Below are 119,894 nucleotides of genomic sequence, written 5' to 3'. Positions count from 1 at the left end.
TATGATAATTAACTTGACGAGGACTTGTAAAATCAATGCATGATTCTAATGCCAGTAACAAGAGGGGGTGGAGAGGAAGGGGAAAAAAGAACTGAGATGTTGTGCGCAAGCACCAGCTCCCCAGGGTGAGATGATGCAGTCATTGTGCATTGCAAACACAGACTGATAAAAATGAAAAATGAAAAATAAAAAATAGTCTGATCAGTACCCACCCCGGAAGGGCTCAAACCAGAGTGTGGAAACAAATTGCACATTGGTGGTCGGAGGAGAGGTTGGAGGCATCAACACAGGAGTCAGCATTGTGCACGCTGGGTTAAAGGATGACCAGAAGGACAGGACAGGGGCTTGGACATAGACAGAGCAAAAAGCCAGCCGTGCCTGACCTAAGGTGAGCTGAGTGGATGACGGCTATGAGGTCAGCAGGTAGGAATGTCCATTGTCCTCCAGTGAGTCTATGAAGTTCAGTGCAGTTTCAACCAAAACTTCATCAACAAGCTCATGCTACCATTTATAGAAACATACAAGGAATTTTGAAAAGCCACAACACAATGTTGAAGACCAAGTAAAAAGGTAGACTTATAAAACCTGATTTCAAGACTGACCATTTTCAAGGCAGAATATTATTGGCCTAGAGACAAACAGATCAGTGGAGTACGGCAGTCCAGGATCTGGCCATGCATCTTTTTGATTTTTGACCAAGACCCCAAGTCAATTCAAAGGAGCAAGGACAATCTTTTAACAAATGGTTCGAGAACAACTGAATAGTGTTTTGGAAAAAAATGACAAAGGGCTCATACCCAAAATATAAAAAATTTCTTCAAATCAGTTATAAAGTAGCAAACATTCAGTTCAAATGAACAGTGTTTTTAAAAGACACTCCCAAAAGATCGAAGAATAGGCAATATGCAGATGTTATTAGTCTCCAGGGGAGTATAAGTTAAAACTGCAAGAGATACTGTTTTAACCCCACTAGAATGGCTGACATAAAAATAGCAGACAAAGCCAAATGCTAGTGAGGGTTTGAAGCAACTAAGCTCCCAAGCATCACCATTGGATGGGTTCCAACCACAGTGGAGACGGGGACAGTTTGTTCTGAAGTTGGATGCGTTTACTCACTGTGCACCAACCTTCTGCTCTCTAGAATTGAAAATCTATGTTCACAAACCGTTTACAGATACATAGTCACCCACAGTGGAAGAAATTTGCCACACATGTAACAGATGTAGGATTAGTACCTAGAGTTTCCAGTGAACTTCTACAAATCTAAAAGGAAAATTCAAGCAATATAATAGTAAAAGGCAAGAGATATGAAAAAGGCAATTGACAGAAGAAAAAATTTGGAAATATTGCCACCTCATTAATAACCAGGAATGCACACATTCAAACCACCATGATCCACTATGTCACACTGATCTGGTTTCAAACAGCACCAAGCCCCTGGCCCTAACTGTTGACACACCAGTCACAAGTGGGTACTCTCACTCACCCCTGGCACCAGTGCAAATTAATTGCTTTGGAAATCTGGTGGTGATATGCATCGAAGCAGAAAGTCTGGATATTTCTGACCCAGTAATTTTACTGGGCATATGTACCCTTCCCCTCAAATTCTAGGACGAATAGAATAAGAATTTCCATGCGCCCCAGTGTTTGCTTATGGTTCAAATATATGCATGGGCTTTTCATTCCTAATATGGTTAAGTTTTTCATTCTCTGTTTTTCGTGTGTGTACAATTGAGCTGGCTAAGTTGCTTAATTTATTAGTCTTTTGGAGATAACTGATTTGATCTTATTGCTATTTAAAATTTCATTCATTTTGCTTTTTACCCTTACTACTTTCATTCTTTTCCTTTTAGGTTTATTCTTCTGTCTCTCTTTCATTTCCTTGAGTATAACTGCTTCCTAAATTATTTTCAGTGCTCCTTGTTTCTCAGTTTGTGAGTCTGAGTCTATGAATCTCCCATGCACCACTACTTCAGCAATGTTGTAATCTTTCGTGTGTCCTGGTTTCATTGTTATATGAAGAATCCTACACAATGACTTCTAATTCTATGATGGTCATGTATTCTCCAAATTGTGAATTGTAAAGAGTCCATGTTCAGTTACTGAGTGTGCCTTTAGTAGACTGAGTGTGCCTGTTGTCGTTTTATTATTGATTTCTGAGTTTATGGCATTAAAAAGTATTTGTTCTTTGGTATTAGCTAAGACTTTGTTTAAGGGGTTTTATGGGGTCAAGTTTTTCAATGGCTTCCTCCCAACTGGAAGCCAAATATAGTCTCTATGGTGGTGAACTTCTTTATTAGCTCAAGTTTGATCTGTGGATTGCTTAAATGTTTTTACCATTATTTGTTCTGCTCAATCAACACATTTCTAAGAGAGACATCTTCAAGTTGCTCTCTATGATCAGGAGTTGTCCCTTTTTCTTTTTAACAAGGTTCGTTTTTTGCTTTACATAATTTGAAGTTCTTTGCCTACCCACTTATGGGTTCCAGTTATATTCTGGACCTTCTCCTCCGGACTCCTATGCCTCTGACTTCTAGTTCATATTTTCTGACTATCTTTTTGTTGCATTCTCAGTAATTTTATAGCTCACTCATTCTCTCCTTAGCTGCATCTAGTTTGATTTTAACCTAACCAATTTTTAAAATTTTTCATGTCTGCATATTTTATTTCTTAAAGTTCTACTCGCTGCTATTTTAAAGCTTAAAACAGCTCTTCTGCTCCTCATTTGTTAGCATTTTATTTGTTAGTACTTTATTAATTTTTAATAAACTTACAGCTCTTTTAGATTTATCATAATAGTTCCACCTTTAGGGGAGGGGTCATTCTATCATCATATTTCAATTCCGTGTGTATTTTGTATTTTTTTCTTGTAAATCCATCTTCATCAGGATTTAGTCACATTGCTTTTTTGTTTGGGATTAGGAGAGACCATGACCTCTATATTGAGAACATGTCTTCAGGGTGGTTTTGTATTCATTTCTCTGTGGACTCTGGGGTTTCAATCATCTTTGTGGACTCTCCACTTGGGCTTCTCACCAGGCAGGTAATATATTTAATTCTTACTCACGCATGGCAAAGGCATGGAGTTTAGTATCTCATGAATGTCTTTGTTCCCTCCTTTTCTTGCCACTAAACCTGGAGCGATAGCTGTGGGATCTGGCACATGTTTATATTAGTGGCTTCCCTGTCTGTCCAGCAGGTCAGGCCTTCCTCCCTTATCTCCACAGGGATGCAGGAGGAAGGATTTGTTACACGTTGGACTAGAAGATTCTTACAGTCCAACTCTTCTCATCACAGTAACTTCTGCTGTCTTCTATTTTCTTTCACTTTCCAAAGCTTGTCCACGTCTACTGTCTCACTTGACAGGGAGATGCTCGGATTCTCAATGAACAGCTGGACACAGCTGCTGGAGGAAGCTTAGGAGGCTCATCAATCCTCTCTCCCCATGCTTGGGACAGACCTCGTCTTTGCGGCCCCTGAGGGGTGGTCAGGCCCGCTCACTCCCTGTGGTCTCCTTCTGTCTTGGGATTCAGCTGGGCCTGGTGCCTTGTGGGAAGGAGAGGCACTCATGGCCACCAACATGTTGGTGACTGATTATGGTCACTTGATCTCAGCTGCAGCAGGAGTGTAGAAGTTGTCCAAGCTTGTGCGCAACAACTATGTCCTGCTGAGGAAAAGTCTGAAATTCAGGCTACTGAAGGAACAGGGAGACTCTCTCGTGGCAGCACCCGGGGTGGGGGATTCACAGGGCACCAGTTCTCGGAGAGGCTACTGGGAGACTTACAAGGAATCAGTGCATACAAACACATGCACACACACTCCCTGGAGCTCACAGGACATGAATTTCTCCTTACTCAAGCTGCCTGCTTACAAGTCTCCCTTAGGAAATGAGCTCTTGCTAAGGGCTGGCTGCCCTGGGAAGAGTGAGAAAACGAATGAGCTGCAGGAAACCAGAACTCAAAGCCCACCCCACTTGGAAGCTCTGCAGAGGCTTCCAGCACCGGCAAGGCCAGACGGAGGTGAAAGACTGAGAAGTCCCAGGGAGGCCTGAGCCACCCGCTCCCGAAAGATGGGTCCTGGCCCATAAGGCAAGCACCCTGGGAGACGCAGGCCGCCCTCATGTTCTACTCTGCTTTGGAATGGCCTTTATCCTCCTTCTGCCCTGCTTCTTGCTTCTGTCCTGACTCTGGGAGGACACTGAGCAGCCTGTGATCTGTGGTTGGCAGTGTGGAGCTGGGACTGAGGCCGTCCACATGCCAGAGGAAGAGTAGACGTCTAGAACTCCTCTCGTGTCCTCTGCCAGCTCCCAGCCCTAGGCAATTTGATCCTGCTCACTTCTGCTTGTTCTCCTCAACCATGGCACATGCAGGACAGAGCTCCTCCAGGCCAGCCGGGATGATGTCAGGGAGCAGCGGTGCGGGTCCCAGGGTGCTCGGCTTTGATGCTGTCACACGGCTCTGGAACAGAGGCATCTGCTGGTGTAGACAGCAATCAGCCCATGCTTTCCTCAATCACGAAAATACCTCTGGCGCTTTGACAAGCAGCCGCCACCCCTCAGGCTCAGCCACTGGGAGCCATCTGCTCGGCAGGCAGAGAAGCAGCTGTAAAACAAACTAGGAGGGAAGCTATTCTGCAGGCTCAATCACATGTCAGGTAGAGAGAAGACAGGGAGGTGGGATGCCAGGGTCTCGGGGACCAGGGGAGGCGGTGAGAACCCTGACTCTCTGCTTCCTCATCTGTGAGCCAGGGACTTGCAGACTGCCTTCGGGGTGCTGTCCCAGTTCCGGGGTGCGTTTGCCATGGTGCAAATGCACGGGCACCTCATCTGGTTTCTAGTCATGAAAACTCAAGGTGAGGTGCTCCTGGGGTCTGAGGTCACAGCAGTGACAGCAGGAGTCCTTGTAATAGCAAAAAGTAAAGCAGGAAGGGGCCAGAGAGGCAAGAGGGGATGTGGAGCACGGAGGCCTGGAGTCTGGTGTGAATCCGTGTAGACTGGGGAGACCGGAGGCTTTCTGATCCTCTGCATGTCTTTGTGTAGACACTCTTCACTTACCTCCACTACCGTAAGTCAAAGAGCAGATTCCCCCTTTGCTCTGTGTGATTTGAATGCTAATACAAATGATGGCAGTCCATGTAACTTCTATTGAGCATGCTCTGTGTGTCAGATACATTTCCATTTTACACATTTTGCTTCATTAAATTCTTGGAAGTACCCTATAAACTACGTCTTAAATTTATTCCTGTAGTGAGACATGAAGAAATTCAGTGTCTTACCCAGGGTTACGGGGCTGTGGAGTCAGAAAGAGAACTCAGAACACCAGGGTCAGAGCTGTGTGTCCCTTCCTGCTGCAGGGTGAAAGTGTCAGCTCGGACTGAGCTACTGTGTCAGGCCCTAGCAACAAAGTAAAATAAGGTAAAGTTGGGAGGTCATGAGGATGAGGATCCTACTCTGGCCCAACAGCAGAACTATCACAAAATCTCAGCTAAAAATCACAAACCTACGCAAAGGCTACTCCAACCTTTGCCCAGCAGCTGGCTGCTTAATCTTGGGTGGGCATCAACCTTGCTATTGATTCTTGTAGCCAAGGATTATTGTTAGAACAAATCTGATGCCACCCTCCTAGTTTTACCATTAAAAACCTTCCCTAGGGGGTGGGGATTTAGCTCAGTGGTTCCGGCGCCAGCCTCGAAAGGGCATGGTCCCAAGTTCAATCCCCAGTACCAAAAAAAAAAAAAAGGGAACCTCTGGATAATCTTTGGGCTGGGGATTTAGTTCAGTGGTTTCGCCGTCTGCCTAGCAAGCTCAAGTACCCGAGTTCGATCCCTGGTACCAAAAAATACCTTCCCTGGTCTCACCTCCTTGAATGCACATGTGGTTACCAGGGCCTGCCTATTCCCATTGCAGTGCTACTCCTGGATAAACTTAACAGGAGAATTTCAATTTTGTTGACCTTGTTCTCATGAAAATTGTCACAACCTGGACGTTAGGGCAGCTGGCTTGTATGATGGAGAAGACTGATGTTTCATGGTTGTTTTAGTTACTTTTCTCATTACTGAAACAAAACACCCGACACCCAAAGTTAAAGGAGGAAAAGTTTATTGTAGCTCACAGTTTGTAGAGCTTTCAATCCATAGTTGGCTGGCTCCAAGACAGGGTGGTTTAGTAGAGGGGATCACAGAGAAACAGTCCGTGGTGGGCAGAAGGCCGGAGACAGCAAAGTAATAAACCAAAAAGTGTTAACAGCAGCCTCTTTTTGTCCCTTATAATCTACCCAGGCTACTCACCCTTGGGCCAGGCAGCAGCCACACCAAGGGTGAGGGTGGGCCTCCCTATTGTCCACACCCAGAACCCTGCCAAGCCAATCACACACCCTTGATCCCAGCCCCACACACTCCAGACCCAGCCAGCTCTGCAAAAGCCCCACCTCTGACTGCATGAGGCTTGGGGGCATCAGACACAGCCGTAACAGTGGTACAGTGTGGTGCTATCATCTGTCCGCAGTGGGTCAGCACAGCTGAACGCCAAGAACAGGGGCTGTGTTTGCCCTTTGTTTATTCAGCCAGTTGACCAATAAACCAATAACCACCCAGTACTCGTCCATTTCACATGTAGTTCACATGTAGTTCCTAAAATGTGACGTGGTCTCAAGGTGTAGTAGGCCGCGTGGCTGTCAGGGGAGTAAATCCTGGCAGTGACAAAGGTGACACTGGACAGGCTACGGGGACGTGAATGGTGGGACAGTGAGGAGCTGGCTGCCTCCTCCCCGAGGTCACACCCCCTCTTGGACAGCACAGCCGCTCTTCGCAGCGATAAGAGGCTCCATTGCTTCTGTGCCTTGTGAGCGTGAGGGGCCCTGTGGTGACCCCAGAGTCCTCCCGGTGGGCTCGCACTGCCATCTGGTCCGTCTCCATTTCCTGTTTCCCGGTGGAGTGGCTCTTCAGGCTTCCAGCAGTATGCAAGGGACGCTGCTAAACACTCTTCCTGCCTCTCCCTCCACCCCCAGATCCAGTCTTCCCAGTGTGGCCGTCATATCCCCGATGCTGTGTAAAGGCTGCCCGAGGCCCATCCTGAGGACCAGTGCAGCCTCTTCTCTCCACGTTCGTGCCTTAATTTCCCATTTTGCTTCAGCTTTTAGGTTTTTCTTTTATTCCTTTTGAGTTTGGCATGAAGGCCAGGCTAATAAATTGCAGAGAAAATGCACGCATGGAAGACTGTCTCTAAGGAGTCTTGGACTCAGCCTGCCGTATCGCCATGACGTTCACCTTCCAGCTGGCGCCACTGTTGAAAGGATTTCCAGACTGACCTCAGTAGCATCAGCCTCACTCTGATTTGGGGGCAGTGGACAAGAAGCCGAAGAAGAGCGGTAGGCAAATGTTCATCCTTGTAGAGGATTTGCCTGACCATGTTGCAGTCATGGTAAAGATGCATTTCCGTGTTTCCGTTAAAGAAACTTAATTTAAATTGTGCCTAGGCTGCATTGATTTTTTATCTCTGTCTAACACAGTGCCTGTTGTGACTGGCAAATGATAATGGTCACTACAATAACTAAATGTACCCTGTGGCAGGTACAGCTCTAAATGGTTCCCACACATAATTGCATTTTATCTCTACAGTGAGGACCGGAGCATGGCAAGGTTCCATCACTCGTCAATGGTCGCACAGTTCTGGAGCCAGTATTCGACTCATGCTTAAGTGAGCACTTAAACAAAAAGTGTTGAGCAGAAGAATAGGAAAACAGTGACATTGTTATCACCACTGCCACCGCCATCCCAGGAGAGACCCTGGCCACTGCGAGCGGATGGACAAGGGGACCAGGCCGGGATCTTGCAGAGAAGGCTGCTGAGAGTCCACCCAGCCCTGGAGTTTAGGCTGCCGATGACGACCGTGGCCAATTGCTCTTGTCTTGTGCCCGAGTCCCCGGGAGCACTGTGTAAGCAGCTGATCATTGTGGCCACTTTTTATTTTACAATCCAGCCTTACTCCTGAACGCGTCCGTCCTTAAAACTACAGGAGGAAGATTTAAAATAATGAAAACTTTAAAGTCATCTTTGGAGGCACGCTTGGACACAGAGCTCTCCTATGGGAAGAGTATCAAAGCCTCACCTCTTGCTGTGCCTCGGTTTCCCCATTTGTGAAAAGAACAACTAGTGGGTTGTTTTCAAGAACCAGTTTAGGTGATAGGATTGGGAGAGGGCCTCCACGCCAGGACCACGCTGCTTCCTACCCTTGATGGTGGGACGGGGGACCCCATGGCTGACAGTGCTGCTCTCAAGGACCCCACCTTGTCAGGCTGGCCTTGTCCTTAGGACCGGCCCTCCCTCTGCACAGAAGGGCCCCTGCAGGGCAGCAGGGTCGGGGGGCAAGAGCCCTGGCTGCACAGCCCAGGGACTGGACTGCAGTCTTCCTCTGCTGCTTGCTGGCTGGGGGAAGTTACCCAGGTGCTCTGTGCCTCAGTGTCCCATCTGTCAAGTGGGATAAAAGTAGATGCTGTCTCATGAGGGTGCTGTAAGGGTTAAGTGGGCGAATATTGGAAGTGGCTGGTATTTATGAGGGGCTGTGCCATGATTTGTGGAATATAGTTACACGTGGTAAAGATAATGTCAAGTTTCAGTGCATTTGGTTTGGACCACGTAACAGCTAAGCTTGGGTGTGCCAGTGTGGCTGGCTGGGGTGCTGCCTAGGGGCGGGCGCAGGAGCACGATTCCCGGGTGTCTGGGTGTGAGCTCGGGGACTCGACTGTTCCCTGGCCCTTTCCTCTCCGATGTTCTCTCCCTGCTCTGTTTCCCGACCTCCATGAACGTAGTGTCTTTGCTCCATCAGGCCCTCCCGCCGTGATGCTCCTGCCTTGGGGACAGCCAAGCATAGACTGAATCCCTGCAACCGTGAGCCAAATCAAACCTCTCGTCCTTTAAGGTGTGTGGGTGCTCATACAGCTGTTTCAGGGGTAGAAAAGTGGACAAATACAGACCGCATGGCCAAACCTCCTATTTAATAGTTTCAAAGGTAGTTTTCACAATGGGTAGATGCATCTCTGTTGAGATATTTTCACTAATTGTTTTCTTTTCCACTTCTAGTGGGGCCCGGTGAATGAGAAGAAGGCTGGAACTGCAACATCAGACTTTGTAAAGAGGATTTTCTTCTTAGCTGATTACCTGAAGGAGCCCCCCAACCCCAGAATAGCTGAGGCCAGCAGGTCTGAGTCTTTGTAACAGGAAGAGCCCCAGAAAGGAACAGCAAAGCTTGACATCTAGCCCTGCCCCTGTGTGGGTTCTCATTTTACCCTTATCTTTTTGTAAACTGCATCCAACATAAAGACCTACGCTTGCCATGTGCTGGAGCTTCTCAAAGAGTGTGACACAGTGTGGGATGTGACCCTGGTGACCATCATGAGTGGTCTTGAGCTCAGAGAAGCAGCCTAGAGGCAGAGGTGTCAGACAGCACACGGACTTGAAGAACATGAGCAGTCTTGGCAATTCTCAGAAATGCCTGAAAATGCCTTAGTCTTCCCGCAAGCATCAGGCTGAGAGTTTATATTATTGATTTAAAATATTTAACATATTAGGAATGGGACATGGTGTCTATAAAGCAGCCAGCACATGCAGATACTCAGTGATCATTTTCTTTCCCCTGTTTTTGGATCCTTTGTGAACCAAGGCACCCAAAAATAGGAGCAAGAAGGTGGAGCCTCCTGCAGCACGGTCCCCAGTCCCAGGCAGCCTCGATGGTCTTGCTAAGCAGATGTCTTAGCTGCCTGTCCTGCTTGGTCTCTGTCATGCCCAGGGCCGGGCCCTCGGGGGCCACCTGATTCCTGAGACCCAAGCTGTTGTGGGGAAGTGAGGTCTGCTTTATGGATGCAGAGCAGGGGCTTCTCCAAGAGCCACTGACAGCTGGGACAGACCTGCCAGAGGGACCATCACCCAGAGAAGGGAGGACAGGGTCTTCAAGGTTTCCAACAGTGACCCTCAGGGGCTTGCCACCCAGAAGGGTCCTCACTCATCTATGCATTTCCTGCAAAAGAAGAGCCCTTCCTTCTAGCCCTTTTGAAATATATGGTACATTGTCATTACCCAGAGTCTCTCCAAGGAAATGGACACCCAATTTGAATATTATACAATTGATATCTGCATTGAAACACTACAAGACATCCAATGAAATTATGCAATTTCTGTGTGTCAATTAAAAATACATAGAAGGGTGAGGAGGAGGAGGAGGAAGAGGAGGAGGAGGAAGAGGAGGAGGAGGAGGAGGGGAGCTCTTTCTCCCTAAGCCTAGAAACAAAAGCCCTGAGCAACTCCCCCCACTCATTTCCCTGCTGGGCTGGCAGTCCAAGCCCATGGCCCAGGTCTCCCAGCTCCTTGTCCTGTTGCCAAGAACTGTCACCCCTCTTCGCCTGAGTCAGGCCTGCAGGCTGGCTCGGATGCATTATTCCGCTGGGTCCAGGGTGTCAGGAGCAATGCTACATAATTTTAGGGAAAAATCATTTGGTTAGCCTAGTTCTCCTGCCTACAGCCCAGCTATGGAATTCCGAGACATAATTCCATTTGGGTCTCCAGTCACAACTGAGACCTCAATGATCTGGTGATGCTGTGATTCTCCAGGACAAGAAACATCCTGGGAGCTGAAAACATCCTGGGAGGAACAAACATTTACTCAGTTCGTCATTGTTCTTGGATGGTTACCATCTTGTTTACCCAGGATGTACTGAACTCTCTGTAAGTCATTTGTTACATCTGCTTCTCCCGATGTACTGAGTACTGAATAAAAGGTGTGGTAAGCTGGGGGCTTTCGTCTTTGCCGCCCAGAGCAGCACTGATCAGACCCAAAGCTCAGCTTCTTCTCAGTCTCATTTTTCTACCTTTCCTGTAATTCGCTGTGTGCTGCCGTAGCTCACGGGAGACTAGGACTTACTGCAGAGGTTCTGGTAACGTCCCCTTCCCCTGTTCCCTACATTTGGCACCTGACATGGATGTGAATCAGATCCAGGGGTGAACTCGCCTGTGAGACAAACTCGGAGTAAAAGAGACAGCACACGGATCTCCCAGGACGATTTCTGGAGTCGGACGAGGGACACTGGTGGTAAGAGTGTCCAGCTGGGGGTAATTTTCTATCTTTGCTGAGTTACAACTATGGGTCGGTCTCTGTCATCGGACCAGCATAACTTTGCCAAATTACTTAAGTCACTGTTAAAGCAAGCTATGTACCCAGTACCTAAGGGTGCTGTGATAGATTTGTTAAAAGACATACAAATGTACGGCCCATCTTTTCCCCGGGAAGGGACAACTAACTTAATAGCATGGGAACGCGTAGGTACCGTTCGTGAGGCCCGGCGAAGGGGTGATCGTCTCTCCCCCGAACGCTCCCCACTTGGGCCTTAGTACGCTCTGCTCTCAGATTCTCTCAGTCAGTTCAGGAGACCTCGGCTATCCCCCCCGCCACCTGCCCTTCTGTCCAGGCTTCCCCTTGTTCGGCTTCGTCTCCGGTTTGCTTTCATCTCACTGCGGCTTCTGCTCCACCCCCACAGTGCACTGAGGAAGACCCTAACTCTCTAGCCCCTCAGACATCTCACAAAGGTCTAGCTGCCCCCTTGTGAAGCCCTCTTCTGGGGCCACTCCCTCCCTATCGCCGTGCCCCGCCAAAGGCTGTGACATGGACCAAGGCGGTGGGAGACCCTTTGTGCTGTCCTGTCTCAGTCTTGCCTGATCCTGACAGCTCAGAGGTGGACACGTATGTTCTCGCCTCATTTGATTTTAACATCCTGAAGGAGCTCAGGCAGAGCGTGCTAACGAATGGCCTCCAAAGCCCCTACACAGTGTGTTTGTTGGACAATGTACTTCAGACTTATCCTCTGGTTCCTCATGACGTTTTTCACCTTGCGAAAACGTGCCTGTCCCCTGGTCAGTATCTCCACTTTGAGGTGGAACTTCGTTCTTTAATCAGGGAACAGGCTCATAAAAATGCTCAGGGAGATGCTCAGTCGAGAGAAGTTACTATCGACATGTCATCAGGCATGGGTGACTTTTCGGATTTAAGCAGGCAGGCCTGTTGCCCAGCGTTACTCTTCTGCCAGCTAGAGGACCTCGTGCAGAGGGCTTGGGCTTCTGTGCCAGTTGAGGGTGCACCGACAAAATCTTTTACTCAAATCATGCAAGGGCCAGTGGAGACTTACACAGAATTTGTAGCGAGATTACAACAAACTGTTAGGAGACAGATTTCTAATTCCCAGGCAGCAGACATCCTGATCTTACAGCTAGCCTATGAAAATGCTAATATGGATTGCAAACAGGCAATAAATCCTGTTCGCTCCTCTAAAGATCTTGGAGCCTATACTAAGGCATGCCAGAATACTGGGTCTCCTTTATACAATTCAGCTCTGATGGCTCAGGCCATCTCCCAACATTTACACGGTACACACAGTGATTTAAAATGTTTTAATTGTGGAAAATTGGGGCATCTCAGAAAAAACTGCAAAATGAAAGGGGCCTTACAAGCTGACCCAGGGCCACTGAGTCAGGCATCCAGAGAAAATAAGTTACCACCTGGCCTTTGCCCTCGATGCCGAAAAGACACTCACTGGGCTAAAGATTGCCGCTCCAAATATGATAGGGATGGTGCACTGCTGCCGGGAAATGGAAATCGAGCCCTTCCCCGGGCTCGGGAAACAATAGGGGATCAGGGCCAGGGGGCTCCAGTGCCTCTGAGTCAGCGGTACCCGGTTCAGACCCGTGCACAAGTACAGAATCAGGCCGCATGGGTATCCGGAGGGACATTTCTTCCCTCGTCAGGGGAACACTGGAGAGCTCAGGAATAGATCTTCCTGCTGCTCAGAGAGGTCACCTGCTGGGAGGTGAGACTCCAGTATCTGTCCCCACAGGAATTCATGGACCCCCACCCCCTGGAACCATTGGTTTAATACTTGGAAAATTCTCTGTAACTTTGAAAGGCATTACTGTTATTCTGGCTGTTGTTGATTCTGATTGTACCTCTGAATTGTGTGTCCCTGTTAGCTCCACAGGACTCTGGGTCATAGAACAAGGAGATTATATTGCTTTTGCCTAAACCAAAATTAAATGATGTTAGCTTTTAAAATTCCTGAGAGGATCCTCAGCCAGAAATTCCTCAAGAAGAGATTTGTTTCACCCAAGAGATTTCCAAAAAAATTAAATTGAATGGCAAATTCTTTACAGGACTGATAGACACAGGCACGGATGTGTCCGTGATTGGCACATGTTTTTGGCCGTCATCTTGAGGGAAAAACCCAACTAAAACATCACTGGTAGGCCTTGGCGCCCCCCCCCCTCCTCCAAGTTTTGCAAAGCTCCATTCCCCTGCCTCATGAAGGGCCTGATGTTCAATCGGGACATATTTGTCCTTCCATAGCTCCCGTGCCTGTAAATTTATGGGGCAGAGATTTGTTGGAAGAACGGAGAGTCACAGTGACTACTTTGCCCCCTGAAACTTCACTGAGCCAACAGATGATATCTAAAATGGGATATGCACCAGGAAAAGGATTAGGCAAGCAACTTCAGGGAACAACACAGCCTAGAGAACAGAAACAAAAGAATAATCACTTTGGAATTGGATATGATCAAAATTTTTATTTGGGGCTACTGGAGAAGTTTCTCTGCCCAAGGCAGCCTTGCTTTACAATAGAAATCAAATGATCCCATTTGGCTTAATCAATGGCCCGTACCACAGGAGAAACTAACCATTCTAGAGCCACTCATATTAGAACAACTTAACAAGGGGCATTTAGAACCATCTGTGAGCCCTTGGAACACACCTATCTTTGTTATTCCTAAAAGGTCAGGCAAATGGCGTTTGCTTCAGGACTTACGTGCAGTTAATGCAAGCCTCATTCCAATGGGGGCACTGCACACTGGCTTACCAAACCCAGTGGCAATCCCCCAGAAGTGGCTGCTTATAATTATACATTTAAAAGACTACTTCTTTAACATTCCTTTGTGGCCAAGTGACCGACCTCGATTTGCCTTTTCAGTACCTAGCACGAATTTTAAAGAACCGATGAAGCGCTTTCAGTGGACTGTGTTGCCTCAAGGAATGGCTAACAGCCCCACACTGTGTCAGCTTTTTGTAGCACAGGCTCTTCAAGCTACTCGTAAGTTATTTCCTACTGTATATTTAACACATTGTATGGATGACATACTAATCTCTGCAAATACACAACAGCTGCTTTTACAGGCCTTTGCTGTTGCAGAGAAGGATTTAGTGCATTTTGGATTGTGCATAGCACCTGAAAAAGTTCAACTATCTGAGCCTTATATTTACCTGGGTACCTTGTTAGCAGAACAATCAGTTAAGCCACAAAAGATACAATTTAGGACAGACAAATTAAAAACGTTAAATGATTTTCAAAAATTATTGGGTGATATCAATTGGATTAGGCCTAAAATAGGGATAGCAACTTTTCAATTGCAGAATTTGTACGAAATATTACAGGGAGATTCTGATCTTAATTCCCCTCAAAAATTAACTCCAGAGGCACAGAAGGAGTGACAATTAATAGAACAAAGCATACATAACCGTCAGGTTTTTCATATAAAATCTTAATTATCTGGTTCATTTGTTTGTGCTTAACACCCCCTACTCACCTACAGGCTTAATAGGGCAATCGCATGAGAAACAGGTCTTTCCCATGGAATGGTTGTTTTATCTAATCAGTTAGTGAAATCTCTACAATTGTATCTAGAGCAAATTGCAAAAATAGTTTCCCTGGGACGTAAGCGTACCCAACAATTATTTGGTGCTGACCCTCATTTCATCATTATCCCAATTGATAAGGATCTAATGCAGATGCTGCTACAGACTGCTTTATATTGGCAAGTAGCCTTTGCAGATTTTATGGACAGATAGATAATCATTACCCTAGTGATCCTCTGTTTCAGCTTTTTTCACGACATATGTTTATTCTCCCCAAGACTACTCAATTTCAGCCATTGCAAGGTGCAAGGGCTCCTCTAAGGGCCAAGCAGCAATTTGGAGCTCTTCCTTTAGCTATGTGTTGCCTGCACCTGGTCTCTCTGCTCAGCAGTCAGAGTTGCTAGCCATTTTATTTGTGATCGAAAACTTTCCCTCCCAACCTCTTAATATTTTGAGTGATTCTTTTTATGCAGTTTGTTTGACTCAAAGACTGGAAGGAGCTATGGTCTGCTCTACCTTAGAACCTAAATTATTGAACTTGTTTTTAAGATTACAAAAGGCTATACATCAAAGAACTGCTCCCTTTTATATTGGACATATTTGATCACATACTAGTCTTCCTGGGCCATTTTCCAATGGCAATGCACAAGCAGATCGGCTTATAGGATACCTTGCTGCTTTTGATCAGGCTAAGGAATCACATCGTTAGTTCCATCAGAACTCCAAGGCACTACAACATGATTTTCAGCTATCTTGAGCTCAGGTACGACAGATAGTTATGGCTTGTCCTAGTTGCCAGCAGATTCCACAGCCCATTCCCCCTGAGGGAACTAACCCTTGAGGCCTAGCCACCAATATGATTTGGCAGATGGATGTGACACATGTCCCCTCTTTTGGAAAGTCTCGATTTGTACATGTCTCTATAGATACATTTTCACACATGATACATGCCATGTGTCACTCTGGTGAGAAAGGTCACCATGTTCAACAACACTGCTTGTCCACCTTTGCTGCCATGGGAGTGCCCAAAAATATTAAAACTGACAATGGTCCATCATATGTTAATAAATTTATCCAAAAATTTTTTCTTATTTGGCATGTTAAGCATAGTACTGGTGTCCCGTATAATCCACAAGGACAAGCGATAGTAGAAAGGGCCCATGCCACCCTCAAACATCAATTGCTTAAACAATCACAAGGAAATCAGCTGCCTCCACAAGCCTGTTTAGATCTAGCTGATTTTGTACTTAATTTTTTGAATCCTGTAGCAGGCTTCACCCAACCACCTGCTATGCTCCATTGGCATACAGATGCCACGGCTAAGATTCAGAGGCCACAAGTCCTTTGAAAAGATGTCCAAACAGGTAAGTGGAACAGCCCTGCTGCTGCCTTAATAACTTGGGGGAGAGGTTTTACCTGTGTCCTAACAGAAAATGATGAAATCTTGTGGCTGCCCTCCCAGAATGTGAGACCATGGGTCACACTGGTAGAAACACCAACATCTTGCAGAATGGGTGATAGCACCCCAGCTGAGAGCAATGAGCCAGCTGCACCTGAGCGACCCACCTCACCAGCAAGGACCAACAAATCCACAGTGGGGTCCAGGATTGAGATGATGTCCCCAGAGGAAGAATAAATATAGATTTTTTAAAAGGGGGGGGCACCACTTGAAAATGTTCTTTTTACATTTATAGGTATAAAAGTGCTTGCATTCCTTCTGATTCTAATCTCAAGGGATCTCTGTTAATTGACTACAAAAGTTTTTGACCAATCTTATATACAATTATAAACCTAAAAATCATAAAAGGGATATTATAATTCAATTTGGCCAAGTATATTTGAGTGCACTATAATCTTATAAATTGTCTTATATGTTTGTTGTCTGTTTGTCCATCTGTACAGTTGGGCTCAAAAATTTTTTTTCTCTCTTTTTTCCTTTTCACCTTTTGAAAAAAAACTTTTTTTCCTTAAAAGATATTCACCTATTATTGGATTGGCTTACAGATAAATGTTATTAAATTAAAGGCATGCCCTTCTTCCCCCAGGTTGCTAACTGATCAAAGTGGCATCGAGATTTATTTGTCAAAGTACACAGAGACTGTGGGTACTCCCTTTGGTGAATAAAGAAGCGGCCACCCAGAAAATGATTATTCTGGTCTGAATTCACTAAAGGGACCCCCTAGTAATTTTCATAATCTTATGGGAGACACACTGCAATAAATATTATCTCACTATGTTATTATAAACTGATTACATTGGTTATCATTGAAGTTTAAGTTCTAAATATGTTATTATAAAATGTTTATATTGGTTAAGGTTCTAAAAATGTTATTGTGATATGTCTACATTGGTCATTTTCAAAAGATTAATTTCTGTGGCATAAACAAAAGAGCGTTATTAGAAAGATGATTTTGGTACCAAACTACATTGAAGAACACAACTGTGATATTGATTACTGTTCCTTTTCTGGTGTACAAAGTGTATTCATGCCCTCTAATTGTATGGGTCTTCCAATATATTGTGTATGGTAATAACCTTTGTTTCAGATATTTGCCCTTCTCTTACGCTCCAGCACCTATGATAATAAGCACACTTGTAGGCTGACTTATTTTCCTTAGATGACGTCCTATAAAAAGATAGCTACTTACAGATCCAACCACAAGAACAACCATAATTGGCAATAATAACAGTTTAACTATATTTTTATTCCAAAATGCTTAATATCCAGGTAAAATTATAATACTTGAGTCCACTACTCCTCTTACAATGCTAATGTTATTGACCTTCTCTTCTGGGTGTTCAACAACCAAAGTTTAGAGGCCAAAACTGAAGAGGTATCTGGGCTAAGAAGGCAGCCAATATTTTGGCCCTGGCCCTCCAAGGTCAACAACAGTAGCAAAAAGATCCAGGTCATGAGGGAACCTTCTCCAAGATCCTGCATCTTTGGTGAGTCACCCAACCTCCTGAGCAGGGAGGTTGCTGAACACCAAAACAGTAAAGAGCCAACAAAAAGTGGGCCAAAGGAATGTCACCTGGAGGAAAAAAATCTCCCATGCTTTAGCAAAAGGCAACATGGTCAAGCAAGGCCGTGACATATCCTGGTGGCTCACACTGACAGAGGAGCTAAGAGGCTCTATGCATGGTTCCAAGACAGTGCCTGTGGAGACTCAATTGACCTTGTTAGAGAGTAAGAGGTGATTTTATTTAATATAGGTCTCCCCGTAACTTGGTTTTAAACACCCAGTAGAGAAGTATAACTAAAGACAATAGTTATTTGAGTTCAACAAAAGTTTTAAGTTTTTGAGCCAACAATGTTTAAAAAAAAATGGATTTTTGCAATGTGTCTTTTTTTTTTTTTTCCTGGTACTGGAGATTGAACTCAGGTCCTTGTGCTTGCGCAGCAGGCGGCGAAACCACTGAGCTAAATCCCCAGCCCAGAAATGGATTTTTAATCCTTTTACAGCCCCAATTAAGAGAAATTATGCTTATGATAGACAGCTGAGCCAGTCAAACACTATAGATCCTCTCAATACATAGGGACAAGCCATTGTTGGGTGTGCTCGCTTTTCCTAAAAACACCCTCACATAAAACAAAAAGAAAGGGAGATATGTCAGGAGCAATGCTATATAATTTTTGGGAAAAATCATTTGATTAGGCCTAGTTCTCCTGCCTACAGGCCAGCTATGGCGTTCTGAGACATAATTGCATTTTGGCCTCCAGTCACAACTGAGACCTCAATGATCCGGTGATGCTGTCTGTGATTCTCCAGGACAAGAAACATCCTGGGAGCTGAAGACATCCTGGGAGGAGCATGCTGTGGGCACTGCTTTCAAGGCGACAGAGCTGAGCCCTGCAGTGAGCCCGTCTCGCAGGGCCCGGCCGCCCCACACTTGGTCCCTTCGGCAGACAGCTGCTTCCCTTCCTGCTTCTCTGTCAAGCTTGCCACAGCCACCGGCCCTCAGCAGGGAGCAGGCACCAGCTATGCAGGCCCTCCAGACACCGAGGCCCCAGCCCAAGAGCCCTCATCATGAGCTACCCAGCTCAAAACAGACGGAGACAGGGATTCATGCAAACCTGGGTTATGTACTTGCTGCCAAGTGTCAGGTGTCTGTCCTTTTCACAGTTATTATTACTTTAATTTGTTAAAAATGTACTCGTGGGAGTGTGAAGTCATTTCACGTCATGTGGAGTCAGGTCTTTGCCACTCCTCCTCCGTGTGCTCCTCTGCTGCCCGAGACACAGGCAGGCACTCGGCTTCGGCTGTGTGTGTGGACCCTGTGACAGCTGCCAGGTCAGTGCCTCAGGAGCTTCTGATGATGGAGAAAACTAAGAGCGCACGAGAGACCAAGCTCACTAGAAAGCAGGACCGGAAGGGACACGCAGCCCCAACACTGGTCCGGAAGGGCCAGAGGGGTCATCTCAGCTGAGCTGGCCTGAGCTCCGAGGCAGGTGTGGCCCCGGTGGGGGAGCCACGGAGCGGAGAGCATGGCCTTGGCCGAGCTCACCGGGCTCCCTGAGGGCCAAGGGGCTCTGGTCTCCCAGTCCGCGCACAGAGGCTGCCTGAAACCCCCGTCTCCAAGTCGGCAACAGGGAGCGGAAGTGCAAGGGGCTTCCCACTGGGTCTCGGCTCCTTGGACCGCATCTTAACGGTGCAGGTAGAGGAGGCCCCGCAGGCCCCAGGCTCCCGTGGCCGGTGCGAGGGGGAGAAGCGGTGAGCACAGACACGCGGGGGACCGCACAGTGGCGCTGCAGAAGAAGCCTGGACACGGCCTCCACGGAGCCACCGGGCCACAGCCCTGCTGCCGCGCGGTGGACTCCCGCTGAGAAGCCCCAGGCTGCGGTCACGGCCGCCAGAGCGAGGGAACGCAGTGCCCTGGACACCACCCGCCCACATTCTCGGGGGGCAGCAGGGGGTCCGTGGCGGGAGGCCCGGTGGGAATAGGCACACCCACTTGCCCGCCCGGAGCTGGAGGCTGGGCCAGGCTGGCAGCTGAGTGTGTGTGTGTGTGTGTGTGTGTCTCTGTGTGTGTGTGTGTGTGTCTCGTGTCTGTGTGCATCGCTGTGTGTGCCCAGTGTTTCTCCGTGGCACAGGGGAGGAAGCTTGCCCCGTGTGGGTGCCAGGCTTGCTGCCAGGTGCCGTGAGGCAGCACCCCCAGTGACAAGGCCCCAGGCCCGCCCCACAGCAGGTCCCTGGCAGGCGGACGCCATGAAGGCCAAGGCCGTGCTCAGGGGGCCACGGCCTCCTCAGGACCTCCAGGAACAAAGATCTCCGCAGTCGTCCGGCTGTCGCCAGCTGGAGGGACAGTCCAAGAGGCACAGACTCCAGGCTCTGCTCACACACCGGGCTCCCCAGGGCTTTCGATACCGGTCCTGAGAACAGGACTGTTGGGAGCAGCTTTGCTTTTGTACCACTAGATGTCACCCTGGCTGTGCCACAGGGGACTGAGAGGCCCTGGGCAGTTAGAGGGACTGAGAGGCCCCTGCACAGGCCACAGGGGAGAAGCCGTGGAGAGAGAGACGGGCTCCGACCTGGAAGCCTCACACACTTCCTGGGAAGCGGCTGGCATGCGGCAAGAACTTCGGGAGTCTGGGAAACTCCCCAGGGAGCTGGGATGCCGAGCCCGGCTCAAGACAGCCAACCCCGCTGTAAGCGGCCACTGTGGTCCAGATGCTGTACAGAAGGCACCTATTGTCAGTGCAGTTACAGTTGAAACCTACTCTGGAGGTGTGCTTTATGAGCTCAGCAGAAGAAAGGAGGTCTGCGTTGGAGTCCGGGAAGTGGCCCCGCCCCTTCACCTCCCCTGGTGCTGCAGCTCCGTGGAAGGATCCCGAGTGCCCCGCCCCCTGGGTCTGGCACCCTCACCATCTGCTGCTACAAGGGGCCACTCTGGGGGCTGAGGTGGGGGGCCATGGGGAGGGGGAGCAGCGGCCGGAAGGTGACCTGGAAGCCCTTGGTCCCTTCCCGTGGGTTTTAGCAGGGAGCCTGGCGCTGCTACTCGTCCCCTGGGATGCTCAGGACTTCCCAAAGCTGTCACGGGGAGGGCTCGGTGACGGCAGCGGAGGACAAGTTCCCCTGCCACGAGCTTACCTGAGGGCGGCCGGGGAAGCCAGCATCGCAGAGCTTGGTTTGCCGAAAGCCAGTCCAGCAGCCTGCACAGCGAAGGGGCAGACATATCCTACCGTCCCAGGAGAGAAGAGGAAGGAAGCATCTCCATTCTACACCGCGCGGCTGTAAAATCTTCGTGGCTCTCATTTCCTTGGGCTCCACTTGCAAGACCTTCACTCTTGCCTCCTCTTTTCTAGAGCACCTGTGTGCAGACAGGTGCAACAGGATGGTGAGGGGCTTGCTGCCGAGACAGGAGGCAGCACCGCGGGTGCAGGGCAGGGCGTCCAGGGTCCTGCTGGGGCCACAGGGGGGCCACACAGGCCTGGACCAGCTCCTGCAGACTTCAGCCTGCACCAAGACAAGACCAGAGTGGAAGGTGGCTGGCTCCGCTGAAGGGATCTGCCAATCCACGGAGCATTGCCTTTGGGGGGAAACATTACCTCTCTTCGTGGTGCCCACCTCTACCCAGATCAAAGTAGTGGTGCCCCAGCAGGGCCGTTTCTGGAGACTGTGGGTGCATATGGACAAATCCCACATCCCCCTGTCCTGTTAGGGCTCTGGACTGCGGCATTTGCCTGTCTGCCCACTGAGTCTTTGAGCACAAGAAAGAAGGGGAGGGCGGCAGGGCGGAGAGAGGAGTGTGGGCAGCCTCCCTCCTGCTCTCTGTGGGGCGAGGACTGTGCATTGCCAGCAGGCCATGGGCAGATGGGGAGTGAGCAGGGCAGAGCTTGTCCTGCCTGTGTCCTCCTCACACAGGAAGCTGGGGCGGGGGGAACCAGGTAACCAGGGGCGCATCCCCTGGGGCGGAGACACAGCCATAACCCGAAAGGGCAATGGGGAGGGACACTCCCAGAATGGCACATCATCCTCCCTGCACACAGAGCCAGCCGGAAAAGTGCTTTTTTGTGCCAACCAGAAATTTGCTATTTAAATCTGTTGCTTTTCACGGGACCAATGAGATGCTCTTTTCAATCCTTTAGCTGCATCTGAGCACAGCCAATGAAAAGACACTATTTCTGATCTTCATTTACATATGGCAGGAAGCCCAGCAAGGTTTTTGATGGGACAGTTTCTACGTGGTGTGACCCCAAGTGAGTATTTGAGAGTACAACTTGCCAGACTTTTCTTTACACAGAAAGAGATAACTTGGGAATTGTGGATGCAAAAGACCCCTTTCCCTTACCCTGTGAGCTTTTATGCAGGCCCCGCTTCTTTTCTGCCTTCCATAACTGTACACCTTGCTGCTTTTCTGCATCTTGTTCAGTTCTTTGTTTGGGACCCACAGAACCACAGGCCTCCCCATGGCATCTCCTGCAGGGTCCTGTCAAATGGGTTCCCCCAGACAAAAGGCCCAGGGCCCAGGAAGCCCTGGATATGCCCTGGTCTGAAAGTCTGCCATGGTGAAGAAGAAGCATCAGCCATCCATGAAGATGTGGCTCACTTTCCTCTATCCTTTCTCTTGCAGAGGCCAAGGAAGACTCCCAAAGGGTCTGGTTCCTGTGGGGGGAGCAGGTGTGGGCTCTGGGAGAGGGGAACCCACATAGAACGACTTTTCAGCTGCACAGGGCGCTGGGCATTCTGCATCCCGGTCCGGTCCAGTCCAGTACAGCAAGCGAGCAGGAAACGCAGTGCCAACAGCACTGGCTGAAGACTGATAGGAGCACATGGAACCCTTCTGCCTCAGAACCCACCACGTACACGACTGCTCAGTGAACTATTTACGAGAGTTTCCCACTAGGGACAAAATCCAACTTTACACAAAGAGACTTTATACGGAGGAGCAGCGATCCCCTGATTTCCACGTGGTTTCTTTCTGGCTTCAGGCATGTGACCTGCCTGTGTCACTGTGTGTCTAGCTCTTTCTTTAGACTTGTAGTACGCCATCTATCCTAGAGGATTTGAGACACAAAGCTTCCGTGCCTATGCAGAAAGTCACTGAAAGCTTAAACTCCTTGTGAAAAAAAAAATCCAAATCTAGTGATACTGAAGGAAGAGGGGAAGGGAAAACTTGAAGAGGAAAAATGAAATAAAACACCCTAAAGCTTAATCAAATTTCAGTGACTGTGTCTCTTTGGCATAGTGCTGGATCTTCCAGTGACGGCCCACACGTCATCGGCTCTGGCGAAGCTCCGTGTGTTGCTGCTGCGCCCTTCTCCTGGGGCCGCGGCAGTGGACAGCAGCTTCGAAAACACCACTGTCACACGGTGATTCCAGAATTGGCAGCAGCAGATCACTCATTAGGTAGATTTTAATGTGGCTCTGGGACATGTTCCTGGAAGCTTGAACAGGGCCTGTTTCCTCAGTCTTTCAGATGAGCTTTTGAATTTTTGTTTCTGTTTTTTGGTTTTTTTTTTTGAGACAGGGTCTCACTGTGCAGTTCAGGCTGACTGGAACTCACTAGGTAACTCAGGAGATCCTCCTGCCTCAGCCTCCCAAGTACTGGGATTGCAGACATGTGCCATGAGGCCCAGCCAGGCTGTCAGATCACTATAGCTGAATAAATTCCCCTTCTGTGAAACTGAAGTCTGCCTACTGCAGATGAGAAGGCTGAAGGGTGTGCTGTTACATTCCCCAGTTTCATTGTCCTTAAAGCAATGCAACTCTCTTTTTATTTGTTTATATAGTTAGCGTCTGTCTCCATCCTTGACATATACACTTCCAGGGAACAGTGACCTCGTCTGTTTGTCCAACTCTGGTTGCCCAGTGTCTAGAACCATGCCTGGCACTTAGCAGCCTTCGGTTTCTAAAAAGGTGTGGCTTCTTGTAAGAGGCAGGAAGTGATGAGTGCCCCCTGGACAGCGACATAAGGCAAAAGCCACAGAAAGATGAATCCTGGACGAAGCCTGGAGGGAGTAATGCTTGAGCTAGATCTTAAAGAATGAGCGTTGCTTTGGCTGGAAACACTGGGCAGGGGAAGTGATCAGTAGATACTGCTGCGACCCTGAGCTACAGAGTCTGGTTGGTAAAGCTGGTTGCTTTTCATAGGTATCCAATCATTCATTTTAAGTTATTTATTCATTAATTTCATTAATATGTTCTGTGCATTGGCTATTTACCAATCCATCTCTGAGCTAGAAATGAAGACTAGAAACATAGCAAAGCTGTATGCCTCCCTTGAGTTGCTTTCAGCCAGTCTTTCAACAAAACCTCCCTGGAATCACCTCTGTCTCGGAGCCTTGGAAATACTGGAATAAGGGCCTACCAATGTGCAGGGGACCAGCTGAGGAATGGCTACCTCTGTCTTGTGGGGTGGGAAAGCCCCTTTCCAAGCTGGGTTGAAAAGGAAGAGCCTATTTGGCCTTCTCTAGGAAGGGACCCATGGTATCCTGAGAGAGGACTCAGGGTGCTCACAGGTGTGGAGAACAGAAGGCGTTTGGAAGCTCTGGGGACACTGAGCTGAGGACAGGGGTCGGCACGAGTGCATTGGGAAAGAGGCTAAGGTGTGGACTCGGAAGACCTCGGAAGTCCTTCATGCCACACCACGGAACTGGGGCTTCATCCTGCAGATGACTGAGAATACTCGTCAGAAATTGCAGAGTTTTGCAATACAGTAAGTGCTTTAGGAAGATGAGCCTGACAGAAATGTGTGCACTGGGCCAATTGGAAAGGGGTCAACTGGACAGCTGCCTCCGAAATCATCTCAGTGAGAAAGGCTAGGCCCTGGTGCGTGCTGGCGGGAGCTGCCAGATTTAAGGAACAGTTCCTAGACAGATAACAGTACTCGACCTTGATTGTTGGTTGAATGTTGGCACAAGGGGAAGGGGAAGATGTCGTGAAGATCGCCAGCTTGGAAAGCTGATGAGTTCATTAAATGAGAAGACTCCAAGCTGGAAGTCTTACGTGTCGGAGAAATGTGTGGTTGAAATGTTCTGTAATGGTTTTAGGGATCTGAATCGTGACCCTTTAATCCCAGCAGAAGCTGCTGCATGACTGCGCTTGTGCAGGATGGGTCCCCCTGGTGTTGATTTTGGTGTTACACGAATACTGCTTCTCTGGCAGTGGTACAGTCACTTTCTTACAACTTAGCGCTGCTTCCTGTCAGCTTTGAGTGCTCTCCAGCCCTCGGTTCTGGGGCTCTCTCCTCCCTCCTGACAACACTGATTTCTCTGCCCCGCCCTTGTCCCTCCTTGCCATGTGCACACTCCCATTGCTAGCTCTGGCTTTCCTCCATTTATGCTCTGACAGTATAATTGCAAGATCCCCTGCCAAGCCTTGAGGATGCACCCTAGGGTCTGCAGTGTACTTTGGGGACCAGAATGTAAACCCTGAGACACACATTTAAGTATTGCAGGGTGGAGATGGGCAGGAGGAGACACCTGACTGTCCGAGGGCTGGGCCTACAGAGCAGGGGCGCTTGCTGAGTCTCCAGCCGGCAGAGTGCGAGAGCACTCTGAAGGGAGGAGCAGGCAGGCAGGGTCACAGCAACCGGAGAAGCCTGAGATGCTTGAGCTAGAAGGAGCGGTCCTGCTCAGGGTCTGAGCGTGCATCTCATCACCTCTGCCCCTCCTTGCTCCACCCCACACCACTCCCCTCGCCCAGGACTCTCTCTTTCTCACCGGAAACGTCAGCGGCTGTAGAAGCCTCCACCGCTAGAGCCGACAAAGAGAGATATTGATTGCTCCCACATCTGGAACCCCTGAGCCACAGGGCACAAGCCAAGGAGCACTGCCAAGTGGGTCCCTTCATGGACACAGCGGCCCTGTGGCCCACTGGGAGGAAGGCTGACCCGGAAGCCAGGTCCTCAGCCATCATTCCCCCGGGGGAGGAGGCTCTACCAATCCGTCCCAGGAGCTTACACAGCTGTGGGGCAGGGACTTGAAGTAGGAGGAATAGAGCAAATCCAGCCTTGTTTGGGAAAGCAAAAGTGAGTTTACCTTTCTGAGCTGCGCCTTGAATCATCAGTCTCTCCTCTCTCCCTCCTTTCTCTGTCCGAGTTGAGAGTCTTTTTTTCTAGGTACTGTCTTGTCTGCCAAAGTATCCTGATATCCTTTCTAAACTCTGAGTTTTTTATTTTTTGAAGCCATACTGTATTGCTATCGTAAGAAAAACTGAGCCATCACCAGGAAGGAATGACAAGAACTTGACCACTTCCTGGCAACGCCTTCTGGTCTTCTCCAGAACCTTCTGCCTCCCACTCACATTGCCTTCCAGCCACCACCTTCCTTCCCACAATGCCCCTTGGGGCTTCCTTCAGAGCCACGTCCAGAGAAGGCAGAGGGTCAGCCTCTAAGACAGTCTCTGAGACAACCAGATTTGAGGGATTGGAATAAGCACTGCGAGCTTCTTGGGGCTTCCAGTCATCAGTCACATTCTCTGAAAGTGAGGGCCAGAGAAAGAGGAGGCCAGGGACCGAGCATGAAGAGAGCAGCACTGTTACTAGTGTACAGTTTCTGTGAATCTCCACTCTACTGGATGGTATTTCAGTCACTCACTCTCAGGGAAGTTTCTCAAGGCAGGAATTATTAGAAGTCCAAGGCAGGGATGTGTCCTCCTTTGTAGGCCTGGGTTGGAGCACAGCTCCGTGGCTTCAGTCCATTTCCCATTCCAGTTTGGCATACGGTTTCAGTGCCTGAGAGGAAGTCCAGTCCAGGAAGCCTGGGTCAAGGAGAGATCCAATCACGCTGAACACGGCCAGACCTCACCTGGGTAAGAGGTGGTATAGAGATGGTGGGTATCCACAGATCAGGGGCTAAGAGCACACAGAAAGCGTCCAGTAAGCTAAAATAAATGTAGAAAACAGTAAATACCATTCATCCTGGGATTATTACATGTTACTTTTCACGCCATGGAAAGCCTTCCCCATGATCGAAGGGGGCAGACACTTAATGGTTTCCCCATTTTCAAATGAAAAAACTAAAAATCACTGCACTTAAATAGTTGACAGGAGGTTAAGCAGCAGTAAGCAGTAAGTCTGTGATTTGTACCCACAGAAAGTCTCCAGAATGGCCCATTTTAGTGAGATTATTTGGTTTTGGCTATTGAGTTATATGAGGTATGTACTATATATTTTGTATATTAACCCTTACATAGATCCTTTGCAAATACTTTTCTCAATACGTAGGTTGAATTTTCATTTTGTGGATGGTATCCTTTGCTGTTTAGAAGCTTTTTTTTTTTTGTTACCGAGGATCGAACCTAGGACCTTCTACTTTCAAGGCAGGTGGGGGAACCACTGAGCTAAATCCCTGGCCCATATAGAAGCTTTTTGATTGAATGTGATTTCATTTATTTATTGTTGCTCTTTTTTCCTGAGCTATTAATGTGATTTTGAAAAAATCATTACCAAATCCAAGAATCTTTCTGCTTGTGTTTTATTCTAGGGGTTTCGTGGCCTTGGCTCCTATATTTAGATCATTTATCATTTTCACTTAATTTTTTATCACAGTGTGAGGTGAGTGTCCAATTCCATTCTCTTGCATGTAGAAATCCAGTTTTCTCAACACCATCTATTGAAGAAATGGTCCTCTCTCTCTTGTGTCCTCTTGGTGCTCTTGTTGAACACCGAATTTTTTTATCACAGTGCACACACAGGGCCCACATCTTGTAATTCCTTGGCTCCTCAGGGCCAGTGGACTCAAGCAATGCGGCCTCACACACCTGACTTTGTTCTGCAGTGGAAGGACCTCTCCTGGCTCCTCCAAGGAGTGAGCATGTGCCTGAGGATCATTGGCATGTGAAGAACAAAGGAGTTCTCTTCCAGCCCCACACAGGCAACGATACCTGAAAGGCAGTAAACCCAGCCCTGTTGCGACCCTGCATCTGCCAGAAGAAAATTTTCCAGTGAGGGTCGACATGCATGACTGCCTCTCCAGCAACACTGAGAGTGCAGTGCACCCGGAAGACACAACAGCTCAGCATTTGTGTGCAGTTAAACAGACAGGTTTAAAATGCACTGTTCAGTGTGATTTAAGAAAAGTCAGTAACAGGACAGAGGATTTAGCTCAGTGGTTCTGCTTCCTGCTTCGCAAGTGCAAAGACCTGAGTTCCATCCCCGGTACCTAAAAAAAAAAGTATAAGAAAAGTCAGTAATGATATAGAAGCATAGAGCTGCAATATTGTCCAGCATGTCCTAGTTGATATTTATAGACACCTCCATCCAACAACTGCAAAATGCACATTATTTTCAGAATGAAAGAACTTCCAAAATATTCCAAAATATTTCAGAGATAATACTGGTGGGGAAGTTACCTAGTGGGGAATACGGAAAGGTACCGCCACCTCCAGATTTGGCATGCATTGCATTGACTTTGTGGCCTTCCTGTGCAGCAGGTGTGGCTGGTTCAGTGTGAACCAGGAAGAGCTCAGAATTTGCTTGGTGTCCTGCTCTCCACCCTATCTGGTCCTTACCAGAACTGGCTCAGAGAAGAACTCATCCACATATGCTTCCCTCGTGGTGAGCCAGGATCAACAGAGAGTGAGGGAAAGGGGGAAGTGTCCTGCTGTCCCCTGCAAGGGCACACCCACAGGCTGAAGGTCTCCCATGGGCTCCACTTTCCAAAGTCTCTACCCCTCCCAGGAACACTGAGGTAGGAGCCGACCTCGGGTACAGAGGCCTTTGGAGACATCAAAGACACAGACTACAGCAGCGTCTTTTTCCTTTTTCTTGAGCAGCTTAGCTACAAATTTATATGTATTATTAAAATATAGAAATTAGATTTTGATCACACTGGTTTTCTGTATTGTTTTGCTTTGTTTTATTTCATTGATCTTAGATCATTTTTAAAAATAATCATGACTTGCTTCGGTCACTTGGGATTTGTCCTGATCTTTTTTTGGTGTGCTTTGCTTTTCAAAGTAGAAGCTTAGCTCATTAATTTCAGCCATTTATTCTTTTTTAAAAATATAAGTATTTAAATCTATAATTCTTACTCATAGCAAAGATTTTGTTACTTCTAACAAATTTTATATGCTTTATTCTCATTGCCTTTCAGTTCAAATTACTTTATAATACTCTTCTATGTGTTTTTTTGACCATTTAGTTATTTTAAAAATGTGTTTTTAAAGTATAAAAATTTTACCTTCTATTTCTTGAGATAAAAAGGAAAAAAAAAGTAATCTACTTCATCAGACTGTGTGAAAACCAAAGTCTTAGAACAATGAGCCGCACAGGAAAATTGCTCATTAATATTTAGTTATGTTGACTATTATTTCATCTTGATGCCTCAATGAGTTGAAATTATTCAACAGCTGATTTTATCTATCATCTCTCTATTTATCTACCATCTGTCATACACCTATATGTATCAATTATCATCGCCCACATATATTGTCTGTTTCTCACTTAGATTCTATTCTTATTCCCCTTTGTCTGAAATAACAAACACGGAAATGATTCTGTCCTTTTTTCTGGTGTTACAAAACACATGTCCAAGTCCTAAGAGCAAAAGTAGATAAAAGTGTGAAAACTCTTTGGAAAAGCCAGTACTGTGCAGCAATGGAAAGAGTTCTTTGGCATTTTGTACTTCGTTCAGCTCTTTACCTGTAGGTCCCATGGAGAACCCTCTTTTTCCTTCTCTGGGCATTCCAGTGTTCACAAGGGAGATGGTAAAACTGCCAAGCTTTGGAGATGTCTCTCTGATCTTGCTAGTTCTACTGTCAATATTTTTAGGTCTGATTAATTGACTTCCTTAGATGTTTGATTAACCAGCTTTCCAAAGATCAACAGCTTGGCTGATTTTTAACAGGAAATGAAGAAGGTACTAATGCTATTCTAACTGGCACACTTTCTCCACCCATTTTTGGCCATGAACCTAATGCTGCTCACTTGAGGAAGAATACTGGGAGAAGTAGTGGCTTAATAGGTCACCAGAGACAAGGAAACAAATGCACTTTTGAGTTTCAAAACTTTCCAAAAACTTGGTATTCTGGTATAGTACTAGAACATTGCCCCAAAGGCTCATGTGTTCAGAGGCAGGGCTTTTGGAAGATGATTGGATTATGGGGTGCTGTACTCATCAGAGCTGAATGTGGTATCAGGAGGTGGAGTCTGGTCAGAAGAGGTGGGTCCCTCAGTGTGACCTGGAAGGGTGCATCTCCCTCCATTACTCCTCTCTTCTCTCACTACTTCCTGGCTGCCATGACATGAGCAGCTTCTGTCTGCCAGGTCTTTCCATCATGTTTTTCCTCCTTGGAGTCAGCTGAATATGGACTGAAAATGAATAGGGTCATTGTTGTGACTATACCTGACCCTGTGGTTCAGAAGCCTTTGGAACTGGTTTGTGGAAGGAGTTTGGAATGGTTTGGTGATGCCAGCTTCAGAAGCCCTAAAATAGTGTAAACCAAGTTTGATGGAGGATACTGTTCAGAGTTCAGAAGACTAGAATGCTGGTAGTAATGCAGAAGGTAAAGGCCAGACTCAGGAGATTTCAGTTGGGAACATTGACTCCTTTGGCAGCTGGAGTAAAGGCCAAGCATGTTATGCTCTGGAAGAAAATTTGTCTACATTTTTGCTGTGTTCTGAGACTTTGCAGGAGACTAAGTTTAAGGGTAAAGGATTAATCAATCTGGCAGAGGAAATTTCAAGACATCCCCAATTCAGGCTGGGGCATGGGTACTTGTGACAGCTTTTAGCTGGATTTACAATGAGAATCTGGAGCAAAAAAAGCCCATTTGAAAAGTTTGGAATTTTGTCAAAATGGAAGTGCTTGCCAAGTTGGAGCAATGGAGAGCATGTTTGTTAAAAAGAAGCCAAGTACTTTACATCATCACAATATGGATGCTTTAAAAGCATCTCTGGAATCAGCAAGACCTCACTCTTCATTAGTTCAAAAGGGTAAAGGCAAATACCTTTTAAAAACTTTGCTTTGAGAAGAGAGCCCCAGGGAGCCCTGCTTGAGAAGGGCCACCTAGGGAATTTGTTCCTTGGGATCCAGTTTCATAGTACTCAGTCATCTAGGTATGCAAAGGCCTCTGCAGCCATGATCCAAGGGAGCCTGGCTACTGCTTTAGCTGGTGGCAGACCTCAGCATCATGCAAATGATGCTGGTTTTACAGGCATGCAGAATGCCAGAGCTGTGGGATCAGAAAGGTTTCCATCCAGATTTCACAAGAAGGCCTGGGAGGGCAGTGCATGAAGCTGTGAGAATAAAGCCAAAAGTGCAGTGGAGAACCCAAGAATTTGGAAAAGCAGGGAACATGGAACATTTGCTGAGTAAAGCCACAGGCAGTGAGCAGAGCCACCCTAAGAGAGAGGCCCTGAGGGCAACACTGCAGAGGCCAGGCTGCCCAAGCCATTTGGAGTTCATGTCTTGCTACAACTTGCCCTGAGTGCTGGACATAGAAATGCAAGATTTAGTCTTTGCCTTGCTGGGTTTCAGTCTTACTTTGGTCTGATTTCTTTTTATCTATTGTACAAAAGGACTGAGAAATTTCAGACTTTCTGTGGCCTGAGGCTAGTTCATGGACCCATGAAAAGAACATGGTGTGTAATGTTGCTTGCTGGGAGTTAGAATATGAAGACAGGAGTAGACGTGCATCAGATATTATATTATCTTAACCTAGTTGGAATTGTCTGTTTTAAATTTTGTTAACATAAATTCATGAGAATTTTTTGATTTATAAATTATAGATTTAGAGATTTCACTAAATATACTTCTAACAAGAAATGAATTAAACAAAGCACAACAAATAACAGCTACTGGATAAATAGAAATAAGTAGAGCAGCATTGTTAACAAGTGTGGGCCCTAGAACTCAAACCCCTGTTCTAAAACATGAAGGTGAATTCTGGACAAGTGAAGTCTTGTTGTTTGAGTTTAATTTTCTTTAAATTAAGGATAACACTAGTAACCCATACCATATCCTCATTATGATAAAAGTAAAATAATAATGTAAGACCTGGTACAAAATGAGTTCATAATCACAGGAGATGAGCCACTCCCATTGCCCACGAGGCGGCTTCTGGACTCCCGTACCACCACCACCCCCAGCACAGAGGAGGTGAGGTGCAGCTCGGGTGCCAACTGCAAAACGACCCCCCCCCATCAAAATGAGAAGACATGTAAACAAGCCTCAAAACCAGACTTCCAGATCACCTAAAGCAACCTCAAAGGGAAACGAGATGGAATACTCTTATACTCAACCATCTGGACTCCCTGAACTGGCAACAAAAGAGGATCTGGAAAAAATGAAATCAGAAATAATTTCTCACATAACAGCAGAGATTGTGCCCATAGTGCAAGACATGATTAATAAATCTAGAGAGGACACAGATGAAAAAATAGAAGACCTGAGGAACAAGATGGAATCCCAACATAGGAAACAAATGGAATCCATAAAACAGATGCAAACAGATTTCCGGGAGATTAAAAACTCTATTGAAAGTTTATGCAGCAGAATCAGCTAATGTGAGCATAGAATCTCAGATATAGGCAATTAGTGACTAGGAAAAGAAAAATTGCCTTAAAATTATAAGGGACCATGAGAAATCAATCCAGCAGCTGCTAGACGATGCAAAGAATGACATAAGACTGATTGGAGTCAATGAAGGAACAGGAGAGAGAGCAGATGACATTAAAAAAACTGTTCACAGAAGTGATGGCAGAAAACTTCCCAAGCAGGGGGAAAGAACTTGCCATACAGATAAGTGAAGCATATAGGACTCCAACTAGCCATGATCAAAAAACATCTACACATAGCCATATAATATATATATATATTATATATATATATTAGTTAAGATTCCAGAAACCCAACAGAAGAACAAAATTCTACAAGCAGTGAGAGAAAAGAAACAAATCACATACAAAGGAAAGCCCATCAGAATCACAGCAGACTTCTCAATGCAAACCCTCAAGGCAAGAAGAGCTTGGAGTGATGTATTTCAAGCCCTAAAGGAAAACAGCCTCCAACCCAGATTGATGTACCCTGCAAAACTATCTTTCAAAATTGATGGAGAAATAAGATACTTTCATGACAAAGAGCACCTTAGGAACTTCATGAATACCAAACCAGCACTCCAAAATTTTCAGGCAAAATCCTAGAAAAAGACAATGAGGATCACAACCCCAGGGAGCCCAGCAGAATGAATCCATCAGGTGTGACAAGAAATTAAATGCAAAGGGGGAGAATCCAACAAAAAGAAAAAGTCATGACAATGATAAGTCAATATGTGTCTGTTATAACCCTCAATGTCAGTGGTCCCAATTCACCAATCAAAAGAAATAGACTGGCAGAATGGGTCAAGAAGCAAGATCCAACAATATGCTGCATACAAGAAACACATTTAATTCAAAAGGAAACTCATAGACTGAAAGTTAAAGGTTGTGGAAAACAATACTCCATGTGACAGGAACCCGAAAAAAGCAGGAGTAGCTATCCTCTTTGCAGATCAAGTAGATTTCAAACCAAAATCTGAAACACTTCTGGTTCCAAGAATGTCATATAAGCGATAGTCAACTTGTATGTACAAATCTATTGTGAACATGTGTTTTCATTCCTCCTAAGTAAAAACTTAGGAACAGAACTGTTGGTTCTTAACAGTAACACAAGAAATTTCTATATTGTTTTCCAATTGTCATTTTACATTCAGATTAGCAGTATTAGACAGTTCTAACTGGTTCACACCTAAGATGACATTTGTTCTTGTAAAACTTTCAACTTCATCTCCCTAATGAGTGTATAATATGATCTTGTTATTGTATTGATTAGTATTTTTCTTATTCTAGTGTTGCACACCTTTCCTTGTGCTGTACTGGCTATTTATCATCTTCTTGTGTCTACTTCTTAATTGGGTTGTCTATTAATGAGCTGTAAGAGTTCTTTATTCTGGTCTTAGGTTATATGTATTATAAATATGGTATGTTTAAGGACTACTTTTCATTTTCTTTTTTTTTTTTCTTTTTTTTTTTTGGTACCAGGGATCGAACTCGTGACCTTGCGCTTGCAAGGCAGGTGTCAGAACCACTGAGCTAAATCCCTGGGCAACTTTTTATTTTCTTAACGATGTCATTTAAAGTTCTAAATTTTGATGGAATCTCATTTATCAATTTTTTTTCTTTTATACACCATGTTTTGGTATCCTAGGAAATTCTTGCCTACACTAAATTCATGAACATTTTCCCTTATAATTTCTTCTTAAAGTTTTATAGTTTTAGTCTTTCATATTTAGGTTCATAGACCCTTTCAAGTTATTATTATGTATGGAAATAAAGAGTTGAGGTTAATTTTTTACATACGGATACCAGGTGTTCTAGTACCATTTGCTGAAAACATTGTCTTTTCCTCTGCTCTTGAATTGAGTTTATGTTCTATAAAATGCTAATGTTAAATAATCTTTCAAAACTCAGTGGACCATATACGTGTGGTTCTATTTCTAGATTCTCTGTTTTATTCCATTGATCTATATGTCCTTCCTTACACCAACACTGCCTTGATTACTGTAGCTTTAGAGGACGTCTTAAAATTAGGTAATAAATGTCTTCCAACACTGTTTTTTTTTTCTTTTTACTTTTCTAGGTCCTTTGTACTCCTACATAACTCTTAAATTTCAATAACCAATTCTTTATTTATAGCAAGTACACATAGACCTGAATTTTTATACATACCTTGTGTTTTCTAATCCTGCTAAATTCAAATACAAGTTCTAGGGGCTCCTAGAGATTTCTTAGTATTTTCTCTGTAGATGATCACCTCATCTACATATAAAGATTTTACTTCTACCTTGCCAATCCTATGCTAATTGTTTCTTTTTATTATCAGACTATTTTGGTTTGGGCCTATGTTTCAAATTTTAATGGACAGATGAAGAGTACGCATATCTGCATTTGTTACCCACCTCAGGGAGAAAGCATTGTATCTTTTCCATTCATATAAGGCATTTTTGCTGGAAATATGGAGTACATGGCTTCTCTGTTGAGACGGTTCTGTTCTACTTCTAGTCTCCTGATAGCTTTTACCATGAACAGCTGTAGAATTTAGTCCAATACTTTTTCTTCAACTACTGACAGGATCATATGGCTTTTTCCTTTCCTCTGTTAAAATGATAACTTATGGGGGTGGATCTTCCAATGCTGAACCAACACTGTCATTCCTATACTAAAACCACTTTCTACATACTGCTATATCTGACTTCTAATTGTTCGTTTTGTTAAACAAAGTTTTATCTATGCTCATACTTTTTTCTTCTATTACCTTTATCTAGTTTTAGTGTTAGCACAATGTTGATTTCCTAAAATGAAGGGAGAAGTGTTCCTTATTTCTTGTGCTTTAAATGTTTGATATAATTTATCAGTTAAAATGTATATGAGCCTGTTGTCATATAGGTAGGTTTTCAAGCTAGGAATATTCTTTCTTTAATAGATTCTATTCAAATTTTATATTTCCTCCAGAGTCAGTTTCATTAATTTGTCTTCCAAGGTACTTCTTAGAAGTTGTCAAATTTATTTCAAAAAAGATTTTTGTAATATGCTTTCTATATCCTTTTAAAATCTATGGTAACGTCCTCTAAATTTTGATATTATAATTTTAATAATGTATAATTGATACTGTGTAATAGAAAGAAAAGGTCTAAAAGAGGAGGGGAAGTGGGAGGGGTAGGGGAAAGGAAAGAAGAGAAAAGAAAAAATATGAGAAAAGAAAAAAATGGAAACAAAGTCTTTGCAAATAGGGAAGGGTGGAGGGGGTGAAGGGAGGGCAGGAGAAGGGGAAAAAATAAGAACCAAGATACATCATGTAAAGGTACAAGATCCCAATGATGAATGTAACTGTATTTTATACCTAAAATGGACCAATAAACTTAATGGAAAAAATAAATTTAAAAAATTTTTAAATGAGTTCAAAGTAAATGTAAGCAGTTAACGCTACCATCGTTAGCTTTTATAAATCAAGAAATTGAAATTTCTTAATGTGGTTATATAGACTATCCAGAAATATTTGCATATTTTTCTTAGTTTTTGTCTGAGTAGCTAATTCTAGAGTAAAGTGTATTTATTTCTTTAGGACCAAGGGAAATTATCTCACATATTGTGAGTAATATAATTAAAAAGCATATTAAAAGGTTGGTAAAAAATCAGGCTGCAAAGCAAGGGGGTTTTAATACTGTCCTCTTCATAGGGCATTCTTTCCTGAAATCACGAGGAAGCTTTTGCTGCTTCTCTGGCCAGGCTGATGTTGGAAGCTGATTCATACAACCATGAGCCTTCTTACCATTCCTATTTCCATCACATGAGCTTCATACTGAAAGGTTTAGGTGGGCTGATTTGTTTTACTGACTTCAATAAATTTTTATTTCTTTTCTCTCTTGGCCTGGTTAATGTTCTTCTTCTGGTTTATTAATTTTTTCACTCTTTTTTATTGGCTACAGGTGAGTGGATTTCATTTTGGCAGAGTCGTACATGCACATAAAACACTACTTCAATGTGCTCTGATCGACTTTATCCCATCATCCCCCGTGGCCTGCCCTCCCTGGTAGCCTCACAGGGCTAGGGGTGCAATGCATGTATTTTTCTCACATCCACCCCCCTTATCTGCTCTTGCACCTCCCCCATCATCTTATTCCCTTTCTCTTGTCTAATAATAGTCGCCCTTCTACTTTCTAGTCATCTTTTTTAGATTCCACATACAATATTAGTCTTGCACAGTCTGGCTTAATACACCCAACACGATATAGTCCCAGACCCATTGATTTCCCTGCAAATGACAGAATTTTGCTCTTTCTTATGGATGATGTGTGCGTTCGTCCACCACATCTTCCTTATTCATCTGTTGATAGGCACCTAGGCTGGTTATATATCTTGGCTATCAAGAATTGCACCTCAATATATATAAACGTGAGTATACAGGGATGCCTATCGTACACTGACTTTAATTGCTTTGAGAATACACCTAGGAGTCGTACAGCCCCATCAAATGGTAGCTCTATTTTTAGGTTTTTGAGCAACTCCCATACTGATTTCCAGAGTGACCACACTAATTTACACTTGCACCAGTGGTATAGAAGTTTCCCTTTTCCCTAGCATCCTCATCAGCATTTACTGTTTTCAGTATTTTTGGATGACAGTCATTCTGACTGAGGTGAGATGGAATCTGAATGTAGCTATTTTTTAAACTTTTTAATTTTATGAGAAAATAAAACAAAGTTTTATAACCAAATAATAAGAGAATAACACTATTACACAGTGTATTGTTATCTTCAAAGTAGTTACTTAGTACAAGATATAAGCCAAAGATTCTTATAAAAAAAGACACGGATAATAACGCAAAATTTCTTCAACAAACTAAGATAAATTATTAGTATAGATGAAACAAATTAGCATAAATATTGAAATTTTTTAAACAATGCAATATGTAATTTGAGGAAATATTTGAACTTCTCCCTGCTTCCTATTTATCTCTCTTCTAATTTGCTCTCTCTCTCTCTACATATGTTTTTTCTATGATTTGCATTTCCCCAGTGGCTAAAGATGTTGAACATTTTTTCGTATACTTATTGGCCACTTGTATTTCTTTTAAGAAATATCAGTTCAGTTCACATGCCCATTTATTGATTGGACTATATTCTCTTACTATTTATTTATTTACTTAGCCCAATTGCTCTAGCTAAAGTTTCAAGAACCGTGTTGAATGAGTGGTGGTGGGGAGGACATCCCTGCCTTGTTTTTAGCCAGACAGAATTTAACCCTTCACATTCAGATCGGGATGTTTCCCACCTCACGTTGTGACAGTGAGTCCTTGGTGAAGACGAACATCTGGACTGATGAAGTGGGCAGACTGCCCTAAGCCCCTTCCACTTTTAGTCCCCACCCAGCCTGGGAAAATGGGCCCTGCTCCTCACAACCTGCCTTCCACTGCTAGGGTAGGACCAGAGGTGATCATTAGGTGGACGAGGTTGGAACTGGCTTTGGCATTCGCAAACAGAGGCTAAGGAATTAAAGGAACCAGTGAAAAGGTATGAAAGCTACAAGTCCTGTGTGGTTCTTAATTGTTGCCATAAAAATTGGCCACAAATTTAACAACTGACACAACATCCACTTGTCATCCTACGGTTTCTATGGGTCAGAAGCCGTGGCCTAACATGGCTTAGTTTGTTTCTCTGCTGTGAGGCTGGAAAGTTCAAAACCAAGGAACTGGCAGATTCAACGTCTCACTGTGGCCTCTTTCCTGGTTCCTAGATGTTGCCTTCTTGCTGTGTTGCCAGGGGTAGAGGGATGGACTGGTCCTATAAACACTAGTCCCGTCCAGGAGGGCTCTGTCCTTATGCCCCATTCATCTCCCAGAAGCTCCACCTCCTTATACCATCATTAGGGACCAGGTTTCAGGTAAATGAACTGCAAGGGGACCTGAAGGAGGATGCTGGGAGTCTTCACTTGCAAGGCACCAGGAGATCACCATCTCCGGAAAAACATCAGGTCAGCACAGGAAAGTACAGGAATCTGTCTGGTACTCTGACCCCGGGACTGAGCATTGGTGGAAAAGTGAAGGTGGAAGCAGAAGTAGAAATGGAGGAGCCCAGCCAGGCCACAGTTACAATCTGCTTCTCGGGCTCCGGCATGGTTTTGGTCTCCATCTAAGTCAAATCCCTTAAGATGCTGTGGCCTAAAGCAAATAAATAACTATGATGGAACATATCTTGGCTTCTTAGACTTCACTGCCCTCTGCATTTTGAAATTTTTAAATTTTGGCAAAGAGATTCTATATTTACGTGAGAGGGAAGAGGTGTATTTGGTCCCAGTGAAATTGGGCCTCAGAATTCTATGTACAAAATCAAGACATTATTTTGTTTGAAATCACTCTCATGCTTGACTTATTTCACTTAACACACTATCCCCCTGGCCAAGCACCACACAATCTCACTTGTAAGTGGAATCCAAAGTGTTGCTCTTCTAGCAGATGCAAGTAGAGTAGAGGTTCCTAGAGGCTGGGAGGATGACGGCAGGGGAGGTTGACCAGTAGACACAATGCCATTGTTTGTAAGAGGAATGAGTTCTAGTGTTCTGTGCCACAGCAGCATGAATATAAGTAACTATAATGTATTATTTATCTCCACGTGGGTAGAGGAGAGGAATTTGAATATACTACTTATAAAGAAATAACAAGGATTTAAGGTGCTGCATAGGCTAATTACCCTGAGGTGATCACTTCCTACAATATACATGAAACAAAATATCACAACATGTAAACTGGTCCTAACAGCTGCTAAATGACTCAAAATCAAAACAAAATCCCCCTCGAAAAAACACACCTCAAAATTATAGAAATAAAGGAAAAAGTATAAGATTACTTAGAAGATTTTAAAAAGTTATTCACTGAAATCAAAGCAGAAAACTTTTCAGATCTAAGGAAATAATTCAATATACATGTACAAGAGCATATAAAACTACAAGTAGTCATGACCAGAAAAGAAATTCTCCATGATACAGCATAATTAAAATTCCAGAAATTAAAAAAAGAGACTATTAAAAACTAGTAGAGGAAAAATAGCAAGTAATCTATAAATGCAAATTTGGCAGAATAACTACAAATTTCTCACCATGAAACTTAAAGGCCAGTATAGCTTTGAGTGAAGTTTTTAGGCCTAAAAAATCCCACAATTGTCAATCCAGACTTTTATATTCTGTAAAATTAGCCTTTAAAATTGACAGAGAAGTAAATACTTTTCATGATAAAGAAATACATGACCACTAAACCAGCTTTGCAGAAAAAACTGAAGGAAATCCCAGACAGAGACAGGGAGGCCCCCAGCACCAAAGATCCCAAAGGAAGGAATACATTAAACTAAGAGAGTTAAAGGAAAGGAAAAATAAAGGAACCACCACTGGGAAAATGATGCAATGACAGGATTCAATAACCACCGTATAATAACAGCTCTCAAAGTCAATGGTCTCAATCAAAAGACACAGACTGGAACATTGCATCAAAACCAAAACAAAGCAAAGCATAACCATATATTGCCTACAGGAGAAACACCTCATCCAAAGGAAGTACATAGACTGAAAGTGAAAGGGTGGGAAACAGCACACATTCACCTGGAGCCTGAGAACAAGCAGGTGTAAATATCTTATTTTTAGACACAGCAGACTTCAAGCCCAATGATCAGAAGTAGAAAAATGTCCACTAAATTCTAGTAAAGGGAACCATGCAACAGAAAGAAACAATAATTTTAAATACTAATGTACTGAATGTTGGCACAACCGACTTCATAGAAGAAAAACTACTGGACTTAAAACGATAGATAGATGCCAATACAATCAGAGTAGGAGACTTCAATACCCTATTCACATAATTAGACAGGTGAACCAGACAAAAATATCAACAAGGAAATATCAGAATGTAAGCACACCATTTAATAATTGGACTTAACAGATATCTACAGAGTTTCATCCAACAAGAAGAAAATACACACTTTTCTCAACAGCACACATAACTTTTTCCAAAATAGACCATATGTTAGGCCATAAAGCATGCTTAAATACAAAAGAATTGAAATAATCCATTCCATACTATCAGATCACAATGGAACTAAGCTGGAAATCAACTGCAAAAGAAGCCACAGAAACTACACAAACACTTGGAGATTAAACAATGTTATTGAATAATTGATAGCTTATGGAAATCAGGGAAAAAATAAGAGTTTCTAGAATCCAAGAAATGCAAATTAAAAGCACAATGAGATGCAGTGATACCCCAGTTCACAAATGCTTTTGTCTGCAAACCATTTGATTTGCAAACAAAAGCATTTGGCAAAATTTTGTTTTGGTTTACAAACTACTTTGGGTGACAGACATGTCTGTGGGCATCTTTCCTGTACAAATACAAATGTAGCCATATTTTCCAAAGTCGTGGAACAAATTATGTTTGTGAACCAAGGTACCACCGTATTGTCTCACACTGTTATCCAAACACTGTGTAGAAAGGGAATCCTGGCACACTGTGAGTGGGCATAAATATTAGTACCAACACCATAGAAAACCCTTTGGAAACTCCTCAAAACATTGAGAACAAGACTACGCTATTACACAGAATTCTCAAGAAATCAGAATTCTCAGAATTCTCAGAATTCAAAGGCATGGAAATCAGTATGTTGAAGAGACATTTACACTCTTGTGTTCATTGTAGCACTATTCAGAAGAGCCAAGACATGAATGGAATCAGCCCACACACCCATCAATGGGTGACTGAATAAATACAATGTGAAATATTCACAGACTGGAATACTATTCAGTATTATTGAAATTCTGTCATTTGTGACAAAGTAGATGATTTTGCAGGCTATTATGGAAGTGAAATAACCCAGACTCAGATAAACAAAACACTGCACAATCTCACTTATATGTGGAATCTAAAACTGAGAAACTCATAGAAGAAAAGAACACAACAAGTGGAGGTTTCACCAGGCTGAGTGTGGGAGGAAGGAGGGGAAAGAGTATGTTGGTGAAAAGATAAAAGTTCTGATTAGACAGGTCCTGTATAAGTTTGCCTTATGCACTGCATAGCCCTGTCATTATAGTTAATATTATACTGCAAAATCACTAAGAGGTTGATCTTAAATGTCAGCATAAAAACTAAGTACGTGAGATGACAGATATGTTAGAGTAGATCCATAATGTATAAATACACCGAAACATCGCCTTGTACCCCAAAAATACATAAAATTATTTGGGAATTAAAACAATCACTTGAACTCAATATTATGGCGGGAAATGGAATGATGTCAGCACTACATATATTAGGAGTGTTTTAATTAAGTTAGTTATGTCCCTTATAACTGAAAAATCGAAAAAGGAAACATAAGCAATTTTTATTTGATATTTGTATATACTGCCAATACCATCTGGATGTGGCTTACAATCCATACAAGCCCCATCAAGACAAATAAGTAAAATATTTGAAAAGAGGACAAATAAAATTAAACCAAAAAATGTAGAAAAGAAATAAATAACAGGACATGGGGTGCATACTATCCCCGGTTCCATCCCAGTGTCATAAAAATAAACTAAATTAACTACACTCACATAAAATAAAGAAAAAAGAAGACATATGGCGTTCATCTCCGCCTTACTAGGGTGCAGATCATCTGTCTATTTACGTACATCTGTATCCGACACGTTAGGTCCAGAAGGTGAGTATCTATCAGTGCCTACACCTGCTCCTTCATAGCGATGCAAAGCTAACACTGTAGTAAGAAACGAATAACAATCCACTGGAAATTACTATTCAAAGACAACATCATAGGAAGGAAAAGACAGCCAGATGTAGACGGAAAACCTAATTCCAGAGAATTAAAAAGGAAAGTAAGCCACAAACATTGAGTTTCAAATGCACACGCACAGGAGCAGCCCTTGCTTCCATCCCTGTCTCTCTCACTGTCTGCCTCCACCTCCTTCTCCATGTCCACCCTCCCTCCGTCTCTGCTGTCTCCATCACCCCGTGGCTACCTCTGTCTCTGTCTCTAACTCCATCTCCACCGCCATCTGCATCTCAGCCTCTGCTTCTCCCCATCTCTGTCATTTCTAGTCTCTGTTTCTATCTCGGTCTCCATCTCCGCCTCCATCTGTATCGTCTCTTCTCTACCTCTGTGTGTATCTCTGTGTGTATCTCTGTCCATGCTGATCTCCTTGTCTATCTCTGTGTATCTCCTCTGTCCATGCTGATCTCCTTGTCTGGCTCTGTGTGTATCTCTGTCCATGCTGATCTCCTTGTCTATCTCTGTGTGTATCTCCTCTGTCCATGCTGATCTCCTTGTCTGGCTCTGTGTGTATCTCTGTCCATGCTGATCTCCTTGTCTATCTCTGTGTGTATCTCCTCTGTCCATGCTGATCTCCTTGTCTGGCTCTGTGTGTATCTCTGTCCATGCTGATCTCCTTGCCTATCTCTGTGTGTATCTCTGTCCATGCTGATCTCCTTGTCTGGCTCTGTGTGCATCTCTGTCCATGCTGATCTCCTTGTCTGGCTCCGTGTGCATCTCTGTCCATGCTGATCTCCTTGTCTGGCTCTGTGTGCATCTCTGTCCATGCTGATCTCCTTGTCTGGCTCTGTGTGCATCTCTGTCCATGCTGATCTCCTTGCCTGGCTCTGTGTGCATCTCTGTCCATGCTGATCTCCTTGCCTGGCTCTGTCTGTATCATCTCTGTAGTCTGCCTCTGTGTCCATCTCCATTATCTCTCCCCATCTCTATGTGTATGTCTATGCCTGTCTGTCTCTCTATACCTATCTCTCTGTTTTATCTCTACAGTATCTCTGTGCCCGTCTCCATGGCTATGGATATCATCTCCTCTGTGTCCACGTCTACCTGTATCTCTGGAGGCTGGTTAGCTGTCAGGACAGCTCTTTATCTTGCTTTCCAGTGTAAACCTTGGAGCTAGTAAGGCCAAGACAGTGGACCTGTGGCCCATGTGGTAGGGGCTGTGTTACATGACCGGCTGACAATGCTTCCTCATAGACTCCTCCCTTGTCTCAGCATCTGTGCCCCTTTACCCTGAGCTACTTTGAACTTGGAGACCTTCGAAGCACATGTTGAATGAGACTCGCATGTACACAAGGAAGGATCTCAATCCTCCCACCTCTTGAAGTGGGTTCACTTTTGGGTCAGAAACTCCTGTGAGCCCATGCACACTGTGCTAAGGCTCTGACAGCAGTGGGCAGGTCTGTCGTGCTGACTGTTGTCACCATGTCTAAGGCAATGTATTAAATGATGTTCACTCATGTCCCTGATGTTCATTAGCCCTCTGTTACTGGAAAGAGAAAGGCAGAGCAGTGCAAATAGCCTCGACAGAGACCACAAGTAAGTAACAGAAAATCATTCCTGAGGAACAAAGCCAGAAAGCAAGGCCACTGAGCACCTGGAAACCCGGAAAGAGGATGAAGTGCATGAAGGCAGGTGCAGAGAGCGCACTGAGTCATTTTCCTAGGATCTGTGGTTGGGTCCTGGGTTCTGGTCTGGGTACCGTAAAGAGGAATGGCCTTGATTGTGAAGGTGTTGTTTGGATACCACCTCCAAGGCCCAGCTTTAATGAGAGCAAATATACCTGATTTCATACAATTTTATCTCTGAAAGAAATGAATCCAAGATGTGAAAAGCTAGATACCAGATTTATTCCCTTTCAGGGTGGAGAATCAGTCACACAAGGCTCAGAGTTTCAGGACAAAGTCAGAAAACCTGAGAAATAGATAAAGACGTGTGCTTGCTCCAGTTCCTCAATTACAACTTCTGCTTCCAGCCACACCTTGTCCCCCTGTCGCAGCGGCAGAATGACAGCACCGGAAAGGTCACCATAGTCGTCTCTAGAGAGCTGATGCTTTTCCAAGACTCGGCTGTGGTTTCTCATCAGCCTCACCTTGACCTGGCAGTGACGAAGCTCCACGCCAAAGCTGAAGTAGTGATGCCCAGCCTCCCTGCAGGTGAAGACTCCGGTGGCCTCCTCGAAGCCCCTCTGGACATTGCACAGGGCCTCTGTGAAGAGGACTGGCCCAGAAGCTGGAGGAAGCTTTCCGCTGAGCTTCATGGCGAAGGCTGACCTTTCTTTGCAGTGGCATTTCTCAGTGGTACCAGGAAGACCCGTGGCACCTGGGAGAAACAGGATTCTCAGCGAGAAGCTGGTGCTGAGTGGAAGCACCATCTCCTCCCGAAAGTGTTCGTCCTGTGATGGGTACACGTACTGAACTTGGAGACACCACACTGAGTTGTCCTGTCCACACCCTGATATTTCCGAGTTCCAATCCTGATTCAAGCTTCTACCTGTGCTGTCGGAGCTCTCAGTACAGTGTGCTGGGAAGCCAATACTTGCTCCTTTGCCTGACACTGCTGGGTCTGTATGTGTCCTCTTCCCTGGAGCAGAAGTTGCAAAGCCTGCTACGCCATTCTGGGTGGTGCTGAGCACCCGAGGCTGTTCTTGTCATACAGAGTTCAGAGTTCAGCTCTCCTGCTCCCCACTGGCCACCCTCATCCTGTCCAAGGTTCTCCCTCACTCTTGTCCCAACAAGCTCTCCCCCAACCAGAAGGATTATGCTAATTCACAGCACCCTCCTACAGGGTTAAGCACTACCTTGACTAAGAGGAGGAACTTCTGGCTTGTGAAGTAATAGTGCAGGTACTGTTGCATCACTTAGTACCAGTGTTCTCCTAGTCAAATTCCTTAGCATTTCTGAGGCTGTGTCTATGCAAGGACAAAGCTACACAGTGACCTGCTCTCAGTGATCTGCTCCTGAGATGGTTAACGTTGCGGATTATGAGCCGTCAGGACTGTTACCAGGCCCCTAACTTTGGGATTATGACCCTTGCTGCCTGGAGGATTTTAGGCAAACGCAGCCCTAAAAGGACAGGGCGACAGGCTCACACTGTACTGCGCTTTTGTCCCCTCACCTCTTGAATGGCTGCCATGTGCTTAGCAACACTGGCCTTGAAGTCAGGACGGGTCTCTTTCTCTGAGGACAAGTGAAGCCCTGGGGAGCAGCAACCTGAGTCGCTTTGATCCTGGCACAGCGCCCCATGGATATTCAGTGCTGACAGTGGTCTGCAGGAGCCTCTGCCTTCTGCCCAGAGCTTGGCTCAGGATGCCCTCTCCCCTCCAGTGGCCCCAGCACAGCCTGGGATTGCATTTGTGTAGGGCCAACCCTGGGAGAACCCGGGTTCTGCCTGGCAGTGACAAACAGCCCCTCAGGAGCTGTGCCAGCGTGGGTGGATCTGGGTTGCATCCAGAACACCAGCCTGCTGGGGCTCAGCCAGCACCAGTGTCCACGGCCTCTGGACTTGGCTCGGTCTCTGTCACCCAGGCGCACGTCTTCACACGGCGTGATGCGGCTCGGGTCCTGATAGCTCATTCTCTCTCCCCACTGGAAAGCCCATCCTGATGCAGGATCCCACACAGGTGACTCGAGTCTCCCAGGCACCTGCTGGCTTTGCTAGCCACCACCTTTCCAGGATCTCTCATAGGACTGCGGGCTCGAGCTGCCAAGCACTCCATCGTGCTGGCTCTAGATTTCCACCCTGAGACTCTGTCTTGTCTGGCTACTAATCACAGGGAGATTGTCATGCACCCAAGGTCAAGGGAAGGGAAGGAAGCAGCAGAAGAAAAGGTCTCCTCACCACGTGGGCCTGACTGTCCTGGAGGCCCCTGAGGTCCTGGAAGCCCCCTTGGTGCTGGCGGCCCTGGTGGCCCATAGCTCCCGACCTGATCCCTGAGAACATTTGCCATGAGCACAGATATGGCCAGTCTCCACACATCTGCGACAAGAAGGAAGCGGTTATTTACTTAAACAAGCCGTGTTGCTCTCTAAATGACGTTGGCCCTGGAACTCAAATATATTTAACTTCACTAAGGGAGTGTGCCGAACTTTCTCCGTGCTGGCTGGCTCCTTGTCAGCCCTCGCCTGACCTCCCTGGACTCGTTACTCATTTACAAAGGTGCTGAGACCATTCATCTCATCTTGGGCTGAGCCTGTGTCTGTCAGCTGCACTGAAGGCTGAGTCACCAAATGAAGTATCCTTAATGCAGGCCACTAGCTGTTGCCCATTATGCACAGGGCCCAGAGCTAGAAACGTAATTTCCTCATTTTTATCAAAGTTAGGCAAGAGATTGCCACTCAGCCGCTGGCTGCAGATAAGGAATTTGTGGTCCAGAAAGTTATAATGCTCAACCCGGACGGAGCTGGAAAGACAAACAGGTGGCTTTTGAATCCCCATAGGAGTGCTGGCATTATCTTACGTTTAAGACCAATGAATTTTTAGCCGTGGTCCTCCCCCTTCACAGCCAAGGTGCTCAGCCTCAGAGGATTTCAAACTCTGCTTGTTCCTGTTGTTTTTAACTTTTGTCAACAAGCGGGCCTTGTCTACGTAGACAGCAGCCTGGACTGTCACTCACTCAAGGTTTCTCCTGTGCTCCAGAGCAAGGCCCCCCAAAACTAACCCGTCAGGGACACTGGGGCTATCAGCATTGCCAGCACATGGTCCTCAGGCCCCTGGTCATTGAGACTGGCTATGCCCAGGCCACACTTTGCAGGGACAGGGCAACCAGATCCCACCCGGCCCGGCACCTGCGTCAGGCCCTACCCGTCATTCTCAGGTAGGAAGGCTGGCTACTGCCTCTTGGGGTGGCTTCTCCTGAGGTGAAGGGTTTCACTGCGGCTTCAGCTGAAAACCTGAAGCCAGGTCACCAGCAGTGCCTCGCTGCTCTGTAGCAAGAACTTCTCAAATGCCGTGCAGTCATCTCTTCGATATTTAAGTACTTTCATGCCTTCCAACCTGAGTCCACATCAAGGTTAATATTCAGCCACAGCAGGAAATTTGGTCACCTACCCAGACTAGTTCCAGACTTTGGACTAGGAGGATTGTGCCATGTTGGTCAGTGCCAGTCTCTCCTTGGGACCTGGTGCTACAGTGAAACCAGACGTTGCAGGCTGTATAGCTGCACCTGAGGGGAGCAGTCGGCTCCCGATTCCGTGCTCTCAGCACAACATGCTCTTGCTACACACTTGTTTTGTTTTCTTTACTGCTCGGTGTTTCTCAGTGGCAGGGATGTCTCCCAGGGTTCCACACATGCTAGGCAAATGCCCTACTTCACCCGGAGCCCCAGTGCATTTGCTAATGAACCAGATTTAACCCCTGCATGGGCCACATGCTTCAAAATGTGTTGCACACAGTAAATACTTGCAGTGCCATCTGTCAATTTTTAAATTAAAGCATTTTTTAGACAAAGAAGGGCCAACCGGGGATTTAGCTCAGCAGTTCCACCTCCTGCCCCACAACACAAGGACCCAAGTTCGATACCAGGTACCAAAAAAAAAAATAGACAAAGAAGGGCCATTGTTGCTTTCCTAGTCCTTTCTGGACACTTATTTGTTGTATCTAACCTCACTTCAAGGGCAGCGAATCTACTTCCCTGGATAAGAAATCTATGTAGCTCCTAGAGCATGTGTCTAGATGCTCTGATCATTTGACACAGGGAAAGTCACCGTCTCCATGATCTGAAGGTCAATGCATGTAAATTAGTGTTGCTAATAGATGAACATCACATAGGAAAAATGTGTTCCTGGCCACTGTCATTACAACAAATGATGCCTTTAAATCATCATTTCAATACCACAGGGGAAACAGCACTATGGCTCCTGTTACCTAAAATGTGATCAGGGTTTGTGGATGCCACATGCATCTTGCATCAGAATATTCCTATTCTCTGTGTGGCACCGCATGTTAGCAGAGGATTCCAGAGGCCCCATCCACTTGGGTCCCCTAACAACAAGACTGTACGTCCTGCGTTGTTGATGTGTGCAGATGCTGATGCCAGAGCTCTATATCCATAAGCTTTTTGCTGTTGCAAAAGAGTAATCATATAATTCTACGATTTCTTTGCCATTAATCAGTTGGGTCATGTTGATAATGAGACTCTATGCCTAATCTACTTGTTCACTACCTACAAGTAAATTTCATACCAAAAAAAGCCAGAATAATCCAGGCACTGTGGAGCATTCCTGTAATCCCAGAGGCAAGAGGATGGCAAGTTTGAGCCCAGTCTGGGCAGCTTAGTGACTTAGAGAGATGCTGGCTCATATAAAAAATAAAAATAAAAATTTAAAATGGACGAAAGGGCTGGGGCTATGGCACAGAGCAAAGACTCTGGTTCAATCCACAGGACCAGCAAGGGACACAAAGGGACAGAAGAAGTCATATTTCTCTTTGGTTTGCCAGGTGCACTGACTGGCTTTCATTGTGCACATTCAGGGAAGCTGAAGGAACACCCAGGAGCCCCGTGCTCGGGGTGCATCGGGGGCATGTTCAGCAGTGGCATAAGACCATGGAAATTGCCCAAAGCAAGGGTCTCCTCGGCCTTCCTCCAGCATGACCAGGGTTGCAGCTGCTCAGCACCCAGGAGGAGTTAGACTGTCATTTGTCTCCTGCTGGCCATTCTGAAAGGTAGGCTCCAACTGTGCTTCGGTTGTAATTCCTTCTGATTCAGGGCTGTCTCCCATCCCAGTTTTGGGTGCCATCTGTCCCAGTGAACTGCTATGTCTTCAGTGAGTTGTTTGCTTTCTGATTGCTGAGGTTCATGTTTTTGTGTATTTTGCCAGACGGGCTTTTGCAAAGAGTTTCTCTCAGTCTGTGGCTGGACTTTTGATTCTCTTAAGTGTCTTTGGTGAAGCAGAAATTTTTACTTTTAATAAAGTGCAACCTGATTTTTTCTTTCATGGCTGTGATAGTTCACTGCGGTGTCAATCTGAATAAGAAACACCCAGCCGGACCAGGGATTTAGCTCAGTGATTCTGCACAGTTCTGGCTGTGTCTGGATGACAGACTCACTGAAGACAGAAGACCATCCTGAGTGTGGGCGGCACCAACCAATGGCCTTGTAGCAGGATGGAATGAACAGGAAAGGAGGAGGAAGTCTCGCTTGTGCTTCTTCAGAGGCGCTCAGGTCTTTGCCATCACCTCTGGCCATCAGTCTCCAGGCTTCCAGGGCAGACCCCTCAGCCTCACAGTGCAGACCCTCTGGCTTCCAGATACAGACTCCCACGGGACTGCAGTGCATCCCAGGCCTTTGATTTTGGCCGAATCCTCTGGCTCTCCCCTGGCAGATGAAGGGAAGCACCCCTGCCTTGCGGGCCAGCAGTGTAGGCCTCTTAGGGCAGCATAAACATGAATGTACCACCTAATGATCCAATTCGCCAGGGTAATGGACCCTAGGTTCCTAATCATCACAACTGAAAGCACATACTGATAGTTTCTCTGGCTACGAAAGCTATTTCCAGGCCAACGGAATTGGGAATGGGAAGAGGCAACACTGGGTTCCAAGAGGGAAGATCGGTACGTCCGCTTTGTCTTGTCTGTGTCCCATGTGGAGGGCGGGTTCAGGAGAGGGTTCGATGGCCCAGGACAGTGCCCTTCAACATCCCCTATCTTCTCTGGTCACGTTCACACCACAGTGTGGGTACAGAGGGCGCAGTGACATCTCGGGACGGAGAAGCGTGCTCTTCGGACAACATGGAGAACATCGTTCCTCAGTTTGTGGCTGTTCCTGTGACTCTCCCCATTCCTGGAGACCGGCCGTGCCATCGTACCAGCCCTGGCTGCTTCCCACCCCGTGACTCTCCAGGGCCTCCTGGCCCCCAGCACATACCGCCCTCCAGAGCCTCCAGGTCATAGAGGATTGATCGGTGACGTTGTTTGCTTCTGCTTTCTCTGTGCTTCCTTCCTCCCTTTGGTTTCAGAGTTCACGGATACGCTGAAATTCCAAAGTGAGTCAGCAGCACGCGTTTACCCCAGGCTTCCGCCACCCAGTCACCAAGCCAGCCGGGTTGGAGGGAGTTCTCTGGACTTGGAAAAGCTTTCCAGAACAGGGGCTCCATTTGCACGTCACTGTGCTTAGTGGGTTAAAGCAGAGAAAAGCTGAGAGCGAGACAGGTGGCCTGCAGTCAACTATGTAGCCTGGAAAGTTTCCTGGCTGAAGGACAGGATTGTTGGGCTAGTGTCTTAGTCACGTCCTCATTACTGGGATGCTAGACCTGACGGCCACAACTGTAAGGGGGAGAGGTTTATTTTGGGTCAGCGCTCACAGAGGTTTCTGTTCACAGTCAGCTGGCTCCAAGGCAGGGTGGCGTAGCAGAGGGGCCTGGCTCCTGTCATGGCAGCGGGAAGCAGAGAGAGAAAGCCCTCAAGGGAGCCCAGTGACCACCTCCTCTGATCTGCCTCCACCTCCCAAATCACATTCAGCTATGAACTCATCTGTGGTCTGGTCCAGGGATGAGTGTCCTGCCCCACCGACCCAATTACCTCCCCACAACCTCATCTATAAGTGCAAGAGGCTTTAGGGACATCTAGAAATAAACCACAGCAGCCGCATTTAGTGAGAATTCACACACCTATGCTGTAGCTCTCTGCTAGAGAGCCGGTGTTTCCCACTAGTTAAAGTCTAGTCTAGGGCTGGGGATTTAGCTCAGTAGTGCCGCCACCTGCTTCACAAGCAGAAGGTCCCAAGTTCGATCCCTGGTACAAAAAAAAAAAAAAAATTCTAGTCTAAAATTAGCCAAATTAAGAAAGTTCCAAATTGACATCAACTTGATTGGCATAGTAGAAAAATCACACAGTTATACACACACACACACACACCCCGGAATGGAGCCAGTCACAGACAAACTGGCATGAAAAGGAACTCAGTTGCAAATGTTTAAAGTCACAACTTGTGTGGCTAAATGAGAAGGAATGGGTAGGTCCAGTGAATTTATAGAGTGCCCCATACAAAATATGCATGAGGACTTACTTTGTTCTTCATAAAGTTTAAGTTCAATCATGTATTTACAGAAGCAAGATGATTTTATACTAATAAAAACAACTGATGGTATCACATCAAGTTCCTAAGCTAGTCTCATTAACTGGGAAAAAATTAGCTAAAAACATACCTGAAACAACATGTCAGTAGACAAACTTGCAAATACCATTGCTATTTTTATGCTTATTGAGGCAGCACATATTTTACATTGAAGCAGGAGCAATTCCTGAAAAACTAGGGCAGGAGGGAGGTGTGGAAAGCTACCAGCAGGCTGGGAACCGGAAGGTTTCCATTGACTCTGGACACCTACTCCAGACCTGGGCACCCACGGGACACAGGCAGCCCAGGCAGCACCCCCATCAGCTGCCCCATGTCTATCACCGATGGCACAGGCTCTTGAGTGCAGCATCCACGAACTCGGAAGCAGAGGGTACCCTGGGCTGCACAGGGGTCTGAGCTCGACCAGGGTCTCTAATGCATTGATCTGTGGTTTTCAAGCTATGGTGCTATGTAATTTTTGGACTTTACTGCAGAAAGTGATTTTCAGTTATAGGGTTGATAGCAAAGAAAACCTGTGCTTCTGCCTGTAAGGTGCATTGCCAAAGCAATCTGTGTGCTTGTTTATTCAGAAAACATTCTCCCCCTCCCATTAAGTTTATTGGTACATTTTCGGTATACAATACACTCACATTCGTTATTGGGATCTTGTACCATTATGTGGGTATCTTGGTTCTTATTTTTTCCCCTTCCCCTGCCCTCCCTTCACCCCCTCCACCCTTCCCTATTTGCAACGACTTCATTTCCATTTTTTTCCTTTTCTCATATTTTTTCCTTTCGCTTCTTTCCTTTCCCCTACTCCCCCCACTTCCCCTGCTCCTTTAGACCTTTATTTCCTGTTACACAATATGAAATATACATTTTTAAAATTACAATATCAAGATCTAGGAGACATTGCCACAGATTTTACAGAATGTAAAAGGATATAGAAAGCATATTACAAAATTCTTTTTTGAAATAAATTTGACAACTTCTAAGAAGTACCTTGGAAGACAAATTAATGAAACTAACTCTGGAGGAAATATAAAATTTGAATAGCACCTATTAAAGAAAGAATATTCCTAGCTTGAAAACCTACCTATATGACAACAGCAGGCTCATAAACATTTTAACAGATAAATTATATCAAACAATTAAAGCAGAAAAAAGAAGGAATACTTCTCCCCTCATTTTAGGAACTCAACATTGTGCTAATCCTAAAACTGGATAAAGATAATAGAAGAAAAAAGTATGAACATAGATAGAAATTTGTTTAACAAAACAAACTATTGGAAGTCAGATCTGGCAGGATGTACAAAGTAGCTTTTTTATAAGGATGGCAGTGTGGGTTCAGCATTGGAAGATCCACCCCCAAAAGTCATCATTTAAACAGAGGAAAGGAAAAAGCCATATGATCCTGTCACTAGTTGGAGAAAAAGTATTGGACTAAATTCTATAGCTGTTCATGGTAAAAGCTATCAGGAGACTAGAAGTAGAACAGAAACTTCTCAACAGATTAAAGACATGTACTCCATACTTCCAGCAAAAATGCCTTATATGAATGGAGAAGATACAATGCTTTCTCCTTAAGGTGGGGAACAAGGGCAGATATGCTTGCTCTTTATCTGTCCATTAAACTTTGAAACCTAGTCCCCACCAAAATAGTCTGGCAATAAAATGACACAACTAGGATAAGATTGGCATGGCAGAAGCAAAATCTTTATATGTAGATAAAATGATCATCTACAGAGAAAATACTAAGAAATCTCTAGGAGCCCCTAGAACTTGTATTTGAATTTAGCAGGATTAGAAAACACAAGATATATATATAAAAATTCAGGTCTGTGTATACTTGCTATAAATGAAGAATTGGATATCGAAATTTAAAAGTTATGTAGGAGTACAAAGGACCTAGAAAAGTTAAAAACAAAAACAAAAACAGTGCTGGAAGACGTTTAGTACCTAATTTTAAGACTTCTTCTAAAGCTACAGTAATAAAGGCAGTGTTGATGTAAGGAAAGACATTTAGATCATTTGAATAAAACAGAGAATCTAGAAATAGAACCACTCATATATGGTCCACTGAGTTTTGAAAGATTATTTAACATTAGCATTTTATAGAATATAAACTCAATTCAAGAGCCGAGGAAGAGATAGTGTTTTCAGCAAATGGCACTAGAACACCTGGTATCCATATATAAAAAATTAACCTCAACCCTTTATTTCCATACATAAAAATAACTTGAAGGGATCTATGAACCTAAATAAGAAAGCCCAGAAGTATAAAACTTTAAGAAGAAATTATAAGGGAAAATATTTATGAATTCAGGGTAGGCAAGAACTACCTAGGGTACAAAAAACATGATGTATAAAAGTAAAAAATTGATAAATGAGATTCCATCAAAATTTAGAACTTTAAATGACATCATTAAAATGAAAAGTAGTCCTTAAACAGACCATATTTACAATGCATATAACCTATGACCAGAATATATAAAGAATTCTTAGAGCTCATTAATAGACAATCCAATTAAAAAGTAGACATAAGATGATAGCCATTACAGCAGAAGGAAAGGTGTGCAACTCTAGAATCAGAAAAATACTAATCAGTACAATAACAAGATTGAATTATACACTCATTAGGGAGATGAAGTCAAAAGTTTTAAAAGCCTTGTCATGACTTTTTCTTTTTGTTGGATTCTCCCCCTTTGTGTTTAATTTGTCATGCCCAATGGATTCCTGGGTTTCCTGGGGTTGTGATCCTCATTGTCTCTTCCTAGGGTATTGTCTAAAATTTTTTGGAGTGCCGGTTTGGTATCCGTGAAGTTCCTGAGGTGCTCTTTATCATGAAAGTATCTTATTTCTCCATCAATTTTGAAAGATAGTTTTGCAGGGTACATCAATCTGGGTTGGAGGCTGTTTTCCTTTAGGGCTTGAAATACATCACTCCAAGCTCTTCTTGCCTTGAGGGTTTGCATTGAGAAGTCTGCTGTGATTCTGATGGGCTTTCCTTCGTATGTGATTTGTTTCTTTTCTCTCACTGCTTGTAGAATTTTGTTCTTCTGTTGGATTTCTGGAATCCTAACTATTATATGCCTATGTGTAGATTTTTTTTGATTAAGGCTAGTTGGAGTCCTATATGCCTCACTTATCTGTATGTCAAGTTCTTTTCCCCTCCTTGGGAAGTTTTCTGCCATCACTTCTGTGAAGAGTTTTTTTATGTCATCTGCACTCTCTCCTGTTTCTTCATTGACTCCAATCAGTCTTATGTTATTCTTCTTTGCATCGTCTAGCAGCTGCTGGATTGATTTCTTGTGTTCCCTTACAATTTTAAAGCAATTTTTCTTTTCCTCCTCACTAATTGCAATCTTATCTTCTATATCTGAAATTCTATCCTCACATTGGTTCATTCTGCTGCACAGACTTTCTATGGAGTTTTTAATCTCTTGGAAATCTGTTTGTATCTGTTTTATGGATTCCATTTGTTTCCTATGTTGGGATTCCATCATGTTCCTCAGATCCTCTATTTTTTTTAATCTGTGTCCTCTCTAGATTTATTAATCATGTCTTGCACCATGAGCAAAATCTTTGCTGTTATCTGAGTAATTATTTCTGATTTCACTTTTCCCAGATCCTCTTTTGTTGCCAGTTCAGAGAGTCCAGGTGGTTGAGTATCAGATTGTTCCATCTCATTTCCCTTTGGGGTTGCTGTAGGTGACCTGGAAGCCTGTTTTTGAGGCTTGTTTATGTGTTTTCTCATTTCCATGGGGGAGGGTGCTTCTGGTGCCTGCGCGGCTCACCTTCTCTGCCCTAGGAGCCTGGGATGGCAGTGGGGGAGCTTCTTTCTGGGTGCTGGGACTGGCTGAGCTTCTCTGCCCTAGGAGTCTGGGATGGCGGCAGGGGAGCTTCCTTCCGGGTGGTGGGACTGGCTCACCTTCTCTGCCCTAGGAGTCTGGGATGGCAGCAGGGGAGCTTCCTTCCGGGTGCTGGGACCAGCTGAGCTTCTCTGCCCTAGGAGCTTGGGATGGAGGTGAGGAGCTTCCTTCTGGGTGCTGGGACCAGCTCAGCTTCTCTGCCCTCTATTCAGAAAACATTCTGAGTATAACCTCAATCCAGACACTTTCCTAAGGCATGCACCAGTCAAGGTTCCTCCTATGGAGGAAGGGTTACAATTTAGTGGGGTAAACGCTGCAGTGAAAGTGAGCAGAGTGTGCTGTTGTTTCTAGAACACAGAAAAAGCTTTTCTAAGACTATAGTTTGCTAGGAACATTCCCAGAAAGAGTTTAATTTGAGCCTTTAGGGTTAAGTAGGACATGACAAGTGATGGGTGTCAGACAGGAAAGAACCTGCTGATCATAACATGCCGAGCCCAACATTGCCTCTTCCTCGGTGTGCATGTCTTGGGCAGAGGGTCTCCAGGACCAGCAGGACTCTTGGGGACTCCAGGTGCTGCTGAGAAGTGCTCACCTCCACGAAGTCTGCCTTCGTCCTGAAGCTAAGCGAAGCTCTCCCCACACCTGCCCAGTCCTCTGTCATTAAGGAATCTCCATGCAACACACAAGGCATGTTAGCCTGGCATTGGAGAGCTCCAGAGCCACTGGAGGTGGCTGCGCCAACCCTGGTATGTACAACTTCGGTTCGACACTGAGCTGTTTAGACCTTCGTGGAAATAAAACTCAGGCGGAATGGCATCCAGACTGGAGAGAAGCAAGCTCAAGCCAAAGACACCTACAAGGATGCTTCAGGGACTGTCCTTGCCAAAGAGGGGCAAGAACTGCCCAGAAGCTGTCCAGAATAAACTAAATCTGAGAAAGCGAGCACTCAAATTGTGTTCTTTGGGTATTTGCTCTATGGAAATGAAAATGCCTTGGTATTATGAGCATTCTGACTTCCCTCTTCTAAATCCGAATTAACAAGCAAAATCCCAAGTCTCCGGTGCCCTATAACCTTTAGTGAGGGAAAGTCCACAATGTTAAGAGCACCCAGTTAAGAAAAGTAAGCTTAACACTGATCCAAGAGACGTGCAAATGGTAAAGCCAATTTCAAAGATTCAAATCCCACTGCGGTGGCTGACCTGGGTGGGTGTGGGTGTCAGGAAATGGGAGAAATCGTGTGAGAGCCCAGACGGTGTGGGAATATCTGATGAGTCCTGCCCTGGTCTTTAAATCACTTCTGAACTTGCTTCTCCAAGAAGTGACAGTCTGTCACACCCCCTCGGCTGCCCTGGGGGTCTCATCCAGGGAGATGAATTTCCCACTGGAGGGAGCCCAGTCCCAGAGACCCTGAACCGTGAATTCCTAGCGTCTGTCCCTTTTTCCTGAGCGGAGGGAAGAGGACAGGAAGTGTGGCTAAAGGGTCTTGTGTTCCGTTGCTTGAGGCTGTGGGCCAGGCAGTGCACTTCCCCAGACCCCTGTGCGGAAACTCCCCTCATGCATCCATATCTGGAAGGAGCTAGGGTCAGATGAGGTCGTGAGGGTGAGGCCCTCCCTCCCAGGCCTCCCAGGATGCGACTGTGGCCTTCCCCAAAGGAGCCAGGTGAGGGAAGAAAAAGACAGCCATCCGCGAGCCCGGAAGAAGAGGCTTTGCCAGGAGCCACATGGGTTGGCACCTTGGTCTTGGGCTTCCCAGAATCTGGATTCCTAACAAGTATGAGTTTTTATTTAAACCAGCCAGTCTGTGATTTCTGCTGCGACAACCACAGCCAGCAACACACTGGCCCTTAAAACCAGCTAATGACCCAGTGATTTCCGTTATCCCAGTACGCCTTCATTTTGTACTGACAGAATTCAACTCTGTGAACCTAATTAATACCACAGTCCCTGCCTCTTCTAGCACCAGGTCCACATTAGGCCCCTGCCAGCCGATGACCCATGGAGGCCTCTGGGAAGTCTCTCAGGTGGGGCTCAGCAGGACTGAGTCTGGCTCCCGCTGGCTGGGTCCACACCCCTCCCGGAGAGCACCGGTTCATCTCTATGACACTGTTTGTGTCCAGCCCTGCCCGACCCCACACGGGTTCTGCTCCAGCCATGGAGCTCAGCGGGGCAAGGGCCATCTGTGTGGATTTTGGCCAGCGGGAGGAGTCTGCTCGCAGTCTTGGGGCAGTGGGGCAATCCGCGTAAGTCTGAGCTGGTGGCTGGTGGGCTGCTCCTCAGGGCGCAGGGTGGCAGCAAGAGTGAGCCCCGCCGGCAGGGCTCCAGCGCCTCTCCCCTGCCCTCACACTGCTCACAGCCCATGCCCCTGCCAGGTTCCCGCCCAATCCCCAGTGTGATTCGTTGCTTAGTGTTTCTCACAATTTTAATCAGTGCACGTCATTTTGGTGCCTGCTTATTTGTCAGATGTTGTGAGTTAAAGATATAATAAAGAATTATGGAATCATGGGCAGTGGTTCTCACCCATGAGTGACTCTGACCCTCAGCCACTTGGTCTTGTCTGAAAACACTGTCACAGAGGAGGCGCTGGGCTCTGCTGCACATCATCCCTGCAACCAAGGCTGGTCTGACGCGAAGGCCGGTACCTCCAGCTCTGCACACCTGCTTGGGTGTCGTCTCCCTCCAGAATGGGTTCTGCTTTGTTCAGGTGAAAAGTTAGAGCAGAGGAAGACCACCCTAATCCAACTGCACTGATCTTTTGCAGAGTGCTGGAGAGAGTCTGGCCGATCTAGGGCCCAGTGTAAGGCCTAGCACGTTCCCCAGGACTTGCCACCGCTGTGGTCACCAGACCCCCATCTTTGTCCCTTCATCCCGTGGCCCGGGAATGCTCTCCTCTCCTCAGGACTTGTCCAGCCACACCTGAATCATAACGCACCGACCAGCCTCTCCTGCCCCGGTCATTCCCCACTCGCCCCAGCCTGAACCACCCTTCCACCTGCAGCTCTTCTCCCCCAGCTTCTTCGAGATCACCTCTTAAAGAGACTCCCCAGGAGGGAGCCGTGCAGTGCTGTCCGTGCTTGGCTCCTTTCCCGGCACTCAGTGTCCTCAGGTCTGTCACGCTGCACCCATAACACGCGCAGTTACTGTGTGTCAAGCAGATGTCTAAGTGCCTAGAAAGTAAGGTCACACCACATATTCATCTCATCCCTCTGGGCTGTATTCTTTCTACGATAATGGCCTCTTGAGTCCTCAATACATTGATACTTTTCTGATGTCATAAAGCAAATTTTGTATAAAATAAATATATAATCTCTCTATATACACACTAGATTTTTTTCAGAAGTTTTTATTAGTATATATTTGTGATACATAGAAATTAAATTTGAATTGCATATCTGTCTTCCAGATTTCCAAAGCTACACTCGGATGAGGGACCAGTTTGAAACAATTAAGTCCACCTCCCGTGCTCACTCTATTAGTATCGTTCTTGCCTTTTCCATTAGTTCTTCATCTATTTAACCACACATTGCTGACTGCTGAAATGAATCTCCCTTTGTAAAGATAATGAGCTCCTTTGTATGAGTTGTTTGCTTCCTTTAATCTCCTGACATGCCTGATATGGTGCATGTTCAATGTGCTGTGGTGGTTACACCGAAGCGATATGGATTCAAACAAAAAGAGTTCAAATCCAGGTGTATGTCTTTACCAAGAGTGAGCCTCGGTCTCCGACTTCTCTTCTGTAAGGCAGAGATAATAAGACGGACTTCAGAATTTCGTTGCCATCTTGTGAGAATCACACAAGGCGCACTCAGTGCGGGCCCAGCAGTCTAACTGCTCGGCAAGTCGTGTCAGCACTGGCGTCTCGGTCCACGCTGACAGTCCTGGCTGCAGACACTGCGGGCCAGGCTAGTGTCACGTGTTCTATGTGCTGGCGTTTCTGAGACTTCGGGCAATTTAACTCACCCTTCCTTAGAGAATAAGTGTTGTGGTTTTTCAGTTAGTCCGTCAGTGACTTTTGCTAGTTATCCAAGGCACGACAGTCACGACGCAGGTTCTATCAAACCCTCCCTTATTACCCACCCTCACCCCTTCCCCACATCCTTTTCTGTCTTCTCCTCTGCACCAGCAGCAGGAAAGTTGTTCTTTATGTTTCTTTAGGGCCGGGAATGATGTGAAACACTGCAAGAACTGGATATGAGAGAACTGGAGATGAGATATTTGAAGAAAATTTACACTTAAATGAGCTTTCTTGGACTCCCTGTGCTGAGCTGTGCATTACTGCATGGCTGGAGGAGAAATCCAGGCATTGCGTTTGGGGAGTTTGGCTCCAGCCCTCAGCCCTGGCCTGGCACACTCACCAGAGACTGCATGATGGTCCCTGCGAGCATCCTCTCAGGGGGCCCCGTGCTTGGGAATTTGAGGGAACCTTTTCCTAACTCCCGGGTGCTCATGCTCAGGCCGTCTGGGGACCAGATGGATAAGAGAAGACGGTGACAGGAAGGACCAGGCCTGGAGGAGCGGCGTGTCCCCTCCCTCCGCAGGACACCCAATCCTGGGCCTTTCGTCTGCACCTGCTGATGAAAAGTCTCTTCCTCAGGCGAGACACAGCCCTCTGCTGTCTCTGGGGGGTGCTTCTTGGCTCCTAGGGATCTACAGCAGCAGGACCAGCAGTGGAGATGCAGAGGAGCCAGGGAAGGAATAACAGGAATAATGCAAAGAGGCTGCGTAAGAGCAAGACCCTGGGCAAGCTGTCCTCTGGGGAAAGCTGGGACCTGGGGGCTGGGCCTACTGGGCCACACTACTGCAAGGTCATTTGCCCCTAATCCAACAAGTACCTCAGGAGATAGGCCTATCTGTGATTTCCACAGCACCTGGTAAAAGGGCAGTGGGACACAAGAGTGGGAGGAAAGTACCTACCTACCCTTCCATCTGCATCTGCTTTGTACATTACCTGCTCAGGCATCATATCACATCCCTGCAGCAGTGCTACAGAATAAGTTAAATTCTATTACATTCATGTTACAGAGCTGAAAGTTCAGTTGCAGACAAGGCAAATAGCTTGAACAAAAGGAGCACATCTTTTCTGTACTGGAACCAATTTTAAGTTTATGATTTCTTCAGTACACCACCTTGCCCTTTCCTGAGGCTCTCGGGATGCCCATAGTTGAATTAAGTCAGTAATGATTTACACATACAAAGCAAAATAGCAGTGCAGGATGACGATTTTAAAAAGCAACTTGTGAAATTTTATAAAATAGGAGACGTTCGGGGCTAACTCTGACCCCAGTAATCATTCAGGCCAAAACACAATCAATGTGTGACCCTCCCCGGCTTCTCCAGCCCCTGAGTGAAGGCTCCACTGTGCAGTCTCCCCCTCCAGGGCACATCCCCCTGCGGATGAACCGCTCAGACTGCTGGGAAGACTCTTCCTGTGCAGCCTCCAATGGGCTGCCCTGAAACTTCCAGCTGGGCCCCAAAGCTGTCCTTTGAGGCTTCACCATACATGCTCTTCTTCACTACACAGCAGCTTCTCACACGCTGCTGCACATTCAGCAGACCCAAGCCCAGGATTTCTCATCTCCAGATTTAAAAGCCCAAGTGTGTTCAGAATTCCCTTCAGTAACGCAGGTGTCAGGTTGGCTCACAATTCAAGGTGCCCTACTGTGCACAGACTGTAGGCTGGATGCCAGTCAAGAGCACTGCGTGCACAGGAGCACCCACCTGTTCCAGTTATGAAGAAACGAGGTGCTTCAGGTGTGATTCGCGACTTTTCCTCTGTTTGAGTTAGTTACACCCCTCTTAGAAAGACTCTTTCTAGGGCATTGATGGGATGGAGCAGCTCTGGTGCTGATGTTTATATCTGTTTCTCTGACAAGAATTTGAAGGCAGGACCTATGGTCACCGTCATGGCCTCATAGACGCCCATGTACTGCGTGTATCTCTTCTGTTCACCAACACGCACACTGCACCTCGTGGGCTATGACTCTAATTCTCAGAAAATAGGCGTTGGATGAAGGCATGAGCAACATCCTTCCAAGAGGAACCCAAATCCATGCGCAGCTGTCAGTAGGACCTGTTGGGGGTGCACTGTGTGTCTGGCCCCTGTTCAAGGCAATCCTCTGAGGGCAACCGAGGTGATTCAGCAGTCTAAGGTTATTTGCGGTGCGGAGAAGGACTTGTCTTCTCCCACAGGCTCCTCTCTCTTCCCCACCGCAGGCTTTGGAGGTCTAGCGGTGTTGCTCCAGACTTATTCCTAATGTGACTCGGCTTGCTCCTTCTGCCCTTCCTGCCAGGATTCTGAAGCTTCTTTGAATCCTGATTCTGTTACCCGATCCATTTACTCTTCCTCGGCCGCCATGACGTGTGCTCGGACTGGCCTAGAAACCCTCAAGGCACTCACGTGAAAGAAATATTGATAGAAAGGTGGAAGCAGCCGAGACTGAAGCCAGGGCTCCTTTCCGGAGGCCGTGTTCTCAGTGGGTGTGGGCCCATCAGTCCGCCTCGTCGGGCCCCTGGCCTTGGCTCTGATTCGCTTGGCAGTGAAGCCATCAGTACCTGGCCCTTGGTTCCCAAAGACACAAAGAGACCTTGGCAAACGCCACATCGAAGCCCACCTGTCCTAGTCTCCAACAGCCCCTCAGTTGTTCATTCATAAATAAGGCAAGAAGGTGACCGGGTGCCACTTATTCTTAGTGAAACTGCAGCACCTCTTCGCAAGTGCCGCGTTTGCCCCAGTTCTATGCCCCATCCTCTTGATTCTCATCTAAAACCTCTCCCTGAATTTCCATCAATCTCATCAACTTCGAAATGTTGGTGAGCGCCGCGTCCCCTTTTAGTGGTAACATTACCACACCCTGACCACCCCAGTCTGCTCCGTGCCTCCGAGCCCCCGAAGCTGTTTGGAGAAATCCTCTTCCTTTCAATCATCCCTGACTCTTTTGGCACCAGGAATCCGATTCAAGACAATTTTTTCATGGGGCAGGGGATAGATGTGGTAGTGGTGGGGGTGCTTTTCGGATGATTCAAGTGCGTTACATCTATTATTCACTTTATTTCTATTATTACTACATTGTAATACAATGAAATAATTCTATAACTCCTATAATGCAGAGTGAGTGGGAGCACTGAGCTTGTTTTCCTACATACAGGAGGCAGTTCAGTCTAGGGTGTTGGGAGGCAGTGACACCTAAGTGAGTTTCTATGTCCAGTCCACCTGGAAATCTCATTTTGGTTGCTGTTGCTGAAAAATAACAACAAAACAAAACAAAACAAAAACTCTGCTTTACAAATATAGGAAGATGGAAGGGCCGGGGATTTAGCTCAGTGGTTTCACTGCCTGCCTCGCAAGCACAAGGACCCAAGTTTGATCCCTGGTACCCAAAAACAAAAATCAAAGAAATATAGGAAGATGGAAATGGAAGCAGGATTTTCTGTGCTTCTGTGGTGATCTCAGGACCTCAGGACATCCAGCCTTGACTCCAACCCAGAGCAGATGGAGATGTGAAGCTGTCTCAGACAGACTTTCAAGGCCACCACCATTTGTGATCTCAAGCAGTCGGTCCTCTTCTAGCGTGGACAAAGTCGGTTCAGCTGGCTTATTCACAAGTGGGTCTCGGATCCATTCCTTCCCAGTGCAGGGGTCTTTTGTGGTTGGAAAATGATGCTCAAACTCTTTTGATTGCTGAGACAAGTGACCATGCACCAGCTGGGAGAAGCTAGGCCCCGGCTCACTGTCTTTCAAAATCTCTGCCAACGTTTGAAACACATCAAAAATCCCAACGTTCACTTGTCAACCTCATAATTCCAGTTTGGCTCTGCGTGCAGCCTCTTTATCTGCTGACTAGAGCACTGTTGTTCTCCCCGGAAGTGACAGATTGAGTTCATTGAGCAGCCTGAATATGTCACACGAGTGAGCAAGATTTGTGACCCCTTCTGTGTCACTGGAATGTGCTGCCAGTGTGACTGTTTTCTAAAGAAAACTCTGGAGCAGCTCTCACAACTCAAAATCTCTGGTCAGTGAGCTGCCTGTAAAAAGCCAAGACTCTGCAGAGCTGGCACAGCCTGCAGCTCAAGGCTCTCTCTTCCCTCACCACCCCTGCTGCCTCCCCAAGCACGCAGACCTCCTTTCTCTTCCATGCCTTACGCACCTTGCCTGGAATGTAAGTCTCACCCTCACCCCTCAGGCCTCACCCAGAGGCCACTTCCCCTAATGGGAAGCAGCACCGGAAGTCACTCTGCTTGAAGAGCAGGCCGTGCCCTTCTCCACAGCACCTAACTGAAGTGCAGTTATCTGTGCATTCGATTGGTGAACCGATCCTGCTTCAGTATGTAAGAGAAGACATGTGTGCTCTGCGTCCATCTCCTCAGAGCTGCCCAACAGACGCGCGCTAAAGACACGCACTTTAATGAGGTTGACAACACCAGTCCATTCTGCAAACCTTGTTAAGCTCGGGGGGCATTTTCCATGGCGAGGTCTCCGACTGAGGGCTCACCTGGAGGAGCGTCTGTGGCTCTCCCTCCTCCTCTGGAGGAGCAATGCCCTCGGTCACTCGGGACTCCCAGAGAGCAGGCTGAGCCCGAGTGTTTCGTCTCTGTTTAGCATAAAGCATCCATGCTGCCTACAGGCGGCAGGTGCTCTCTGCTCCCGGCCTCGGGATTCCCGTGAGTGCCTCCTTGGAGGTCAGGCGGCCTCTGGCGTGCACCTGGGACAGGAGTCGCTTCTGAGTGCTGTGGGAGCACCCACCGTGTGAGTGTCCCGAGGCTGCCAGAGGACAGTGCCACTGCCCGGGCTGGGATGATAGAAATGCCTTCTCTCCCTGTTCTGGAGGCTGAAGTCTGAGATCAAGGGCTCAGCAGGCAGGTTTTGCAGACAGAAGTGCCTTCTCACTGCCCCTCATGTTGCCTTCCAGTGGATGCATCCGAGGAGCTCTGCTCCTCACATGGGGCTCCACCCTTAGGACCTCATTTAACCTACTGTCCCTTTGAAAGGCTCATCTTCGCCTTTCACCCCCCTAGGGCTTAGCACTTCGCCCTCCCATGGAGGGATGGACAATTCAGTCCCTAACACTACTGACTCACAGATTTAAACCACATCCCCCAGACAAATGCATCAGATGCATTTATGTCTCTCTCAGATCTGACCTCAGGTAGGGATGGAAATACCATATTCTGGGCCACCAAACACCCTCATATTGATTTAATGTCATTCTGCCAGTCTATTTCTTTTGATTAGTGAGTTGAGACCATTAGCATTGATGGTTATAACTGATATGTATTGACTCATCCTTGTCATGTTATTTTGTTGTTGTTGGCTCTTTTATTTTTTTATTTTCCCCCTTTCCCTTTAATTTCTTGCCTTGCCTGATGGCTTTGGTCTGTTGGTGCTCATGGAGTTGTGACCCTCATTGTCTTTTTCTAGGATATTGCTTAGAGTTGTGTGGACTGCTGGTTTGGTGTTCATGAAGTTTCTCAGGTGTTCTTTGTCATGGAAGTATCTTATTTCCCCATCAATTTTGAAAGATAGTTTTGCAGGATACAACAGTCTAGGTTGGAAGTTATTTTCTTTTAGGGCTTAAAATACCTCACTCCATGCTCTCCTTGCCTTGAGGGTTTGCATTGAGAAGTCTGCCGTGATTCTGATGGGCTTTGCTTTGTATGTGATTTCTTTCTTTTCTCTAATTGCTTGTAGGATTTTGATCTTCTATTGGGTTTCCAGGATCTTGACTATTATTATGTCTAGGTGTAGACTTTTTTCTGTCATGGCTAGTTGGGAGTCCTACATGCCTCACTTATCTGTATGTCAAATTCTTTTCCTCTGTTTGGGAAGTTTTTGGTCATTAATTCTGTGAACAGTTTTTTATGTCAATTGTGATTTCTCCTGCTTTTTGTAGACTCCTATCAGTCTTACATTATTCTTCTTTGCATTATCTAGCAGCTGCTGGATCGATTTCTCATGGTTCTTTACTATTTTTAAGAAATCTCTCTTTTCATGGTCACTAACCGCAATCCTGTCTTCTATATCTGATATTCTATCTTCACATTTGCTCAGTCTGATGTGAATACTTTCAGTGGAGTTTTTAATCTCCTGAATATCTGTTTGAATCTGTTTCATGGATTCCATTTCTTTCCTATGTTGGGCATTCATGGTTTCCATCATGGTCCTGAGCTCATCTATTTTTTTATCTGTTTCTGTTCTAGAGTCTCTAACCATGTCTTTTACTCTGCCCAACATCTCTGTAGTTATCTGGGAAATTATTTCTGTTTTGAATTTTTCTAGAGCCTCATTCATCTGTTTTACTTCCTGTGCTATCAGTTCAGGGAGTCCAGGTGGTTGATTATCAGATTTTTCCACCTCATTTTCCCCAGAATTTGCCTTTGGTGGTCTAGAAGTCTAGGTTTGCACCTTCCTTAAATGTTTTCTCATTTCTAATTTTGTTGGTGGTGCTGTTTTTTGGTTTAATTCCTGGGCTGATACTTCAGTATTGCTTATTGTGAGTATCTTTATTACTTGTGTTTAGAGGCCTTATGGAGCTCTCAGAGATATCTTCCAGGTATAGCTGGCCTTTTTAGGCTTTGAGTCTCTAATGACTCTTAGTCAATCAACCATGGTGGTCCAGTGTGCCTTTAGTGCAGAGATTCTCTTCACTTTCCCAGTGGGCTTCAATTTTCATTGAGGAGCCTCAGAGAGGCCCTCTCTGTTGTTCACTTCTGCTCTATCTTCTGGGGCTCATAACCATGGCCTTTATGGCCCCTCAATGCCTCTGCAGTTTGGATTCAGATACCGTGCAGCCCGAGCGGTGGCGAGCTCCGAGCACACGGTGATGGCATTGGCAGGACGGAGGTTCTGACATTGGTTTAATTTCAGAAGCAAAGGAAATCAGCAGCCCCTGACCCAGCACAGCCACCCCAGCCCCTCCATGCAATGCCCTTTTTAAACCTGAGTCTTCCTGAGGCCTATGTGACAAGGCCTCATTACAGGTAGCTTAGAATCCTGTTACTGCACCCATTTTGCCGATGAACAAAGAACCTCCCTAAGGTCACAAAGCCAAAATTAACATCCACTCTATTGAAACCCAGTTAAACGTGAACATCACACTGAAACAAGTTTGAGCAGTTGTTCCCAAAGTATGGGAGCAGCACAAGGAGCTGTCACCAGGTGAAACCTCCAGGTGATGAGGGCTCCGTGTGCAGTAAGAACACGGTGAGGAGGAGCAGCACACAGCCGTGACAAGCCTGCGCTCTGGAATTCATGGACAAGGATGGCCAGACATCAACTCAAATCAAGATTATTTTCTAGGCACAGCTCAATCGGTTGGGCATTAGCTCCTCTCATCCAAAGAAGAGAATAGATCCACCCTTCCTAGAAACCCCAATTCTCCCTTCTAATGAGCTTTCCTGGGACATGTCATGCTCTGCTAGCAAAGCAGAGTAGAAAGATCACTGATATTCACATTCACGGAGCACTACACGCCAGCCCTGCTGTCAGCCCTTCACCTGAATTAGCACATTTCACATCGACATGCGTCAGATCTCGCTTTTGTGAAGAGGGACAGAGGCACGCAGCTGAGTGGCTTGCTGGAGACCAGGCTTAGCAGTGTGGCTCCTGCAGCCCACCCACTTTGGCCTCCCGCGAGGCTCTGAAATCCAAATCGCCCACACTGGGGCGACTGTCCCGGTGCACAGCGGGAGGACAGCTGTGCCGCACTCCCAGGAGTCTGGCCTGCGAGTCACTAACCCTGCCTGGCCTCAGTCCCACGAGGCATAAAGTGGGAAGGCAGCATCACTACACAAGGAGTCTGGGTGGTAACTAACGGCCCAAGTGCACATAAACACAGAAGTCCTACGCCACTCCTGCCACACGGTCAGCGCCCTAAATAGGCACCACTGACCATTTGAGAATTTTATAAGGAAGATGCATTCCTTCAAAGCCAGCAAAAGGGTGAAAACCCTCCCATTCAGCAATGAGTCCTCTCTTGCCACTTGTTTGCGTACTGGGACCTGGACGCTCCCACTGAGCAAGACATTCTCAGCAGTCTGCACTCCCCTGGGTTCCTGTCTCCTCCAAGCAGGTCTCAATGCACCCTCCTGACACGATGATTAAGTTTCCTGGCAGGGGAGACAACACCGGCAGACTCAGACTCGAGGAAGGGCTGCTGCTGCTGCTCCTGCAGGCGTCTCGTGCGAAACTAAGAACAGCCTTCCGCGGAGCGGGCGCTGTGGGCCCTGCCGCAGAGCGCCGTGGAAGGGCCAGCCTGCCTGCATGCTGCTCTCTTCGGCCCCACCCTCGCCCTGGGAAGCACTTGCAAGCTCCCCTGCCCGCCTGTCTCCTGCCTCCCTGCCTGGCTTTGGCCTCTTCGTCTCATTCTCCCAAGCGGCGCTCCCCAAACGCCCAGGGTCACTTCCGCGACTGCAGCTCCACCAGAACACTGTCGCTGCCGTCTCCCAGCGCTTGGCGTGTGGCAGGTGCCGCGGACGCCTCATCTGGTCTCGCCGGCCATCTCTCCTGATCTAGATGCAGAGCGACACGGCTGAGACAACTCGGGAGGGAGGAGGGGAGCGGCAAGGCCGTCATCCCTTTCCTCTGTGCCCGCCTGTCTTCCTCCAGGCGGCCTCCTCCTCGGGCCCTGGACGCGTCCTCCAGCTCCGGCCGCCTGCCTGTCTCAGCCCGTATGCCACAGCCTGTGCTTTAACAGGAGGAGGGAAGTTTGAAAAGCCAAGTAAGCCAAGCATCTCCTTGCTGGAAACCTTCAGGCTCCTCCTTTCCTTTATGACCACTAGCCTCGTCATTCTACGCTTTGGCTGTCGATTTCCCCGCCCCCGGCCTTAATCCACCGCCCCACCCCCTCCCCATGGTCTGCATTTGGGCTCCATCCGAGTGTCTTGCGTCTCTGGAGTTGGCCTGGCTGTTCCCCCAGCCTGACTCCTCCTCCCCGCGCCCTCTACCCTGGGGAGGAAATAAAGGCAAGGCTCTTGCTTCTCTGCCTCGGATTTCCTGCAAAAGCACATGAATTCCCAGGTAACTGCAGGCGTCCGTAATGCTTCTATTTCATTTTTTTGGTGCATCCAACCCCACAGATGAGGCAGCTGGCCCCAAGTGACCTGCCCAAGTCAGAGATGGAGCAAGCAGCAGAGCTGCGATGCAAGCCACACTCTGACTCCAGGTACTGATCTACCCTGAGCTTTGCCGCCAGGACTTTGGTCAAGGTCACAAACAACAGCAGGTAGACGTGGCTGGCAGGAGGCCTGGTCTAGGAGGAAGAAATTCATCCAGTCAGTTAGGGGCGAGGAACCTTAGCCCGTGCCTTTGAGGGTGAGCGAGGTCAGGAATGGGGCACCAGCTGGAGTGGGTTTCTGCTGTAGGAATCAGGCTCCTGTTGCCTACCTTTGTGCGGCTACATTCGCAAGAGCTGTTTAATTCACGCCCATGGCAAAGCCCTGCAAGACGATACTTCCTTAGCATGAAAGTGTAGCCCGGTCAGCTCGTCCAATCTGAGGCTCCAAAGGGCCACTTGGAGGAGGGCAGGAGGGAAACCTACCAACAACCGAGAAGCCACAGCCCCGAAACGGGGTAAAGGAGCCGGACCGCCTCTCTCCCATCCCCTGCACCCAGCCCTCACCTGCAGAAGTCAGGGAGGTTTGATGAAAACCACAACCGCTCCTCCCGATGAATTACTAGGTCTCCAAAGTCACAAGTCCCTCAAGGTGCAGTAAAACACTCAGCACCTCTTCTGTCTCGGGCCCTGTTCAGCTTAGCATTCTTTAGACTGTGTTCTGCACACACCACACAGCTTGGTCTTTTGCCTTCTTTGTTAGCAGAGCTGCCTTGTTTACCTCTGCCTCACATGGAATTTTCCCTTTGCTGTTTTCATTATGGAAGCAATACATATTTATCAGGGAACAATGAGACCAACAAAAGAACAATGAATGACTCAAACCTCTGTCAGCCTGGCACCGTGACTGATGACCAGATCCGCCACAAGAGCAGAATCCAACCCCTCCCTCCAGGCGGTGACAACGTGAACAGACCAACCGTGTCTGGGCCAGACAAGAGGCCTGGAGTGAGGCAGCCCAGCTTGGACCTGGACTTGGCTGTGCTCCTGACCGCGCTGGCTGTGCAGCCGTCCTTAGTCAGACAGGCTGAGCAGCAAGGGCACTTCGGTCTCACAACCCTGAAGCTCAGGGGTTGCGTAGTGGGATGGTGCCTGGGGGTCTCCAGTCCCTGCCCACCCTTGCAGCGCTGTCATCCTCGGGCAATGGGCAGATGGCACCAGCATCCCCAGACTCAAATCCAGGCAACATCAAAGGGTGAGGTGTTCTTAATAACAGGGAGGACATGCTTTCAGGAGTCCTGGAAGTTTTTCACTTACGCTTGCTTTGATTCCGATTTCTGCATTCTTCTCAGCTAATTCGTGCAGCAGCAGCAGCATGCTCTGCACTGATTTCCCCAGCCTGGCTTCTCCCACCGGAAACTGGGGTACGCTTTCGGTGATTAGCTCAGACTAATCAGGTCCTGCCCCTTGGGAGGTGTGGGGGACATGGGAAATCACAGCAATGGGGTGATCCTACCCAGTTACCTGCCCTCTGAGGATGGTGTCGCCTTGAGTAAAGGGGGAATAGTCACACACACTTAGTGGTGGAGAGCCCATGAGATACCTTGCGTGAAATGACAAAATGCTATGCTTGGCACTTGTGGGGAAGCAGTAAGTAATTACAAGTTTGATGAATCTATTGATTGATTAAGCAGCTTCCTGAAAGTGACAGTGATTAAATAGATTAACATTTTCTCATCCCCTTCTTGCTGGACATTTTGGGGGAAATGATTTTTAAGTCTTTCTGCAGATCAAAAGTTCACCAGAGAAAAAGCCACACTTGAGCAACCAAACCTTGCTTAGCTGATGATGAAGGAAGTCATGCTCTGCGTTTGCACCCAGAATTTTCTGCCTCTTAACTCTGTGACCATTTTTGAAACATGACTGTCTATGCCCAAGTCTCAGCTTCCCTCTCCATTAAATGGGCCACTAAGAGGCAGCACTCATTAAACAGAGTTAGTTGACACTGCACAGGTAAAATCTTATTGAGCCCTTTTTATAGCTCCATCACCATGGCTCTTTTATTTCCCCACTATGAAGATAAGAAAGCAGAGGTACTAGAAGGTTTTGTTACTTGCCTAAAAATGAACATTTAATAAGTACGGAGCCAGGACTTAAACACAGTAGTCTAGGTGCAGAGCACGTGTTCATAATAAGTAAATTTCACTGCCTCTCAGCAATAATAGCCAGTACCCTGGGGGACTCTGCAGTGGCTAAATGACGTAGTGCCCATAAAGTGCTCACCAGGCTCTGTAATCAGGTCCATTAGTAGTAGTAGTAGTAGTAGTCACTTGTGGTGATGAAAGACATTTCTACGTAAGTCCAAATGTCCACCCAACCTTCAGGAGAGTTGTCACTGTAGCTTTGTCCACACTGTGGCTCTGTTGGTTCCTCATTCCCACAGAAAAGCTCCAGTTTCTTCCCCACTGTGCACAGGAACCAATGTGCTTTCTCAAGCCTCCTTGACTCTGTATGCAGGCAGATTGGTAAACTCCCCCTCTTTCAGACTAATCTCTCCTTCCTCCCTGCCCTAGAACCTGGGCAGAGCTCTCCATTAGCACAAGTTGTAACCAGGTTCAAATGCATGAGCTCGTGTATCTGTTTCTCAAATGGTTCTGGGGTGTACCAGATCCTATCCATCTCTCACCCAGTGCTTCATACAGAGCTGGCACATAATATGAACTCAGTGTTCATCTGTTGAATGAATCAGAGACTCACAGAATAAGAACCTACCGAGCACAGATGGTCCTCAGGTTCTATCCTAGGTGCTTCCGAGTTTGCACTGCAGGGATGGTTCCAAAGAAGAAACATGTGATTCAGATGAGCTTAGATGCACAAGAGAGAATCTATAGGATCATGCACCCTGGTCAGTGACTACACAGTGTTTCTGTACACTGCATTAGTTAGGGTTCAGCAGGACAGAATGAATATAAAATATAAATATACAAGGGATTTATTAGGTAGGCTTCAGGATCAGAAGGGGAGGAGTCTCGATGACCCAGTGGTAGAATGAGATTTGGAAGAATCCAAAATGGTGGCCTGTGTGCTGGAGACGGAGCATCCTGCAGCCATCTGGAGCCAAGGTCTGAGGCTCCTGCAGAGTCGCTGGTGTGAATCTGAGTGGGAAGGGAAGGTAAAGCATCCGAGCAGGAGGCCGAAGGACCTGGAGATGAGCGTTCAAAGGCAATGACAAGTCCAGGGCTCCTGTGAAGAAAAAAGGGAGCTCTTCCTTCTCCTTTGCTTTTTTAGTCCATCTGGGCTATAAGCCTATTGGCTGATGACACCCACATCCAAGCGTGTCTTCCCCGCTCGGTTCGCTGGCCTACCTGTCAGTCATCCAGAGACACGCCCAGGCTTGACACTTCACAATTAACGCCCACAGTACACACACATGTAAAAATGTTTTATTCATCTTCTGCATGTGTGATAGCTCAAATTTTGCTTATTTTATTTTACTTTACTTTTAAAGTTTCACATCAAAAGATTACAGGAGGAAAAAATCTCCATGAGAAAACTGCAAAATTAAATCACGACTTTCAAATGATATTTGAAAAAATAAAATGGAATCAAATGTCAGTGTTTCTTTTAAGTGTAGCTTGTGATGCAAATGTCACACATAAATATTTGTAGGTGTCTGGAAGGCGTTTGGAGGTGGAGACTGGGCCAGTCTGTGAGCGCCGTGGTGCAACTAGGGCAGGACCCAGAGTGTTCCGGAATGAGCGGCCTCGGACCCTTGGTGCGGAAGGTTCTTCACCGAGCGCCCTGCGGCTGGGTACAAGTGGCTCCTCTCCAGCCCGGAGAGTCTGGATGAAAACCAAGCCTGCACCGTTCTCTGTGTCTGGGGAAACCACATGGGTATTAAAGGTTAGATCTTCTGAAGCAAAGGAACGTTGGCCTCTCTGGTCATTTTGTACTGAACTCTTTCTCCATAAGACTTTGGTCAAGGCGGAGAAAATCTGCTAACAGGACGGAGTTCCCAGCCGCAGCCCACTTTGACGGCAGCTCCTTCTGAGCTGAGCACCCAGGTCCCGCACTCGGGGCTTAGCGGGGAGGCGGTGCTGCTGGTCCATCCACACTCCCCTTCAGCCCGTGCGCTCCTGCAGGCGCTGCCCTCCTTTCATCCCCCGCCCTCTTTTCATCCCCCGCCCTTTTCCCAGTGCGCAGCGGAGGAGGTGTCCGATCAGTGAGTGCTGGCTGCGCCTGGCTTGGCTGAATTCCTCTCGCGCCTTCACAGCTCCAGGCCTGCGCGGGACTTGGAGACTGAGTGCTGTAGGGAGAGACTCAGGTGCACCCAGTGGGTGCCAGGGGCAGAGAGAGCAGAGCTGTGGTCCGGGCTGCATCTGCATCTTGCAGCTGAGAGAAGAGGGCCGGGGTGAGGGGTGCTCGAGGATGCACCTGGTGAGCAGCAGCTGGAGTTAAAGTGCCTGTCACCTGGCTTGTGCCGGGGCTCCTCCTCCTGGCCAGAGAGAGATGGGGACTCCTCCTGCTCCACCCTGAGGAACTTTCCCAGGCACAGAGTCTGGGAAGGAGAGCAGTCCTAGGGAACGCATTGTGCACTTTCAGCCCTCGGCATAAATACCTCAGCTCAGCCGGGATGCTTCTCACCAGCAGTGATGGGTCCACCCTGGGGCTCTGACTCACCCCTTTCTCAGCTTCTGGGCTTATTTTAGCCCACATTTCTGGAGGAGGAAACAAGAACATGATCAAGGATCCCGCGGGTACAGCCCAAGGCCTCTTGGGCCCCAGCTGCTTTAGAAATTTGCAGCCAAAGGCACCCCCAGCACTGGGGCTGCCAGCCTGGCCAGACTGCAGAGAGGCCCGGAGTTAGGAAAACCTGCCCTTTGGAAAGGAGAAACAGGGCAAAAGACTGGGTCTGATTGCCAACCTAGAGAGAGGTGCTTTCCTCTCCTTCCTGAAAGAGTAGAAGGAGCAAGTTGATTTGAGTCCTAGCTTCTAGTTACAGCTATGAAGCCTGGTTTGGGGGCTCACCTTTCCAAGATTGGGAAGTGGGGTTAGGGAGGGGGTGAGCCTTGGATTGGGTCTGGAGGACAAAGGAGGCAGAAGAAAGGAAGCTGTGTGCGGGCAGAGGACCAAGTGCAAACACATTCCAGTGGCATAAAAGCCCTGCGTGCTCAGGTAGCTGTCAGGAAAGGCTGCGGCCAGGTGACAGGGGAGCTTGGGGTGTCCAGAGGCCCTTCTGGGCCTCCCCATAACACTACTTTTCCCTAAATCCCTCCCTTACCAGAAGTCTTTCCATGTGCCCTGCAGCTGCTAAATCCTGCTGTCCATCTGGGCAGTTTCCATCCCTCCTATGAGCTTTTCTCACTGCCCCAGCTGCAGGGTCCTTCACCTGGCCCCTGGTCCCTTACCATAAGGCCTCCTCTCTGGCCCTCAGCTTTTGTTCTGTGACGCTAGTAATATTTTTGTCTGTAACACAAACACATCATTCATGTGTGAGCTTTCATCACCCATCCACTCCCCCTCCCTGTTCATTTTTTATCGCTAGGTAACAAATTATGGAAAATGTACAGATTTGAAACAGTGCCCACTGAGCAAGCTCTCAGCTCTCTAGGTCACACGTCCAGTGCTGCTTGCTGATTCTCTTCTCTGGATCTCGCAAGGCTGAAATCAAGGTGTCATGGATTCCGTCCCTTGGGGTGCGCTCTAGGAAAGCATCCTCTTCCGACTCAGGGAAGTTGTTGGCTAAAATCAGTTCCTTGAGGTTGTAGGACAGCATCTCATTTCCTTTCCAGCAGCTTCTCTTGCCTCCAAGAAGACACCAACATTTTCCAGAGAGCCTCGTAGGAGCTCGAAGCATGGGTTCCCTTCTTCCTCCAGGGCAGCAAGAGTGCGCCCTCCGACTTCTTCCTCCGTGACCAATGGAAAAACAGTGTCTACTTTTAAAAAGCCTGCTTGAGTCAGTCCGCTCGTCTTGCACAACCTCCCCTTTCTAAAGTCGATGTACATGAAACAGCCTAACCAGGGTTCTCTGTGTGCCAGGTAATCTTGCTTGCAAAGAGGCTCCTGGAGAGATGCTGGATGTTGAGGATGCAGCTGTCAGTGGCCTAGACCACAGGTGAGCTCTTTAGCCGATTGGGTGGTGAAGGCAGGGCGGGGCCTGCCTGGAGGAAGAGGTCGCTGGGGTGTGCCTTTGAAGGCCGTCTCTGGTCTCCTGTGCCTTCCCCTCTGGCTCTTTCCCTCTCTCTCTGCTTCCTGGCTGCCAAGAGGGGAGCAGCTTTCCTCCGCCAGGCCTTTTCTGCCATGATGCTTCTGCCTCACCTCAGCCTAGAAACAGTAGAGCTAACAGTGAGCATGGACTGAGCCCTTGGCAACCACGAGCCAACGCACATCTTTCCTCCTCCAAGTTGTATATGTCAGGTATTTCATCCCAGAAGTGGAAAGGTGACTAATACAACACCCACTGTGTTCACAGTCCCAGGGCTTAGACAAAGCACGTACACCGGAAGGCAGGAGTCATAAAGGGCATGTAGGAACTCTGCCTGCCACGCCGCCCAGGCTCCTTTCTAGGGAGGAATGATTTTTCCTTTCCGGTCAGCTTCTGAATCTTCTCTGTTGTCTGGGGAATGAGCAGATTTCTGCCCTGGAGCACTGAGGGCAGAGCCTCGATCCTCTCCCACAGATGGCAAGACGTGGAAAGGCCAGAAGCACAGATTTCAGAAGGGGAGGGGCCTGGGGACATGAGCACTGGAGGAAGAGGAAGCCATGGAGACAGTGGGGCAGGAAGGGGTGGGTAGGGAGAGGCAAGGCTGGGGCCACGGTGGGAGTGGGGAGCCGGGACGAGCAGGGTGAACCAGGGGCTGTATTTCAGGTCCAAACTTGGTAGGAAAGAACGAGAATGAGAGGAACACGGGGAAGGTTTCGGGTCCACTGCTTTGACTTAGAAACTGCATCTTCTGGGGCACTTTCTAAAATAAACCAGTACAAGCCTAGATTTGCTTTTAACAAAGTCAATTTCTGGACTGTCTCCCCCTGAACGTGACACTGCCCAGACGGGGCCTGGTGACATATCTCGCAGGAGCTTCATAGACACCTCATCCCCCACTGACCAATGGGCAGGACTGCCCTGTGCCCTAGCAGCGTGTTATAGGGGAACCAGGGGTCAGAGAAAGTGCCATCTCATAGCGCGAGACATCCTCCTCAGCTACCAAACAAAACCCGTATGTCTCCTTCCCCAGATCTACACCAGGGCCAGAGACCTGGAACTCTCCCGGGAGCCCTTCAAGTTCGCGTCAGGATGGAGCTCCAGCATCTCTGTCGTCCTGGTTCCTTGTGCGTGAGAAAGTCAGCCTTGCCACCAAGTCTATGATCAGTACGATAACAGGTGACGTGGATAGACATTTACAAAGGCACACGCATTGCAAGATACTGTTCTTCCTGTTCTGAGGACGGAAACTGAGGCACAGCAAGTTACACGGCTGCTGGACGTCACCCAGCTAGTATATGCTGAAGCCAGGCATTCAGTCTAGGCGTTCTGGGTGTGCAGCTCGTACGCTTGTTCATAGCTACCTCTCAACAGGGACAAAAGGGTCAATAAACTGCAGTTCTCTACCTGAAAGGAGAAAGGAGACCCTGGAAGGGCAGGGAGAGAGTTTCGTGGAAGCTCCCTGTGTGCCACCTATTTCCTACCAGGCCCGGGAAGGTGGCGTGACTCTGAGCCCTGTTCCGCAGGGTGCGGACGAGCTGGCAGGATCAGATCAGCACAGCCAGTCAGAAATGCAGACTCCCAGAGAGCGCCCCAACCTGCTGAACCCGACCTGATTTAATAAGATCACCAGGTGACTCATATGAGCATTGAAGTCTGAGCAGTGCCCCCTAAGCCACAGTACTCAGACAAGTGTGGCCCAGCGCACGGTGACAGAAGTGTGCTATGTGCCCCATTCACACAGTCACCACTGGGCAGCATTTGCACTGCGTGTGATTGTGGAACTCTCAGGGCTAGCACAACTAAGGAAGGCCGTTTTCCGACTGATGCGGTCTGGATGCACGTAGACATAAATGTCCTCCAGTGGCTTGCGGATGCCTTTCTGTACAGCACAGCCTCCGGATGGACAGTTCCCCTGTGTTTATTCCCCTGTGGTCCGGTAGCCCTTTATAAAGTTGTTAAGACTCAGTCCCGAAGCAGCTGTGCTACAGGAGCACAGCCCGGGACCTTGGCCCCTCCTGACTTGGGCCAGAGCACAGCAAAGACAAGGATCATAGGCCAGATGATGTTCCAGGCAGGGCCAACCTGGTTGCCTGCCTGGCTCACCTGTTTGCTTCTTCAGCAGTCTGCATTTCCCATGCTCACATATGTAGTCTCATCTTCGGATTACTCACCATATTCGTTGCCAACTGCAAGCTCTCCAAGCCAACAGGCAAGCCTTATTAGGAAACTCAGCATAACCCTCTGGTTCTCCCAGCTGTAGGTAACGGGAAAGAAATGCTCGCTGGAAGCAAGCCTTGCCTACCTTCCTATTTTAAACCATATCTTCTCCACACTCCTGTCCATTGTCCATGCATCTTTCTGCTCCACACCATTTGACACATGTGGGGAAGGAAAAGAAACCTTCCCTCTACCCTCTTGTGTTCTATGATACGGATTTTGCAAATCAGGCTAAGTTTACCAATGGACAAGTGAAGTCCATTGCCCATGGGAGAAAGCTGGAGATGAGTGGCCAGAGCTTAGACCGACAGAACATAGTAACAAGAAAAGATGTGCAGAAAATGATAAGACAGAGGTTCAGGCTTCCAAAAATGGCATCTGTGGGAAGATAAGTAGAAGGTATGATCAAACGATACAGTGAACACGAGAACATATAAGTTAAAAAAATTTATTACAGTCAAAGAGACATTGCCATGAATCCCCCTCAAAATCCTCCGCCTCGCTTTGAACACACTCATCCCATCATCCTTGCCACTTTCTGCAGCAGCTCTGGAGCCCCCTTTCCTGAGTATCTTTAGTTGTGCTACCCTGACTGCCTCAATGTCTTGAATTGATTCAAAATATCTCTCTTTCATGGTCATTTTGACTTTGGGGAAGAACCGGAAGTCCCATAATGCCAGATTCAGTGAATGGCCTCAGAAGCAGCATTCACCGTATTTTTGGTCACGTCTTGTAAAGACACTCGTGACAGTGGACTCCAGACATGCTTCAGAAAGTGGCGAGAATGACAAGATGAGCACACTCCAAGGGAGGAACCCGTTAGCACAGCTCCAGCCCGGCCCTGACTTTCTGTCTTCTCCGTGGCTATAGATCTTGCCAAAGAGGAGAGTTACAGAACCCTCATTTCCCGGAGCTGTCTGCTGTGGATCACAGAGGAGGGCAGGTCTAGAAGAGTGTCTTTCTGCATCGGTGGAGCCTCAAATGCCTTCAGCTCGCAGTAGTTCTTGTGCCAAAGTGGCATCTTGGGTGGTGTATTTTGATGCCCTCCATGTGCTATATTTTTTGCTTGCCTATCTGTGTTAGGTCTCACTTCAGCAAAAGGCTGAAAGGGTGTGGACAGCAAAATGTTAAATGCATTCCAAGACTTTCACACACGTAGTTATGGAGTGATAGCTACCACATAATTAATTCTCAACAAATACAAGAACCACTCAAAAAACTTGAAAAACATGTCATTTAATTTTTAATGACCCACTGCTTTAGATAAAGAAATTGATGATCAGAAAAAATACAGCTGATTTTTAGTATCCAAGGGGAACTGGTTCTGAGACCAAACTCCAAAGATACCCAAGTCCCTTACATAAAATGGCATCATGTTTTCATATAACATATGCCATCTTCTCATATACTGTAAACTATCTCTGATTACTTATAATATCTAATACAACGTGAGTGCTATGTAACTTGTTGTTTTATCATATTGTAGGAGATAAAGTTAAGAAAGAAATTCAGTATGTACTCAATACAGAGGCCCTTCATTCCCATGGATTTTCCAATCTGCCTAACCTCTATGGGTCCTCTTATTTGACCTAAACTCTTACGTCTTGGATTAGCTAAATGCACATTGCAATAATTGTGATACCAAAGAGCTGCTAATGCTAAGATCCAGAGAAAAGGACCAAATTCTTTCAGAAAGAGATGTCTGCAGGGGCTGAGATAAACACCCTTCACTGACTTGGGCTTTTCTTAGGAGAAGCAAATCAAATTAAACTTGGTCACCTCTTCCGCTGCTCCCTTCCTCCATATTAGTAGTTTAATCTGCATGAGAGGGGCCAGGTGTGCACCCAGGGCTGTTTGCAGGACTGCTAGAGTACTTCACATTCTGGAGAAATTGCCGTCTGGTGAAGAGGCCTCCAGCGCACTGAAGAACAAGCTAGAGACCAGGCCTGGTGATTCCCATGCTTCTCCTGCAAGCAGTCAGTGCAGCACAGCAGGTCTCTTCTGTCCTCCCTGCCATGCTGACCCTTCCCGTTTCCATCTAGGGTCACTGCTTTCTGGGTGGACCCCTTGAACGTGACTGTCCCAGGGCTCACCCTTGGCCAGCCTCCTTGGCCCGAGTTCCCTCCATGGGCGATCACACCCACCTGGCCATGAGGGAGGTATTTAAACTTCTCTCTCTCCTTCTTTCTCTCTTTCTTTCTCTCTTTCTTTCTCTCTCTCTTTCTTTCTCTCTCTCTCTCTCTCTTTCTTTCTTTCTTGTGGAAAGTCCTGGAATTTCAGTCCTAGGAACTGCAGAAATGCTCTCTGATAGCACCCAGCCTTCCCCAGAACAATAATCGATCAGCCATGGAAAAGAACTCTAACTTAAATTCAGTCAGTAGCACACTGAATAAACCCAGTTATTTCATTCCTCTCTAGATCTTCCAGAAGACTCCAAGACAAAGTCCTAATCCTCAGGAGAGTCCCTGGGGATGCCCCTGGTCTTGCTCAGCTGATGTCCTAAATCTATGTCCTGGGCAACTGGAGGGATGGACAGTATATGACAGATGGGCGATTGACCCCAGGCATGTTTTCTCCATCTGAAAGAAAAGAATGCATGCCTGAGGGAGAGCCAGCCCCTGAGGAAGCAGAGCAAAGAGATGAAGAAGGAGATGAAGAATTAATCACATCCTTGGGACCTCTGGATCCAACAGTGATTGATGTCAGGCTATTCTAGGACTTTCTACTGATATTGTTAAAGAATTCAAAACTCCTTCTTTGTATTGTTTTGAGTTAGTTTGAGTTGGATTTTCTGTCAGTGTATTAGCTTTCATGTTGCTCAGTCACAATGCCCAACACCCACAACTTAAATGATGAGCGGTCTAATTTGCTCACAGTTTTGGCACATGGTCAGCTGGCTCCAAGGCAGAGACTTCTTGGTGGAAGGGAGCAGCAGACCAAAGCTGCTCAGTTCATGCCAGCCAGGAAGCAGAACAGGGGAAAAGTGCCAGAGAAGGAAGACCGGACATAGACCCCAAGGCTGTGCCCCCATTTCTCAACCAGACACTCGGGAAAGGGCATTCCATGAAGCTCCAGCACAGATCTCAAAGCCAACTGCCAGGGAAAAAGGAGATAGAAACAAAGGAGCAAGCTCACCAGTCAGGACAGGTCCATTTAGAACAAACCTGAGGGACTGCCCCGGCACTTAGACCAGACTGGCCACTCTGGCACAGGCTGTTGGGTCTTTTATGGGGTCTTGAGCACAAAACAGCAGGTATGAAAGGAAATGTTCAAAATGGGGCTTTCAAGAGGGAGGGCTCAGTGAGAAGGGGCATGGCTTCCCACCAAGGGCACAGTTTGAGGAAGTGCAGGGAGTGGTGGTTGCCGACCGAGTGCAGGGCTGAAGGATGATGGGAGTTTTGGGGTGAGCTGCGGTTATAGAGCCTCATTGCCCCATGATTATACATCTTCATTCAGGTATGCAAGCAGAGTGAGATGGGAGAGGCTTGAGGTGGACTCTGGTCAGCCTAGGATGGCAGTGGTCAGACGCCTTCACAAAGCAAGTTGCAATTCCACCCTAACCACCACATCCCCACCCTTTTTAATTTGCTACCAAAACACATCTTAAACCATACTTAATCTCCAAATAAAGACAATAACAGTTTAAGTTCATAATTCCACCTAACATAATACAACTATTCCACAGACAGCCAGAAACACAATGATCCCTTCCCCTGATGTCTGACTGTTCCAGCATTTTCCAAAAGTCCAATACTAGGTCTCTTCTGAGACTCAAGACATATCTTAACTGTGAACCTCTGCAAAAATAAACTCGTCACATAGTCCCAAGGTACAATGGCACAGGGCAAACATTCCCAGTCCAAAAGAGAGGAGTAGCAAAGAATCAGACCAAAGAAAGACCAAAATCATCAGGGAAAATCCCGTAGCTCCATATACAACATCTTAGGCATAGATGGTAAAATGTGGGCTCCAGAGAGCATTAGTGGCTTCACCCCTACGGCCTTGCCAACTGCAGCCCACAAGTCATCTCTCTGGACTGGCTCCATCCACATCCTACATCCAGAGCGCTCCCCTGCGGATGTTCCACATTCCTGACATCTCTGACTTCCTGGGGTCTCCACTGCACCTTCAGCTTCATCCTCACAACTTCACACACTGCCCTCTCAGGGAATTCCAGGCTTTCTTTGAAAATCTAAGTGGGAGCCTCCCGGATCCCTTACATTTCGCATGCCAGTAACACTGGCATCATGTGGACAACATTAAGGTCTACTGTCACTAGAAGTAGTAGCAAGGTCCCTCTGGACCATGTCTGCAACAGCCCCTGAGTACCTGAATGGCTGGACACAGTGAAATGAATCCCAGGGAAACAATTCCCAAAGACTCTTCTCAAATTAAAGGTTGGTACTTTTGTACCCTTGATCCCACAATGGATGAAGCCTTGATAACTGCTGAGATGCTTTCCAGGCATCTTTCTTGTCCCTTTGCAAACTACTTGTCTTCTTTTTAATGGTACTAATCTCTTTAGCAGCCACACTTCCTTTAGCCCCAACTTTATACATGGTTCATTCTAGGCCAAAATTTCAGTTTTTAAAAAATTTCTGCTCTGCCTTTTCCCCTTGATTCTTATTACAAATTTGGCTAACAGCAGCCAGTAGTACCCGTGACACAGCCTTAATGTTATGTCATCTAGAAATTTCCTCCTCTGGATTAATTACTCCACTGCCCTTAATCTCGGTCTCCTGCAAAGTCTAAGAACATGGACAAAATGTAGACAAGTTTTCTGCCAGAGTGTAACATACATGCCCTCCAACCACAATAGAGTCCTTACTCCCAACTGAAACTTTCTGAGCCTGGCATTTACTGCCCACATTTTGGTGAGCATTCTGGTCTTCTGAGCTCTGCACAGAATCACCTATCAGGCTCTACTTACAGCATCATAGCACTTCTCTAGCTGGCATCTCTATACCTGTCCAAACTTCTCCCACAAACCAGTTCTAGAAGCTTTTAAGCCATATGGTCGGTCAGATATAAGTCACAACAATGACTACACTTCTCTGGTATCAATTTTCTGTACTAGTTTTCCATTGTTGAGATAAAACACCCAACACCCTCAATTTAAAGGGAGAGAGGTTTAATTTGCTCAGAGTTTCAGTCTATGATCAGCTGACTCCTGACAGAGAGCTCATGGTGGACGAGTGTGGCAGAACAAAGATGCTTAGTTTATGGTGACTTGGAAGCAGAGCAGAGTAATTGTGCCAGAGAGGAAGGGGTGAGGGACCAGATGTAGGCCCCAAGGCTACAGCTCCATGACCTACCCCCTGGAAGTGTGCTCCACCAATTTCCAAGTCCTATCCCAGAGCAAATCAAATTAAAATTCCACCCTAACTGCCACAATCAATTACCATCAAATTCTTACCAATTCTCCACCTGTATGCAGAAGACCTCCAATTCGACATCTCTTACCTAAATCTCTGTCTAGGTCTTCAGACTCGGATATTCAATAACCCACCGATCTGGATTATTCTCTGGAACTCTTCAGTAGTACCTCAATGAAATACAGCCCAAACTGAATCTGCCCCACTGTCCTCCACTCTTTCCCCTAATTTGTCCCTGCTCCCATGATCTGCTTTTTTGCCAGCCTTCACGGCCCATCTCTTGCTGAAGTAGTTGCCCAAAGAAGGCAGCCTGTGGTCTCCACACCTCCCTCATACACCCCACACCCAATGATTCCTAAGCCCTCCTCTAGATACTTTTGAAATTACCCTCACCTCTCCCATCCTGCATGAAGGTTCTTGCCTCTGCCAATCACGGCCCCTTGCTTGGCAAAGCCTCCTAATTGTTCTCCCCATGGCTGGTTTCCTCTTCCTACACATAGCCTAAATCACTGTGCTCTTCAGATAGAAAATTTTGCCTCTCTGCCCCTGTCATTACCACTTTGACAGTCTCCTGTGTCACCCCATAAATTTCAGGATGGTTTGAAATTCTTTAGTGTGATATTCAAGGTAGCAACAGCTCCAGTTTCCATTTCTGGACACTGTTCCTCACCCCACCCCATGCTCCTGTGGTCGTGTTATTTTCAGAATAGTCTGTGCAGGTTGACACCTCCATGCATTTGCACAAGTAAAACTGCACCCGTCACCAGCACCTTCTCTCTGCAGTGTTTCTGACTGCATCCCACAAAACAGAATTATTTCTTATGTGCATTTCAAACATCATTTATAGAACTTTCCCCACTGCATTGTAATTATGCTTTGTTCAGAGTTTATCTTTTTCACTAGACTTATGAGACTCCCCTGAGCAATTAGATCAGACTAATTCACTTTTGCATTCAGGTTCTTTATAAATATATAATACCTAGCACAGAGTAGGTGATCAATAAAAGTTTCCTGAATTACATGGAGACAGATGAGCCATTGAAACCTCTCAGCTTGATTTCTCTTGTTCCCTGCTCACAACCAGCCCTCATTTCTATGCCAGTCAGTGCATTAGAACATAAACTCATTTGTATACTGGGCATGTGCTGCAAAATCATAATTATAATACATTGAGCAATAGGAAGAAAAGACTGACCAGCAGAGCATTATTTGAGCCAGTTGATCCCTGTCGAAGAAGGCAGAGACTGAATAATCTCTAGCTCCTGTCCCATTTGTGCCAGTCACTCGCTAGAGCAGATTGTAAAAGTACTCACAAATCCTCCTACACTTCCATTCTCGGCTCTCTGGAAGGTGACCTTGCAGCTCCCCCTTCAAGACGTAAATGCCATTTCTTCTCTTCTTGTCCGTGTCCTTGACCGTGTGCTTTGCAATGATCGATGGGAAAGTAGGAAAGTAGGAAATATGATACAAAGGCAGGCTGGGCACACTTCAGCACTGGTGCTTGCTCTGAGCTCTGGGGTACTGTGACACTTGGCTTCATGAATAAGCCAGACACCATCCCATCGCGTAACAGCTGAAACAGCTAGTCCTCAGGGGGCCCATCTGCTGGCTGAGCCAACAGCGAACACCAAAGCCTGCCCAGAAGACGTCACATCAAACCATTGACCCACAGAGTCATGCGCCAATACATGATCATTATTTGAAACTATGTAGTCGTCAGATGGCTGCTCACCAGCCGTGCGGCTTTGAGCCAGGTGTGTTATCTCTCCAAGCCTCCTATCTATAAATAAAAGGGGATAAATCCCCTTCCTGGTCCATGAGACTGTTGCAGGAGGAGCCTACAGGAGCATTCTGTGTGTGGATACAGAGAGTAAACCCCACAGTGCAGGTGGGGGAATTCAGCCATCCTGGGAAGTGGGGTCCCAGCTGGATGCCCAGGCTCCTAGGTCTCTGCCAGGAAGGTCCTGAATTAGTCATGAGCACTGTAGTGTCAGACACACTAGAATTTTTATTTCAAGCCAAAGGCCCTGGGTGAGCTGAGGGCTTCGAGGCTTGGGTGCAATGTGGGGAAATAAAGAATTCACTTTGAACTTCTGCAAGGTGCCAGGCAGCTGAGTATGCATCAAGACACTCCACTCTCCAGCTAATCTCCAAGGCTGTTGTGATCATCATCACCTCAAAGACAAGGAAGCAAAGATGCTGAGCGGATAAAGCACCTCCTTCCCACGCTGCGGGGCAGAGCTGGCCTTGAGGCCACAGCTATCTGATTCTCCACACTGTCTCACTGCCTGCCTGGACCCCAGCGAGTCTAGGATGAGTCTGGCCTGGTCTTTCCCACCTGGGCTCACCTGGGCTCCCTTCGGGCCATCAAATAAGCAGACCTGGAGCAGAGCCAGAGGAGAGACAGCAAACGCTGATATAATTGTCATACGAGAAATGATATCAGGAACTGGAGTCGACTGGCTTGGGGAAGAGGACGCTCCGGGGATATGGCTGCCATCTTCAAATATTTGAATGGCTGTCATGAGAATGGGTGATTTTGCATATTGCAGAGGCCTCCAGGGGTAGAAATACAGGAGGTGGATGTGCTGACAGACGGCAGACATGTGTCAGCTCAGCAAAGGGAGCCTTGGCTACAAGGCACAGCCGGGAGGACAGGCTGCCTGGTGAGAAGGCTCCCTTCACAGCCAAGGGACTTGGGGGGAAGACTCAAGGGTTGTCGGGCAAGAGAACTCAGTTCCTTCAAGTCAGTCACAGTGCAAACACCTGGAATCACAGCACTGCAAGGCCCAAGGCAGGAGAAGTGTACACGGGAGCCAGCTGGGCAGCTCTGCCTCGGGAAGACCCTGTCTCAGAGTAAAGGAAAAGGGCTGGAAACGTAGCTCAGCGAAGGCCCTGGGTTCAGTTCCCAGGACTGGGGGAGAAAAGCCTCCAACAGCTCAGATTCTAATTTGCTGGTCTACTTCTGCTCTTTTTAAATTCGTTAAGTTTATTTGTACATTTTAGGTACACATGACCACGTTCATCATTGGGAATTCGTCCCTGTATGTGATACATCTCAGTTCTCGTTTTTCCCCCCTCCCCTTCCCTCCCTTCCACCCCTCCACCCCGCTCTATTTACAAAAGCTTGGTTTACATTTTTTCCTTCTTTTCTCATTTTTCTCCCTGCCCAGCTTCCCTCCCCCTTTGCCCCTTTTCTTCCTATTTCACAATGTCAGTTATACATTTTGGTCCTCAGCTACACATTCAGTTTCTCACCAGAGAAACAATTCGGTATTTACACACGTGTGTCTGATTTATTTCACTTAAGAGCACGGCCTCAAAGTGCATTCATTTAGATCCACTTCGACTCTTGGTGCTCAAGTCTAACTGGAAATAGCTCCACAGTTAGTGACTTGGCTCTGCAGTCACACTCTGTCCCCACTGATTCCACAGGAAGTAGAACGTCCTTGAAGGCCCTGTGTGTGAGGCCCGGCTCCATCACTCCTCTCCAGGGACACGGGTCTCCCCATCTGTGGCTGTCACCTCGGCCAGGCCCCTTCCCCATGCACAAGCCTTGTGCCTCCCCCACCTCCTTCCCGGGGCCCAGGCACCCTGCGCTCCATCAGCCCTTCCTGGAGAAGCGTTAAATCATACCCAGCTCCCACTCCGCTCCAGCCCTCAGCCTGCTCCAGATTCCGCACTACTGAAAACGTGTGTGACATGACCCATCGTCCTTCTCCCTCCACTAAGAAGGCTCGTCCAAGAGAGTATTTTGCACCATGAGTAAGTGCTCAGTGAACATCTGTGGATGAATGAATGGGATTCCCTCCCTTCTGTCTTCACGCCCTCCCTGAGCCAAGAGCAGGAACTACCTGATATGACCATGCGTCCAAGGGTCTGCGCCAGCCCGACAGATGCCAAGCGAGAACTGGAAGACATGCTGTCTCCTCCAGGCGCACACTGGATTCCAGGAGCCCACTCTCCCGGGTGAGTCGGACCTGTGACACCAGGAGGCACGAGGAGGAGGGGCGGGAGCTCGCCCTGGGGACCCAGCAGATGAGGAGGACCAGTTACCCCTCCCAGAGCTTCCCACTGAGACCGCCTGGCCTTTCCCTGGCCCTCGGAGGTGTCCGTTACCACCTCCGCTCACAGAGGAGAAAAACGAGGCAGGCACTTCCTGCGCCCCAGCCATACTGTGAGACCCTAAACCTGGTGCTCCCAGCAGCTGTGTGCAAACCAGGCACCCACTCGCTGTTATACACCCACGTCCTGGAAGTGCAGATGAGAGACCTGACCTGAGGTGCTGGAGCCCGAGCTTTGCCTGTGACCTCGCCCTGGCCTGGGCTGTGGCTGTCCCGCGTTGCCCAAGCTCAGGAAGCCTCCTGCTCCTGAACAGCAGCATCAGCCGAGGAAGATTTCCTGTTGGCACGCACAAGAGGAACACAGGAGCATGTGGACTGTGCTTTAAAACTGACAAATAGAAATATTTTCATTTGATCCCATAGCAAATATGTGAAGCGTTATGAGCAGGCTCCTTTAAAGGAGGGCCTGTAGCAAGTCCAGCCAAGCAGCCCTGGCCGGGTGCGGCCCCAGGTTTCCATCCCAGACCAGGGTTTCTCCCCGCTCTGTGCTGCTCCCACTGAGAGCCGTGTCTACACCACCCTCACCTCTGTGTCCCCGCCTCATTCCCTTCCATGAAAGGCCAGATACTATCTGTGTCACTGATCCTAGATTGGGTAGGAGTTGAGTATCACAAAACTATCCTTAGGCCTTCATTTCCAGGGTTCAAGTGCAAAGTCATCAGGGCCTACTGGGTCACAGGAGGTTTGTTGACTGCATACGATGAGTTAGTTAGGCCTGTGCCATCCAGTGAGAGGACCACTGGCCACCTACACATACTGAGCTGCTGATACATGGCTAGTGTCACTGAAGAAGTGGATTTTTAATTTTTTTAATTGTTATTAATTTAAATTTAAAATGGAAACCATATAAAATATGTTTGTATTAAGCACTACTTTCACATCTGTAGTCCCAGCACTCAGGAGGCTGAGGCAGGGGGATCACCAGGAGTTCAAGAGCAGTCAGGGTTATGAAGTGAACTCAAGGCCAGCTAGCCTGAACTACATAGCCAGACCTGTCTCAAAACTACCTCCAATAAATAAATAAACTAAAGTAAAATAAGCACAACTTTCTCATTTTGGTAGAATTCTGTTTTGCTTTAGTCTTTATATTACACAAGATAAGGGAAGTATCTGGAAGTACACATTCAGGGACACACCCCAAGCCAACTCCTCTCCCATCTCAGTGGTTTTTGCCTGCACAGCGATACAACACTGAGGTGCATCTTCGAATGTGCTGTGCTGGCCACTCCGATTACTGTGGTAACTCTGAAACGCCATTGTAATTGAATACAGCCATTCCTCATTTAATGACAGAGTCCTGGTCCCAGACTGGGTTGCTGAGTGAATTGGTTGTAAGTGAGGGAGTGTGTATCCCGTAGTATGCACATTACAGTGTTCGGAACAAAGAAGTGGTCAAAGGAAACTCCAGCTTGATGGCTTTGTTTTCATTTGCACAACTGCTACATGCAGTGCTGTAATGTGTAACAGATGTAAAATCACAGCACCGCTGTGCTGCACAATCAGCAAAACTGACAGCCCGAAGAAGCCACCATGAGGCCGTGTCCTTGTACAAATGCACAGCCTGATTCTGAGCAGCGCGCCTCGGTGCTGAGTGCCAAAGTGTTAAACAGGCAGTCGGTAACTAGGAATATCTGTGCTTGCTATTGCTTTCATTGTAACACAAATAAATTACCTTTTAATGTAAAAACAGATACGGACAATTGTTTCACTTAAAATGAGGGCAGCCTACTGAAGCAGGGCTGTGTGCTGATATGCAAGCCAACACTAAGATCAGAATGGAAGTAAAGCGACAGATTGGGAAAAAGCCTCCTGTGAATTTTACAATAATGGCAGTTGCCATTTTCTGCAGCAAAAGAAATTACTTGTTTTGTTAAAAACGACACAGATGTGTACTGAATTCGATGAGCTCTTTCTCAGTAGTCAAAAAATAGTTGACTAAATTGGTTACCTGACCCCAGAATTAAACACCAGCCAAAAACCTGAAATGATTTTCACAGAGCTTGTGATTTTTGGTCAGCTGCTAAACAACTTAGCTCTTACTCATACTCACAGAGATACCCAGAATATTTTTGATAGAGAAATTGTAAAATGAATTTATTATTTCTACTATGGAAATTTTGTTAGAAAATGATAAAGAAACATCTAAAAAGAATATTTTACAAAAAGTGGAAGACCTTGAAACAGGACACCAAACAACTGCCAACACAGTATAAGACTTTTAACAACATTCAAGATGAATGAACTCGGATTTGAAAAATCCAAATACTTTTCTCAACTTGAGATGGGAAGTTACAGGTACTGACCAATTAGTTCTCAGAGTGCATGTCTCTCAAAATGCTTATATGGTTACAAAATACATTGTCAGTTCACAGCCTGAAGGATGGAATGTGTGGCGATAGATAGTTTACATTCTTTTGCATCCATCAAAGCAGAATTTCCCTTCCATATTAAGCAAGCATGTTTCTCTTATGGAAGAGAGCACTGCAGCTCTTTTAGTTTGGAAAAATCTGATTTACTGGAATTTTGAACCAGCCCCGGTCGTATCTGTACAGCTTCATTTCACTGAATGATAAACACTGTACCAACGTTATCGTGCCGAGTGGTCGGAGGTGTTTCCCGTGAAAGGTGTCAGTACACACTGTGGGCGTGAATGATCGCGGTTTACACACCCGCGGAGCAAGGCCAAGATCCTTGCCCAGCGACCCCGCGGGCTTCACCAGGGTTCATCCGCTGACCGGCTTCCAAAACCTTACTGTGTTGTTGATTCTAGTTCAAGATTTTCAGGAAATAAAATTCACTAAATCAAGGATTTTTAAAAAGGCAGCATAGAGGTAGCCGAAATAGCTCTGCTGCGACAGGGTTAGGCTGCGGAAAAGGCAGTGTGGCTCACGTTTCTTAGCCACTAAAACTACACGCTGTGTAAATAAGCTAAATTTGAAGTTTCGTGAAAAGGAAAAGTTTATTTCTAACCCAAAATTAAGTTTCCACCCCAGACCAGCAGAGGCAGCAGCCGGAGCAGCCGCAGCCTGCGCCCTCTCCCCCCGACCGCCCTCCCTCCGCTGCCCTCCACCCGCCCCCTCCTCCTCCGCCCGCCCGCCGGGCCCCCCTGGCCTTCCCGCCCGCCCCTATTGTTCCGCCCCCGGCCTCCCGCCCTTCCCCTTCCCGCCCGCTCCCCTTTTCCCCTCAGCCGCCTCGCGCCTGCAGTTTTTGGCTTTGACCCCCACCAGTGACCAAAGACTTGACCACTCAAAGTCCAGCTCCCCGTAATACTCGACACGGACACCGGTGTGATTGAAGGTGGATTAAATGTCACTCTCACCAGCCGGCTACTTCTGCATGGAAAGGAAGCTGGCAGTACCATCGGAAAGAAAGGAGAGTCAGTTAAGAAGATGCGCGAGGAGAGGAGAGAGGTGCACGTATCAACCTCTCAGAAGGGAATTGTCCTGAGCGAATTATCACTTTGGCTGGACCCACTAATGCCATCTTCAAAGCCTTTGCTATGATCCTTGACAAACTGGAAGAGGACATCAGCAGCTCTATGACCAATAGCACAGCTGCCAGTAGACCCCCAGTCACTCTGAGGCTGGTGGTTCCTGCTAGTCAGTGTGGCTCTCTCATTGGAAAAGGAGGTTGCAAGATCAAGGAAATACGAGAGAGCACAGGGGCTCAGGTTCAGGTGGCGGGGGATATGCTCCCCAACTCAACTGGGCGGGCTATCACCATTGCGGGCGTCCCCCAGTCCATCATTCAGTGTGTCAAACAGATCTGCGTGGTCATGTTGGAGCCCCCCCGAAGGGCGTGACCATCCCGTACCGGCCCAAGCCATCAAGTTCTCCAGTCACCTTTGCAGGTGGTCAGGCCTATACCATTCAAGGACAGTATGCCATTCCACAGCCAGATTTGACCAAGCTGCACCAGTTGGCAATGCAACAGTCTCATTTTCCCATGATGCATGGCAACACCGGGTTCAGTGCAGGTTTGGTTGCATCTGCTCAGACTACTTCTCATGAACTCACCATTCCAAACGATTTGATTGGCTGCATAATTGGCCATCAAGGCGCCAAAATCAATGCGATCTGTCAGATGTCTGGGGCCCAGATCAAAATTGCGAACCCAGTGGAAGGATCTACTGATAGGCAGGTTATCATCACTGGATCTGCTGCCAGCATTAGCCTGGCTCGATATCTAATCAATGTCAGGCTTTCCTCCGAGACGGGTGGCACGGGGAGCAGCTAGAACAATGCAGATTCCTCCATAGCCCTTTCTGCTGTTCACCACCACCCATGATCCATCTGTGTAGTTACTGAACAGTCAGCAATTCCAGGTTTTAAATAGTTTGTAAATTTTCAGTTTCTACACACTTTATTATCCACTCGTGATTTTTTAATTAAAGAGTTTTAATTCAAAAAAAAAGTTTCCACATACAAATCGATAATATTACACATTTTTCTAGAACAAATCAACATGCAGAAGATTGTAAATAACAGGGTTATGTTTTTTATTGATATTGGTAAATTTAAGCCTGGTTTTCAATTTATGCAGTACCATTGTGAACCTAATGTTAATGTGAAGCTGACACAGTGATGAATTTACTAAGGACAGACATAATTTCAAACTAGATCTGCTTTGGCTTCAAAGTCTAATTAATTGTAAAATTGGTGAGCCAGTTTTGTCAATGTGGATTTGAATATTAAATTTAAATTATGTCTTTGTATTTAATTCAGTTTCTAGAAAAATTGTGACTATGTTCAAAATAGTTTGGGCACATAATTCTACTTTTTTGAAAATATATCTTATGAGAAACATAGGTGAAATATTTCAAATGAAAATTTAGCTTCCAAATTAAGATGCACCAGAAGTGTTAAATATCTACCAAATTTTGAAGACTTCATATGATAAATAGCACTGAAACATCATTGATAATTTTCTGTATTGATTACATGCCAAAATGGTAATGCTGGATATAGTGGGTTACATAAAATACATAGTGAAAATTAGTTCCATCCATTTCTTCTTGCTTTCTAACGTGACCACTAGAAAAATTCAAATTTCATATGTGGCTGACATTGCACTTGTACCCAACAGCACAGTCTGTGGCTGTGAAGACAACGTCACTTCCTGCAGCAGAAACTAAACCGGAAACAGCGCTGGGAACAGGAAGTGGAGGTCAAGCGATCAGACCCCAGCGGTCTGGAGGAGAGGTCAGAGAACACAACTCAGTTTGTGGGGGTGAAGGGAGCCTTCCTGGAGGCGGAGATTACTGGATTTGGCTTAGAAGCGAAGTAGGTAGCTTGTCTCAGTTTGTTGAAAGAAAGTTTTGTGTTATTATCTGTTGGTTTCGTTTTTTGGTTGTTGTTGTTGTTGTTGTTTTGGTACCGGAGATCGGACTCGGGTCCTTGCGCTTGCGCAGCGGGCGGTGAAACCGCTAAGCTAAATCCCCGGCCCGAGTGAGAACATTTTGTTTTTAAATACAGATTTTTTTTTTTTTTTTTGGTTTGGTTTCATTTTTGTAAGAATCTATTTTGGCTTCTGTCTTGTACGCTGAGTAACTAGTGTGAAGATAATGATACACGGTATAATAATGGTTATTCTCTTATCATTTGATCATAAAAGAAAAAAGAAAAATAAAGAATATCTGCAAAAAGAAAGACAAAAAAAGGGGAAAAGTAGGGATTACGTTGATGAGAAAAATAAAAACGCCGTCCTGAGGAGTGGCCATTGGCACCCACAGCCTGGGGGTGCGGGGGTGCCCGGGCTCAGCTGGAAGGAACCGGTTCGGGGGCGGAACTAGGGTCGGGCTGGGGCAGAAGCTGCATCCTCCGGGCTTGAATGCTGTGGGCAGGGCTCTCAGGAAGGCCCTGCACCCTGAGTCCGGGGGCTCCCCACCCACGCTGTCCCCTTGAGGAGGAGCAGACTTGCCTGGGCCTGGGCTGTTATACTGTATGCAGCTGCTTCTGGCACTAGGCCTGCTCCCTAATATACAGTTCACATTCATGCGGCAGATTAATTTCAGAGCCTGAAGCTTTTCATCTCCGCATCTACTTCTTTCACTGTTCACTAGCTGATATAATGTTGTGCATTTATTTGTTTGGGGGCCATACTTCCCCTGTGAAATGTCAGCCACATGAAAAAAACACCATTTTATTGTGGATTGCGTCTCTCCCACCTACAGTAGAGTCTTTCACGTGGCAGGTGCTCAGTAAACACTCCGGAAAAGTCACATTACAAGAGCTGGTGACACCTAGTGGCCATGCTTAGAATTGCAACCCAGCTGTAGTGTGCTCTAACTCCAGGCAGGGGCTTGCAGTGCAACACTGTAAAAGATAATTAACATCTCTGGGCCTTTAGAGGCAGCAAAGCCAATAGTGTTCTGACACTAAGAATCACATCGTTAGAATTTGCTCTGTCAAGTTTTTTACCTTTAAGTAATTGCTTTCGCGTGGGCTGTATGGGAGGGAAATGCAGAGCCAGTAGTTTGAGAACATGTCTATTAACAGCTGGTACGTCTTGATTGGGTTGGAAGGCGGCTTCCCAGCAGTCTCATCATTCATGTGGTTCCCTAGAGGTCACTTCCTGGCCTGCACAGAGAGTGCTTAAGGAAATGCGCAGCTGCCCAGGCTGCAGGGCCAGAGCTCCTGGTAGGTCACAGGTCTGGAGAGTCAGTGTCCTCAGCAGCAGCTTCGGAGCAGAGGGCCTGGAAGTGCAGGCCTTGACTTCTGGCCAGGCCTCATCTCTGCCTGTGCAAAGGGTGGGCTGCAATCCATGGGCATCCTTGCAGCAGGAGCACAGGAGGTACTGCTGTTGCTCCTTCAGGGCTCTTGGGCCAAGATCCCCTTTCACTCTGCTGGGAGAGGCGTGGGCTGAGGTTACCACCAGGGGAGCCATGGGGAAACAGGAACTCAATGTCACCAGAGCCAGCACAGGAAATGGACCCTGTCTGGGCTGGGGGACAGTACAGAGACCTCACCTGATCATGAAGATGCTTGGCAGGGTGGAACCATGCCCTGCCCCTGGAGATACCGAATATCTACAGAGAGAAGCCCATCCTGATTCAAATTCCTTCTATGCCATTTATTACCTGTTCAGCCAGAGGCACGCTTTGTGGCACCCTGAATCTTGGTTGCAGCATTTCTAGGATGGGATTATGAAACCTGTTCAATAAACAGTTTATCATAGCGTGCAGTTTCCACCACATAAGAAGCTTGCAAGTCACAGCATCTTCCTCCTGCACCCCTCCCCATGGGTACTCAAAGTGTCTTTATATTTGTCAGAAGTTCCCAGTTAGGTCTGGGTTGGTAGCTGCAAGACCGCTGATATTTTATCCCAAATGTTGTGTGAGTGTGGCCTTTTCTGGGGAAAAGGCACATGGTTTTCAGCAGCTTCTCAAAGGATTTCTAGCACCCCACGGGCTTGGAAAATCCACAGTGTACACTGTGCTGCTGTCATCTGCTCCCTGCCTCCCGCTGCAGCTCCATCACCTGCTGTTTCCACCCTCACCCACTGTCCTGTGCATCTCTCTACCCCCAGATCTTCCCATGGTGAGCTCAGCTCCAATGTCACCTGCTGGAAGGGCCCTTCCCTGACATCCTACTGTGAGGAACATTCTATCACATCTGCGTTCACCTGCTCGGGGTGCGGTAGACTGCTGCATAGACCAGGCTTGGTCAACAGACTCATTGCTCAGGCCTGAGGCTGCTCCAAGGCTGAGCTCTCAGCTGGTTCAGTCCCTAGCAGGAGCTCTCTTGTTGGCTTGAATGCAGCCACATTCTCACAGCATCTTCTCATGACAGAGACACTGACCTGTCTTCCTCTTCTTAAGAGCCACTAAACCAATCAAAATGGCCCTAGCCTTGTTACCTCATCCACCCCAATGACCTCCCCAAATCCCACTTCCCACATACCTTGCACTGGGGTTAAAGCTTCAACATAGACATTCTAGGGTGGGAGGCAAAATTTGGTGCACAGCACTATCATACTTTCTTAACTTGAGAGCGTTTATCCTTACCTTTTTCACTGACTCATTTCCTTATGTTCTTTATTCTTTGCCCGGTGCCTCTTGGAGGGTGGAGGACTGTACCATCTAGGGGTGCAGAAATTTAGTCTTATTCACTAATGAGTGGGTCTGTCCATAACAATTTGAATAATGATTGGCATATAGTAAGGATGCCAATTATTGCAAGGAAGGATGGATGGAAGGAAGGGTAGATGGATGGATGGATGATGGACGGTGGATGGGTGGATGGATAGATGGCTTCTAAGTGCATCCCTGTGAGCTATTTTTATGGTTTTAATCAAGAATGACCCCCCAAAAAACTCTCATGGGCTCAGAAGTGGGGCTTTTGGATGGTAGTTGGATCACAGGGGCATTGTATTATCAGTGGCTTTATTCAGCAGTGAGTTCAGAGGCTAATTATGCCATTGGGAGGGGGCCCTGGCAGGAGGAGGCAGTCCCTGGGGTTCACTCTGGAAGGGTGTGTCTCCTGCCCTGCCCCCCCCTTCCCTCTCTACTTCCTGGCCACCATGACTGGAGCAGCTTTCCTGGACTGATCCTTTCACTCCATCCTCACTCGCTGACTTGTGCATCTGTCTGCCCTAGATCTTCACGTGATGGAGTCAGCTCCAGCGTCACCTGCTGGAAGGGCCTTTCCCTGATGCCCCACTGTAAGAAGCCTCCCCATTACATGCTATCACATCCACATATCATTTTGGCCTTGGAGCCAGCTGGCCATGGGCTGAAACGTGAGCCAAAGTAAACCTCCCCTCCTTTAAGCTTTAGCTATTTTGTCCCAGTGGTGGGAGAGTGATGAAGACGGGTGTGGAAGAAAGGTGTCTTTTCCCCTTTTACAGCTGGATAGGTGAAACTTGCAAGCTTCATTTCCTTGGGAGGTTTATTCAGACTTAGCAGCAGTGTCTGGAACTGATCATCTGCATTCAAACCCCTGCTCTGCCACTGGCAGACTCTGTGCCATGGGCAAGTTACGGAACCTCTCTGTTCTTCGGTTTCCTCACCTGTAAATGTGGGTAATGACTGTAACACGCATACGAGATACACATACATCACTGGTCGTCATTAGAGGTCCACTAGTGCTGCACGCTGATTCTCTACCCCTGGGCATGCAGCCAGACATCTCTCCTTGCTCCCTGAAGTGAGCTACAGCTCTGAAATGTGGGCTGAAATGACTGCCTGTACATGGGAACTTTGAAGAGTTCATGTGTGATTTATCTTTCCTCTTGCCCTGACATGAAATCTGAAAGATTCCTGGTGAAGGCTATTGAGTTAGCCCAGACCCTAGGGTGCAGAGAACATGGAACAGAATGCCCTGGACCTAATGTGAACACAGGGATTGGGTGAGAAACAAGCCACTGAGATGGGGTGGTGTCGTCGAAGCACAGTGCAGCTGAGCCTGCCGGGCACATCTGGGTGTGGCTCTGGCAAGGTTGCAGTGAGCTGTGAGAGTAACATGTTGCAAAGTCTCTGGCACCTGGGGGCTCTCAGACTTGCTCAAAGCTGAAGATGGAATTCAGGTTCCCTAGGGCTCTGATGATGATGTGATTTTCCCTGTATTTTGTTATTTCAAAATCTACAAGGGAACTCATGAGAGAACCTGGGCAGGGTGAGCGGAAGACTTACCTCACACCTGCATGTCCGGCTTTGAGGCGCGCAGCACTGGGGAGGGGGGTGATTCTCCTGGGCATCTGCCCGGGCAGGGTCACCACACTGGGGACGCGGCTGCCAAAGCAAAGGGCAGTGACCCACGTGCGTGGCTTTCTCCTCGGGCAGAGCAGCCCCATCTACCTCTGCCTACCATTTTCTCTTGGAGCCCAGGGTAAAACTGTGCCTGAGGAGAGAGTCCCAAGGACACAAATCGCCTGCCCTCTTCTCCGCAGAACGGACACCTCAAGGCACCATGGTCCTTTCACACTGGCCAGGTGTGTGAGGCCACCTCCAGCCACCCTGCTCTGGAGGAGCCTGGAGCTTGGTCACTGTGTCAGCACCTCTGGAAAGCTGAGAGGCTTCACGGAAAATTACAGTGCGTGGCCCAGTCTCGTCTGAAGTATGTCTACCACAACAATGGGGAATCAGCAAGCACCAGAAATAATACCTGTGGGTAAGGCGAGTGGGAGTAGCTATTGTGGGGCAGCTGCCAGGCCCTCTGTGTGTGCCAGGCCCTGCCACGTCCAAGCCCTTTCTCCGCCGCCCCCTTGTAGCCCCCATGCTGCACTGCCAGGGAGTTACCAGCACCGCCGTCCTTGCTGCACATCCAAAAACAGAGAGTGCAGAGCAGCTGAGCAACCTGCCAGTACTCGCTGGGTGGAGCTGGGATCAAATGCAGGCAACCCGCTCCGCTCCGGCGTCCTGTCTCACCTGCGCTCAGCACCTTGGCCTCCACCTCCAGGCCTCCACCCATGCTGTTCTCTCTGGAGCTTGTCCTAACCTCTCCTTCAGCCTGTCCTTCGAGGCAGTAATTGCTTCTCTGTAATGTCTCTGTCAACTTCGCCTATGAGTAGCTCACACACTGACAGCCTCACCATCTGGGTGCTGTGCATAACCCTTGGCATAAAACAAAGACCAAGTCACTGTTACTAAGTTGACTTCTAAGTATTCTAGAAATGGAAGCTCACAGATGGCGGCAGAACATAGTGATGGGGCAGCTGGCTCTGGGGTCAGGCTGCGTGGCTTCAAATCCTAGCCAGTAATCTCTATACTAGCGGGGGTGCCCTGGCCATGGACATGTGGATTTGTTTTTCTGTGCCTAGGCTTGCTCAGCCACACAGTGTAAAAGTACTTGCTACAGTGAGGCATCACATGAGTCAAACGAGATAATGGAACAAAGAGCCTTGCCTGAGTCCTGACACGGTAGGTGCTCAGTGAATGTGAGCCCAGCATGTTTCTCCCCAGAGGCAGGTTAGGGTTGTGCTGGTCGCTGACCACTGAGAGGCATCAGCCAGGTTATCGGTGCCCTGCAGCGCCCTGGGTAACTCAGCCCATGCCCGACAGATATCAGCACGTGCTTCACATTTCCCCATTTGTACAGATGGAAACAGCAGTCATGGGGTGGGGGGGATCCCCCTGAGAAAACTGATGACAGCATTATCTTCACCATTATTTTCTGGGACAGTAATAATAGCTTTCATCATTTCTTTTTTATTCCAGTCTTCTCCTGAAAATTGAAAATAGTATGTGCAACTCTGATATCTCTTCAAAGAATTCTAGTTTTTAAAAAAATAAAACCAAACAATAGGGAGGAAACATATTCTTCTGGTTGGGCATGAACTATAGATTACTAGCTGTGGTGCGTAAATGGAATGCCAAGTGGACTAGTCAGCGTGCAAATTTAATTACTGACGTAGTGAACTTGAAATGGGTTATCAAGGTTAGTTTAATAATCAGACTGGAAGTGATGACAAAAAACCAAAAACTAAAATGTTTTAATCTGTGTCAAGATTAATAGGTAAAAAAGGCATCGTATATGTTTAGGACCTACATGCTAATTTTACTAATTGGAAGAGGAATTGAAAATATCCCTTCCTATCTTCTCGAGGGAAAAATATAAAAATGTTGAAAATTAGCCTTGTTTTGTGTGAGGCTGTCCTGGCTCAGTAATGAAGAAAAGGGCTATAATACAGAAATTCTCTTGAGAATTCTCCTTCCATGTCCAGCATGCTCCCCCCATTCCCAACATTAGGGAATTCAGACACTGAGAGAGCAGTGAAATGTTGTCTTAGTACATTTATCAGCCCCATTTAGACTTTCAGAAGTTGAAATAGGGGCGGGGCAATGTGGTTCATTTCCATAGTCCCAGCACTCCGGGAGGCTGAGGCAGGAGGATCACAAGTTCAAGTGACTTTGTAAGATCCTGTCTCCAAAACAGCAGCAACAACAATGAAAAACCCCAGAAGCTGAAAGAAACACACAAATAGCCAGATAACTTCATCTTGAATCTGAGTCTTTTTTTATCTGAGTTTTAAAAATACAACTTTGGGGAGTCAGCATAGCCATTGTGACTGTGAATTGCTTCATTTTATAATGATGATGATATAGTACCTAGATCATAGCTTTCCAAAGGAATTGGTAATTTAATAATTCTGGTACATAATAAGCACTTACTAAATTTCTATCATGATTTTGTAATTTGTGTACATTAGTCATAAATCATCTTATCAAAGCAAGTGGAAAGGAGGAATAATAATGACAGAACATGACACGGTCCATGTTGAAGTTCATTTTTAAATTCTTCTGCATGTTAGTTCTTGATCCTCACAAGAACCCTGTAAGGCAGTCCTGCTTGGCAGAAGTGACAGCTGGTCAGCACAGGGAGCCTTGGCAGACAGGGTCCTGAGCTTCTGCTCTCGTACCAGGAGTCATTTTCAATCCATATTCTCTGCCTTAGGAATGGTGATCACATTTACTATTCGCTCAAAAAAGAATCCAATCTGGGACAAGAAATGCTCCAGCTTTTGAATACAATGCTAAGGAAGAGAGCTCCAAAATGCCATTGTTATAACTTCTATAGGAAACCTGCTTCTCTATTTTTGTTTTGTTTTGTTTTGGGGTTTTTTTTGTTTTTTTGGTACCGGGGATTGAACTCGGGTCCTTGCGCTTGCGCAGCAGTCGGCGAAACCACTGAGCTAAATCCCTGGCCCAAGGAAACCTGCTTCTTTAAATCTGGCTGCGTTGTTTGGTTCATAAGCATAGGATAGGATCGATAGCGTTTACAAGGTCTGTAGGTCCTTACGAAATCTAAAGATTCGGTTGATTTATTTTCCCCTTGCAGGCGGGAAGCATCCACGTGTGGACTTGTAGGTTCAGCACCGCGGATAGCGACAGACCCGCAGGGATTCTAGGACTCTATCTGAAGTCTTCCTTTCAGAATCTGTGAAGACTCGGCACACAGAATACACACATATACAACTAGCTGTTCAAAAAATCCTGTGAGGAACACAAACACAAGTCCTTGGAACAGAGAAGAAAAACCGCATCCACAAAGCCATATAGTTGACGCCTAGATAGAAGTAACCTGGTCTTAAACGATCCTGACTCAAGCCTATGGAAATACAGCACATAGATTCAGCCACTGGAGTTGATATACTGCTGAAAGCCCTTAGCTAAGAATGGGTAGAAGCCCTTAGATAAGAACTCGGGTACTCTGATTTAAGCTCCGAGAAATCCCTTATCTAGTCAGCTAGGAACCTTTATCTCCTATTCTTATTATTGTTTATGCCTTCTTACTTCCTATATGTCTCCTACTTCAAGGTCAGTTAGAGGACAAACAGATCCAAGTTATTACTTCCTCTGCCTTAGACACTGAATTTCTTTGGCCTCATTGACTATGTTATCATTCCTTCCGGCCTATCAATGTTTATTAGATTTGATACTGCTTAGTTCTGACATTCAGAGGATGGTGACTCACTCTCAGTAAGCATGTTATCATGCTCTAGGGACACAGCTAATCCGGATGACATCATTTTGTCTGGAAGATTTATTTTAGGTAGAGAGTCCCCAGAGCTCGAGGAAAGAAAACTTTCCATTCCCTGGCTTCTGCAGCCCTATTCCATTAAAACAGCTCTGAGAGGCATCTTTGAAAGCGAAAGAACATGGCATTGTGAGGGAATATAGACTCATAGCCCCAGCAATTCGAGTGACTATCATGCCAGCTGGTTTATACACACTCTCCTCCGAGACCCTTTAGCAAGTATTCAGTTCCCACCACCTACAGCTCTGCAACCATGGAAAGTTACTGGTGTTCTTGGAGTCTGAGGCACTGCACCTGTGTGATGAGGATCCTCGCTGGGCATGAGAGGAACGGTGACAGAGGCTGTGGCCACATGGAGTGGAGTCGTGGGAGGCAGGAAATGAGGCACAGCTGGCTGAGTCACCTAATGGAGCTGAAACACAGTTCCTGATTAAAAAAAATAATTAAGGAAGTTCCACCCACAGGTAGATACAAGGACTTCCCTTGTCTCTGGAAACAAATTCTTCAGCTACCCTAATGCTAAAAGACCATGGGGCTGGAGTAAGAAAATCAGATCCCATTCCCAGCTCTGCCACATAAGGTGCCACACCTCCCTCCGACCCGAGCCTCCTTTCCTCAGGCTGCAGACAGACACTTTACCCGCTGGCTACAGGTCCTCCCTGGATCTCGGTGGAGGACAGTTAGCTGCTCGGGTTAGATGAGGGAGAAGTAAGTGTTGTGAGAAGGTTGAGTTTGTGGCTGGGTTTAAAGCTTGGTTCCCCTCACTACTCGTTATCTGAGCAACTTTGGGCAAATTACTTCAGGGCTCTGAGCCTGGAACCCACGTTAATGGAGTGGGAGGACTATAAATAACTATCTCATGAGTCTTTTGTGATGATTAAAATATCAATGGGGGCAATGCACTTGGAACAGTATCTGACACAGAACAAGGGCTCGTACACATCAGTAGACCAAGGGCATGCTGGACCAGACAGAGTAGTCCGGGCCCTTGGGGCAGGACCCCACCTTTCTCCTCCGTAGGTCTGTGTGTCCCAGAAATGCATCTCTTTATCTTTTTCTTAAGGCCATTGCTTGCCTGGACAATGGCTCATATTCTGGTTGTAACTGTGGAAAACTCTTACCAACAACAACGTGTAAAGGAGAGGGAATCTATGGAGCAGAAAGGGCTGCAAATGGGAGCTGGTGTTGGAGCAGCGATCCTGGCCATGAGGAGGAGAGGAGGCAGCCATGAGCCCAGGCCCTGCTGTCTTCGCACATTCTTGCTGCCAGGCTGGCCCTCAGCTCATTCAGACGGTCCTGCTGCTTTCTGCCGACATCGGTCCAGAGCACAGAAACACAAAGTGAGCCAACAGGGTGAGTGGGTGAAGGGTCTGGAAGCACTTACAGATGAGACAGGGGAGATGGCCAGGAGGAAGCTTCTGTCGGGGAGGCAGGAGGTCCGCCCTGGGAGGGCTGAGGGGATGCTGTCCCCTCGAGGTGCGGGTGACAGTCCCCGACAACACGCGAAGCACGTGAGAGTCATTGGCACTGCGAGGTCTCGGCCGCCACATCCTCCACCCGCCTTTATTAAAGGACATTTTGGGGGAATCACAGGATCTTTGGCCTGCTACTCCAGTCCATGGGGCTCTGTGTTACCAATTCAAAGGATGTGGTGAATGTGAAGGGAGAAGCGGGGTCAGGGTTGCAAAGGGAGGACGGACGAGAGGGAATAGGCAGGAAACTGAGAGTTCCTGGAGCTGGGGATCCCAGGAGGGCGGCTCCAGACCATGCAGGAGGCAAGGGAATTGAGAGGAAGCCTGATGGGGATCTGAGTGTGTTCTTTCGGCAAACAAAGTGGACCTCTTGATTGGCCTTCAAGAAAGTAAGGCATCATCTGAACCTCCTTTCAGTTGTTAGATCAGACTTTTAGAAATATGCCTGCATACGCAGGGCATAGCCAGAGGCCACAGTCAGGGCTGGGTGCGCTGCCCACCCATCTCTAGGATGCGGGGCCGGAGACACTCGACTCTCTAGTTCTGTTATCCTACGGAAGAGCCGTGGGTAAATGCAAAAGAGAAAATGCCAGCGAAGTTTATGTAAACTTGGGAATGAAGTTGAAAGAGAATAAAGCAGCATCTTCAGCCTTTCCTGAACAGAAACGGGAAGCATTTCACAACTCTTGTCCCCTGTGGGGAACGTCAGTCAGCAGACCAGATGCGAGCAGATGTGATGCCCTGTCCTTGGGAAACTGAAGCGTAACGACACAAATGTGCACCCCTCGAGGCGGCTGCCGAAGAAACTGGTTTTCTCTCTTGCCCGGAATGTGTGTGCTGAGCATTTGGGGTGCAGCTGAAATGGAGGCCGCCCTGGGGCTTCAGGGACCAGCGTGACAGCCAGGCCTGGGAGCAAACTGATGGCAGGCAGCTGGGTCAGAGAACGGATGGACGGAAGCGTCCTGGGGCTGTGAGCCGTGGCCTGGGCGGGTGCCTGAGCTGGGACTTGGACTCCTGCACAGACAGGCCAAGGGGCTCAAGGAGAGCACGGGAGCGAGCAGGCGAGGCCCAGCAGGCCCGGCCGCTCCCACCCTCCTGCATTCGCCCAGCACCCATCAGTCCAGGCAGCTCCCTGGACCCCCGAGAACGTTCCAGAGAAACACTCAGCCCAACTTCGGGAGACCCTGACCCCAGAGTCACCCAGGGCGCCGAGTTCTTCCTACGCCGCTTGAGACGCCTGCGGCGTCCGTCCCAAGCCAGGTGTGCGCTCCAGTTAAGTCCATCCCATCCTTCCCTGCTGTCACCAGCACCGCTTGCCCCAAACTAGTCAATCAGAAACGTGTTTTGTTCATTTCTACAGAAACAGTCTGTCCAGGACAAAATGAAGAAAAACCTATCAGCCTCATTTTTTAATATCACCCAGGGTTGTTGTTTTTTTAATGCACATGAAGAACAAAAAGAGCTTCACTGTGTACACAGCCTACTCTGAAGCGGCAATCATTCTGCCTCCCAGGTACCTCCAGGCAGCTCCCAGGAGACACTGTGCAGACCCAGGAGCACGGTGTGTCCTGCCACAAGGTGTGCCAGGGGCTGAGCAGCAGAGAGGTGGGAACTGGAGACTGACGCACCCGGGCCACCGGGGAGAAGCTTTCCATCAGAACTGGCGCCAGAGAGCTCCCCAGTGAGTGGTTCACGATCAACTCAGACCAACACAAGGCCAGAAAAGGCTGCATGGCACCTGAAGTTCAGAGTCCAGGGACCTCTAAGACCCCAAGTGTCAAGAGACGGGAATAGCCAGTGTGGAAAGGCCAGGCCTGGACCTCAGGTGGCCAGCTAAGGAGACACCCTCGCAGGTTGGCAGCACGGTGATTCCAGGTGCAGAGCCCTGGGCAGGGGAAGTAACCAAGGGACTGATTTGCACGCAGACTCCAGGCCTGAGCTGTTTCCGACCTTTGCCACTTCTTGTGGTTGATGCTGGTCTCTCACTCAATCACTGCATGAACGTGTGTAAAGTGCCCACTGTGTGCTCAGCAGTCTGCTAATTGCATGGGAACAAGAACCGCGTCTGCCTTGTGCAGCCTCACTGTCACATAAAGTGCCCGAAAACCGCATCTGTTCATGTAAGAAAACGAAGCAGGAGTTTCTTACTTGCAGGCTGAGGTAGGCGCTGGGATACAGGGATGCATAAGTGTGCTCCCACAAGGAGGGGAGCAGGGGGCAGACACCCAGGGTCAGCGAATCACAGCAGTGTCTGTGGGTGCTTCCTGCATGCTGAGCTCACCTCCTCGCTGGAGCCGGAGGTGACTACCGTGCAGGCCCAGCAGCTGTATTCCTGAGAGTCAATAAATGGCTCTCCCCAGCTTGTGGCTCCTCTTCCCAAAGACAAGCCCACAGCATCCATGCAGATGGACATCTGGGAGATCCATGTTCATGGTCAAATAACTTGGAAGACTCTGGGACAAATTAAGCAAAATAAATCAGGGTTTGAAATGTAGGGTTGTCAGAGACCGTAAGGTACCAGCGTGCCTTGTGAGAGTCCACAGGCAGAGGGTGGCATTGGCACTTTCTGTGCCCGTGGACGTGGGCTACTGGTGCCCGGCATGTCTGGAAGGACCCTGACTGAGACATGGTGTCAGAGGCTGTGGTCAGAGGCCGTGGTCCGCACGTCCCCACCACCGAGCAGAGTCTGGTGCTCAGATGGCGCCCACCTATGGCTTCTGAAGTGGCTGGGATGATGCACGAGGAACGGGGCTCTAGGCTCAAGAGACGCACTTGTCCTCCTGGCTCTTCGACCTTGAAGATTCCACATCCACCTACCCAGGCCTCCACTTCAACGTCCGAGAGAGGTTTCCAGTTTTTAGCTCTGCTACAGATTCCATCCAGACACCACCCTTCCAGGTGCTGCTTCTCCTCTGAGCCACCTCCCCCTGCAGGTGCCTTTCTGGTTGCCTGGCAACACAGTGACAGAAACTACAACTCTCAGGAGGATGAGCCTCTGAGCAGGGGCAGTCACATGAGGCAGCAGCTGTAGCTGAGCGGTGCCCTGCAGAACTCCTGCTCCACCCCACTGAGGGAGCATCCTGAGGGGCTCTCTGAAAGGGAGAGAACAATTCCCGTGTTCATGGTAAAAACCTTGAGCATGATCTTGGAGGGTTCTGTACAATCCTGCATGCTGGTAATAAGCTGAACCTCTCACAACAACCAGGTGTGGCTTTTATTGCTAATGAAAGGTCTCTCTCTGTGTAAAACACAAAAATGAAAACTGTCCCTGGTGTCCCACTCGCCCTTAAGTGCACCTCCCAGGTTCTGGGTTGCGAGCAGATGGTGTCGCAGGGCCCAGCAGACCTTCGGGAACACCCGCAGAGCAGGCAGAGCTGAACTCCAGTGTCTGAGGAGAACTTTAGGGTGGCTAAGAGCAGGGCTTCTGAAACCCATGGATCTGGGTTCAGTTCCTGGTTCTGCCACGTACAGACTGAGAGACTCTGAGGAAGTTTCCTTAGCTTCTCTGAAGACTCAGTGCCCATCTGCAAGTGTCCTGGAGAGAACTGAGGGGTGGAAGCCACTCAGCACAGAGCATGCCGTGTGAGCCATCATCAGGGCTGCTGTGGATGCTTAGGCCATTACACACTGCTACCTGGTGAGGCTGGGTTGAATCCAGGTCTCAGGCAACTCAAGGACTTTCTGTCAGCACTTCAGTCCTCTTTCGGAAGGAAGAGCCATCAGGATGTGTTCTTCTGACGGAGATCCACAGGCCAGATGGGATGACGACGTGAGGCCACGCTGACCCAGCACTATGTGGACCGGGAGCTCTTCCCTTCTCGCTGGGATAAGACGCTCACCCTTCCCGAGTACGGGAGGCATTCCAGATCTGGAGAAAGCATCTGGAGGTGGGCTCTGCTCCTGTCCCCCGTCCACACTCAGGAGAGGGTCCCCACACCAGGGAGGAACCACGGCTGGCCACTGGCTCCGCCTCTGCTGGCCAGCGAGGCACAAAGGACTGCAGCATCCGCCCGCCTGCAGTCCCCTGTGTGTGGCAGACGACTCGGGCTTGGCCTGACTCCCCTGGCACTGTGAGTTCGAGGCACCTCAGCCAGGCCTCCCCGCTGGCCCAGGCGCAAGGTGGAGCCTCGGTGCCTCTGCCGCCATTGCTTCTGCCTAGAGGAGCAGAGATGAATGGAACTTCAGAAATCCTCCTGTGTGTGTCAGACACGCTTCAATAGCATGGGTTCAAACAAGAAATCCTCTTTCCCTCCCTCTTTCTCTGCTCTCCTGTCTCTTCTTCCTTTCTCCGTTCACCTGCTTCCTTTTTATTCCTACTGGCACATGGCTGCCATCTGTAATTCCTCATGGGAAGCTGCATCTTGATTCATTTCTGTTCCCTTCCCTTTCTCTCCTGCAGATCCCTTCCCTTCTCCTTTATCTCTTTCTGTCTCTCCACCTCCCACACACAGGGCTCTGGGGGAGTACAGTGACCCCGGCCACCTCGGGGAAATCCTCTCGGGGCACTGGAAGGCATAGTCCGAAAACCACAGCCAGGTCCAGCCCTCCTTCTATGGAGTCGGGACAAAGATCCCCGGAGGGAAGAGACTGCCTGAGGTCACACAGCTGAACTCCCAGACTCCCAGGCCAGTGTTCTTCCTCCTGCGAAGCAGTAAGCATGGAGCTGTGCCCTAGTTCCATTCTGACCACAGGTGCGGAAATGTGCGGCCCACTCAGCCGGCCCCACTGGTGAGCGGTTTCCAGCAATGCTCCGTCCGTGTCTTGGTCCTGGGCACAGCTGCAGCGCGTGTGTGTGCAGTCACTGGCAAAGGCTCAGTGGTGACACAGACGCATGTGAGACAGCGCTTTCCAGCCGGAACAGACCGGCTTCCTTTCTCTCCCTGTGCAACATCTCTCGGGTTACTCCTTCGAATCCTTCCTTCCACACCAGAGAGGAAACAGATAAATGTCTCCTTGATTAAATAAAGCCCCACCCACAGGAAAGATGGGTGTGGAACACGGATCACCAAAGAAGGGAAGAGCTCACGTGGGAAGGGGAGGCCGAGAGGCCCAAGTCCTGCCCCACAGCACCATCCCAGGGGCCACAAGAGAGCCTGCCCGTGGGGAGCCTCCATCTCCAGCAGGTGCCTGTGAAGACACCGGTTCGCTATTCAGAAGAGTGAGTGCGTGAGGCGTGCTGAGAGGCAACAGAGCCTGGGGGATGGAGCCCTGTCTTGCCACAGAGCCGGAGCCGGAGCTGGAGCCGGAGCCCGGAGGAAGCAATGGGGAGCCAGGCCAAGGGGGAAGGGGCGGAGCTCCTGCTGGGTCCCAGAGGTGGTCGGGCCCTGTGGGGCCTTGGGATTCTGAGCCCTCCTTGAAGAGCCCTGAGGTCTTGGCCAGCGGATTTACCTCTTTAGGCCTCAGGTCCTGCAATCTGTGAAGTGAGCAGTAGCACGGGGCAACCTCTCAGAGTCACTGGAGGAATCAGTGAGCAGAGGACCATGGGCGCTGCACAGGGTCTGGCACCCGGAAGCCACAGCCGCCGTGCTAAGGCGGTGCAGGACGCCGTGACTCCCACTGTCTCCCTGCAGGACATCTGCCCAGGATGCCGGGAGGCCAGAGGAGAGAGAAGCAAGGTGAAAGCCCGGCTGCTGCATCTGCAGCTGGCTGAGCAAAGCAGGGTGGGGCCGGCAGTGCCCACGCCTCAGGCCTCGGACTCCACGCAGCAGCTGGGGCCTCGGACAGGACAAAGAAGATGGAGACTGTGGTGCCCACACTTCCAGCTGCACCTTAACTGCCTCAGTGAGAACTCACTGAATAAGATGTGTGTTTGCCTTTTGAGAAATCAAGTTGATCATTCAGATGCAAATAAAATGCAGAACACTTAGGGAGGGCTAATTCTGTACCAAGCTCAGCTCTGAGAACTTTATTTCAACAGATGTCCTCCTCCCAACACCCCTAGAAGAGGGCAGTATTGTCAGCTACTTTGTACACAGGTATAAAAGGCGTGGAGCCCGCGGCAAACACTGTACCCAAAGCCCGGTGCCTGGCACTAGCAGAGCGGGGATTAGACAAGGGCAGCGCTCAGCTTTGGCACTCCCGGCACAGGGCTCTTGCGGGCTCCTGCAAATGCGGGGACCCCTTCCTCTTGCCTGCCTGCTCCCCCAGCCCCCCCCCCCGCTTGGTTGACATGACACAGAGACGTCCTGCGGGGTCACACTGGGTTGGGGTGCAGAGGAGGAGGCCCGCGGAGGCAGCTTCTCTGCCTTCTTCGCTGGGTGCCTGAGCAGAAAGCCTGGGAGACTGGAAGTGGAAGCCAGAAGCCAGGGAGATTCTAATCCAGAGGACGGTGTCGCCGGGTTTCCCATCCCACATAGGCCCAGCGCAAACACAGGGGTTCTGAAGAGCCAGCCACGCCGCCTCACCTCAGTGCACAGAGAAGGAACCAGTGTGCAGGCGGGACAGGGACAGCCGGTGACCACACCGCGAGGCAGCTGGGCCCGGACCCTGGCTCCGGCCTGGGGTTCTCAGCACGCGCTTACCCTGGAGGGTGACAAAGTCTGTCCCTCCCGCATCCTCAGTCTCCTTGTCACTGACTGGCAGCAGGATTCAGGTCCCCGTGCAGGTTTGGCTCCAGGTGCTTCACGAGTGCAGCCAGAACTCTCACCACCATCGGGACTCAGTCCTCCTTCTCCCTGGCCCAAAACTGCTTCCTGGTGAGTCACGGAGGAGGGCGCACTTTCACCTCCCCAAGAGCAGCGTGATCTGCAGAAACCTCCCCACCTGCACCCTCCATGACAAAGGACGCCCACTGACATCTGCCTCCCTCTCAGGGGGACTGTGGGGCTTGGAAACTTATTTTTCTGGTTGCCATGACAATCTTTTGCAAGGTCAGCAGAAATACTCTGCTACAAAGAAGCAGGCCCAAGACCTCCCAAAGATTCCAGCTCTGAGCAGGCGGGCCCAGGCTGAGCCATGGGCGCCGAACCTTCACACGGGTTTCTAGAAAGGAACTATGCATGTTAATGAAATTCTCCAAACTCAGAGACGCAACAAACCACCTCGTGGTGAAGAGGAAATCAGTACTTTCAAAACTGTTCTGTGACATCTTCCTAAAGGAGTTTTAAAATCCAAATAGAAAATAGGTGAAAGTGAAAAGTTCTCCTGCTTTCATCTCTTTCCTTGACCCTGCTTGACAGACTCCAGACCCCACTTTCTCCTCCTGCTGATAAAATCTGACCTAGCAATCTGTCCGGGATCCTGCAGATTTCAGGCACCACGCTAAGGAGGGAGGAGGAAGGGGACCTTTCCTATGGCCTTGCCAACAACTCTGTCCTTGTTGGCAAGTATAGAGAAGCCACAGCCAAACGGCATAGCAGCCACCCCGAAACAGGACCTCAGTTCAGCTACAGCTCTGCCACTCGCAGCTATGCATGTGAAATGAGCGAATGTCTGTGAAAGCACTCTGCAAACTACACAACTTCCATACAAGCAGGCATAAGCCTATGGTAGTGGTAGTTTTGTTATTCTAAGAGCTTGCTCATCTTTTTTTAGATTTGTTAAGAATAGCAGATCTGGGTTCTTCTCTTCAAAAATAACTCTTTCCAAAATACTACTGCCACTGCCACTTCCAGGGCTGGATTCCTCAGGGGTAGTGAGAGCATGTGTCCACCCGGCACCTGCCTGCACCCACCCATGTCTGGATTCCTGCACCTAATCGCTCCCTCCCTCCCTCCCGCGGGCGGTGGAATAGTCAGGGGATGCACTGTTTCCTTCCTTCTTGATTTTGGTTAAAAGCAAGAGAAGCAGTTTGAGTGGCAACACAAGGAGTTTAGCAGGAACTGGGCAATTCTGGTGCACACGCGCACACACCCCAGATGGGGCCTGGGGTGGCCGACTTGAGAACCTGGCAGAAATGGAGGGAATTCTGAAGGCTGGACGAGATTCACAGCCACGAAGTCCGGCCTCCTCAGGGCGCTGCTGCTAGCACCCCGTCCCGGACAACGTGCCCGTCCAGTCCCTTCACCTCTTTCTGGGAGGCAGAGTGCCGGAGTGGGTGCTCTAAGCTCAGCTGAGGGGCCCTCAGGGATATCAGGGGAACTGGCATGGGAGTCTGGTGGCAAACTGGCACGGTCTTGCCCTGGGAAGCACCAGGTCTCCACGCCATGAGCACCCCCTGCACCCCAAAGAGATATGAAGGCACAGGTCGAAGCCCTAGAAAGCCACCTGGTCTCACCTGCCCATGGGGAAGGTTCAGAGAAGTTATGCGATGACTTAACCTCCCCCTTTCACCCTCGAACACAGAGCCCAGTGATTTACACAACTGCATGCAGTTCTCCAGATGTAGACGATACCAAAGGGGGGTGGGGGCAAGAGGGGTACACAGGGTGCTCACCCGCTTCCGGGCACCTTCAAGACTTGGCTCCGTACACACAAATAATGCCAAATGCAGCCTGCCTCCAGTGCTCGGCAGGAGAGGCTTGATGCTGCCAATCTCTGGGAGACAGAGCTTGGGTGCTGGCTGCAATCACTGCATGTTCAGTGGAAACATTAGCACTCCTGAATCTAATGCCATTTCCTTGCTTATTTATAGAGCAATAAAAATAACTTTCCATACCATAATTTGTCCAGTTTCTCATCAAACCTTTATCCTACTGTTTGCTTTTTTTCTTCTTTCTTTAAAACTGATAATAGTGAAGATTTTTAGTTTACACACCCAGGGAAGAATACTCCCTCCACTTTTGGCCAGGTGACTTTCCTGTGAATAGCTGAATATCAGTAGTTCATTGTTTTTTGTTGTTGCTTTTCTTGTTTTTTATATAGGCTCTCGCTATGTAGCCCAGGCTGGCCTTGAACTCTTGGCATCCTCTTGCCTCCACCTCCGGAGTGCTGGGATTAAAGGAATGCACATTGCACCTGGCTGAAAATCAGGAGTTAAAAAAAAACTATTCTATACTAACTTTAAGGCTTAGAATTTGGAAGAGTCTTGGAGGAGCTCTGCTCTTACCTCTTGAGGGAAACTGAGGCCGGGAAGGGTACGCTGGGCATGTGGAGGCAGGGCCTAGTCAAATGCATCAAAGACGATGCTGGGTTTCTGAGTTGAGACTTCTTTGACCCTCTTATTTCACATTATCAAATCCATCTAATCTAGACAGAAACCATGAGATTTCTTGAAAAATAGTAGCCTAAAATCCAGCCCATACATGGGTTTGATTTTCTCCAGCAGTCTTGGTCCACCTAGTCATTTTTTAAAATTTAATTTCTAAAATTAAAAACCCTGGGGGTTTAACGTAATCTGAATGCCTGGCCTTTTAATAAAAATCACACATCTTGAGCTGAGTGTGTGGTACACACCTGTGATCTCAGCACTCTGAGAGGCTGAGGCAGGAGGGTCACAACTTGGAAAGTCCAGCCTGGGCAATTTAGTGACTCAGCAAGACCCTGTCTTAAAATAAAATATATAAAAGGGCTGGGAATGTAGCTCACTGCAATGGCCCTGGATTCAATCCCCAGCACCACACTTCTAAAAACTCAGAACATCTGGCAACTCTGGGTCCATTTTCCCACAGGGGAAGTCAAGTGCTGAGCAGTGCTTGCTCCCCAGCCCCTGTGCACCCCTCTGTCTGCCACACCCCTCTGGTTCTGTTAGACCCTCCCGGCTCCACTTGGTACCCTTCCACCTGACAGCCGGCCTTAGAGCTCGTGATCCTAGCCAGTCCTATGCCCTCTTAGTTCCTGAGGCCGAAGCAGGCAGAAGATGCTGTGCAGGACCCTTCCCTGTCTCAACAAAGGCAACTGCTATGGCTCTGTCAGGGACGCCCGAGACCTCATCACTCATGGGGCAGGGCTTTGGGAAAAGGGCTGGGCCGGAGGGGTGCTGCAGCTGCCTTGCTTTTGGGGCTGGGGGAGGCCTATGGGTAGGAGCAGGTCGCTGGGGCGCGACCCAGAAGGGTCTGTCTCCCTCCTCGGCTCCTCCCTTCTCCCCTGCTTCCTGGCCACCAGGATGTGAGCAGATGTGCTCCGCCAGACCCTTCCACCGCCTTCCTGCCTTGCAGCCGGCTGACCATACAAGGACTGAGCCTTCTGAAACCGTGAGCCGAGCCAGGCCTCTCCTCCTAGGTAAGCGGACCCGGCCCCCTGAAAGCCAGCGAACGCAAGGGAGACGCCTGCGCACCTTCCTGCTCCCTCTGCTTGGGGCAGGCATCACTGGCCATCTGGGCTGGGTTCCAGCGCTGGCCCAGAACAAGCGCCACTTGGGGCCCTCGCTTTCTCCAGCGTCCTCACTCGGATATCACGGTGGCCTGGTGGACGCTGCACAGCGGTGACTGCAGCCCCTTCCGGTCCGGTTCGAGGGAGACCTCCTACCCTGGCCAGCCGCGCGCCCTGCCCTTCCCACGGACACCCCACGCGGCCTGCTCCTGCTGCACCCCGAGGCGCCTCCTGCCCCTGGGAGCACCCGGCCCAAGTCTGGGACTTCTCGGAGCGGGCGTCTGGGCCGCACTCTGCTCACTCCCTCAGGGCCGGCTGCTCTGGGAACAGACAAATGTTGCGTCACTCGGCCACCTCGCCAGGGAGCCTGCGGCGACGTCCTCGCAGCAGAGGTGAGCCCGAGGGGCGGGGGGGGGGGAATCTGGGGCGGGGCCTCGCTGCAGAACGAATGAGAGCCTCGGCACCGGGAGCCGGTGCGGGACGCGGCAGGGCTGGGACGAGCAGAGGGAAAGGCTGGGTCGGGGAGAGTGGGGCGGAGCTTCCGAGGGCGTGGCCTCACTGCCAGAGCCAATGGGTGCCGCGCATCTGGGGAGGGGCGGGGCCGCCGCGGAGCGAGGCAGAGCCTGCCCGGACGGATCTCGTCCCTGGGCCGCAGGCGGACGCCGCGCGGGGCAGCTGCAGCGCGGGACCTGGGCCGCACGGTAAGCCGTGCCGCAGCCGAGCAGACTCTGCGGGGCTCGAGCTTCGGGGTCCTGGCGCCCCCGGGAGCCGGCGAGCTGCTGCCCGGCCGGGATCCGGACCCTGCCCCGCCGCCGGGGGCGAGGCTGCGCCGCCCTGGGAGCTCTGCAGCTCGGGCCGCCGAGCCTGGACTTGCCGTCCTGGGCTAGGTCGGAGCGGGGCTGCCAACCCGGGTGTGTCCCTGCGCACCAGGCACCTGCCGAGCTCTGCGGCCGGGGATTCGGTGCGGAGCCCACGCGGGGCCGAGGGCTCGAGGGGAGGCAACCCCGTGGGACCGGGGAGCGGGCGGGTCCTGGCTGCAGACTGGGTGCGGGCGGTGCGGGCTGATGGGCGGCGGGTATTCCGAAGGTTTCCGTTCGCAAGGCCAAAGAACTGCCAAAGTCCAGTATCCTCCCTTGGAACCCAGACAGCCTTGCATCGGGTGGTCCGGAGGACGTGCTTGGCTGACGGGGGCCTTAGCGTGTAGTCTTGGGGTGCCTGCAAGTTTGTCTTGGGGAACGAGCGGTGTGAAGAGCCCTGGTCGGCGTCAGGGCCCGCATTTGAGAAGCCGGTCCTTGGGGACCCGAAGGTAGGGGACCCGAAGGTAGAGGCCCCTGCGCCCCATCTGCTGCATTCGGACGGTGCACGGTGGCCCATGTGACAGACACCAGGCTCAGGTTGTTTTCGAGTCTGTGGCCTCGATTTTGTCGCAGGGGCTTGGCCTGGGCTCCTCTGCTCTCTTGCTGTGTCTCCTGGCCCTGGGACCCATGGGGTGCAGTCTTGCCGTGGGCAGCAGACCATGTGTAGCGCTGTGGTAGAGGACAAGGGCTCTCTGGGAAGCCAGGCCAGAACGCAACTTCAGCTCTGTGCTTGGCAGACAGATGCTGCCAGCCTTCTGAACCCGTTTGCTGATAAAAGGAAACCGAGATTTACCATCAGAGGCCAGGTCCTCCTGAAGAGGGCTCGGGGTGTCTGCAATTTGTGTGCAGGAGGGTTCTTTTTTTTTTTTTTTGGTACCGGGGATCGCAGGAGGGTTCTTGAGAGGCGGTTTTCCACCTCATGCAGGAGAGCAGAGGGAGAGTTTGGTTGGGGACGGAGGGTCAGAAGGGCTCAGTCCACCCCCCCATCCCCCCACCCCGAGGCCACAGAACTTGGGCACCCTTGGCAGGACAGCTCCTGGACAGCTCCATGGCGAGCTGTGTGCCTCTCTCTGTGCTCCGAAGCCGCGCAGAAGAGGCTGCTGTCTTGCCTTGGTGGTGGCCTGAGAGCTGTCCTGTGGCATCCAGTCCTCTCCCTCAGGGTCGCTCTGGGAGCAAACAGCACCTGCTGCACAGCGGACACTGAGAAAGTGTTCATTTCTTTCACCTTCCAATGTCTCCATTGTGTCTGAAAATGACTTTTGGAGTTGGATTTGAGTCCATCAGCTTTTATGAGGAGGCTCCCTCACCAGAGCCACAGTGACTCCGGTGCTGCTCCTGACCCCTCTTATGGGTTTGCTTTCTCCCCCATTGCCGCCAACCCGACCTCCAAAAATCTGATGGATTCTGTGTCATTTTACCACAAAACAATAGCAATAACAGTTGGCCACAAGTGTGTGATTTGTTACACTTCACAGAGTGCTTTCATTGATGCACTGGTCAATTAGCCATTCGTTCATTTATCCACTTACTACTCAGTCAATGCATGTTGAGCGCACCCAGGATGGCAGGGGCTGTCCTAGGTGCTGCTGCAACACAGCTCCTCTCCCAGGGAGACAGAAGCGGATGCGAAATGCTGATTCCTGCGAGGCGGGTGAAGGCTGGAGAGCAGCACTGCGCAGCCAGGATTCGGTCGGTGGGCACGGACAGGCTCTTGGCCCTGTGGAGGCGCTCATCTGCTGCCTCCTCGGAGTGGCCTTTGACCGTGCTGCTGATGCTGCAGGGATCCTGGGTGGCTTTATCCCAAGAGGCGCGTGGAGTCCTGCGTCGAGCGCCGACTCCGCAAGTGGGTGAGGAGAAGGCGAATGTGCTTGGTGTGGCAGTCGGGGTCGGTCACTCAGGAGCCATGCGTACACTGAGGCCTGAGGAACGACAGAGGCCGGCCGAGCATGTGAGGCTCAAGGAACAGTGTGTGCAGGGCCTCAAGGTGGAGGAGCGGCGCCCAGGCTGGGGGGCCTGCAACGCGGCCTCGGTGTGATTGACCCTGCGGGCTGTGCCTGCTTGGCTTTTCTGCAGAGCTCGGTGAAGTCGGTGCAGGACTGGGGACCTGTGTGACCTGCTGGAATCGGTTTGCTTTCTGTCCTGCCTCTTGGAGGGAAGGTCCATCAAGGATGGTGCTCAGGGAATGGCATTTGAAATGAATGCATGTTTTAAAAGGGTGCACCAGGTGCAAGGCAGAAGGTGGATTAGAGAGGAGAAGGAACTAGATCCAGTCACCAACTGGACGTTAGCGAGAGAGATACGGGTGCCTGGGCTAGAGAGTGGCAGCAGTGCTGAGAAAAGCAGAAGGATTTGAACCATATTTTGGATGCCATGTGAGCAGAACTTGCTGGCACATTAGGTGGGGGAATACAGGGAGGCCATCAAGCACAATGGCCTGGCTTATGGCTTATGATTGGGTAGATACCAGATCTCCATCATGGGGTGAATGGGCTGTACAGTACTTACAATGGAATATTACTCAGCCATAAAAGGGAAAAAGTACAAATACATGCTACAACATGCATAAGTCTTGAAAACATTACATGAAAATATAAGTAGGAGAAGCTGGACACAAAAGATCACATACTGCAGGATTGCCTTCCCCTGAAGTATCTAGAATATTTTGTCCCTGTCCACAGAGACAGAAAGCAGGCTGATGCCTGGCAGGGGCTGGGGGAGAAGGCCGATGGGGTGGGGTTCCCTCTCGGGGTGATGAAGATGTTTTAGACAGAGGGGTGGGTGCGCATGGTGTAAAGCTGCTAAATGCCCCTGGACTGTAGTCTGAGATGTGTAGATAGCACCTTGTTTTGAAAAAACAAGAGACTGGCGGGCTGGGAGCACCGCTCCCGTACCGGAGGAGAGTGTCGAGGAGAGGGTTGCACGGGTGGCAGAGAACTGCACTCTCCTTCGGTGTGCCCATAAGTACCCATGCGGAGACGGCACGGGCTGGCCGTGTGGCTGTAGCAATTGTCAGCCCTCAGGTGCTGGTCAGGAGAACAGATGAACCCTGGACAGAGTGCGGGAGGCAGCAGGACGCGGCGTCCTTTAATATCCCCCTCATAACTAGCTACCCAGGAAGCGAGTGCTGTTGTCCTCATTTTCAGATGAGGAGGACAAAGGTTCCCCAAAGCAAGCCTGCAAAGTTGGACAGTTCACTGTGTGGGGCTCCTGCCTCCGGTCTTCACCTGTCCCACTTGGAACCTCAGCAGGCACCTCTCTCCCACTGTCTCCCCTCTCTTGCTTCAGCGTCCATCAAGGACTCGCACATGGCGGTGCTGAGCTGTGTGTCTGTGGGTGAGAAGGCACATGTGGCTCTGATCCCATGGCGTTTGCCCAGGGAGCAAGCACCTGCAGAGGCCAGAGCCGGGATGGCTGTCCCGGGCATCCCAGGTGTGGGCTGGGAGGACACTTCCCAGGGAAGTGATGGGTAGGCTGAGATGCGCAGTCGAGGCAGGAGAATGAGCCCCTGGCAGGCTGGGGATCTCTGAGAACACGCCTTCTCGTCCCCAGCTCCTCACAGCTCACTGGCGTTTTCCAGCTCATCAATAGCACCTGCGTTTTCTGGAACCCCGGAAACGTTATGAAAGCTGAGCCCCCTTCATACTTGTGAAATGGGGTCGGTGCCGCCCCTGCTCAGAGTAGGAAATCAGTGCAAGAGGTGAAGTGCTGGCGTGGTGTGTACACTCATGCTCATGGGGGAGGAAGCTTCTGAGCGCACTGCCTGGCGTCCCGGGGGTCGAGGTGGAGTGGAACAGCCTGCACCCTGGGCCATTCTGCTAAGCAAGTGCAGGGCCCACTGGTTGGGGCAGATCCCCTTTGCTGTGATGCTGAAAGGGTTAAGCACCCACAAGCAGGATGTCTCCTTCTAGGAATTCTCAGCCAATGACAGTGCTGGCAGATGATGTAATGTCTCGGGCTGGCACTCCATTGGTTAAGTGTATTGTTTCCCTTGCAGCTGAGCTGGAGCACAAGGGTTAATCATTCCCTGGCGCCTCTCTCTCTCCCCTCTTCTGCTAGGTCCTCTCTCTCTCCTCTCTTCTGCTAGGTGTGAGCATGTAGCGGGGTGCAACAGACTGTTCATTTCTCCTTCCAGTAAACTGCCACACTCCTCCAAGCAGCACTCAAAGCACATGTCCCTGTAGTACTACAGAGGAGCAGGGCTGAGCAGGGCGGGGGGGCGGGGGGGTAGGAGGAGGAGAAGGAGGTGGAGGAGTCATCATCGTGGCCATTGTCTTCAGAGAAAAGAGAGCCCTTTCAAAGTTCCTGCCCCCTGGGATGGCCAGGCCCCCCTGATGAGTCACTAAGCTGCCACCTGCTTCTGAGCATTGTCCCACCTGGTGGAACCTTCAGAACCCGGAGGTGAGCCCAAGGTTTAGGAGGAGGGAGGAGGGGCTGGGGCGGGCTGGGAAACAGCCCAGGGCTGAGGGTCATCTGGATGTCTGGGGCAGTGGGTGCCACTGGCCTGCAGTGCCAGCTTGGGCAGGCCAGTCTCCCTCTCCAGTCTAACGCTAAGGACACATCATGAGGCACGAGGAGGCTTGGCTTGGGACCCTCCAGCTCGGGGACACCACTGGCTGGGGAATGCACTCGGGAGGAGCCGCATGCAGAACGCTCCTGGTGCAGCCAGCTGTCAGGGTCCGAGGGTAAATGCTCTGCACCCCGGGAGCCAGCCAGTGTGGCTGCATGGGGTCTCTGGCCCCTCCTTTCATGGCTGGGCTGACCCCCACCCTGGACCTCAGGTGCTCCGGGCTGAGGAGTCTCCCGAAATCCCTGCATGTTAAGGGGGACCTGGCCTCCGAGCTATCAGTGTGCCCTGTGGTGCGGTCTGGTGCTCTCGGGCGGGGCAAGGGATTCTGCGTCTGAGGGCAGGAGAATGGAGTGGTGGTTTTCCTGTTGGAGTCTAATGAGGTGTGGGTGATTGCTCCTCCTGAAACTCCCCCTCGTCCAGAAAAGGCCCCGTGTGAGGTATCTGCCCTGAGGGTAGATGGGAAAGAAGTGGAGCAGACGCAGGGCACAGCAGAGCTGTGAGTGGCTTGACGCCCTGACCCATGCTTCAGAGGAGACTCAGAGGACCTTTGCATTCACAGACAGGCTGTGGGGCCGTCTCTCTCCTGCAGCCGTCTGAAATTTACGAAAATAAACAGGTCTGCTATTTTTATTTTCAGAGTTTTGTTTTATGTGGGGGCCCCCAATTTCTTGGGGGAGAGTTCTCTTGGTGCCTTGTGTGACCCTTGGCCTCTGCCACCCTGTGGTCCAGGCCAGGCTTTGCCAGTGAAGAATGTGCAGGTCCCAAGCAACGCTCCAGCCCTTCCAAGCCTCAGTTTCTTCATTGGAGTCACAGAGGGAGGAGGAAGTTGGAGTGCCCGGTCTTCAGGCCTCTGCAGCTCTGGCTGTCTGTGCTTTGGCTTGTGATGAGCCTTGGGAATGTGGATTTGACAGTTGACGGACGTTTCGATAAGGGGACGTGGAGCCTGTGTGCCCGGGGTGCTCATGCTGGACACGTGTGTTGATCATTGCACTTTCCCGGCATCCCTGGGCAGGGTAGAATCAGCTCCACCCCGCAGAGGCAAGAACCAAGGCTGGTGAGGCTGTGACTTGCCGGAGTTCAGTGCCAGGGCTGGGGTGTACGCCATGCAGGGACATTCTGGGCGGCACAGGCAGGACCGTGTGGCACTAGTGCTGGAGCCCACATCTGCCTTGGCCTCCATGCATGCTCCTCTTGGACCAGAGATCGCCAGCTAGCTTGGCTGGGTCAGTGTGGATCCCAGTTTTCGGTCCGGATGGCTGCAGGTCAGTGCACCCTGGGTTAGAAGGGACCCTGCAGAGCTTTGGACCCGGCTCCTCCGTGGAGAGCTGAGAAATGGGGGATTCTTTTCACGTCATTCGGCAAGTTGAGATGGCAAGAAATGGAGACCAAGCCCCCTTATGTTGGCCATCAGAAAGTGTACGGTTATCAAGGTGTTTGTTTAAAACCCTTCCTCTGAGAACTTTGAGGGGACCTGAGTTTAGCTCCCCTCACCTCCAGGCCTCTTTGCAGTGCAGAAGAGGCTAGAGGCTCCCGGGACACTGTAGCAGGCGGCACTGAGGCAGGTGTCAGAGCCGTGGAGGGCAGGAAGTGGCGGTCATGAGGCCTGGTCGTTTCCCCGAGGAGGCGGGCGAGCAGTGACTGGTGGGGTCTCCCTCTGCGTGTGGTTGGCATCCCACCTGTGCCGTACTGGACACGTGGGCTCTGGTCTGTGTCTTTCCAACTCAGATGCGTGTTTCCAAGGAGCAGCAGCCAGAGCCCTGCGGTTGGTTATGGTGGGGCTGTATGGGGAGGAGGGGGTCAGGTTTTTGGTAGCAGGAATATCGACCCAGAAATGAGGAGCATCCGGTTATTACTTAAAGGTTATTATCTGTCAGTATCCATTCAGGTCTATAGCTTTTATGTTAATTGCTTTTGTTTTTCTTACTGTTGATTTTTTAAATATTCTTTACATCTTCTGGATAGGAGACTATGTGACTGGAAATATTCAGCATGTTTTTAAAGAATGATCCTGGATGCATGGGGTAAGGGGACACAGAGGCAACGGTGGAAGGGGAGGCTAGGGGGTGACCACTGCGGTCGTCCATGGGCAAGAGATTGTGGTCCCTTGGACCAAGGTCACGCCTGGTGAGAAGTGGTCACCTCATAAGAGGAGGCGTAGGCACCTCCAGGGGGCGAGCTGTGGGCTGCGGGGAGAGAGGAGCTGAGCATGGAAGTGAGGCCGAAGGTGCCAAGAGTCCCAGCAGAATCCTGTTGCAAGTAGTCGGCCCGCTGATGGGGTGAGGTGGACCCTGACGGTCACCAGGACGTGACCAGGACGCTCTGGAGCTCATCTGGACAGGGTTGGCGGAGCCCGGGTGAGGCAGAGGCACACGTGGGAGCTCCAAGGCTGCTGTCTGACAGCTGCTCTCAAACCTCGTGCGTGTAAGAATCCCCACCAGCACCCGGGGCCAAGCCACGCCCCCTCCGCCCCCGGGGAGCTAAGCAACCGTCACAGATGAGGTGATGCTGCCATGACCCGGAGCAGGGTGGGAAGGAGCAGCCAGGCAGAGGGAGAGCAGAGCCCGAGGCTGGGAGGGCGACACAGGCTGACCGCGTACACATCCGCTTCGGGGCGGGTGGGCACAGGACCTTCTGTGCTCAGTCCTAGCCACAAGCCCGGGCCCACCATGGTCACAGGGCCGGGATGTGTGCGGAGCCCCAGAGTCCGCAGCTGGGGCCGGAGGGGAGCCTCAGCACAGGAGCCGGGCGGGTGCAGGGGTGGCCGGTGGAGGATGCGCGGCCGGTACCGCTTACTGCGTTTCCGGAAGCGCATCACGGCGGGGGGGCGCCTGTTTGCACGTCATTCTGCCTGCCCACGGGAGCCACGCCTTGCTGGAGTGAGTTTATTTCTCACTCACTACGCCAAGCAGTGTTTGTGTGAGTTCACTCACTGAATTCTCCCCACAGCTCCGGGGATGGGGTAGAATGATTATCCCTGCTCATGGCGAGCAAACTGAGGCACGGAAAGCTTAGTGAGGGGCCTAAGGTCAGGGAGCTAAGAAAGGGGAGCCGAGTGTCCGTGGAGCTCTCGTTGGCGTTGGCGTGCATGCCCGCCACTTTGGGGAAGGAGGAGAGAAGGGGCAGCCTCAGCACTCACGGCTTGACACTGCTCCGAGCTCTCCCCAGCGTCTCTCCCTGCAGGGACGGTTTTAATGTCGATGTTTTGACATGAAGATTTTTCTTTTCCAGTTTAGCCTTTGGGTTGGAACCGTCTGCTCTTGTTCTCCTGGTCTGGCGGACAGCACTGCAGCAATGTCTTTGGTGAGATTCGGGAGCACAGCGTGCAGTTACGGTATCACAGCGCCCTTGGTGCGTGGTGTAGCGCTGTCTCCCCTTACACCGAGGTCTCAGAGACCTTCCAGAGCCACATGCGCCCCACCTGCTCCAGTCCCACACTGCCAGCACCCTCCTCCAGCAGATCCTTCTGGTCCACCAGCCCCATTGGGCTGCATCACAAGGCAAATG

The 119,894-nt window shown here is 48.6% G+C and overlaps 2 protein-coding genes, 2 long non-coding RNA genes and 1 pseudogene across 8 annotated transcripts in view; 4 read left to right on the top strand and 1 right to left on the bottom strand.

The window, feature by feature from the left end:
- Positions 1-20,596: 20,596 nt before the first annotated feature.
- On the top strand, positions 20,597-23,145 carry LOC110349154 (uncharacterized). Its single transcript, XR_002394918.2, has 3 exons — positions 20,597-20,995; positions 21,747-21,857; positions 22,232-23,145. It is a non-coding gene; the product is annotated as an uncharacterized LOC110349154 (long non-coding RNA).
- Positions 23,146-43,771: 20,626 nt separating this feature from the next.
- Positions 43,772-46,957, bottom strand: LOC101714357 (hibernation-associated plasma protein HP-20-like). Its single transcript, XM_004844776.3, has 3 exons — positions 46,747-46,957; positions 45,784-45,921; positions 43,772-44,265 (listed from the first exon to the last, which is right to left on the bottom strand). Exons 1-3 carry the CDS (start codon positions 46,751-46,753, stop codon positions 43,838-43,840), a joined length of 573 nt encoding a protein of 190 aa, XP_004844833.1. The 5' UTR covers positions 46,754-46,957; the 3' UTR covers positions 43,772-43,837.
- A 20,750-nt stretch (positions 46,958-67,707) lies between these two features.
- Positions 67,708-79,042, top strand: LOC110349117 (uncharacterized). Its single transcript, XR_002394870.2, has 4 exons — positions 67,708-67,876; positions 73,950-74,025; positions 75,146-75,291; positions 78,751-79,042. It is a non-coding gene; the product is annotated as an uncharacterized LOC110349117 (long non-coding RNA).
- A 10,037-nt stretch (positions 79,043-89,079) lies between these two features.
- LOC101699186 (poly(rC)-binding protein 2 pseudogene) lies at positions 89,080-90,226 on the top strand (annotated as a pseudogene).
- Positions 90,227-111,551: 21,325 nt separating this feature from the next.
- The window catches only part of Syn3 (synapsin III), a 312,905-nt gene continuing 304,562 nt past the window's right edge, over positions 111,552-119,894 (top strand). For 4 of the 5 annotated variants that reach the window (XR_002394920.2, XM_013072249.3, XM_021258340.2 and 1 more), the window contains exon 1: positions 111,552-111,667. The gene's annotated coding sequence lies outside the window, so the exon portion shown is untranslated. Of the gene's footprint in view, positions 111,668-116,051; positions 116,222-119,894 lie in introns of those variants that run through there. The other variant, XM_004844778.4, reaches the window with a different exon arrangement.

The sequence above is a fragment of the Heterocephalus glaber genome, unplaced genomic scaffold (genome assembly GCF_053883595.1).
Source record: "Heterocephalus glaber isolate CG9 unplaced genomic scaffold, H.glaber_assembly_v1.0 deba00001572, whole genome shotgun sequence".
Taxonomy (NCBI): Eukaryota; Metazoa; Chordata; class Mammalia; order Rodentia; family Bathyergidae; genus Heterocephalus; species Heterocephalus glaber.
This window is presented reverse-complemented; position numbering and strand designations above follow the sequence as displayed.

What these genes read in the sequence shown, in the direction of transcription:
- LOC101714357 (XM_004844776.3), bottom strand. An exon ending in AGGACAGTCAGGCCCACGTG is followed by an intron (nt 44,266 to 45,783) that starts GTGAGGAGACCT and finishes TGTTTCTCCCAG; the next exon opens with GTGCCACGGGTCTTCCTGGT.